Here is a 122,263-nt window from a genome sequence, read left to right on the forward strand (position 1 = left end):
GATGAACAGTTTCAGCTAGCACAAATCAAGAAGACTTCAAGATTTTAGGGGCAGAAACCCCCCCCCCCCCAACCTTTCTTCGAACTGGATTGTTGCGAATGATATCAGGCACCCTTTCTTGTGTAGCACTGAAGCCTCTGAACATCTACTTGTCTTTATTTCAGATGCATTCATTTGTATCTTAGGAGAGTTATATTTTTAAAGTAGACATTTATAAATTATTTAATGGAACAAAAATCTGTTATTCTATTCTTTAGTACTTTGTCATCTTGGAGTCTAATGAATTTCTGTTTTAAAGCCAAAAATGTCACATGTGAAACAAGTGGGACTTTTAGCTGCTGGATGTCAGCCATGGAACAAGGATATATGTGCCGCTAGTGGGGACAGATTTGCCTACTGTGCTACCCTTGCTGTTTATATTTATCAGGTAAGATTATTCTTGTTCATCTGATTAGTTACACTTTTACATTGTTGTTGATCTCATTTTGAACCCTTTCAACAAATGTTTCTGCAATGCTTTTGCAAATATGGTTGGTGCTGAGAAGATGACTATGTAAAGCTCAATATTCCATTCAGGATACTCTTGAAGTTGTGTGTGTCAAGAATTATTTTTAGAAGACAGGCTTACAGTGCAGCAAACATTTGAGATGAGTGAAGCTCTGTGATAGAATACTGGGTTCTGAGGGAGAAATTCAACAATTCCTTTTGAAGCTGTAGTAAAAAATAGTCTTTTGCAAAGTGGATTAAAATGGTTCAAAGTTGTGGATTCAGCGACCCACCTTTATTTAATTTGGAGCCCAAACACCTCAGCACTGTGGTCTTCTGAAGTTTGCAGTTGCTGTATATCAATACCTAACTAAAAATCAGAAATGGGGTGACATAGAATTTTCAGATTGAGAAATATGTGAGGAAATAAAGGATGTACTCACTTCCATTTTAAGAGTTATACAGGTAGTAGGACTAAAATGAACACAATTTACTGTGTCATATTTGGGCTTTTTTTATATAGGTATTTTTAACTGTACTTAGTAATTTAAAAAAATGAGAAGTATTTCAGACTCATTTTTGTATTTTTTCCTGTTTACCCCCTTGGAGATTACTAAATAATTGTTACCATACCTATAAATAAAGCATTTTAGGATTGTTTGAGTACACTTCTAAATGAAATGTAATAATTTATAAGTGACAGGAAGATAGACCTTAAACTGGTTTTTGCATAATTGGATATCAGGCAACCTTTCTTTCCAAGTCAAATATATGAGAATTTATTTATTAGGATGTGAGGTACTGGCAATAGTTAAATGTACTATAAATTCATCTGTAACTCTAATACTGTTATGTGAAGTATTCTCCAACCCAGAGGTATTTAAAGTAAGTTCACAAAAAATGTATTTCTAAAATGAATTTTACTATTTGTTTAGCTGGATCACCGATACAATGAATTCAAGCTCCATGCAATTATGTCTGAGCACAAGAAGACAATCACAGCCATATCTTGGTGTCCCCACAACCCTGACGTGTTTGCAAGTGCCAGTGCAGATAGTTTAGTGATCATATGGAATGTGAATGAACAGAAAGTTGTGGCAAAGCTGGACAATACAAAAGGTATTTTAGACGTGGAGATCTGTTTTATCCATACAGCTTGATCCATGGGTATGAGAAATACTTGATATAGTGTAAACACTGTAGTTGGGAGGTTGGACTTTTAACAATTCCCTAACACAATAATAACTGCCTAACACAATCTGACAATATTCTTGTCAGATTTGTTGCAGTTCATTCTAGAAAATGATGGTAGCGTGTTTGAGTAAATTGCCTTCAACCGTCTTGCATTTGGTAAAGAGGAAGATGTATTATTGCATCTTGCAATTATGCATCTTCCTCTTGCCTTATTCTTTTTCTCCAAAGAACTTAGCCAGTTCAAGAATTAACTTTGCTAGTGATTTCTTGTTGAGCAGGGGAGAAAAAAATCCCAAAACCAACATTATTTTCATCACTGTATAAAAGGATAAACAATTAAATTTTAAAATAATATATTTCACAACGACTTTAGCTAAGTGAAAGCAAATAAAAGGTAGCCTTAACAGATTCAAGTATAAATCATCAGTGAATTTGAACAACAGCTTTTGTTTAAATACCCTAATGCTTGTCTACCTGAATCTTGTCTCAGGCCTAGAAACTGCAGGAGATTTTATTACAAGTCTAGGGGGTTAAGCATCTGTGTTACAGTTACATTTCTGTATCCAGTTCTGATTTATGCCAGTTAAAAGCAGTACCTGTATTTCTGTTCTTAGGGTCATTCTCATCAGGCATCCTTGACTCCTACATTTTCATTCTTGGAAAGTGGGTGCAAACCAAGAACAGTTAGAATCTCAGGATCTAATAAGTTATTTTGGGACTCTCTACTCCTTTTTTCTCCAGAGCATTTAGGGATACCTCTGGAAATCTTTTCTATCTTCTATATCGTGCAAAGGAAAACTCCACAGTGATTTAATCTATTCCAAAAGAAATATTGTATCAGTTTATTCATAAGTATAAATGCTGGTTCTTATTTTTCAATACATGGCTTGTTTAAAAATCTACTTCAGCCAATGACTACACATGAAGAAATGTTATTACTATTTTAATATTTTTAGAAACTAAATTAAGATAATAAGTTTAAACCTTCTATTGCTTTCTCTTTTAGTCCCTTTTACACTGCCACATAAAAGTGTCTAAATGCAGTTTTAAGTTTTCAGCTTGAGAAATTCGTCTTACTGTCATTTATTCTTTCAGGCACACAATATTAAATTTTGAGGATTATGAGGGTTGGAGACATTAAGATCAAAATTCTTAAATGGGACTGCCTACATTTAGGTATTAGACAACGGAATAAAACTGTCATGTTTACAGAAGAAAGCTATCAAGAATTCCCTTTTATCATGGAACTAAAATATCTGATATTGTCAAAAATATCTGCTTCTGTTAAATTTATCTCTAAATTTCATTGTATTTTACTAAAACAGGAATTTTGCAATTTTCAGTATTTTACTATCTTAGTAGTAAATAACTGACAGCAAAGCATAGTAGGGAATGAAATTATGAATGAATGAAAGAATTGTTTGCAGGAATAGGCTTATCATCTTTCAAATGTGTGATTGTCTTTGGCACTGATGAAGTATAGATATCATGAAATATGGCCCATCAAAGTAGCATAAAAGTAATTTGAGAAATTATTTTACTTCCTGCCTCTGGAAGTGTAGTTTGCTTTTACACTGTAAGATGTTCACATTTCTCTAAATTTCAGTCTAGCAACTTCTATGTAGAAAAATTATTTCTACTGTTTTTCAAGACAATTGCTGATACTGGGTCAAGGAATACTACCTGAATTTTGTGTCCTGGTTCTTATAAGGTTTACCTGTGTGTTTCAGGAATTCCTGCATCCCTTGGCTGGTGCTGGAATGCAGGTGATGCAGTTGCATTTGTGTCGCACAGAGGTCCTCTGTACATATGGACTATCTCAGGACCTGACAGCGGGGTAACTGTGCATAGAGAAGCACATAGTTTCTTGTCAGATATCAGTCTGTTTAGATGGCATCCAAAGAAAAAAGGAAAGGTGGTGTTTGGACATACTGATGGAAGCCTATCTATTTTTCAATCAGGTAAAGACTCATATGACAAAGTATTTCATTTTATATACGTATCTCTGGTTTTTCCATATATAATTCCTCACTTTAGAATTAGATTCTATAATGTAGGTACATACATAAAATTTTTTTTGATTCACAATATTCCTATTCCTTCCATATCACAAAAATATACTTTCTTAGATAAAGAATTCAGAGCATTTTCTTTATGTCTCCTGCCTTTTGAGACCAAGATAAGACTGCATTTTTTTCACAACTGCAGTAAACACTTTTTTTTTGCAAATGGTAACAGCCATGATCTTCTACTGAACTATATTTTCCTGCAAGCTTATTTTGAATTGAAAGATTTGAATCTTTTGTTTACTTTCCTACTTTTGCGTTTTTTCTGGAGTCCTCTGTTTCATATTCTAGAACCCTCTGCAAATTTATAGGTAGAATCTCACCTCATACTTAATATTATCTTCATGGTTCTGTTCTGTCAAAGGAGAGATGGGTAAGTATTTATCTCTTCTCATCTGAAATCCAGCACACACATTTGTGCATACTTTATAAATAGTCTAGTTCTCTACTAAGAAGGTGTCATGTTGATATGCTCATTTGAAGGTAAAATTTCACTTGTTTTCATAGTTTTCTTCAAAGGCAGATATCTGTATTAGGTTGACTATTTGAATTTTTTCCTTACTGCTTCTTCCTTGAATAAAAATTGATTTTCAACTTTGTGAGAAAATAATGTTTTTTAAATAATGTGTTAATTTTACATAGAGATGTTCTCCAACAGCCATGCAAAATAAATTTTCCTTGAGTTCACTCTACTAAGTTGTCACACAGGATGTCACAGAGAATAAATTCCCTTGGTTCTGTAGTGCTGACTGAGTTAGCCCTGGCACTGGGAAAAGGAAATAAATTTTAATATGATAACATCCAAGTATTTATCAGACTGATACTTTTCATGAAGTCTATGTATGAATAATGGAAGGTGTCAATTCTTTATTTCTAGAAAAGCAGTAATTTTTTTTGTTATAAGATCACAACTTCAAAAATACAGATCTATTTCATTTGGACTGTACTCTGTCTTATACAACTAAGATTAATCTCTCTGTAAAAATAAAAAGTGTGAGAAAAATATGGTATTAAAAAAATGTGGGTTTCAATAATATGGATCATCAAGTGAAACATGTCATCTTTTTTGTGGGTGTCAGACTACATACTTAATGGTCTGTTTTGGCTGCAGAATCTATAAACACTTCATAGCTGCACACACAGTGTTACAGAAGAAAAAAAGTCTAAAGGCAGTTCTTTAGAATAAACCTTTACTGCCACAGTGTTTTTCTGGTTCTTACTGCCTTTATTTTGCCTGTATATGCTGTGGTGTGAAGATTTACTTGCACTCACATGGCTTGTATTTTGTGCTGTGCTGCAGACCTTTACTCACAGAAATTCTTAGAACAATGTATGTGATTTAACTTACTTTCCTTTTCTATAAAATTATGTTTATAAATCTGGTAACTGCTTCTGTTTTCTGCTGTATTAAACATAAAGTCAAATCTTATAGAAAAAGTAATACTCTAAGTCAAATATTGCCAAGACAGCTTCATTAATTTCACTGCTGCAGACAAGAGAGCAGGCTAGTGAAAATTTCAGGGAGAGAGGGAAAAATTATGTTTGCCAGTCTTGTAACTATTGAAAGTATATATTTGATTAAAATTTTAAATAACCTGTTTTCTTGTGCACTTTAAAGGTTCTAAAAATCAGAAACATGTCTTAAGACCAGAGTCTCTTGAAGGAACAGATGAAGAGGATCCAGTTACTGCTCTTGAGTGGGACCCTTTGTCAACTGATTACCTTCTTGTTGCTAATTTACATAATGGTATTCGGCTGGTTGATTCTGAATCTCTGTCCTGTATCACAACTTTTAGTTTTCCCAGTGCAGCAGCATCTGTTCAGTGTTTAGCCTGGGTTTCTAGTGCACCTGGAATGTTTATAACTGGAGGTAAGGCTTTTATTTCCTGATTTATACAAAAATAACAAAAACAGGATTGAGTCTCCAAAAATTTATACTCCAAGTTTAATTTTTCTGTTTCATAATATTTTTACCAGTAGAAGCATACGTGAATTGTACATAAAAAGGATCGCAACACAAAACCAGAAAATAATAAAACTGCACTGAGCAGTTTTTTCATGTTTTAAAAGTTTTAGGTACATAAATATGTGACTTTCTACATTTTGTTAAATAATATTTGCCTAATGCACCCTTTAGCAAAAAATATATTCATTCCTTTGGGAATACGAATAAAAATGCATTGTACTATTTGATGTCACTTCAAAGATTAAAAAAATTAAAAGAAGAAAGTAATCTATTTCCTGCCTCTTTTCTACACCATAGACATTATGGCTCAGGTTGAACTAATGAATAATGAAATTAGGACTGGCAGAACATTTTATAAAAATAGGGATAGAATTTACCTGTGTTTAAATAGCTAATGTTAATAATGATTGTTGTTAGTAGCGATATGACCATGGTGGTGAATGGAGGATAAATAGGATGCCATGGAGGTTACACTAGATGATCTCCAGAGGTTCCCTCCAGCCCTAACTATTGTGTGATCCTATGGAGTTGACAGTGCCTTCTTATAAAATTATTCTTAGGACTTGAAGTTTAATTCACTGCTGTATTTTTGTATAAATCAGTCCTCAAACCACATACCTCTGTGTTTTGTTTTGTTTTTTTTAAACCTCAGATTCTCAGGTTGGTGTGTTACGTGTTTGGAATGTTTCACGTACAACACCTATAGATAATTTTAAATTGAAGCAAACTGGTTTCCATGGCTTGCATGTGCTAAGCTCTCCTCCAAAAAAAAAGTGTAAGTGTAATTTTGATTGCTATTCATTTTAATGGCTGCAACTTAAGAAAATCTTATTTATGAGTCCAGATCAATCTCGGTAGCGTAGGTCAGCTATTTAGTTCTTAATTAGAGTACCTTCTGCTGCTAGTGGATTAGCAGCACTAAAGGGTCAAGTACTTTATAAGGTCCTTCTTTAGTAGGCCAGGCTTCATACAGGAATTCTCCATTTCTTTTGTTTTAAATCCTATTAGAATACAAGCTTACTCTTTATAATTTCACTTATTATTGAAATGAGAAATAATCTTCTCTCTTTGTCTTTTACTTTATATTGTTAAGCATGTTCATCACAGTATCCTACTAAAAATCACCACACATCTTCAACAAGTGAGGCTGTTCCTCCTCCAACTTTAACCCAAAACCAAGCATTTTCTCTTCCTCCTGGTCATACCGTCTGTTGCTTCATGGATGGTGGAGTGGGACTTTATGACATGGGAGCCAAAAAGTGGGATTTCCTTAGAGATTTGGTATGGTTCATCTCTGTCTTTGGATAGAGAGTTTATTTGACTTATGCACTTTCTTCTAACAGCAAAAAAATGGAGAATGAAGTCTTTGCAGTACTGTACAGCAGTTTCTATTGTTAAAAAGAGCCCAAATTTCTAGGAAACAAAATGACAGTTTCTGAAGTTTAAAGTAATCTTTTATTGGAAATTACTGAATTCTGCTGGAAGTATTCTGACAGTTTTTAAAAAACAGAAATCAAGATTTACAGACTTGTTTTTAGTTTATTTTTTAAACTGAAATTTTAGTTTAATGACCTTCTCAGAAATTTTCTCTAGTGGGTTTTCTATAATTCAGAATAAAAGTTTGAATCAAATCGGAGAGCTATATGGTGAATGCACTCAGTTTAACATTACAAAGAATTATTAAATTTCCTTTGAAGCTGAAATTCAGAAACAGGTTTAACATATTAGATGACCCTTTTCTTAACCAGGCTTTTGGTTATTGAGGTTTTTGAGGATGTTTCTCTTTTCCTCTTTCCAAGTTCCCTTTCACTAAAAAAACTCTCAAACAAACAAAGCCCAACAATTTTCAGCTGTACTCATATATGCATTTGAATAGAGGCTGCTGGTTGATTTTCTCTTTCCATTTTTATTGGATTTGGTTCTGTAAAGCAACTGAGGCTTAAAAAATTTTTTACATAATACTTGTGTTTCATATTTTTAGCAACTTAAATTCTACAAATGCATGTCTTGGAAAGCAATCAGTTGATACATTAAAACTCTGATGGATTGAAGTTTTAGGTGCAATAGAGAATAGACTGTATGTAGAAACACAGAATATTCAGTTAGGCACAACTTGTAGAACCTGTTCAACATACAGAGCTTTATTTTTTCAATCAGGTACTTTTTACCAAAAGGGAAAAACTGTTCTTGTTTTTAAAATTGGGTTTTTTTACTTAGTTTTTTAATTCAATATTTTAGCAACATATTTTGAACAGAAAATGCTAACAAGTTCCTGGCATTGCATACCCTATGGTTTCAGGAAAGAATTTTTCTGGTTTTAATAATAATCTATGAAAGAGCATGTTATAGTCTAAGTTATTTTATGCCTTTTATTTTGACTGATAAGCCTAAATATAAAAGGGTTTTGGAGCTATTAATTGACCTGACAATTAAATTAAATGCAATGTATTTTAGAGTTTGATCTAGAGTTGGACTTATGAAGAAAATCAAATGTAATAAAAATGGATTAAATATTTGTTTCATTTAAGGGACATGTTGAGACCATCTTTGATTGCAAATTCAAACCTGATAACCCTGATCTTCTTGCTACAGCTTCATTTGATGGCACAATAAAAGTTTGGGACATAAATACTTTATCAGCGGTTTATACATCTCCTGGTAATGAGGGGGTTATTTATTCCATTTCTTGGGCTCCAGGTAAGAATATTTTGCTGTATGTCTAAATGTTCTTTGAATTAGCATTAACTGCAGAATTTGTCATATATAAAAGTATTAGTTTTATATAGAAAGCCATCCTCTGAGGTTTAAACAAAACTTAATTATCTGTGAAACCAGTAGAATTCAATGCTTCAGACCTTGCTGAAGCTTACCCTTCTGAGTAATGCTCCCAGTATTTCATACTCAGAATGGAGGGAGGAAAATCTCTGGAAGGTTTCTAACATGGCATTATGCAGATGACAAAATGTCCTGCTTTGCATGAGAAGCAGCTGCTTAAAGGAATTCAGATTATATTTTGTGCTGAAATAGTGGATCATATGTATTATCTCTTTTTCTTCCTTCTTTATGTAGGAGTCTAATCACTGAGGAACTCTGTTTTAACCTTATTAGAATAGGAAGTGTCTTTTCTGCAAAGCATCTACTTTTTCTTAGACAAATAACTGGACTCACTGGGAAATTTTGTTTTCAAAGCTGTTCTGTAACTCCCTTTGGTGTATCTGAAAAAAAACTTCTGATAGTTGTCAGTAGTTAACAATAAGTTGACTTTCCTGTCATGTTTTATTTCTTTGGATGGCAGATGTATTTTTTTAAAATCTAAATAATTCATCTCTCTCTTCTCACTTGCACTTTTAAACTCTTAAGAAATAATAACTGACAGAAGAAAAATATTGTGGTAGGAAGCTTAATGTAGTCTGCATGTGTGAACTAAATTTGCAATTTTTCATTTCAGAGATTCTCTTGCACCTTATATACATCTTCACAAATAATTTTTGTTATATGGAAATCATGGCAATATGAAATATGAAACAGTGCTTAATGGTTTTTTAATTTTGAAGTTTAAATTAAATGTCTAGTTTTATCTAACATTGAATCAATAGTTTGCTTGCTGTAGGCGGGGTGTATGTTTGTTGCTTTTTGGAGTTGTTGTTTTTTGGGGGGGGGTTTTTTTGCCTTTTTTTTTTTTTTTTTTTTTTTTTTTCTAAGTAAATTGGAAGTACATGCTTCAATTTTGTTCCTTAGCACCCAGTCCAAAAGCTCCTGTCCCTCTTTTTTGGTGCTCCTTTCACCTTACTCCCAGACACTTTGTTCCTAATATGTAATCTAATGCATGCCCCCATTTGTTTGGTCTCAGAAGACATTTGAAAAAGGTTATTACTGCTTTTTTCTTTTTTTCTCCCCCATCATTCTTCTACCTGAGTTTATTTCAGTTTTATATATTTACCTTGCTAGACTCCTCCTGCATAGATTGTCTTTTCTGCTTCTGAAGCTTGGAATAAAATAAGTCAAAACTTTCCTATAAATCTGCTATTTCATGAAAAGCATAGCTATATTGGTATAGAGAGTCGCTGTGGTGAGGAGACTTTGGTGGCTTTTGGATTAGACCTGAACTGAATTTTCCGGTGTTTATTGTGAAGTTTTCTACTCTGATTTTCCACCCTTTAGAGTGTGGTTACAGATTCAGGTACATTCTTGATGTTTTTAGGTGCAGCAGTGGTGCAAGTTCAAGGAAACAAAATACTGTGAGGTGTTCTCTCTCATTTATAAGATTTGTCTTTATATGTAGGGAATTTTAAAGGAAAGTGCTTTAGTTGCTACGACTTTAGGCTTGAAACATAGAGGTTTCCTCTCTTTCAGTTAGTCATATGCATCATGAGCATTAATTTCTCACATACAAGACTTTTAGCAGGCATTAAGGCACTTTTTACAGCAATACAATTTTTATTTCACCATTCCTCAAAACAGGAATGTAGAAAAACAGGTCAGGCTTTCACTGAAATTGATGTTTGTGACTTAGTATCAAATGCTGGCCTTAAAATATGGAAAACTCATGTTCATGTACCTTTGATGTCTTATGTTCACATTACATTTCTTCAATTTAAAGTGGAACCAGTATCAAACAATATTGTGATTTTATAATTATTGTAATATTTTACAAACATCTCTCTTTAAGGGAACCTGAACTGCATAGCAGGTGGAACATCCAGAAATGGTGGCTTTATCTGGGATGTTCGAAAAGGCAAAATGATAACTAGATTCAGTGAGGTAAGATGAGATAACTACTTTTTTTGTCTACATGGTATGTAAGTTAGTCATTCCCTCTAGTGTCCATAGAGATGGCCAAAGTACATATGTTTTTAAAAGGTGCTATAGTATAAAAATCTATAGAGTTATCTAGGTGCCTGTTTACATGTGTGGCAGAAGTATTTTTACTTCCTCAGACTGGGTTTTGTGATATGAGAGTGGTGAAGCACCAGATGGACTCCATTGTCTTAAAATTGGTCCTGTAGGAATACATGGCAAAAGCAGTGCTGATTCCTTAATTGTGTAAACATATATGGACATACAGACGCAGCATCAAAATGAAAGCTGTGTTCTGTGTTTTCAAACATAAGGGTCAGAAAAAACTTTCAGTACCTGAAGTCTAGATCAATAAAGCTCCATTTTGCAGCACACTGAGCAGTATGACTCGTTTAGTGGCTTGCCTTGTATTACCTGAAATTTATCTAGGCATTTTTAAGTCCTGAAATAGGAGCATCATTTTTATTGGCATAAGGATATGTGTAATATTATTCTGTAGTATTTTACACTATTTTGTGTATTCCCAGTGATCTTTAGATTATACAGACATAATCATGTAAGTATAAGATCTGCATCAATGTATGAGGGATGCTCTTTAAGAAGAGAGGTGGGGGAGTGAGGAGAGGCACGAGCAGAAAACAAGTATACCTACGTTCAGGAGTTCTGGCATTCTAATACTGATATTGGCATTTGTGCTAAATATCTTTTCTGTAATACTGGTCCTGATACACATCCCAATTAAGTTTTCTCATACCACAACTTTTCATGCCCACATACTTCATTATTCCAGCAAGTAACTAACCTTTATTCAGAATCACTGAATGATTAACGTTGGAAGGGACAACAGGGAGTCATCTGGTCCAACCTCCCTGCCCAAGCAGGGTCATCCTAGAATACTTTGCATAGGATTGCATCCAGATGGTTCTGGAATATCTCCCCAGAGAAGGAGACTCCCCAACTTCTCAGGACAATCTGTTCCAGTGCTTGGTCACTTACACAATAGAGAAGTTCAGTTGGAACTTCCTGTGCATCAGTTTCTGCCCATTGCCTCTTGCTTGGCACTACTGAGCAGAGCCTGGCTCTATCCTCTTGGCATGCTCCCAGTAGATACTGGCAGGCATTGATTATCACCTCTCAGTTTGTGACTTCTCAGGACTGAATAGGCCCAGCTCTCTCAGCCTTTTCTTGTTAGAAAAATCTTTTTTGTTGACAGCTATTGAACCCTCTCCACAAGTTCCGTACCTCTCTTGAACGGAGGAGGACAAAACTGGGCACAATACTCCAGAGAGGTCCTCATCAGGGCAGAGTAGAAGGGCAGGATCACCTTCATGTCCTGCTGCAATTCTCTTCTTAATGCACCCCAGGACACCATTGGCCTCTTGGCCACAAGGTCGCACTGCTGTTCATGGACAGCTTGGTGTCCACCAGAACCCCCAGGACCTTCTCCACAGAGCTGCTTTCCAGCGGATCAGCCCCAGACTGTGCTGGCACCTAAGGTTATTCCTTCCCAGGTACAGGAGCCTGCATTTGCCTTTGCTGAATTTCAGCTGGTTCTTCTCCGCCCATCTCTCCAACTTGCCATGGTCCCTCTGAAGGGCTGCACAGCACTCTGGGGTATTGGCCACTCCTCCCAGCTTTGTGTCATCAGTCAACTTGCTGAGGAGGCATCTGCCTCTTCATCAAGTCATTGATGAACAAACTAAACAATTCTGGGACTGGTATTGAATTTTGGGAGCCTCCAACTAGACCCTGTGCTACTGATTACAACTCCCTGGAATCTGCTGTTCAGTTCTCCATCCACCTCACTGTCCACTGATCCAGTCCACACTTCCTGAGTTTGACTGTGAGGACTTTGTGAGAGACAGTGTTGAAATTCTTGATGAAGTCAAGGTGAGCAATACATACTGCTCTCCCTTCATCATTCATTGAGGTGAGGCTAATTGACTGGTAGTTCCCTGGGTCTTCCTCTTTCTTTTTGAGGACTGGAGTGACATTTGCTTTCTTACAGTCCTCACCTCAGTGACTTCTCCTGATTGCCACATCCTTCCTTTCAAAGATGACCATGAGCAGCCCCACTGTGGTAATACTCTTTCAGCACTTGTGGGTGCATCCTGTCAGGGCCCATGGACCTGTGAATGTCAAGTTTGTCTGTGTGTTCTCTAACCCAGTTCATCTTGATCAAGGGAAAGTCTTTCTTCCAGCATTCTTCTATGCTGGTCCCTTGAGTCAGAGACTCCTGAGAGGTGGTTCTGTCTGTGAGGACTGTTGTAAAAACCTCTGCCTTTTCTGCATCTGCTACCAGGATCCCCCCTCCATTTAGTAATGGGCCTATATTATCCTTGGTTTTCCTTTTGTTATTAATGGAGTTGAAGAAGTACTACTTGTTGTCCTTGACATCCTTGGCCAGATTTAAGTCCAGATGAGCCTTTGTGTTCCTTATCTCCTTTCTACTTATTCTGCCAACCTCTCTGTATTAATTCCAAGTGGCCTGACACTGCTTCTATCTCCTGTGCATTTCCTACATGCGCTTAAATAATGACAGAAGTTCCTTGGTCATCCATGAAGATCTCTTGCCCCTTTCCTCAATTTCTTGCTCATCAGGGTGCATTGTTCTTGAGCCTGGAGGAAGTGATCCTTGAATATCAACTGGTTCTCTTGGACCCTTTTTCCCTGCAAGGAATGTTCCCATGGAACTGTTCAAAGAAAATCCCTGAAGAGACTAAAGGTAGTTCTGCTGATGTTCGTGATTGCATCTTACTTGCTGCCCTGCTTCCACCTTGCCTGATACTGAACTCCACAGTCTCAATGTTCACCACAGCCAAGGTTGCCCCCAACCTTCACATCTCCCACAAGGCTTTCCCTGCTTGTTAGTATGAGATTCAAGCAGCACTTCATTCCTTGTGGGATCCTACACTACCTGTGACAGCAAGTTGTCATTAACACTTTGCAGCAACCTCTTGGACTCTGTGCTTCATTGTGTTGCTTCTCCAGCAGATGTGAGGATAGTTAAAGTGCCCCACAAGAACTAGTGACTAGCCTGTGACTTTGGGGCTGCTTCTAGATGGCTGTAGATGGCTTCATCCACTTCTTTTTATCTATCAGGCAGCCTACAGCAAATACCCATAACAGTGTATTTTATCCAGACCATAAGGTCTTGACTTGCCCATCATCCAACCCAAGACAGAGCTTGATGCATCCTAAGTGTTGCCTCACCCGGGGGAAATTCCACCTATGTGACTTTCTGGCCTGTCTTTCCTAAATATTATGTAGGCTTCTGTGGCAACATTCCAGTAATGCAAACTATCCCATTGTGTCTCTGTAATCACAATGCAGTCAAAGGCTTGTGACTGCACACTGATCTCTGGTTCATCCAGTTTGTTCCCCATACTGTGTGTGTTGGGGTACAAGCAACTAATAGAAGTATTTGATTCTGTCCACATCCCAGTGGAGGTGCAAAGGGATGCCCCGTAGTTCTGTCTAGAGATTACATCTTTGGCTGCTTGTGCTTGCTCCAGGTACTGCCTCTTAAGCCTCCTAGTGCTACTAGAGTGATTTCTATTGCTCTCTTCTTCCCTACACATTCTTTGTGGCAAGCCTGGCCCTGGTCCCTTTCCAAACTAGTTTAAAACTCTCTCAGTGAGCCCTATGAACTCCTGAATTAAGATCATTTTTCTCTTTGGAGACAGCTGGAGCCCATTTGTTGCCAGCAGGCTTGGTGTTGTATAAATTGACCCATGATCAAAACCCCCAAAACCCTGCTGGCAACACCAGCATCAAGTCCAGTTGTTCATCTGCATGATCTTTCTGTTTCTTGCCACATCATTCTCTGCAACTGGCAGGACAGAAGAGAGCACAACTTGTGCTTCACATCCCTTGAGCCATCGCCCCAAGGCCCAAAGGTCCCTCTTGATTGTCCACAGTGTTGTTTATTTAAGCTTCAGGTTTATACAGTTACAGATTGCTCATTCTTCAGCTTGACCTGGTTTTGTCCCTTAGATCCTGGAGGCTGTAGCAGTTTTACTGCTTATCTCCATAGTCCCAATGTTTTGGACTTGGATTCTCAAACATCCAGCTTATATTTGGGACTCATTATCGTGTGGTTTGTACAGTATACTGTACTGGGAGAAAAGGGCTGAAGATCATAGGAGAATAAAGTAAAAAAAGATGAGTCAATAGATGAGAGAAAAAGGGGTGAATTATTTCTTATTGATAGGTATTTTGCATTTTTTGAAGCATGGAAAGAATGGAATCTTCTGCATTGCCTGGAGTCATAAAGATTCCAAAAGAATAGCAACCTGCAGCAGTGATGGATTTTGGTGAGTGTTCTTGGAAGAAAAATATTGCTAAATGCACTTCTCAAGTCCATAAATTTTGACAGTACTCTCAGTAATTAATTTCCCACCTTTTCTTACTGGACAAAATTTAAATTATATTACTCTTCTGTACTTGTTAGGGTACATTTTTTATGATTTTAAGTAAAAATTAACGGAAATGTTTTCAAAGGGAATAGTGTCTAAGACACACTGATAGTGAAACTAAATAGTGATTTTTTTTTGGACAAGAATAGCCTTCTAGGTTTCTTATCTGTAGAGGACACTTTTCAAAAGACATCCAACTTTACTTGTCTTAATTTTAAATTTTTTTTTCAGTTTGTTGTTTCAAGGACTAAAAAGTACTATTTTAGAATGAAATAACTACAAGCACACTATCACAGGAGTAAAATACCTCATTTCTAAAAATGCATGAATGTCCATTGAAACCAATTTTGTGTATATTGTGTTTCAGTACATCTTAAAAATCCTTCTTCATTTGTTTCCTCTGCTACCTGTGTCATTCCAGCTCAAACATAATGGGCAGAAATTTTAAAGAACATTCAACTTTCTTATTGCTTCATAAAGATCTGTTTGTACCTTAAAGCCATGACTACAACTTTGATTCTGGGCTGTGAGATCCTTTCAAGAAATATGTACCACAGTTAAAGCCCCTCTGAAGAAACATAGATAACTGAAGTCAAGTTAGATGTTGTACAATCAAAATCCAGTTAAATGTTGTGATTCAGGGGCTGATATTGTTTGTGGCTGTTTCTTGTATTCTTTTTGTATATCTTTTTGCTCTCTGTTTTTTTTGCACAGAATAAAACTAATTTTGGATAGTCTACCCAGAATGTATATTTCCTTTTAATATCACATTTTAATTGTTTTCAGTATTATTCGAACCATTGATGGCAATGTTCTTCACAAGTACAAACATCCAGCTGCAGTGTTTGGCTGTGACTGGAGTCAAAACAACAAGTAAGTAAAAATTAACCCAAAAAATTGACACTTTTTACTATTTAAATGGATTGCCAGTAAAATAACACAAATTTATCTAGAATGTGATATTTAGTGTGATAATAAAACACTGAAATTATCTATTCCAAAGTAGGGTTATACCTATTGCAACTCTCTCTTCCCAATAGTATATTTCATTGACCATCATGAACTTTCTTAACTTTCAAAGGAGGATCATTTCATAATGATGAGAGAAAAAAAATTATCTAGCTGAATATTTGATGAGGGAAAAAAAAAAAGATATTCAATACCAGGAAAGAGGGGTGAGATTGGTGTCCTTGTAATGACAGTTAAGGTGAAAATGGAGCAGACAACTAAATACATTGGGATTATATGTAAATTTTGTAGATAATTCCTAATAGTGACATGAAAACTTTTTGCTAAAAAAAATATAGTAATTCAATTTAATAATAGTTGTGTATTGGGTGCGTAGTCAAATAAGTGCAAATATTTTCCTGATTGCAACTAAGGGATCTTTATCAGGTTTTTTCTGATTTAGTTTTTTAATTGTATTATCGATAGCTACATCTTGAAGAGATGGAGAAGCAAAAAATTGGTATTAAAAAAAAATTGCAAATTGCACATCATATTTTGTTTAAATTTAAAAAAGCTTTCATCATCTCTGTGACCAAGGATTTTGCTGGTTTTATTTTGCAGAGATATGATAGCTACTGGTTGTGAGGATAAAAATGTTCGTGTTTACTACTTGGCAACCAGCTCTGATCAACCACTGAAAGTTTTTACTGGGCATACTGCAAAGGTGTTTCATGTACGGTGGTCTCCTCTCAGAGAAGGAATCCTCTGCAGTGGCTCTGATGACGGGTGAGTATTTCTGAACTATTAGAAAAATTAAAAACTCAAGCAGGACTGTTGGAGAAATTTACATCTTTGCTTGTAATGGTGTTGTCAATACTTAATAATTGAAATCTCTGCCTTGCTCAGATCCAGGTTTTAGCTCTGCTACTAGCTTTATGTAGTATTTGGACAGCAGGATCATTATCCAAAATAGTCGCAACTGCTGCAGGAGTGCAGGTTTCCATATGCTCTCCCAAAAGCAGGGTCAGTGCCTGATACTGTTACTGCAAAGAATAGCACAAGGAGGATACCACATACTTACATTAGGTCTGAAGAAACAGGTACAAGACCTCCCCTTATTTGGTATTTTTCAAAAGTGTACTTAAGTAGAATCTGCAGAGAATTTTAATGAGTATTGGATCTTTCTGTTTTTCGGTTTGATGCCATTCCTTTTGAGGGAGGGTGCATCAATCCATGGTAAGCAGAAGGAAGCATTTTTCTGTGATTCTAAGCCAGTTCCCTGCAGAATATACAAGATATTTTTGTAAAGGATATTTTGTAAAATTTGAAGTATTGGCTTCTATTGCTTTCCCATTATCATTCATTACAGGTTTATGCTTGAAGCAAAATCTGTTAGTTCATAGTGTAGTGATTCATGACAGAAGACAACTTGATAGCAAACTTCTTGACAATAAAATACATTGAACAGGACTGGCCCTAGAATTGAACCCTGATGAGCATTGCTGCTGGCCAGTTGCCAGCCAGATTTAGCCCCTTTTACTACAACTCTTTGACCCTCTTGTGATGCAAAGAAATATTTTGATTAATTTGAAGCTTAAAATATTGCAGAAGTAGAGAGATAATTATTTTTCAATAAGTGATCTGATATAAATTGTTCTCTTTTATCCTGTTTCAGTACCGTTCGGATATGGGATTATACACAAGATGCTTGTATAAATGTTCTTAGTGGACATACAGCTCCGGTACGGGGACTGATGTGGAATCCTGAAATTCCTTACCTTCTAATATCTGGCAGTTGGGACTATACAATTAGAGTCTGGGACACAAGAGATGGAACATGTTTGGACACAGTTTATGATCATGGTGCAGATGTATATGGTAATATCTTTTAATTTTTGTTTTATTTGTGTATGGAAATGCATTCTAATAGAGTCTGAAATTTATAAAGTAATTTAATCAAAAAGGTTTTTAGATAAAATTATTTGACTGTCTTTTTAAATATTCCCTCTACTAGGATTAACGTGTCATCCTAGTCGTCCATTTACTATGGCATCTTGCTCTCGTGACTCCACTGTGAGACTCTGGTCATTGACACCTCTTATAAATCCTCTACAAATAAATATCATAACAGACAGATGTTGGGATGATATTATTGGCAATACAGGTAAGCAAATTGTATAAGCCATTGTGTTAATTTTCTTTATCTTACTATTCCTATTCCTTTGGTTGTTTCTAATTTTAATTTCATATATAAATCTTTGTGTGTGTTAGATCGCGCTGTGGAGTCTGGAGCTCCTCCTTTGCTGTGTGGTAAAGTTTCCAGGGATATTAAACAGGAATTGGAAAAATTGTCAGGAAGTCCTCAAGGAAAAAAACTAAGGTGGTTTTCAGAATTTTTTTCAGTAAGTATTCTTCAAACTTAGGGTTGTTCTCGATAGGCACTTTCTTTTCTGAAATCAATTTCCAAAATTGAGATTTCTTTTTTCTCTACCATTTTCTTCTCTCTTTCTTAAAGGGAGCTCAGAAAATATACAGAAATAAGTTCATTTCTTAACAGTTCAGCATATAAAAATTTCCATTATTGAATTGTTTGTCAGTTGTGAAAAAAAATTTCACTAATTTATCGTTGCAAAAAACAATCCAGCCTTTTGCAAAGTTAAATTAGTGAAATAATATAATTTGCTGTACGAAACGTTAATTTGACAGCAATTTGCTATTGAAGAAAATGAAATTATGTGTTTAATCAAACTGCATTAGAGTTTTTAAAAGACCACCCTCATTACTGATAAGTATTGAACTGCCCCAGTGTCTGTACCCAAATTGCTCTTTATGTTTTAAAAACTATAGATCCAGATGACCTGTGCCTCAGTATCCAACTACTGCCTTTCTCCATTGCACAGTAATATTTTCTATAAATTGCTGCAGCCTCTCAGAGCAAATGAGTTAAAAAATATGGGTTCCTGTGAGTTCTTACCTGAATAGAAGCTGCACTTGAGATACAAGGACAAAATTACTTCAAACTACAGGTTCTACTACTACTTAAACTTGTGTCAAACACTGTTGTGATTTAAACCAAAACATTGATCTAAAAAGACCTAATTAATCCAAAATATTTGGTATGAGTTCTAGCTAAATAAAAGTGTATAATTTAGAAGTGATGAAACAATCTTTCTCAATTTCAAACTTAGATGTTTTCTCTTTTGTTAAAAATATATTTATGGAATTTCTTGTTTTACGGAAGTTGTAAATTTTTATTTCCCTTGTTGATTTGACAGTAAAACTGTTTTAAGAATACTAGAATTTTTCAAGAACAAAAGCTTTTTTGATCATGTATGGGCAGTGCTTTAGTTTTAGTGGACAGAAAAAAGAGTCTCCTTTTTTTTTTTTGAGGGGGGGAGGTGAGTTTTCCCAAGGATTTTATGCTTTTTACCAGCTTAGAAATAATTGGACTTCTAACTTGTGATGCTTTTATTCTTAGGAAAGCTTCTTTAGGACAAAGGTTTAATGATTTTTTTTTTTTGAGCTTTTGAATACTCACTCTCTTCTAGACTTTATTCAGTGTTATACTATATATGTCTATTTTAAGATTCAGTATTAAGATAGTAAACCAGGTTGTGACAGTCAAGCCTTGAAGCTCTTTTCTACGTGGCCCATGCCTTTGTTTTACAGAAAGTAGTTAACAAGTCCTGGGTCAGCTCTTGCATGGCAGCAGCTGACTGTTGGTTTGTGCCAGCAGTAGACACAAGATAGCTTGCATTTATTTGAGAGCAAAAGGCAAAACTAATGGCGAGCCCTCAGCTATTTCTGCACAGAGCCAAATAGGTTCATGGATCTCACTGTATCTTTACAGCCTTCAAGAAGACTGAAGGACTTGTAGTCTCTTGAACTAACTCATGTTTTCATAATAAAGGTTCTAATATTGAAATTGTCTGAAATTGTCTGAATTTCTTGGAGTTGACTGACAAATGTTTTCCAATATGTTTATAAGTTCAAGTTTCTCTCTTGAACGTAACTGTAATAAAACTCTTCTTCCCTAACAATTTTAGCCTCCAGGAGGCAGCAAAAATTTATGGGATTTGGTTGCCGTAATAAAGGGACAGGATGACAGTTTGCTTCCACAAAACTACTGCAAAGGAATTATGCATATGAAACACCTCATTAGATTTAGACTGGTAAGTTAAGCACAAACAGTACATGAAAATGGTTGTTAGTCCATGTAGTATTTCACTAATTAAAGATAACATTCAGTGCTTTACAAAAGGTCACAACTTCATATCTAAAGGTATTTGTGTAATACCAGTTCTTCACTGCAATACTAGTCTGTTACAGTAGTATCTAGCTGAGTCTGTGTGACTTCATGCATACTCAGTTTTAAAATTCTAGGTTACAGTTATTAACTAGAAAAGCATTTTTCAAAACAATTAAAAGCAATTGCAAGCAATCACCACTACAGTTTCAGCTATGAAGCAGATTGTCTTGCCTATTATATACACTGCACTTTTATGTTCAGTAAAGTCAAATTATTTGTTTGTGTAAACATGAAGTGTGTAGCTATGTTCAGAAGAACAGACAGAAGTATTAATGTCTGAAAATGGGGGAGAGTCAGTAGAAATACATTCTGTAGCTCTCTGGAAGAAGGAATGGCGAGAACCTGTCCTTAATACAGATACACAGCTTAAGAGTGACTTGGATGAGTAAGGGAAATTCAAGTGCTAGGCCATAAATTTATTAGTATCTGCATTTATGAATATACAACCAGATACACAGTTTTTGTAGAATATGAAGATTCATCATTCTGTCAGGAAGTTCTTAGGGGTACTAAAGAATCCCATACTCTAATGACTAGATTGTAAATAGAGGAAAGATGATCTACTGGTATGGATCAGGGAAAGCGCTTGCCAGCCCCAGGGCTAATACTTGCCAGGTATCACCTGTTGTTTGCTGTTACATGCTGTCTCTTTTGTAAAATCATAGGCTCTTTTAGAGTGTCCTATGTTCCTTATGACTCTCAAGTGATTAAAGTTTATTAGTGTTGTTAACTGTAATAATAGTAGCTGCTCTGCTAATCCTATGAAGTTCTGTTTGTGTGTCCACAAAAATATATGTACAATAAAACACTAACACTTTTACTTTAACAACATAAATATAGCTCACTGTAATCTTATTGAAATCTCTTTCAATTAGCCTTTTTGATAAAGAGTTTTTTTGTTAAAAATAACTTTTATATTCTGCTGAAATATTTAGCAATAGTTAATTCTTAAGGAAACTTTTTTTCATCACAGAAAACTTCTTAATTTTTTTTTCCCCCTCAGTCCAAGGCACAAGAACTGACAACAGTAAAGATGTCTAAATTTGGAAGTGGAATTGGTGCACCAAGCAAAGAAGAAAGACTCAAAGAAGCTGCAGAAATACATTTAAGATTAGGACAAATTCAACGATATTGTGAGCTAATGGTAGAACTTGGAGAGGTAAAATATCAGAATTAAAAAATATGAAGGTTTCAGAAAACTACCCTAGCAAAGATGGGGAGGCAATGAATGGGTCACAAGTCCCCAAAAAAGTAATCTTGTTCCACTTATTTTTAACATATGCAGTGTAAAGCATAACTCATTCCTTATTTAACTCTTGACAAATATGTTTTTAATGGAAGAAAAGTTACACTAGTTTAAAATATGGCTGCTTCTCAAACAGAAATGATCATGTTAAATGTATTACTGCTTTCTTCTAGTGGGACAAAGCTCTCTCAGTTGCACCTGGTGTATCAATGAAATATTGGAGGAAGTTAATGCAAAGGTAAGTTAATTAAAATATGATGACAAATTTTAACTTCAGTTCATAAAAGGACACAGACAAGTAATAAGGATGGATACTATTACCAGATATACTTGTCTTTTGTTACAGCATTCTAGTGATGTTAGTTTTTGTTCAGTAAGCTTTGGGATGGAACTGTGGAGGATTTCAACAATAACTTTGTGTACAAGAATCAAAGGGTTGAAAATAAATTGCAACTTTATAAACTCTTTAGGTGCAGTATTCACAGTTTGTAAGTCTGGAAAGGCAGATGGGTTTGAGTGAACTTTATTCGGCTTCATCAAACACCTACACCATGTCATTAAGTTTGGTAATTGTTCATATATATGGTTCTTTCTTGTTTATTTATTCATTTGTTTAATCAGGAGAGCTGATCAGTTAATTCAGGAAGAAAATGATGATGTCATCCCATACTGTATAGCTATTGGAGATGTGAAGAAACTGGTTTCTTTCTTTACTTCAAGAGGTCAGCTTAAAGAGGCTCTACTTGTTGCACAGGTATTGCTACATATATAACAGTGTGGGAGATGAATTTAGCTCTTAGCTTGTAATTCACAATATGACATACATATTTAAAAGACAAAATAGCTGAATAATGATGCCCTAGTCTTTACTTCCATGTGGTATTGACCAGTTTTTATACAGAAATCATAAGATTGAGGTACCTCACGTTTATAGATTTAAAGCCTGATTCTTCTAAACTACAACCAAATGGTCATAATGAAAACAAATGTGTTCAATTTCAATTGAAATGGAACCTGATTTTCAACAGCTGGTATTGCGCTTAACTTCAGATTCATGTAGGATTTGGTTTCTCATTAATTTCTACTGAGAAATCATCTGTAGGTTTTAGCCAAATAGCTGAATAATGTATGGAATGTAATTTTGACAATGCTTATATTGTTTTGAACTATAGTTCAAATGATTGTGTTTGAACTTTAAAGCAAGTTAAAGCTCCAGGAAGATCTTTACTTTGCATGTAAGAGAGGTATTGCAGAGCTACTACAATTCATAGAATAGTCTTTGTCTCAAAGGTTTAATAAGATAATAATGAGCAACAAAATGCTAGGATTTACCTTCCTTTGTAACTGAGCCCTGAGGTTTAATAGTGTTATCCCAGCTACATCTTCAAGCATGTGAAAGAATTTTAAAAAATTCACAGAATCAATTAGGTTGGAAAAGATCTCTGAGATCACCGAGTCCAACCTTTTACCAACCACCATTTTGTCAACTGATGTAATTTTAATCCACACTGATCTCTTTGTATTTAATGTTAGAAATAAATACTTGCCAGATACAAAAAAAAGTTCACCTTAAGCCACTATATGCCGAATCTTTCCAGATTTGCTGGTACACCTGCTGAGCAGTATCTATGGACTTCATCCTTCCCTCAGAGCTGCTTGCTCCGTGGGGTGTAAAAATTAAGGTTTTAGCCAACACCATCCATTATATCCAAATGCTGAAGAATCCTGCACAAATGCATAGGAAGGAAGAAGTCTCTTGCTTCAGTAGAATTCTTGTATGGCTAGATAAAACTAGGCTGAGTTTTAGCTATGAATTAGTTAATTAGTTTATACATTCAAACATTTTCTTTGTTATAACTGGGCTTTAGAAAGTTTTTTATATATCTTAGATTCTTTTTATTGTTATTAAAAATTTTCATTTTCAGTTTGAATTCTGCGTTAATTAATGTTTATTTTATTCACTTCCAGGCAGCTTGTGAAGGAAATATACAGATGTTACCACTCTCCACAACAAGCGGAACTTCAAATTCTGGTGGAAACAATACAGATGATTACAATGAGTATGTTGTTCTAGTTTATAACTACAAACCTCACCTTACTGCAGAGTGTAAAGTCATTAAGGAGATAAAGCATAATGGTTTAATTTGGCATTAGCAATGTACAACAAAATATTGCATCTTCTAGTACTTAGTAGAGTTACTAACCAGCTGATGCTACAGTAATTTCTCTATTGTGCTTCCTGGCACAAAATGGATTTTTCATATGTGAGCATTACAATTAGAAATGTCTTTTTCCCTTGCTCGAAATGTAAGATGCATTCCTGTGCACTAAAATATATAGTATATTAACTGAGAACTTTTGGTGAGTAAGATTTAGCATTAACAAGTATCTGTGATCCCCTGTTATTAGACTTAATCTCCTCCTGAAGCTTTGCTCTTTGTCATAAGTGAAGATTCTGATAATGGAAAATAAAAATCAAACTGAGAGAGTAGGTTTAGATTAGATATTAGAAAAAAGTTCTTTACAGTGAGGCACTGCAACAGGTTACCCAGAAAAGCTGTGGCTGTTCCATTTCTGGAAGTGTTCAAGGTCAGGTTAGATGGGGCTCTGAGTAAGCCAGTTTAGGGGAAGGCATTCCTGCCCATGGCAAGGGGCTTGAAAGAGAATGATCTTTAAGGTCCCTTCCAACACAAGCCATTTTGTGATTCTCATTGTCCATGCCCATAAAAAAAAAACCCATAAAAAAATATGCACCTCTCCTTGTCTAGAACAGTGCTCAAAAACCGGACTTACATTATCAAGTTATAGTTGTGTAACAAAAACAGTTTGGAGGCTGTGTAGTTACTTCATTTACATGAGCAGTTTTTAAGCAATTAGAGAAGTAGTAGTGCAGATTTCGCAGGTACAGATTGGATATCCAAGTATTTGATTTTCCTTCTGTCAGTCTGAAGAGACAATTCCTACTGATGTAAACTTTGGGAAACTGACCCACCTCAGTATGCACCAACATAAGTAGTGGATGAAGCTCAAACAGATTGCATTTTTCAAGCTAGTAGTGTGAGCCAGATATAGCAACTTTTAGGGTACAGAAGCAAATGTAGTGAATTTTACATAAATTAAGACCTAAGGCACTCCAACCTTAAAGTGATATTGCAGAATTTCTTTTTTGTTCTTGCAGTCTCCTGCAGAAGGTCAGTAAAGAACTGGCAGATTGGTATTTCCAGGATGGCCGTGCAGTGCTTGCAGCATGTTGTCATCTGGCTGTTGAAAATATAGAGGTATTTTTTTTTCTTTAATGATGAAAAAGCCCACATTTACTTCCTTTCTACACATGTTTTAAAATTTATGTGTCATATTCTACAATGGCATTTATCATTTGATTGTGTTTTTCATTACTTATGCAAAGTTAGGCAGTTATAATATTAAAGTTAGTAGCAGAGCTCCCTTGATTCTATTAGATTCAAGGTTTCTGTCATGCACAGAAGGTAGCATGTTGCTGCTGAATTTTATTTACAATATCTTGTTGTATTAGACAATATAAGATACTAAAGTACCTTGGATATATACATCTAAGTGTTACTGTTACTGATGACCCAAAATACCCATTCAGAACTGGAAGTTATTGTGCTAAAGAAGATGCAATCATTCACCTTAGAGAATTTGCAGTCTAAATGAAGAAGTAAATAGGAAAAGAAAACCCCACCCCTCAGTACAAAAAATAGAGCTGACACATAGAAAACATGTTATTGTGGTTTTTATTTGCTTGTAATTTTACAAATTGTCTCTTTTCCTTATTTTATCTGGATTTTGTTGTTGCTGACTTAACATGTCTATCCTCCCAAATAAATATAATTTCATCCCAATGAGCTATTCTGAGAGAAATTGAGAATCAGTTAATTCCTATATTACTAAATAGGCATATTTGAAGTTGTGTAGTCTTGTAGGATCTGACATTTTGATATGCCTATTAGTAACTATGCTCAGAGGGAGTAAGAACAGGACAGTCCTTCCTGTTTTCTCAGGTTTTTGAGTCTCCTTTCATTGAAAGAGAGGGGGAGATATGCACTCTCATTGCTAATGTTCTTAAGACTAGATGGAATTCCTAGCATTTATGTATTAATTCCTTATGCATTTATTTTAGGTATCATATTAATGTGATCTCTTCAGTTGAATAAAGGAAGATTCTGCTAAAGGAAATCTATTTGTTTGTTTAAAAGCACATTAACACATGGTGCACAATTATTTACTCATGGAGACCCAAAATATATAAAATTGATTTTAACTATTGCATATTTTGCCCTTCTGTAAAAAGTGTCATAGGTGAATGTCATATGCTCACGTGATGAATGTCCAAAACTGCTTATGTCCCTTAATGATATTTTTTCATTGAGCAAGCTTGCGATGGCAAACCTGATTCGTGGAAATGAACTGGAGCTGGCAATCAGTGTGGGTACTGTCTTGGGAGAAAGTGCAGCACAAGCAATGCATTATGCCCTAGAATTACTAGCAAGAAAATGTATGGCAGTAATAACATGGTAAGAATTTCTTAATCCAAAGATGATTTTTTTTTAGTTTTATCCCTGACAAAGCAGTCAAGGTGTGTCATTGTGAAACTTTTGTAGAGATCAAACCACCGTGGGAAGGGAGAATAAAAATTGCTGCTTGAATAAGAATTGCTATATTAGACCTTTGAAGTACAGGGCATGCAAATGTTCTGCTTTAATCTCAAAATATATTTTGCATGCATTGTAAATGAGAGAGGAGTCATTGTCAGAGTATGATACCCACTGAAAAAACCACCCTAGGTACTTGGGCAATAGATAGCTTATGAAGTCCTAGTTTTTACTGAGTAAAAAGAATTGCTTAAAAAAAAGTAAGTTTGGAATTGAGTTAATAAGTCAAAAGTATATAAGTAAGTGATCTTGAAAATAGCTTAAGAACTTGTGAAATATCCTAGATTCTGGAAGAATTCTTCTGTAACTTGGAAAAGTGGCTGTTGCACAATAATAATATCACAAATTTTCTAAAGACCTTTTAGCATGAGTTTCTTTTGTTGTCAAAAGGCATAAAATAGGAAGCTTTTTTTTTTGTTGTTGCTGTTGCAGTCAGTTGCCCCGACCCATAGATTTGCTGCTGCAGTTTAATTATTTTCTATCAGATATTTTCTCTGTAAATTAATACAAAATTTTGTTCAATGCTGTTTCAATGTTTTCCTTTTAGCTTCCCATCACTTGGATACAGGTATTATGCTTTTTTGGAGAAAATCTAAGCTTATATTTCTCCTTTAATAAAGTCACAAGCTTCTATAAGTATCCTAATTTTTAATTGTGATTAATACTTGAAAGTGAGATAGAAAGCAGTTGCAAATATTGGATAATAGCTTACTTGAACATTTTTAATCTAAGGACCACATTCTGAAAATCCAGAGGAAATCAGTAGGATTTTTTGCCTTACACAAGGGCAAGTCAATCTTGAGGTTCACAGGAGAAATGATACCTGCTTGAATAGAAGAGTCACAGAAAAACCAGCTATTAAAACTTAAATAGAACAATTTCCAAATAATTTCCTAATATTATACGTTCCCTTCAGCTGTTTGTTGTGTTAAGGATAGGCAAACAAATGGTAAAAATTTTAGAAAAATGTAAGAAATGTCAGTTTGCTAAAACAGTTTTCCTTTGAGACGGATGAAAATACGTATCACATTTTTTTCCCATATAATCTCTCTATTTCTATGTGACATGAGCACCAAGCCATTCTGGATGACTGAGAGATGTCCTATGTTGATGTCATGAAAATTAGAAACCTAGAATTTTGAGGATGGTTTCATGACACAGAGCCACATTATCATCTTTTCTTCTCTCAAATTGGAGGGTTCCTACTCTCCTTTCCCATCACTGCTCACATATTCTTCCATTTCACTTTGAGATGGTTTTGAGGCTTAAGAATTGCCCAGCTGTTTAATTCAACCAACTAAAGCAACAGAAAATTAATGAATGACTTTCCCAATAAGATGAAAAATTAAGCTTATTTATTGAACAAAAATAGTGTTAGATACTGACCTTGCTTCTGCACTTCTCTGGAAATAGTATTTTTTCTGTAAACTCTTTTTTTATAAAGGAATGTAAAAGAGCAAATAGCATCCTTCTGTTACAAACCATCAAGAGTAACTATATGTCATCTTTTGTTTGTGCAGGGATTTAGCAGTTGATCTTCTTATGATGATTCCTGATAATAAACTGCAGTTAGTAAAACTATGTGCTTTTTATCCTGGATGCACAGCAGAAATAAATGACCTCCATGAAAAGGTACAACATAAAAGTTTTTACCTGAATCTGATATGGTTTTGTATTGATTTATTTACTAATTTCAAAAAATGTAAGGCCATATATAACCATAGGATAAATTTGTCTTTACCATCTTATATGTTGCATATTCTATTCTCCTCTACTAGTGTTTGTTGACTTTATTTTCAGTATCATACAATAAATTTAGTTCTTCATTTCTATCCTTTAGTGCACTCTTTCCCTGACACGTTACTTTCTGAAGTAGTTTATCTTCAAAATTACCTGTCTGAAGATTACCAGATTTATAACCTACTAGATGTACAGCCTAATCATGTTTTTGCAGATCAACTTTCTGTTGTCTGAATTGTTTTATATTTTATGCCTGTAATGTCCATGTGCCCTTTCCTCTTCAGTAGCAGAAGGGTCTGCTTTGGTTGCTCTCCCTTAGGGTGCAACTCAGACTGCACATTTATTAAACAGTAATAAAAACTTCACAAAAACATTAGCAATGAAAATTGGTATTGCTTAAAATGAAGTTACAGAGCCTTTTCCAGTGTTGCTCTGGTCTAGATGATTTTCTTAATGTGCATTATATGGAGGTATGTCTTTCAATTACGCCTTCAGAGAGAATTGCTTCTTCTTGTGCGCAAACATCAGTATTTCTATGCATTTTAGAGAAGTATTTGAACATTTCAGTAATTTTCTGGCAAAATGTTTGTTTTCCAGTGTAATCTTCCTGATGTGGAAGAATGTATGCGAATGGCAGAGACAATTCAGGCAGATGGGGATGTATTTGAAACAATAAAATACTATCTGTTAAGCACAGAACCTGAAAAGGCTCTCCCTGTTGGCATTCAATATGTGAAAGGTAGGTAGTTGGTGAAGAAACAGTTTTAAAGCAAAAGTTATCTGTATAACTTTCCTCATGAGATATTTTTCTTTTTATTTTTCAACAGAACAACTTTGTGGCTCAGATTGGACTTTAGATTCAGTCTTTCCGTATCTTGATCTTTTAAGTTACATACGGACTGAACAGTTAATGTTGCCTAAGTGCAGTGAGTGAGTATATTTTCCTAACTTAGAAAAGGGGGACTTTCCTTGAAGGAATCTTTCAGATTGTGTATATAGGTGCACACTGTTAGTATCATTCTTTGTTTAACAGAAGAGGGACACAAAAAAAATTCCAGCAAGCATGCTTGTTTCCAGTCTAGAGACTAGAATGTAGACTCTTCCAAATGATGAAGGTTTAGCAACTAAAAAAAAAAGAAAGATATTTTACTGCTTCTTTCTCTGTGGAGTATTTACTATGTGTGAATCAATATTGGTCTTATGGGGAAAAGTTTCACTTTGATCAGCTCTGGTTTCAGTTTGCTGAAGTGGTATCACAAATCATGAGGGCTTTTATGCCAAAGTGTTAAGGAACGCGGGGCTGTCACTCTCAGAATTAACTCTAAAATAGTTGGTTCACCTTCATGATGGATGGTTGCAGCTAGGCCTAGGTGTCTACACAAGTATACGTGTGAAGAACGAAAAGGAGAAGAAAAGTTGGGGAAACTTGGTGAAACTGAAATCTACACTAATATTTGGGGCAGTTTTATTTACATTTAGAGTTCTATCACATGAAAAGATCCGAGTGATGTTGTTTGTGTAACTCCATTTGATTGTGCTTAAAAATTGTGTTGTATATGCATTTAAAATTTAATAACGGAAATCAATATGAAGCAGATGGAGTCTGTCTTAACAAGTACATGACAAAGAAAGTAAGCATAATCAGTGAAAATATATTCTCCACAAAAGGGGGAGGGAAAAATTAGTTTTTAAAATTATAACATGAATATGAGTTTGTTTAACATTTTTCAAATGCTTGTTGTTTTTCATGATTGATACTTGCTCATTTATAGGTTTCGGAATGAGTTGCTGATTTTGTGTGGTTACATTGGTGCTTTACTCGCTATCAGAAGACAGTACAACAGCATTGTACCTGCACTGTATGAGTATACAAGGTAATACTGGGTTTTCATTACCTCTGAGTAATCTCAGTCCTTATTATGACGTATGCCATACCTTGAGCCCACTTCTTTGCATCACATCCCAAAAAAATGAAGACATGTCTTTCCTCTTAGCTATCCTTATGTCTGAAACTTGGTGAGAGGATTGGGGAAAAGGAAAAAGAGCATTTGTTTGTTGTTGGTTTGATTTTTTCTTTTCTGAACCTAAAGAAACAAGATGAAATACAAGCTTTTACTGAAGGGCTATTCTGATATGGATATTATTTGACTAGTAACAAGCAGTCTTTGAGACACAGTTTGTGATACTTTTGGCTGTAAAGCTTTCAGTTATTTATTATGTAAAGAACCACAGAGCAATACCACTCAAAGCTTTGTTCTTGGATTGCCCAATATCTTCTAGACTCTCAGGATTTTAGTTTCTGGCCCGTCTTAAATTGGACACTTACCTGATTAAGGTGGACAATTTACATGCTTAAGCAGGACATTTTTAAGGTATCCCAACACAAATGAAAGATGGAGGAGTTAGGTCAGGTAATAACTGCCACCTATATTATATTTTGATAAATAAAAAATACATCCACTGCAAGGGCTTTGAAACTGCTTTCTGCAAGTGAAACAAGGCTGTCCCAATATGTGTTGAACCATATTTCTCTAATTGCATTTTTACCGTATGTGGTACATGCAGGCAAAATGGATCCATAATTTCAGTAAAGATGACAATATTAAGAAATAAAAACACATATAACCTTGAAATATAAAATGGCCTCAAGTTAAAAAAATACAGCAAATTAAATAAGGTGTAAATAGGGATAATTAAAATAAAATTTAAATATAAAGCTATACTTCTATAACTTGTATGAGTATTACTGAAGTTTAATATAGTCTATATTGTGAAGGATCAATTTATTTCCATAGTTATTCCATATCCAATCAGAAATAGTTTTATTTTACTACTGTCTATCATGTTTTGCTTCTAAGAAAATTGTCATTATTAGGATTAATTACGACTTTAATTACTTCCATTCCTTTCCAGTCAGCTTTTAAAAAGACGGGAAGTGTCTGTACCTTTGAAAATTGAACAGCTTTCTGAGGAATTAGATGCATGGAGAGCTTGCACACAATCAAACAAGTAGGTGGAAAAATATAAAATTACCATGAGTGAGCCTAGTAGTATTTAACTGTTTAGTTGTAAATTTACTCCTTTTGTAAAGTCTGAACGTAACTGCTTTGCAGATCTTAGCTTCTCACACAAATGAGGAGGCCAAGTTGAAAACCAAGTTTCTGTTATGTTCCTAGGCCTACGGATGAGCTGCCCTGCACCCCGCCCTCTGAATCACAGAGAGCCCTGTATTCAGTACTTGTCTCGCGAATTCAGGGGGAGCCTCTGAAAGGAATGGTTGGGCCAGACTGTGTCTCTGGATCAAATCTTCCCAGTCATTCAGATGTTCATACCTCTTGTTTGACAGGGCTAAAGATCCAGGTATGGTTTCAGAGAGCTGAAGTGTTCTTTCTTGCTGATAGCACTGACTGCTTGTGAGGTTGCTACAAATCAAAGGTCTCTCCCACCATTTGGCTGGAAAAAGGTTTACCCTGTTATCACAGGAGCAGAGTTAAAAATAACAGGCAGTGACATCTGCTATATAAGAAAGGCTGTATAAAGAATACCCCAATCAAATAGTTCTCATTTCCCAAATCCAAAACCTTTTAATTCATACGTGAAAGATTTCCTTTGCCAAATGTTGTGTCTAAAGTGCATGTATCTTATTGGCTAATCCCTCACCAGAGCTTGAATAAAAGCCAGGAAATTATTTGCCTTCAACCACATATTAATATTTTTCTGGTTTTGGTTTTTATCACTATGGAAATGCATATTATAAAACTTAGAATTCATGACTAATTAAATCCAGACATTAGAAGACTAAATATTCAAATATATTTATTCATCACACACACTGAGTTTTATGATTAATACACATTAGATCTTATAACATCTGTTTAGCATATCTTGTTATTTTAATAAAGAGAAAACAGAATGATCCTGAAAACACTTCTGCTGGCTCCAGGCAATGCCTCAGTATGAATTTACTTTCCTAAGTTATGACAAATCTGTTTCCTCTGTCCAGTGTAAGATGTCAGCCCAAAGAGTAACAAGGTGGTTTAGGGACTAAGAGAGATGGATAGTTTTCTGAAAAAAAATTAGTCTACAAAATGCTAGTGGGATTTTTGAGGTAAAAAAAATTCTCAACTGTTCACCATCAATCTAAAAAAACTTGCTCTCAACACTTCCAGATTAGATCAGTGGTCTCTGTCTATGGCTGTACTCTCAACATTTGCTAACAACCATGTAAAGCTGCCAGTGTTATAGTCCATTCAACAAGAATAGCAAATACGGTGTCACCAGCTTCTCATCTACAGGATCTCCTCTACATTAGGAGTCATGGCTTTGGGCATGCAGATCAGGTCAAAAATCAAAATCAGTTAATACTAAAGCAGGGCAGACTACTTGTATGGGTTTAAAAGTTTTATGTAGCAAATTTGGAGAGCATAACTCTTTAAGAAAGCACTTATATTGCAGCTTAGAGAGCTCATTCTGTCAAATTAATAAATTAGCAAATAGCTCTTTTTCCATCCCATGAATGAGTACTTTGTCTTTTTCATAGTGAATAGTTCAAATTATTCTGTAGACCACATGTAGACTCTGTTTTCAAACAATACATGGAGACATTATATCAAGGGGATTTTTGTGGATAAGAAAAAGCACAGATCAAGAGAAATTATAATCATGTCCATGATGAAATATGGACAGTATTCTGAAGAAAAATGCTTGTAACCTCAGTTTCCAATTCAAGCTAAATTTAACTCTGGAATAATTGACAAGCATATATAAAATAACAATAAAACACATCAAACTAAAAATTTAAATATTATGAAAGGTTGTGTTGACAGATTTGGGAACATAAGTGCCCTCAATTCATAATGTGTAGCTGTTATCAGTGTTTTAAGTGAATGGGGAAAAATTTCTGTAGGAACATAGTGGATAGGTCTAAACAAGGCTTTCAAGTTCTTCTGAGATAAAATGTGCTTTTTGTTGTGGCCATTACACAATCCATGTATTATTTCTTTTTCTCTCTCTTCCCAAACATTTTTGCTTTACAGGGTCCTGTGTTCTTCCTCGAAGATGGAAAATCTGCTATTTCACTGAATGATGCTTTGATGTGGGCCAAAGTGAATCCTTTTTCACCATTAGGAACAGGAATACGACTTAACCCATTTTGATGAGGTGTTTCCTCTGTACTTTATAGTGCTTAAAATAATACTCTGGGACTTAATGTTGATTTAACCTTGATTGTCAAAGGACAGAGAGGTGGTAGTTGATTCCTCCTGAAGGTCAATTACTTGAACTTTGAAAATTTTAAAATGAGAACAAAAGGATTTCTATACAAATGTTTGTTGAGAATCCAAAGAAAAGAGTTATTTGATAATCCAAAGAAAAAGCCCTAATTTCATTTATAGCCATGTCATTTTTTTTTTAGTAAGAATATTGTCGTCAGACAATTATTTTTGTCAACTCTGTGTGAATAGATGCTTTGTAAAAAACTGTCTACATATTACCAAAATATTGATGATAAACTGTGAAACCCATAAACACTCTTCCAAATATTTAATCCTAGAATTACTTTATTGACAGCAACTCCAAACTTTTTTAGAATGACTGGAATATTTTGGCTGTTTCACACTGTCTCCCTTTTAATTTGAACTAATTTTTACACACAGGGTTCTATAGCAAAAGTAAAATTTAAAGAGTAGGTGTTTTTTTCATCCACTTGTTATTGTGCTTTAAAAGCAGTACAAATAGAAGGTCACTTATTTTTTGTTTAGATTATCTATTTTTATTTATTTATTTAGATTATCTAGATTACAAAATTGTATTTTATAATAGGATCATATTTGGCAACATTCTCCATTTTACTTTCACTGGAGGCTAAACTTTATAAATTTTCTTCGTTTTTTTAACAAAGGCTTTGTATAGAACAAGCAGCATATTTATTGAAGTTATTTAACTATGCTATGTACATTTAAAAAGCTTGTTTTCTCTTTATATTTTGTATTAGACCAGAAGCAAGTACTTGTGCATTTATATTTTTATTTACTACATCTGTGCTCAAATGGAAAAGCAGTTATGGCAATAGAATACTAAAAATATTTAAAGCTGTGTATAGTATGGAATTTAATTATAAGGCAAATATTATACTCATTATTCTTATTAATAATTCTTATAATCAGAATTGCTCACTTTTAGAAAGGATGCCTTGGTTGCAATACTTTTTATTAGCTTAATTGATGGTACATAAACAGAAATCTATTTTATCTGGGTTTTTTGCTGCTACTTTAAAATAAATTTTGAAATTTATTTAAATTCCTGATAGTTACATGAAATATAAAGAAGTATCAATTAAAATTGGCTGAATTATTTCCATAGCAACTGTTGTAAAACTGGAAATAGTATTGGGTCTCTATTTAGTAGATCCTATCAAAAAAGCCTAAATTTAGAGGTAAGCCTTGCCCTTATTTAACTATAGAAATAACTATGCCACCCTACTGGAAAGCTGGGATGGAGATTAGAAATAAAAGAAAATCCTGGGCTGTTTTTTTCCCCTCCCTCTTTAAAATGGTAAAATTTCCTTCTGGCAATGTTCTAGAGTATTATTACAGGATTTCGGGTATAAGAATATATTGGGTGGAGGGAACACAGCTGTTTTGTACCCTAAAATCCCCATTTTTGTACATACTTGGGTGCTGGAACAGAATCTTTTACTTCCTGCAAGTATTCTCTGAAAATATTTTTCCTTTGTTTATTTCATGGACCTTGCAGAAGAAGAATTCAGTTTCAGAAGTTAAAATTCATCGTTTTTGAAAGAATTTTCCATCAGTCAGCATCTGATCTTGTTTCAGTCAAATGAAAGACTATCTGTCTTTTAGCACATAAATCTTACAAACTGGTATGGAAAAGTTCTTGATACAGAGGTGGAGAACAAACATAAGAACTGAACATGCAGCCCCATGACTGAGGATTGGGATCTGAAGTATTGACTCAACTACCATTCTACTATATTTAAAATCTTTTGTTGTAACATAAGGATTTTATTAATATGTCACAGTTAAAATATATTGAATATGTAGAATAACTGCATCGATGTGTTACACATAAATTATGCTTTAACATAGATTCTTGGGCAAATCTATTCCCTCTAAATTATGGAGTGAGGGTTAAGAATACTAAAATACAAAACTTAAGACAAAGGGCATTTTTTATATTGGGGATCCATCAGGTGACAGTCATTGTGAATAACATGAGGCTGCATTTTCCTTCAAGTTGTTTGTACAGTGGTGAGTGAGGGGAATATTCAGAAAAGGTTGTAATTGTGTCTGCTGTTACAGCTGTGGTTGCAACTGTCAACTGGTTCATCAATTTCAAAAATAATTTCAGATTGTTTGCTAATGTGTAGCTTCATTGTCTAGTATAGCAAGTCAAACACAGATATCTCCCCCTTAATATTAAAGAATACTGTGTCTTCAAAAGACTCTTTGACTCCTTTGTAAAAGTCATATTTCCATTTAAATGAAAAAACATACGAAGCTACACAGCTAGTGCTTTCCAAATACTATTAAATCTCTGTTATGGTCAACATCCCTGGAAAACCAAATCCTTTGTTCTTTGGAAATAATCTGTCCAACAGTACTGACATGTTTATAAGCTTCAGAGACAGCTTCACTGGCAGCTGCAGTCTGAGATAGGAGATGCGGGTGGCACTTTAAATCCATGTTGTGGGCTGGAATGATGCCCTGTCTGTTCCACCCTGAGCAGGGCTCCCGCCAGGCTGGGCCAGTGATGCTGCCCTGGCCATGGCCAGAGCTGAGCAGCCCTGCAGCCCCAGGACAGGCCCGGGAGAAGCACAAGGAGAATCTTGTATTCCAGGTGCTTTCTCACTGCCAGTGCAGTGCCTCCTGTGGGTCTCTGGAATACTTTCAGCAAGCGTACAGGATTTCACTGTTGGATTTCATTCCAGAATTGACGTATCACACTACTTTTTTTTATTTTCTTTTTCTCTGAAAATGCCTTAGACCACTTTTTAATTGGTGTAACAGTTCATTGAATAAGAGATTTATTGTAATAGGGCACTTAAACAGTGCTCTGACCTGGGTCACTGTTTGCTTCAGATCCTGGTTCCTAATATTTTAATATATAACTTTTATTTCATCCTAACAATTCAACCCATCAAAGCTACGTTGACTAGGGCCCTGACAGCATGAGAACAGTAACAAACCTGAAATTTCTGGCTAAACAAGGGATTATTTTTGGCAGGGATTTTACCAAGCACTAACACCAGGTATTTCATTGCCCTGTATTTTTGGTATGTGGCAGTAGCATGCTCTGATCTGGTAGAGACCTGTCCCAGTGCATAGTCCTGCCAGGCCAACCACATCCATTCCCACATTTGTTTGTCCCTTTCACATAGTAACAGAAGCAATGCCCCACCCAACTCGTTTCACCTTGCCAAAATGAACTCAATTTTCACACAACTATCTGTTAGCAAAAGATGGATGTTTATGCTGAAAAGTGCCTCTTGCCTGAGATCAAAGTAATGGTATTACCACAAGCCAGTTTCTTCTGACTAGTCTTCTATTCTGTATAATTACACAAAAAAATAGTACCAAATACCTGTAAACGACAAAGATGGTCCTGTTTGCTCTTTGGATGGTGGCAGGGATCAGGGACAGTGGTGGGAATAGATATTGCGAATGCCACAAGAGCACGAACACACCTATTTGCGATGAGATGGCCTGGACTCTGGTGTGACTCTCAGCAAAACTTTGAACTTTATCTAGTTGTGTTCCAAATAGGTGTTTTGCAGAATAGCCATGTTTGCTCCAATCTGATACAGGTGTATAGAACATGAGAGCTTTTTCTGCCACTTTGTCTGAATCAAACTTGAAAAACAATGTGTACACCTGAAGGTGAGGTTCTAAAGGAGCTCTTTCTACATGGAGAAGTTCAACAGTGCTGTTGTTGGCTTGGCACTCCACAGTTGGCTTGTTTGTCAGAGTAATACACAGTAATGGTGTTGTACATAAAACCACAAATTGCTACCTTCTGGATGAAAATAAAAATAACTACACAGACCCCAGTACAGACTCAGGATATGATGGACTCCTAAGCACCTCCTCATATTTGCATTTGACTTTCCAAGGACTCCAGAAAAGCCCCCTAACTAGAGCTTTTGCAGCAAACAGAAGCAAATTAAGGTTATTTAACGGTGTCAAGACAGCTACATTTTTATTAGGAGCATATTATTTAGCAACTGAGTAAGCATTCCTCTTTGTGTAAGCTTCCTCTATAGTTAGTTCCTCACTTATCACCTTTCCAGTAGAAACATAAATACTGAAAGGAGTCACTGAAAAGGAATGGAAGAGGGTGAATCACCAAGGGCAAATGGCAAGTTTTCAGGTGTCCCGTGCTTCGGTTTGCAGGAACTGAGTATCAGTCACTGAAAAAGTAATCTGTTCTCAAAGGAAGAGCAAGTGAGAAGAGGGAAAGGAGGAGTGCTGCATTTTAATCTATTCAAATCACAGTCATCAAAAATTCAAGGGCATAAGCAAAGCCTCAGGGTTTTCTAATGTCTTGTGGGTGTCACCCACAAGAGTTGAACAATACCTTCTCACAGAAATGCCTGCTGGAGTATTCTGTGAATTTGCAGCAGGATTTTTGGAGCTGGATAAATGTTTACAAAACAGGTAGTAAGAGAAGTAATGTCCTTTCAAGAACTGTACCCATCTTGATACAGAAAACTGACATTTTTGAAACCTTGTATTCACCTCCTGAACTCGAGCTTGAAGATTCAGTATCCACATCTCCACTATATGCCTTCAGAAACCTCACAGACACTACATATTAAAATATGCCTTTCTCTGAGGCAAGTAATTATTTAATATGCCCATTAAATGCTTGTGATATAGTACTGTTATGAAAAGACGAGGGAAGTGCCCATAAAATTCTGGTTTATAAGAGGATACCAAAAGTATTTCCGTATTAAAGCTTTTGAGAAATAAGTTACTAATTGTACCAGTAAACAGAATTCTATAAAAAACTGAGGTTATGTTCACATCAGTTTAATTACAGTCCACAGCACAGGCAGTGAGGAAGAGTAAAGGAATTTTCTCACCATGATTAATGAATTTTCTATATAAAGAAAAAGAATTGATGTTTAATTGTTTTATTTTTATCAATGCATATAGTGCACCCATCACCAAGTATTTTTAGGTACACGAACAACAGAAATTTGAAAATACATAAAATATTGACTCCAAATGGACAAACTTAACAAATAATAATGAAGAAACTCTTTGTAGTTGAGGTCTGTCAAACAGATTTTAAAAACATAAACACAATTAAAGTTAACAGCACTAAAGCTATAAAGGATTAAGATAAAGTTATACAATCATGTCCCAGAGTATCAGCACACTTATTCAATTCAGCTGGATTAGCACCTTGGCACTAGTTGCTGAATGGCTCCCAGTTATTATTACATTACCAACACCAGGTGTCAAAGATACAGTTTTTTTTAAGCAATAGGCAAAAGGCTTTTTTTTTCCGCCCAGCAGTTCTTTAGATAAGATGTACAATAAACAGAGAGAAAAAAAGGTACTCGCTATATTTAAGTTTCTAACAATTAATTACTATGTTATCTATACTGTAAGAAATTCTTCAGTATGGTTGGCAACTGGAGTTGTGGAACAAGATGCAGTCTAGCTCTTCCTATGTAATTTCGGATACATAGTCGGCAGAGCTGACAAAGAGAAGATGGTGTGGCTGCAAACAATAAAGAAATGAGTTTAATTGTACTATTATAAAAGCCAGCACTTTGTTTTACAACAGCCTCGCACAGTAATGGAATTTCTAAAAAAAAACCAAAGAAAAAAGTTCACAATTTGCAAATTTTACTTTTTTCTTCATTCTGTTTCCTTCATTGCCTTTCTGCCCTCAAAGATAAAGACGGGGGCTGCTTAAACCTTAATAATAGTAAGGAAAATACTAAAGAAAGCAAGACAAGGTCAGTTTTTTTTAATTAAAAGCCAGTCCCCAGAAAATATCTGATGTCAATAACTTTAAAAACTGCAGACTTGTTGTTTTGGGGTTTTTTACTCACAGCATAGGTTACATACCTGCTAGAGCACTACCAGCTGCCCTACCAATGCATCACTGCAACAATAAGCAGGCAAAATACCCCAAGATCCTGGATCATGTTTAGTGGTCTTACCAGTTAATCACAATGTCTTTATCACTCTGCTCCCCACTCCTTCAAAATGCTATTTTCTCTGGACAAGAAACCTCTATCTGTTTCATGGTATGTAATTTTTTTTCTTTGCTCTAACTTTTAAAAACACTACTAGTCTTGGTCAATTTGTGAAAACATACAGTTTTTAGAAGGGTTTTGTTAGTAGCATTCAGACTACAGGGTGGGTTTTTTTTTGAGGAAAACATGAATCAGTGTTACTTATCAGTTCACCTCTAAAGAGATGCCCATGGTTATTGAAATAGTTTCATTCTCTTCTGGCTTATTTTTACATTATACATAGTTCAGTCTGGCACAAGTCCAGTTCCCTTTGGAATATTCTCTCCAAAACACATAGACCTTTAAGAGGTTTGAGGAACTATAGACTCTTTGGTCTCTTGTTTCTCAGGTTTTTAAAATTTTGAAAAGAAAAATGAGAAAATTAAACTTTTTATGCTTTTTGCCCACAATCAAAATAATTTGCTTTATATGCATATAAAACACACATTTAAAATATTATGACAGCTGACCAAAATGAAATATATTTTTAACGTGAAATTTAAATACTCTGTTTCTTCTTAACAAGGTCTGTAAAAACCAATAAAAACCTAGCTTTGATGTCTGCTTAAGTAAACACCCAATAAATATATGACGATACTTTTCAGCTTGTATAAATTCTGATGCTGCTTGGTCAATGGGTTTTGGACTGAGGCTAAATATTGCAGAGTATGTTTATAGTTAGAAAGGAAATTACCTGTATGCTCATATATTCATTTCATACAGCACAGTGTTACCTTCGATAACATGGGTTGTTTGCACTGTTAAGTTGTGGGTTTTTCTAGGTGGGTTTGGTTTTTCTGATAATACAAGTTGCAGTTTCAAATACAAACATCTCAAACTTACCTTCGTGGAAGAGCAGCAGTCTCTCCACTAAACTGCTTGGGGCAGCTAAATCAACAGGCCTCTCAAAATCTGAATTTTTGGCATTTATGTCTGCCCCAAATTCAAGGAGTAAGTTTACAATCTCTGTACTAGAATGCTGGGCAGCAGCATGGAGTGGAGTTTGCAAATGCTTTCCTTTCTGCACGTTGGCACCTGGTGGCAGATGCACATAAAGAGACATCAGAAAAGATTAATTAAATTTACCATTGAGTAAGAAAGACGAGGCTACAAAATAAACAAAAAACACCACTGGCCTGGAGTGCCACAGTGCATTTAGCTACTTTATTATTATTTTATTGCATAGAACTATAACTAATCACATTAGTGTTTTTTATCCTAGGTTTTATTATCTAAGTACAACCACGTAAGAAGGTATCAGGTACCAATCAGGTAACGTGAGCATCGCTGTTGCCTAATCATAAAAAAGCACCTTTTGTACACATTTAAGGACATTTGTACTACATAAAAAACATACTTTCCTTATTTAAGTCTTTAAAAAATCACTAAACTGAAATTTAATATGTATATTTTTCTGAGTACACCAACTCAAGAAAGAATCCTGGATGCCTTATAATTTTTCACATGCTGAAGCTGGAAAAGGGTTTGAAATGGACTCCCATCCCATCCAACCTTTATTTATTAATCTACAAATTAGTTTTAATTTTAATTATAGTGAGATTCACAGTCAAGAAAGCTCCTAGAGAAGCAAACCTCAAACCATTAATTCTCTCAATCCATGGGTTCTAATTATTACACTTTTATATTAATAGGCAATTTTTAACATGTTTTAAATTAAAATGGAATAAATTAATTTGCAATAATGCATTCATATTTAAGAAAAAAAAATCCATACAAGAGTTAAACTATACTAGCTAGTATGGAAGGATCTCCCTTATGGAAGAATTCTCCCTTATGGAAGAATTTCCTTTCCCCAGAAGGGAAGCTGTTGATTCATCTAAAACCCAGCCTTCTTCAGACTTCTTACTGACCTTGTGAGATCAAAAATTGCCTGCTGTATCAACTTTTCTCCCTGAATCAAGACGTTTTGCATTTTAAATGTCCATTTGAGTAAAATAATAATGTCACAGGTCTAGAAATTGGATCTGAAATCTGAATAATTCACTGTTCTTAATATCAACAACTGGCACATGCTTCTGCATTCTCTTGCTTATTTCATTGTCTTTCTGCCTTTCAGCTTCTAATACATTCTCACCAACTGATAAAACATGAAAAAATTAATTTACATAAGTAGGTACTTATATTCTCATTACATACCCTTTTCTACTTCAGAGCACCAACAAATGTAGAATATGCCCTTCTGTTACTGTTTTTTCTGTATGGTAGTATTTGAATCCCAAAGTATGCTAATTATGCTTTTGCTGTTCTTAAACATAAAAAATCATGACATAGGATAATTATTCATCCAAGGAGATGGACTGAATGAGAAAACACTTTACCTGCTTGTTTAAGTTCTAAATATAGCATGCAATCAACTAGAAAAACTATTCTGGTGCAATGATAGCAAGGCTGAATTATTCATATATACATTTTAATTCCTTGTTCTGCAGGATGCAAAAGCCCTGTATGTAAATACCTGAAATGCACCAAATTGTCTTTCAGCTATGCCACTTGTGTCCCTGGACTTGTGCTGAAACAGAGCCAACCTTCAACATCTCTAACCCATGGATTAAATAAATAATCAGAAATTTAGGGTCAGATGCCTTTTACCTCACCCCTTCCCTCTGCAACTCAGCCTCTATGCCTCGTGCAAAGATCAGTCAGAACTTGCTGAAGAATAAAAGCAAGGGGAACTTCATTGCTAAAGTAGTTTGACTGAAATCTCAATGATTACTATACGAAATTTCTCAAAGCTCATTTTTTACCCTTCTTTTTCCTACAGAAAATTAATATCTACAAAGCTGCACTATGTGCTGAAAATTCTGAACATTCATTCTTACTGGTCTTGCTTCCTTTTTTCCTCTTAAGCTTACTGTGGCACCAAAAAAAAAAAGGTAGTAAATTGTAAGAAAACATCATTCAGCATAAACTTTGAAGTAGAACCCTGCAAGCAGGGATTCCAGTTCCATTGGCTGAGCACAGATGACTTCAAAGGTGAGTACAATATGCTTATTTTGCAGAGCAGTAATATTTTATTTAAATCATTACATACCTGCGTAAAGAAGCTTTCGAATGCAATGGATCTGCTGTGAAACACAAGCTACATACAGAGGTGTCCCTAAATGAGGAAGATCTTGGTCAACATCTATACCCCAGGATATCAGTACCTCCAGACATTCACTGTGACCTGTCAGTATAAAGCATGACAGTTTGCTCGACTTCAGTATGCTGTCTCATGGACAAAACCACACACATTTCTTAACCCTCCTACTGAAGCATTGCTCAGCTGCTCCATGTTTATTGAGGAGCTAATCTCTTACCTCTGCTGGCTGCTTCATGTGTGGGTGATGGCAGACAGGACTCCCACTGAGCTTTGGCACCATACTGTAAGAGCAGCTCAGCACATGCTGCACTGCCTCTTGAACAGGCATTAAATAAAGGTGTCACTCCATCAATTGTTGTAGCATTTACCTAGAATATATAAAATCTATTTACAAAAAGAATTAAAAGAAAGGTAGATTTTTAAACAGGAAATAGTTAAAAATTGCATAAAATGCAAAAAAAAAGTACTAGTTAAAATGACAAGTTAACTGACCAGTCTCTGTGAAACTGTCTTCCTTTTACCATGCTTCTCAGTTGGAATTAGCTTACTATTATTCTTGTTAAAGTATGTTGGATAAAAACACCTGGAATACTAAAGAGCATATATTGACATCTGGAGAGTAAATAAGTTTCAGAAGTCATTGCACTGAGCTTGTTTCAATGATACAGAAAATTTACACTTTGCATACTAATGGGATAAAGGGATCTTCTCTCCACAGCTCTGTCAGGAATTGAGGATAATTTGCCATTTTCTTCTGTAGTTTTAGTCTCCAGGTTCAAGTGATATTTCACAGCATGGAGAAAAAGCTAATAGCTAGGCTTGCTGCTTTAATAACAACCTCACTCTTCAACTGAATATTTCCAGTGTGAGAGAGTAAGGAGACAAAGTAGACAAGCTTGTGAGGCCTAATAATACTAAAGGGAGGAACACAGCTATGTGGAGAAGGCTTTTTCCAGGACTCTGGCCTATCTTCTTCCATGCATCCCCCAAACCCACCAAAACAATTACAAATACTAAAAATAAACCAGGTGGGAATTTTTTTTTCCTTATAGTTTTGTATCTTAGACTCCTTGTGCTAGATGAAGTAGGGAGAAATTTGCTTTGGAAATATCTCTGTGTCTTTTTTTATTTTTCTATAATAACACAGACATATTCCACATGGTTTTGCAAACTGAATTTTAAGGACAATAAATATTTCCATTACAAAGATCAGAGACCTGGGAAGCTATGCACTTGAACTCTGATGTCAGCAGACACTGCACTGAAAGTGATCTGTAAGGTCCCATTTTCATTTTGGGATAAAAGATAAGACTGCCTATGCCAGGAGCACAGAAAAGAGACTGTGCTTTTTTTCTACTCATACCAAAGAATTTAAGAGCACACAGGTGGTGTGACAGCAGACATTCTGAAGATAAAAAGAAAAGCCTCCTGAAAGCCACTCAAAACAAGAGGAATCCTGTAAAGTAGAGGAATGCATTCCATATTTTTGAAGAGAAATTCATAATGAACACTGCTAACAGATTCACTCCAACTCCTTGCTGTCTCAGTGGCTGCCCATCACTCTCATTTGCTAGCATTCAGATGGCAGCTGTAATTACATGAGGTGAATATAGCCAACAGGGTAAGTAGAGATCAATTACATTAAAATCAAGCAATATATCCTTCTCAGTTAAGCCAAAGTTAGAATTGGACTTCATATAAAAGAAAATAAAACAAAACCAAAGCCTTACATTTGCTCCTGCTTCAAGGAGGATTCTTGCACATCCTACATGGTCTCCCAGGCAGGCTTCATGGAGTGGAGTTACTTGGTCAATTGTTAGTGTGTCTACATTGTACCCCTAAAATAGATGTGAATGGTATTTAAAGATCATACAGAACTTATTTAGAGTCGTTTCCTCACACTACTGTTCAAATGAATAATTTACCATATTCTAATTAGGCTTAAAACTCAACTTGCAATAAAGTAATCCTCAGTGAGCACTTATTTTTAATCAGAAATAGGCATAAAATATGCAGACTGTTTAGATACACAGTGACAAGGCAAAAGGACCAAGTCAGTACGTGGCAAATTCCAAGTAGCTATGTGGAAAAAAATTTAACTGGGGGACAGTGAAACCCTGAAACAGCTGAGGGAAAGGGTGGTGCATCTCCTCTCTTGGTGATCTTTAAAACCCCACAAAGTCCTGAGTCTAAACTCTCCTATGACTCTATCAACCTGTGTCTTAAGAGCTGAAATATCCAAAGCTATGAATTTTAGCAAAGAAAACATTTACTGAATTGATAAAATCACCAAGCCCTCTAAATTTTTTGCAGTCAATGTTGTTTGATTCTTAAGAAATAACAATTTTGTCCACCTGCTTTCATCAAACCTATCTTATAGTATAATTTTTCAATATTGAAATAGCTAATAGGACAATATTTTAATATTAAAATTTAGTATTTACAGTCTCTCCCTTTGATGTTAGCAATTTTTTTAAATTACAACAATGGAAAATCCAGAATCTTTCAGTGATTCTTCCTGTTAACTAGTATCTTCCTGACTTGCTCTATTTACCCAAAGGCTTAAAGCAGTGAAACTGCTTTATATTGATTTATACCAGGCAAGAAGGGAAGACTGACATAAATTTAGACACAATTTTGGTTTTGTCTTTTTGAGGGGGGGGGAGTGGATGGTGGTCGAAACATACAGAGGAAATATTTTAGATACTAGCTTATATCTTATAATATGAAAAATTCCTAAATATGTATTGCTCTGCAAAATTCAAGTGAGAAAAGCAAAACAAAGCATACTAAATCTGCATTAATAATCTATGCTGAGAAATTAAAAAACATTAAAAATGAAAGCAATTGTAAAAACAGAGCCTTCACCTGTGACAATAAAGTCTTCAGAGAAAGAAGACGTCCTTGACTGGCTGCCTCATGCAGAGGTGAGCGATCTGCCCAAGAACCTATATAATAATAACATTTATTGAATAAGCCATATGAATTAGAAAGGGTTTGGAATGCACAGAACAAAGCAGAAAATATGATGCACATAGTGAAGTCAAATGTCCTATGAAATTAATTCTTCCTCTTTAGAGACTCAAATCATCGGTTTCTAAACAGTAAAAAATGCTCTATTATTAATTGTACACATCTCTAATAAATCATTATGTGGTCCACAGAACAAAATATTGAGATATCGATATCAGTAATCTATTTAATAAATTCATTAATTACCATATTCCACTTCTATTTTTGCATTGTTCATTTTTAATACACATAATAAATCTTTGTAGCTGGAACACAGGCATTATTTGAACTTAAACCAGATGTAAAGCTGCCTGAAGAAGTCACAAAGAAGCTGGTTTATGTGAAAAGCAACGTGGAAATCTTTATGTATGGTGAGATGAATTTGAAGCTACTACACAAGTGCAAGCAGAGAAATACAGTGAGAATCACAGTAAAAAAAATTACTAAAGTATAAAGAAGATATAATTTCTAAGTTCTCATTCCATAAATTATTAGGCTGAAAAAAAATTAGATATGTTTATTGTAAAGTTTTGGCCTTTATTTTCATTCATTTATCACCCCCAAAAGAGAAAGGTGAAAAAAAAATGTAACCCAACAACAACCCTGTGTTCACACACATAACCCTCCATAACTCCCAGCCCAGCTTCCAGAGCCATCCTGAAGCTCTTGCTGAAGGACCTGCCCTTTCCTCTGCAGGACTGCACATTGACAGGTCCCTTCTGGCCAGCCAAGGTTGCAGCCAGAGCTGAAACTGATTTATGGCAGGAATTTTGAAAATTCAGTTTTGAGAGGCTGTGCAAGGAAGAGACATCTTCAAAATGTATTATGAATTATCAGTATTTATTCCTCTAAGAACAAAATCACTAGAACTGTAAACTACTAATACAATCACTTGTGTGAGTTATATCAAGCTGCCCAAAATTCCTTAAAAAATGCAGAGAGAATTACCCTGGAACAATGGATTGGTAACACTGGCAGATGACTCTTCCAGGCATGCAGGTTTGACTCTGCCATGGGCAGGGACTGCCTACAGAGCCAGCCACTGCATTTGCTGGCAAAGCAATGAGTCTGAAATGCAAAGGCTGTTGCTCAATCACTGGCAGTCACCAGCCTAAGCTCTAAGATAACTACACCCCAGAAATAGACCCTGTTTCTGTTTCCTATTGGACTCCTTCTGTCCACTAGCCTGTTTCAGAAAGTACACTTTTGTTTACTATAAATCACATCAGGAATGACGAAAAGATTAAGGCAATTCAACATGAAAAGAAATCAGGGCCTGCCTAGTTAAAAACATGGGGAACAGTGCTAATAGGAAATTGTAGATAAAACCTCCATTTTCCTACTGGTGTTAGTGAATGAGACTAAAACTTACATAGAAGTATGACTGCATCTTGGAGGACATAGTGCACTTTGTGACTCAGCACTACTGAATACTACTGAGATCAAAAACTTGGCAAAGCAAAAGCACAGAGGATTATTTAAATTATCATAAGACTACATAAAGCTGATTGCAGAAGTTTAAAAATGTGACAGTAAAGTTTTATAAACCTGATTTTAAAAATGTAGTGAGATTTCTATCATGTCAGAGTATCCTGTTTGTGTGAAGCTCCTTGAAGTCTTTCATCTGTGGCAGTAGACGGACTATTGGCAAGATGCAGTTTCCAAACCCATCAGAATCATTTGCAGTGTGTATATACATGCCCACACATTACTCCTTGTACTTTTTACTTCAGGTTTATTTAATGTAATGCTTTGAAATTCTTATTGACAGTCCAAATTAAAAAAAAAAAAACACCAAACCAAACCCAAAAAAAAAAAACCCAAACCAAAAAAACACCAAAACCCAACAATAACGACAAAAAAAACCCCTTAACCCCCCTTGAGCTCAGAAACCTTCAAGTGACCCAATTTTGACAAATCATCAGTATTTGTCACACCAACAAGCTCAGACAGATTGATTGTACTGTGGTTTGGATGTGTGTAATCACTATGAGTATTTTGATCAGTGTTTTTCTTCTGCAGTAGTATCTGAATGAGCACTAAAGTTGTTCTAATTCAAATAAATTGGATTCATTAAGTTATCCTGCTGTCTGCTGCAAAAATTCCTCAAATTTAAATCTGTATTTAGAGGTTGTTTTTGGGATTTCGTCCCTCTATCTCTACAGATGAGAACATCTCTTTTGTATAGTTTATCCTACTCCATGGCAATAAAAAAACCAAAAAGAACTGATTATATGGAAAAACATCTTATAAAATCATGAGAGTTATGAACCTTTTATGCTCATTCAATACACTTACATTTCAGACATTCTTGTAGCCATGTATAAACACAACAAAGATGCAGGTAGGATCTGAAAGCAACAATTTTCCATCTTTATTTCCTTCACCGCCTTTCATCTTGGATTGATCAGAAGAATGTCTATTAATTACTCCAGTGACATTAGATAATCAAATTATGCCAGATCCTGTTATAAGCTCTGGTTTGCACCTAGACCCACCTTATATCCCTATCTTCAGGTAGAGATATTCAGCAGCCAGCTGTTTCTATAAATCCATAAAATGCACAATGCTTGTATCATCTCTACTACAAATAATATCTAAAAGCAAAAAGCTGCAGAACTATTTTGTGCCAACCAAGTTTGGAAAAAGAAAATTCACATTCCAACTGACTTGTTCATATGCATAGTAATTAATTATTAAATACCACAGCGACAAGAATATGTTTAACATAAATATTTACCATAAATAAAAATCAAAGGTGTTCTTAAATCCTTTGCCTAGATTACTGCCTTCTGCTAATCTACAAATTATAGTGTCTCTCACTTAGAAGTTATTAGCAAAAATATAAACACTTTCATTCATTGTGTTTGAAATAGAAGTAGTAGCAAAAATAGTCCATTCCAAAATTGATAATGCATAAATTCCCTAGGTCCCTTACAATGCTGAATACAAAGTATCTCTAACTATATACAGAGGCCACATTAGTTCCAAGTTCTCTGATGTATAGTTTACCAGAAGGGCAAACTATTACAAAGCATCATTGCTTTGTAAGCATTAACAAGAAAGAATAAATATATTCACTGCATTAACAGGTGAAGTTAAAAAAAAATTACAAATTATTATACAGTACCTAAATCTCCATCTCCCCATGGCACTTCCAGCCAATTGCAATTATAAATCCTACTCATCTCTTTCAATCTGGAAAATAAAAAAAAATTAAAATAATAATAATAATTTAAAAAAATCTGCTCTTGCTAGTTGGACCTGTTCCTAAAACACCCTGGCTATGTTTGGAAGATCAGCAGCTCCCTGTAATATGAACTTCCAGCCTTCAGTAAACACAGCTTTGAATATATGAGTGTGTACAAGTTGTCAGTTTCTTGTGGTAAAGGATTGCTGCCCTTTTTTGTCAGTTTTTCACATTTCTTTCTTTAACATAACAACTTCTCAAAGTGCCAGTATCTGTGCATTGGCTTCCCAAGACAGATTAACCCGAATTTCAGCACAAGAGAAACTCACAGTGACATCAAGAAAACCTTGACATGAATAAACTGCAGAAAAACTCCTTCTTTTTAACCTCATGCAAAGACATAAAGTTTTGTGTCCTTAAAAATCGGTATCAGTACATAAATTTTAAGGGAAGCACTGCCAAATGTCCCTGTATTATTTTACTACTTACTCATAATACATCTAGAAAAGAAAAGCAAAGATATTCTGAACATGTTCCAAATGCTGTTTGAGCTGTACCTGAATTGTATTTTTCTTTTAGTAGTTTGCTATTCCTTCAATTATGTTCTAAAATATCCTTTAGTTTTTGAACTGGGGCGTTGATAGCTATTCTCAGCAGTGAAAATGTCCAAAAATAGGGATTTGCAATTCTTAACTTTGATTCATTTCTTAGTCATTAAGGCTCTTTTCCTCACATTTCCCTACAGACTTCACTCCTTTACATCCTTTACCTGCAATCATCCATAAGTCATTCCTGCAATTATAATCATAGTGGTAAAATACTAAGTAAAAATATTTTCACAACAGCCTTTACCTCCAGTCATGTAATTCCTTTTGTATTTATTTCCAAAAATGTATGAAGTCTCTAAAAAAACCCCCAAAAAAACAATAAAACAACAAACAGCCCCCCCCAACTCATTAAAAAAAGTACATTAAAGGTTAGCTTTTCAAAAGGAGAACTGTAAGGAATAAAGTTCTTCTTGCTCACTTAATTGGGAAAGTATTTCTACCAGGGCTCAGCACTTAAAAAAATTACTGCTCTATGGCTAAATGGACAGAGTCCCAGTCATCAGAAGAAGCACTGTCATCAAAGAACTGAAAACAGAACCCAACACAGCTCATTCCTGTGAGATGAGAAACACAGAGTATTTGGAAAGCATTGTAGCTAATATTTATTTCTGCAAAACCAACAAATGCTATGTATTAATACAAGCACTGCTACCTTTTATTTCTTAAGATGCATTCTGAGTGCTTCAGCTTCTGGCAACTGAAGCAACATACAGGATCAATAAAGAGAAAACCCCTGCAACATCAGAGTCCCAAGATGAACAGAATCACTTCACTCCAGTTTTGAAGTGTCTGATATTTTGTACATCTAATTAGGTTCCAAAAAATTTTTATTGAGTCACTATAAAATTACTCATTTTTCTAAATCCCTTGTAGGATAAAAAAGCACATCAAAACTACTTAATTGATATTTGATGTTGAAAACTATGGAAAAAATCTTCAACAAAGGATTTAAACTTTAAGAAATATATCTATGATGCTTAACTACCATGATTACATATGGCCAGAAAAATAAAACCCACTATTTTTTAATAAATGAAGTTTAAACAGTCAATACTGAAGAACTCCAAGAGAATCAGAATTTAGGCTAGAGATGACTAAAATATGTCTGAAACAGAAGATGTCATTCAAGTGGCATTTACATATGTCAGTTCAATGTTTCAAATAACATGAAAATTCTCTAACTATATAACTATATAAATGTGTGCATGTATATATATATATATATATATATATATACACACAAACAATGAAAGCTGATTGGTTCAAACCAGTATACTGTCCAATGTTTATCATAATGTAGATTTTAAATCTACAACTTGGGGGCTTTATTCCAAGTGTAAATGCTAACAGTTTCCTACTCCTAAAAACCATACAAAGCTTTCCCACACATTTCTGTGTCTAATGCACATGACTACACTTTAGTTTTGCCATTCCAGTGTTGCATTCAGTGAATGAGTTAGTATTCAAAATTTTTTTATCTCCATGTCTAGTAGGATCTCTTTAAGACATGTCATCCAAACTATAAACTCATTGTAACAGTCACTGTTACTTTTCTACTGCCTTTTTTATGATATTGTCCCAATAATAAAAGAATACTTCACCTCCCCTGCTGAACCTATATCAGATCATCCATTCATAACTAAGGAACTAAAAGACGGAGTTTTGATGCTTGAATTATAAAATCATTCTAACAGATTATTTTTTTTTTCTGAGTTCCTAAACATTAGAGTGCACACTAAAAGCACAGTTTAATTATGGTTATGAGAGCTCTGAGCTTCTGAAATTTCAGCTTTAGATAATAATAACCATGATCAGCCAAAAAGCTTTTACCTTAGATGACTGGTCTTAAAACACATAGGTTCCACAGACAAGAATGGAATTTACTTTTGGGGCATTAAAACATTAACCATTTCTCCCAACCATTCACTGCATTCCTTCTAACCTTTGCATCAAACAGCAGAACATAGGGTATGTTTTTTCTGAAGATAAAACTAATGTGTTCTCAGAACACCACTCATGCTGCACAGCAAAGGAGGCTGGGGCTTTGTGGAAGAGCACTGCATGTGACTGAGCTGTCGAATAGTGGGGTATAATGCACTGAATGGTCAAATCAGGGTGGCACAGGTAACATTTCAAGTGTTTGGCATTGCACTTTAGCATACTTTTCCCACAGAAACACGAGTCACTGAACTCTACAAAAAAGTCTAGAATAACACAACAGCAATTTCCAAACACAGCTTGCTTGGTTCTCAACAGAATTAACATTATGCTATGTGAAGCTGATGGCAATGGCAGTGGTGGGAGCAGCAGCAGCCACTCCTGGCTCTGTGCTCGGCCATGCACGTGTGGGAAGGAGTGTGTCAGGCCCCTTCTCAAGTCACATGAAAGCACAGCCACAGCTCCACGTCCAATGCTCATGCACAGGTTGTTTTTTCCATCTTCTTGAAGCATCAACAACTGTCTGGATGTTTTTCTAACCTAAAGTAGCTTGCAAAGTCTGTATGTCCCAGCAAGAATGCCAAGATGTAAAATCACATAAATCTCCAAATTCAGTAATCTATTAGATCCTCATCAGATATGACTTGAGTAGGAGGAGCAGCTGGTAACATTCTTTGGCTGTTATTATTTCCTTGGACTAAAAGGAAAGTAAAACAAAGTAAGGGTTTTTCAGTCCCCTTCCCAACTAGAAGGTGACAGAAAAGGCCTATGGACATTCTGAGCTGAGTTCAGACTCTGGAGATTAAAGTCAGGAATAATTTTGCTCCTCAAACACAGTCTCAGCCTTAATCCAGAGTACAAACAATTTTTCTCAATCTGCTGAGAATTCTCTGCATTTTCCCAGCCTGCTTGAGAGTGAAGGCAGCCCAAGGCTTATAAACAGAAAGCAATTGTGCAGCAAACCTGTGCCAAGTATAATTTTTGTCACATCCATGAGATTTTGGAGTTATAGACCCTCAAGCCAGTAGGCTGAAGGCCTTTTCCCATTTTGACTCTATCCTTTCACCCTTCTACCCAATGTTATGATACATTTCACCCTCTGCATCACCTTGAGTCCATTTTCCAATCTGCCTATTTAATTACAGACTGCATTGCAGCATGACTTTCTCTCCCTTTGCTCTGCAAGGGTGCCTGTAGAGCCAAGTCAGGTTGGGATACCTGCATGGATGAAACAGAGAGGAAGGAAAAAAAGCATCCTTCAGAGCTGATAAAAGATATACTTGTTATTCAAGTGCACTGCAACAATCAGAAGCCTTAAGTGCACTACAAGTCTCTCAGTACTTCAGGATGCCTACCAATAAATTTGTATTCCCAGCATGGCAATTACAAAGAGGCTCTGAGTAGCTAGACCCTGTCAAGATGGATTCTACAGAAAATTCTAGCTTACATATTTTACTTAGATTCTGAGAATTTCAAAACTAGAATAATTGTGGCTATTTCTTTGTCAAGTAGCAAGAGAGCCCAACCTTCAACCATATAATGTTGAATACCATATCAGTACTAACACTGATAAACTCTTGTGAAATTTCTTTTCAGCTGAGGGATATTGTCCAAGATTTTTTGGAAAATACTGACGTAACGAGCTAAAATGACCATAAATAAAAGTTTCTTTAGGTCAGGAAATCTTAGCCCAAACAGTGAAAAACATGAGGGCAAAAGATGCTCTGCATATTAAAAGTGATGAATAAATGCAATCACACAGTATCATTGCACTCAAATGGTTACTTGGAAGATAAGGAAACGGGTTCTTAAATTCTTGAATATTGCTTCATTCTAAAACTGTCAATACTGGAAATCATCAAAGGTATTTTAAGAATAGGAATATATTTTAAGAATATAGCTAACATATAGCTATATTTTACATGGTAAATTCACAGTTCCTTTATGTACAACATATGAATTCACTCCTGTTTACTACTTTCATTGACTATTTTAACATTTCAATTTTTTATTTTATATCATATGATCATGAATTTCAAGCTTGACTTCCTTAATTTCTTTTTTTGTTTCACTCTAAACCTTGTGATATCAATATTAAATGAAATTATGATCACTCTTTCAAAAAAAAATCTTAAGCCTCTTGCAATTATTCAAAGCTCCCTTTTACACACTTGGACTATGGAAAAAATAATTACAGGAAAATACAGCACAGGCAATAGGAGTCCTAATCACTTCTAACAGAGTTTATTCCTCATTGTTGAAAACTTAAATACCTCCTAAGTACTTCTCTATACAAAGCCTTACAATTATATTTTGTCCTTAATATCTTAGAACAGGAGAATAATTCTGTCACTTGTGTTCCTCTATTTCCTCCTATTTCAGCTATCTATAGACTCCTTACACATAAAGTTATATGTAAAGTTTACTCCTCCCCCTCCTTTCATTCCCTGGTTCCCCATAGTAAACAATTAACCTTTAGTATCCAGTTACCTCGTGACAGGACAGCAAAAGTCAGGGTAAGTCAAGCCTTAAACACTTGCATAAAACAAATAGGGCAGATAAACAAGAAATGGTATTTTAGATCAGCTGATAAGAGAGCAGAAAGAACGAAAATAGCCTCAGTACCCTTGTGTTAACCCATGCAAGACAATAAAGTCCCACTAACAAAAGCATGCATTTACATTACAGCTAGGAAAAAAAAAAAACCCACAAAGAACCAAAAATCAGTTTTAGAGCTAGACCATCATAAATTGGGTCAGCTTAGCATATTTCAGTACCGGTTTCTGAAATGGCTGCTATACTAACCTTGGCTGGTCAGAATGCCCCAGCTAGCTTTCCGTTTTGCAGGGCACTCCCCTACACTTTCTAGGCGTCTTTTGGGGAGATCCTGGCTCCTCTGAACAGCAGTGTTTGTTGTCATGATCTGTTTCTCGAGGAAAGCCTGTCTGTCATGGGTGCAGGTACTCTGCTCTGACGAACATCCACAAATGATCTCTACTACCTTTTTTCCTCCCTTCGCTTTTTCACAAAGGATCTTGCTGTACTTACTGTAGAATGGCTACAACACTGAAATCCATTCAGTAACATTTACTAGCTTGGACTAGTGACTACAGAGTGGGGGAAGGGAAGGACTGCTCCAGCATTTTCTATTTTTAAAACAGAGAAAGAATCAGCTTAGCTACAGCATGAGTCTTAACTATTTACACGATTTAAATGGAAAGAAGGTGTTAATTTTTTAATCATTTAACACAAAAAAGGAACAGATTCCTAAAGCATAAGTATTCAAATGTTTTGCTGCTTGAATACCAAGCAGCCTAAAACAGAAAACCAAAATTATTTTATCGGAATGGAAATTCTTTTAATAATAGTAACAACAATTATTACTGCATCAGGTTTTACTCATATGTAATGTGCAGTAAAGAGTGATTTTAGAATTCAGGAGATTCCATGAAACTATGAAAAACTATAGGTTTTCTATGGTTTGTTTCTTGCTTTTGTCCTTTTTTTAAATAGGAGGCAAGTTATCCTACAAATGTCATCAGAAACTAAATCCTGAATAAAAGCATGTTTTGACTAAAAAAAATTATTTTGAAAGTCTGATCCCGTTATGAAAGCAAGGCTGTAGTCTTGTCAGAAGAAGCACAGATCAATATTTTTTAAAAACCGTAACAAAACCAACCAAAGAGTGCTAGAACTTTTTTGTTCATTACTATGTATCAGGCTGACACTATACAACAGAAATCTGCAAAGAGAAGCAATCCATGATAAAACTGCATCACAGTAAAAGACAGTGATTTCTCTGCAATAACATGTAAAATGTTGCCTTTACCTCCCTGGCATTTCCTTGTAGTATTTCGTCATTATGCTCTTCTACAGATCTATAATAGCCACTTGTAAATTTTTAACAAGCAAATCAACATTACTGAGTTTCACTAATACTGCTCTTTTCAGGTACCTGACTAAACTTAATCCCCAAAATTCTGAAATAATGCTCAGATATTTAATGACATTTTCTATATCCCTCTTGGTTTTCTTAAGGAGAATATCAGAGGCAAGATTATAGGTAGATAGGGTGAGGGGAAGAAGAAGGAGCAGTTGCAGATTTCCCTTTGAAATTGCAGCACATGTGAGCTGTCTTACTTGGAATAGTGCTACACCCTTTACAGAACAGAAGCAGGTGGGCTACTGCTCTTCTCACAAGACAGAGCAAAACAGCACTCTCACAGACATTAGGCTGCCTTCAGACAACTGTTTTCCTTGGGTTTTATCTAGCTGAACAAATCAGAATTATCTCCCAGACTGAAATAAACACTTCAACATATTCAATCTCTGCATGTAAATCTGAAACAGAGCTTTCACAAAAGGGCTCATTATAAATGGGACATTATAAATATATCACTTTAATACTAGAATGATGTATTACTTTGTAGTGCTTTCTTCCAAGTAAATAAATACTGGAAGGGGAATTAACAGGAGAGCATACTAGGGATGTGTAACATGTGCCTATGCAGGAAGATACCAGCATTATTCTCCTGTGAGAAATAAACTGGCAGTTTTTCTGCTTGCCATGGCTCTGAGGCTCATCTCAATTTCAAATTTCCATTTGGAATGGAACTCCAGGACTCTCAGGAGAAGGTTGTGAGGATCAGGATCAAGCAAAGCATCTGGGACTGCAGAGCAGGAATTTACAGTGATCTGGCCAGAAAAAAATCTACATTTTTTGTAGGAGTTTTGTGGGTGAGGTTGTCAGCTGAGAATGAATCTGCATCTTTCTACAGGAGTGGTTCAAACCTGGAAGGACTTCATACAAATGCTTCCCACATTGATTCCAGCCTCTATTCTCTCCTACTTGTCGAGCAGGTGTGGCTGGCAGGAGCAAGGAAAGCAGCAGGTACACAGACAGATGCCATGGCTTCAAAGAGGCAGAGCCCCACAGGAGCCAGCATCACCTGCTCTCTCCTGCAGACAACTGCACAGGAGGCAAGGAGCTCCCCATGCAGTGAGAGCACCCCCAAAACCCTACAGCTCCAAAGCATGGCTTATAGGAAAAGTATCTCCGTTACACAGAGATATTCCATAGATGCTTGCCAGCCATTGAGTTACTTTGAATACTCTAGAGAACAATAAAAAAATATGCATTTTTGTGCTTTAAAGAAGGCAAAGCTTATCCAGTTCAGGACTGCAGAAGGAACTTTTCACTAAATTCTGCTAGGCCCAACCATTCAACTTCCAGGAAAAAAACATTTAAAAGTCTTATTCAAACAGTTATAAACAATAACTGTTTATAAAAACAATTCAAAAAAAGCTTAAATAGCATCGAAAATAATCCCAAATTATTTTTCAAATATAGCTGAGATAAGGGAATGAACATAGTTAAAACCATGGAGTAAGGCTGAAGACTGTGTTTCTTTGGTTCCATCTCTGACATGGATTTGCTACATGCTCTTTCTCATTTATGCCCTGGACTACACCAGCTACAAAATAAAAATCAGTATCCTTCAACTTCATTAGGTAACAAAACTATTAACATTCAAAACTACAAAACCACTTGGGCTTAGTCCTGAGATTATGTTCTTCAGATTTTTCTCTATAGAAGACCTTCAAACACTTCCAAAATCTGCCAGAAAACCTTCAGCACAAGTCTAAGTAGATGTCCAAGCATGTAGAAAACACAGTTTAGCATTATTTTTCCTGACTTGGCAAACAAGCAGTTAAGCACAGCATTTAGATTACAGTTACTTATGGAAGCAATGCAGTTACCTTCAAAAAAGTAGCCAGGGGAAGGGGTAGATGCTACAGTCTGAGAGTAAAGAAACCAGAGAACTTTACTGATGGGTTTGGAATTCCGGCCTAAATTAGCATACAAGCTTTAAATAAAGCACTATGTTAAATTTCATTAATAATTAGCTCCGTTCAAATTTAAAACCCAGAGGAAGAAGCGTTGAAGGAAACTCTCAAAATCTTTTTATTCCAGATTTTTGTAAAAGGAAATATGAGTAAAGTTTCAACATTTCCATGTCAGCACATTGCTCTGAGTTTAAAGGGGCAACAGTTCTTAACAGGTGGGAATGAAAATAGAAGTAAATTTTTGTTCCTCCCTTTTAGCAGGGAACTCATTCTATTTTCAAGACTATTTTTAAGGCAACAGGGATGCAATTGTGGTAACACACAAAAAATGTGTTAATAAAACCAACAATAACCAAAACCCCCTTGACCTTTCAACACATGATGCAGTTCAATGCCATACAGTCCAAACTCCTATAACAATAATTTATCTTAGGAAAAATTGCACAAAATCGCACCATTTTCAAATGTCACAGATCAGTATTTTGTGTGCAACCATGTCAAAACAGCAAACTGATGACCCACCTTGCTTCCCAAACTGTTCCGTATTTTCAGGTTACTCTGTTTTCATGCCCAGGATTACTATGGGGTCACAGTGACTGCATGGATCGTGCCACACTAAATTCTGGAACAGGACTAGAAACTGATTCTTCCTGCTCATGTGATCCACACCCTGCAACCATGAAGCTGAAATGACAGACAGGCTCCCTGTGGCTCAATGCCAGTACCCCAGCAGTGGCCTGCTATTTGACATTGCCAAAAACAAAACAGAAGAAATTTTGAACATTCCTCCCTGTAGGAGATGCCAAGATTAAGCAAATTTTAGGAAGCATTGAGGAACTGTGGTTTCTGACAAAACCAGCATCCGACAAGGCCACAGTGGTGGCAACTGTTATTCTGCAGTGCCAGCTCAATTCCAAGGAACATAAATGCACCATAAAAGTACAGGGATAAAGCTCTAGGAGGAGAACAGGAATGGCCTGGAATAACTTTTCATTTATTTGTTAAATAGATTTTTGCATCAAGCCATACTTCATGGCAGGTATGATGGTGATATAAGTCATTAGCAGGCAAGGGAGCTTAGGCATTATCCAGGTCACCAACCAGTCCTCTTGACAAATACCAGAAGGTAGGTAGATAATAATGGTCACTAGTTACTTAAGCACAAAATGACATTTCTTTACACCATTATAAGCACTAAGAAAGTCTATTACATACTCTCAATACAATCTCACCACTGTGTCTTAGCTGGAATCCAAATCAGCAGAAGTAGCAGTAGAAGAAGTAGAAGATTGATGATGATGATGATGATGATAATGATGATGATGATGATGATGTTAGCAACAACATAGCTGTCTGGCTCGTAATGTCCCTACCTCTTCTCCTGAGATTTCTACAGTTGTAACACCTGATGTTCTTGGATGCTGGGAATCATAACTAAAGGTCGAAAAAAGATTTAAACTTCTGATATGACAAAGGCTTTGTCTCAGTCCTCTCAGAAGTCAAATACAGAACAATGACATATTTATTATATTTCTTGGCTTGTTTGCAATGTGTACCTGTCAGACTCTTCATGCAGTAACATAGAATACTTGCTAATATGTAAACCAAACTAAATTACAAAAGTCATGGGGCAGAACCTAAGCAAATCAGTTACCAAGCAGGCCTGAGCTTTAGATATTGACAGAAATACAGACACAGGCATGAAACCAGTAGTCAGCGTAGAAGTGGTAGAGAGTACCCCAGAGAGAATCTTCAGTCAATTATGGTGAAAGAACAGCCATAGAGAGAGCATATCTATTGCCAGAAAGACTCCAGACATGGCAGAGAGTAACATCCACTGGTGCAACAGATGCAGCATGCCACAGAGGATTTATGGCCAGCCAGCCAGCATTGCTGCAGTCCTGAGCAGAGCTCAGTACTCAGGCATGCTATGCAATTCCCCCCAAGCCATCATCGTCTAACTGGCAGAAGTTCACTCGCTGTTTGCCTGCATTGCGAGTGTTTGAGAACATCCCCTACAAGAGAGGAATGCGAATAGCAAAACCCTGCCCATAAAAATCCAGGGGCTGAAGGAAGGAACATCACCTTCAGGGAGCTTTGCTATTTCGGTCTTCCCCTGTTGCCTTATGCCCCACCAATGCAAGAAAGAGCAGTGCACATGGTACAACTGAGTTTGCCCCAAGCCAGTACTGCAGTTTTCTGCATATTTTCTTTAGCACCAGTTCTCTTTATAGCCTTGCAGACAGATTGCTCCAGGATTGCCTTTCAGGCTTATTGCTCAGTCTTATTGCTATGCACCTTTAAAACCCCAGGTTTTACGATAAATCAGAGTTCATAATGTTCACTTTGTGCTTTCATCATTTTATAAGCTTACTCTTCATTTCACACAGAAAAATAAAGAAATCAATTGATGAAGGGCATTTCCACGTGAGTTTAGAGCATACACTCCAAGCAAGCAAATGGGACCTAGGCTGGTGACAAGTTAAGGTCCATATTCAGAAAAAAAATACATTTCAAGGAGGCACACCTGAATGAAACCAACCAAAAATGGAGCTGGTGGACCTCAAGGAGGTCCTCATATACATAGAACAGTAAAATAACCCCACAAACAAATCCATGTGACAGGCTATATCAGTTTCTTTTAGACAGGCAAGCATGCAAACAGACTCCAGCATACATATTCACTAGAGGTTTCTGTGGCCTCAGAAGTTTTCTTTCTGATGAGGGATGTAAAAAACAAAAAACTTGAATTAAAAGTAACATGCTTGCCAAAAGATGTTCTTGCTTTTTGTTGCTGCAAATTAGTCAGGGCTAAGGCCATGCCAATTTAGTTGCATCATATAAGTCTGAGCAAAACCTCTTTAAGGTAGACTAAGTTCTTCAAAAAAGAATGTTCTGGTATTTGTCTAATATGTGGTGTCATTTCCTTCCTTCAAAGAAGCTGCCTTTTTGGAATTATTTTGCATTACAACTCTTCTTTGGCAGTCATTTGTCATCCTAGGCAAAGTTATTTGGCATACAAGAGACAGTGATGAGCTCCATCAAAAAAAAAACCAACCCCTTCTAAAATTTCAAAAAAGAATATTCACACTATCTTAAGCATTTTTACACCATTAGCTTACGTGCTGCAAATGCAAAACAAATGCTAAATGTGGTGCCTTACACCAAGTGGTATGGTGAATAGGTATGCCATACAATATTGCTATCATTGCTAAGTGAATCTCCATTGTATCCAGGAAGCTAAGAGAGGTCTTGTATGGCTTTTATTAATAGAACTGTGATCTCTGTGGAATCCAAGTTGAGAAAATGCCTCATGCCTATCTTCCCTACCTAACAACTGTTGCTGAGTGGCATTATCAATTGCAACTTGTTAGGATAAAATAAATATGAAAACTTTGCTCTAATCATTCACTACAAGCCATCCAAACAGTAGATCTCTAACAGTGAAACACGACATTATTACCTGTTTATGAGCTGTATTTTAAGGAGCATTTTCTTGGGACTACCCAAGTAGTTCTCAGTGTACAAGAAAAAAAGGAACAGAAAACTTCATAGTATTTACCAGTCTCTGGGAGAAGATGGAGTCTCCAGGAGACTGAACTACCACAATCCCTTTGATGGCTTAATTTAGCCTAACTAGTGTACTGAGCTTTCCTACCATGCCTGACCAAGGCAGATACAGCAAAGCTAGGTAGCTTAGAATTGGCTACAGTCATTCAAGAGTAGACTTTCTTAACCTTAGAAGAAACCAGGGCATATTGACCTCTCCCGTTTTGCAAAACTAGAATGTATTTTAAGAAGCATACCACAAACACAATTTCTGCTTTCAAGCAACTTTAACTTAGACACTTATGGAGAATGTGAAATATTATACAATTTTTTGTGAAGAGAGGTGACATAATTAAAAAATACGGTATTTGAGACAAATCATTTTATATTTTCAAAACTACTTAGCTTGTATATTAGACCCCAGGTATCTGTATATGTACATGACTCTTTGCTGTTTATGTTATCCTCTGCAATTTTTTTTTTTCATAAGCAGGTTCTTCTCTATCACTTTCTGCTTGTAGATAATTTTGACAATTACTAAGTATAAGTTTTACTTTTGATAAAATAGACACCTTCTGCCTTATAAAAATGCTTATGAGTGGGAACTATGCCTCCTTCCATAAGGTTATCTTTAGTAACGAAGTATAGCCTCTTTAATACAAACCAAGATCTTACCAGTATTTTTTGGCAGAATTTCTATCTTACAGATCCAAACCATCTGAAAATTGATTAATTCTTTAGATTTGATCCACAAACTTTGAAATCACTAAAACCACAGCACTACTACCTCATCCTAAAGCAACTATACTATAAAACTCATCTGAAGCTCTAACCTAGTGCTCCTATACACAGAGCACTTTCATGATATGACTTGTTAGTTGGCATAGTAGGAAGACTCTAAAAGCTTTTGATCCTCCAGTGTTCATCCAGCAACAGCTGTACAAAAGGCTGATTTATTAACTCTTCACATATCTGGAAATACCATGAGAGAAGAAATGTTACTGTGCAGGTCACTGTCATTACACATAGTTAATTTTCAAGTTAGTTTATTCTTGTGTAACAGTTTGTAGGGCACAGGATTTTAAAATGGAGCAAACATATACTTGTTACGTCTTTACCCATTGAGAAATAAATTAATAAAATCTTGACTTTTGCAAAGTTTCAAATGCAACAAATATGTAAATGTTCACTTCAACACAATAAATAAAGAAACACTAGGCACCACAACCTATTTCCAGCACAGCTCTAGTCCCTGATTGGAAAGCACTTGGCTCCAAACAACTAATCAGTCCCTTTCAAGTCAGTGGGGCAAGTGTATATGAGTATGTGTTTACAAAATTAGTGCCAAAGTTAAAAATAACCCAGTAAATGGCACCTTTATAATAGAATGGATCCCTCTTTTTTTTTTTTTTTTTTTATGGTACTAGTTATAATGACTTCACTGAAAAAAAATTATTCAACTCTAATAGCTTATTGGGACACAGGTCTTCAATTCACTCCAAGCAAACGTAAAAGAATGCAAAGTTCTGTCCTTCATTTGGTGCTATTCAGGCTTTTAATATTGTGAATGATATAATAATGTATTTATTTTTATGCAGGCAGTAGATGACACTAAACTGAAAATGCTACAACTGCTCAGAGGGAAGCAATTCAAAACAGACAAGCAAAACAGAGAAACTGTCTGATACCAAGAGAGCATGAAATTAGCTGAAGTCGAGTACAAAGTACTGTATGTAGAGAGAGGAAAAGGCAAATGCACAATACAGTGACTTTGTTTTAACATGTTTGTTTTTACAGGCTAGAGCCTCTATCCATAACACTTTACTGCTGAGGGGGCAGCATCATACCAGGAGGTATTACATAGGGTGCCATATACATGGCACATGACATAAGTGTTCCACTTGTATACAACTAATAGTTCCCCGGTTACACTCATAAAGTCTCAGCTGGAGCACTCTGTTTAACATGGGAAATTAGACCTCAGTAAAGGTGTCTGTAAACTATATATGAACTGGCATAAATCCAAGGGAGAGCAACTGCAATAACTCCAGGTGCTAGAAAATAAGACTTTGGAGGACAGACTAAGTTAAATACTTTTTACTTTATTCTAGAAAAGAGAAAAACAGTAGAAGTAAGAAAAGACATGATAATAGTTCCTTAAATTGATTACTTCTCATACACAGAGAAAAACAATCATATTTCATGAATTTGGTTAGCAGAAATAAAGATTTAGGTCATCCTTGGAGGAAGTGGGAAGCAGTTCAGTGATGAGAACAGAAAACCTGCAATTGGTTGCATAAGGATGCTGCAGAAATCACTACTACTAAGCATTTATAAACCAGGTTAGCCAAACATTTACCAGATAACTCATGTATATTTGATCCTAGAGCATTCAATTTACCTCTGAATGTACCTTTGAGCTATACACAGGAAAAGTTTTACTCAGACATCATTTCCATAAACAAATGAAAGTGCCCTATAATTAGTAGAGCCTTCACATGCACTTTTTTGTTCTTAGCTGATGCTGAACACTGATCTAGTTCCTGTATTTCAGTGTCACATAAACAGTATAATAATTTCTAATTAATGACTATGACATTATCCAGCCATTCCTATACACTTGAGATCCAAAGGATAAATGGAGTGTAGATTGCTAACTATTGAAACTGAAAATATTCCTGAAATATTGAGGAACAAAATATGACCCATTTCACCACTAACATTTAGCAACAAGACCACACAAAGCAGATGACACAGGCAAAGCTGTCTCCTTATATTTACTAAAGAAAAAGTGACAAAATAAAGCAAGTCTGCCTTGAAATGCATGATCCTTGGGCTTCAGTTCCTAAACTGGCCTCTATACCTTCAGTTTGACAAAAAGAGTTCCACCAAAAACTACCTCTCTGCACCTGAAACACCCTCAACTACACAGACTTCATAAAAGAAAGACTTATTTTAACTCAAGGGGCCAGTTTAGAAAGTATGAAATAATGCCTGTGCCTAGTAGTACATTATTTACAAAGGTTCTTTTTTCTTCAAAATTACAGCACTCTGTCCTAGCCAAGCCATTATAACAGCAATAAGTAATCTTTTGTTATTAAAAGCAAACCTAAAATACCATTCCTAACAGAATTTTGAGAGTATGTAATCAGGTTAAAACTAGAAAATAAAAAGAAACATTTCCTCTAATTTGAATTACTTATTGAAACTCTGTAAACTTCAATTAGCTAATGATAGCTGCTGGGCTAATTATCTATCTTGGTGGTCCTTTGTGCTGCGTTTTTTCTGCCAAGGTTTCTCTACTACTTGAGAAAAAACACAGAATGGATCATTAATTAGGAGGATACTCAGTATTTAATTTTACAATGCATGTTTCAAGCAGTTTCATGCTTCATGTCACTTATTCTACATCTTTTAGGTATCACTTTTAGCAGGATATTTTGTTACATGTATTACATGAAACTGAGGCATCCCTGTGTTTCACCAACACCAAAAAATCAAATCCCACAACACACTGTGAGTTCAGACACCGGCATGCCTCCTTCCACAGACTCAGAACTAAAGTATAGAAAAGATAAGATAAAATATAAAATAATGATCCTGAGGAGGAATTATTTGCATACCTAAGAGCAAGGATGGCTGCTGTTAGTCACAACAAACAGATGAATAGTAGATTCTGTAACACTACCTGAACATGTGCTTACAACTGTTACAAATCCAGAACCAACCACTGCAAGCTGGACAGCGAAAAATGGAGGCACACTGATGCTGAACTTAAGCACAAAATAGTTGCAATAATAATTTTCTTTTAATAAAACAAGCAGAAAACTAGAAAATTTATCATGTGTTTGATCCATAAATCAATAAAAAAACCTCTGCTACCTGACCAAAACAGGAACCTGCAAGAGTCATAGATTTTCACCTTTTGCATTGGCCAGCTACTAGAATGCTTAGTAATATTAATGCTTAAAATTTCTTTAGGTATGAGATGAGACTTTTGACAAATGCCTGAATTACAGATTCCTGTATTTAGCAACAGGTAACACCTTAAACACTATTTTACTCTCCAGCCTGATGCGTGTTATTCCTTTCACTCCAGTTTCTCCTAAGTCTCTTTGCTTCTGTGCCCAGCTTGTGTGTTGGTCTTCCTATAAAGAGCTGCCTTAGAGCTAGCAAGCAGCTTCTGGCAAAAACTTCTTGACTTCAAGTAAGGCCTTCCCCATTCTCTGCAAGTATTCCTGTCTGTGCTCTTCCTATCCTTCTGTAGTGAACATATACATACACACCCACACCCTCCCATATCTGTATCTTCACACACATTCACACACAAACACACACATGCACAGTAGTTCAAGTGGTGCCATTAACAGGCTCAGAAGCAAAAACCCTGTGTTTCAGAGCTTGTGCAGAAAACACATGATATAAATCCATCTCAAGTAAATCTTCTGCAAAGTAAGCTAATTCCTACTTTAGGATTTAAGCCTTTCTTTCTGGATTGCAAATTTTAACACCCCTGCAAAAAATGTCTAGCTTTAGTCCCAGCATTGAAGACTGAAAAAATCTTTCGAGTTTGAAACTGTTTCTGGCTTATTTCTATAGTTTCTCCCTTTACGTTTAACTTGGGCCATGTCTTCACATTTGTGGTACCTAGGGACAAGTGGTAAAGGCAGTAAGAGGTAAGACAAGTCTTACTGTTCCATTGTCTAACAGCTTGATGCCATCCCAGAATACAAGGAAAAATAAGAAAGACAAATGAGGTAGCAGGGATCCCAAGCTGAACAAAATCAGGGCTCAGTCATGTGCCAGCATGCCACAATTTAGAAGAAAAAGTGCTGAAAAAGAATTGAATGAAAATGGTACCTCACTACAGATGAGCTTGGGGTAACAGTTCTGCCAAAGTTCTACTTGCATGAAGAGAAAACGGAATTTTCACAAGAGCTTTCAACCCAGCAAGATCTGAAGGGTTTCCACACACACGCCCAAAAGTTGGCCCTGACAAAGTCTTACTAAGGTTCCTGCTATGTGCCAAGAGACAACTTATTCAAGGTATATGAGGACCATTTCTCTCAAAAAAATTACTACATGAAAATTTTACCCTAATCAAGACATAATTTTCAGGAATATTTCGACAAGTTTCACTAGAGTGGTGCAAAATAATCACATGCCAAACATGGAAAATTTCAATTATGCATGGTAATCTGGGGAACATTAGGATCAATTGGGAAAATAGTCCCAGATTGGGAAGTATTTGGCAACCTTATTTGTACACAGCCATCTTAAATCTAGGCCTCTCTCCAAAAAGAAAACTAGCTGTGGTATTTGAGTTTTTTTCTGAACTTAATATTAATTAAAAAAAATAAATTAAAAAATGAAAAAAACAGCTCACACAATCTAACAACACTCCTACAGATAATTTTGGTTATAAAAAGCACAGCAACAAGTACAGAAAAAAACCCCCACTCACACAAATCATTTGGAAAAATGAATGTAAATGAGGCTAGCAGATAAGTAATTACCTGAAAAACAGTAATCCCCAAACAGTAAAGATAACAGAGTATATACAAATATACCTTGTCCTTGAGGAACTCCATAAAATTCAGCAGCTATCCTTGCTGCTTCCTTACGGTTTCCTTTCACAATGTAGAAATGACTAAGTATAGCAAGGCTGATCTTCACAAAAAGTTTAAAACAAAAAAGTGAAAGTATAGTAAAGTAGACATTGGATAACTGCTGTGCAAAAGGGCGACTTTCTTCTATGACAGTCATTGCTGCAGCAAAACCTCTGTCAGTGTTTGGGTCGGGCTCTCAAATGTGTTGATAAGATCATATGGCTCCAGCCATGCACTCTTGGGAACAACTGGTCCCGAGGAAAGAAAATATCAGCTGGTCATGATGCCTGCTGCTCAAAATATGACGATTATTTATACTGTACATAGTACTGAGTTCACTACCGCACTTGCTAGCCCGGTGATATTCATGTGGGACAGCAGGTTCCAAGATCCTGGATTGTACTTGTTCCACTTAAAAGGTCTGTTGCATTCCAAATTCTGCATTTCTAATTCATTTATTTACATGTTTAAAACGCATTTTCAAAAGTATTATTATAAACTCCTGAAATTCATGTACTAAACCACGTAACTCAGATAACCTGTTTTTGCTAAAATATGTTCTCCTGCTGCTTAAGTACAATTGCTCTTTTCTGATATTTCATTTTATGTCAGACTAATAGTCTTTCCTTAAAAAACTAGAATCATATCAGTAAATAATTGAAGTACATATTAATAAATAAACAGAGATTTATTATATACCAGCTTTGACAGTCTCATTATTTTGCTCAGGCTGAATGAAAGCACCTAGTATACAAAGACTTTAGCACTATACAAAAAACAGTATTCAGAGTAGGTGATACGAGTCAAACATCTAGGTATTTTTATCCGTAAGACCTGGACCATCTAAAATTACATTAATTAAAATGCAATGGTGAAGTTTCAACATGGAAAATTTCTAACAGTTATGATATGTATTTCACTGTGCTGCATCATATGACATGACAACCTTTATTTGTTGGCCAGTTTTAGAGAGGGTAATCTAAATTCCTCCAATTTTTTAAGAATTAATTTGCTTTTATACCATAAAGCCATTACTCACCATCATCAGCAGTCACTCACAAGTTGTTCCATTAGTGTGAGTAATTGCTCAGTAAATTGCTGAGTTGCAACATGATACAAACTGAGGAGCTGCATGACAGAACCAGATTTCTAAGTGAACTATAATCCTAAAATAAAGAATCATGGCAGCACAAGAAAGGGTCCTACTGGTCCTACTCTAAACTTTTATACTTCCTTTTAAATTAAAAAAACAGTGTCTTGAATTATAACTCAAAATGCTCTACCCAAAGTAATCCTAAACCTTTCTATTCTACCCTGGATTCTTGTTTGGTGATTAGAAAAAAACAAAAACATTTTAGAATGTTGGCAGCTGTCCATTAGGATAAAAGGGTATGATCCAAATGTCACTGCATCCACAGATCACCCTGACTTCAATGAACAGAATAGCAGATATTAAGCACTATAATACAAAGCCACATTTCTGAAAGGAAATTGGAAATAGTAAGGCACCTCTTATCATCTGACTCTCTGAGTAATTTATTAGAGTAAGAAGCTATAATGTTTTCTGGAAACTAAATTCAAAAAAACCCATACAAATGAAGAAAAGACAATGATAAGTTAAAATGTTCTTGGAAATTATTAACATTTTTGACAGACAGGAAGTGAATTGTGCTTATCTTGAGAGAAACAGGCAATAGGTATTTTTCTTTGAAAAAATTTAATCCACTTAAAAGTCAATCATAACTAGAAAAGGCAATTAAAAAAGAGCTTACACTGTAAACTAGATTAGTTAGTAAAAAAAACACACCAATTTTTACCAAATTTCATTTATAGACATTTTCTCATGCAGCCAGAATAGGAACTGCTTTCCTCATACCATTCTTAGAAGCGGGAATGAGTACTTAAAATGCCAAATGAAAATCCCTTTTTATATTTGGTACATTGTTATCTGACACTGAATTGAGGTGTCATGTTTTCCACAAGTATAAAAGGCATTATGATCTGAGCTACCACTGCCAAGTTCTGTTTCAATCATTAATAGAAATGGTATTTTCCTTAGTAACACACCCAATACTGGAACTTCTTACTTCTCCCATATTTGTACCAGTATTACTAAGCTTAACTTGATCAGTCCATAGGATTCTCCAGCCATCTTATGGACCCATTTCACAAATTTACCATGCAGTACAAGGAAAAGCCATAATTATGTTACAGAAAGCTTTTTCTTCCTTACAGTGTTCTACCTGACCCTTTTTCCCTTTTTTCATGTTATGCCATCTAGGACCTGCTTCCTCATCTGGACTTCTCCCATATTTTGTTAATGAACAAAATAATCTTTCCTTTTAGAGGGAAAACTCCAAACAGCAATTACCATAAATAACAGCAGGAGCTAACAGAATTCATCTTCCCCTTACAATACTGTTTCATGCTTCTTATAACTGCAGTAGCTAAATCACAAAATAAATCAATTTTAGATCGTTTTTTTCAAGTTATTTTTTTCTGCCGAGGTTCAAAAAAAAGCAAATTTAAAACTACAACAACAAGGCTAATATGCATTTAGTATTTTGTAAGTGATGTTTCAAATAACCTCACAAATTTGTAAAACCACTTTTAGGAACAAGATGAAAATTGAACAGGAAGGTTATTCCTGTATCAAAACCTGCCTTGCGTCATTTCAAAAATTTCCTTCATCAGTAATAAACTAAATAAGGATGAAATACTACATGAAATCATGAGTTTTGAGAATTCTAGTTCACACATACTCATCAGAAACTGGCAAAATTAGTCTTATAATATTTCCTCTTTTTTTAGAGCTCTGTAACTCTTATGTGCCAGCTTAGCTGGAAACTCTCCCAGCTGCACAGAAACAAGTCTATCCTAATCTAAGGGTTCTAAAGGGCTACAGAAATTACCATTACAGCTTTTTGGCAAAGCCATGCTATGAGGCACCCAGTCATGAAAACTGAGCAGCTGCTTAGAAGTTAACGCCCACAGGGCATTTTGGGAGAACCAACAAGGTGAATGCTGAGATCTGAACACAGAATAGCTGAGAGGAAGCCCATGCAGACTGGGAAAAACAGAAACACAAAGCTACAGCTATTGTAATGGAAATCAGAAAATAGAAGCATAGGTAAATAAATGAAGGATCTGGCAGCCAATGAGATGACATGAAGGACTGTAAAAAATTGGGATGTAAGTGTCCCACATTTTCTACTGCATGGCAATATCTTGCAGCACTTCAGAATCATGAGAGGTTCCAAATGGAAATGCACCATATGTAGCAAATGTACAACACTATAATGATATCAAAACACTTAAAAAGAGCAGTGGCTTAATCTGGATATTCGCATTTCCCATGTAGTTTTGACTTTTGGGAATGAAATTTCTTGGCTTTATTTCCTCACTAGTAAAATAGGGACTATTCTGAAGATAACTTCCTTGCTGTTAAAAAACCACTCAGATATCCTGGTGAAAAGAGTAACTAACTAGGTATTTAATAATTTTTATTTTAATACAAAATTCAGATAACAAACCTAAATAAAATGAAATATTGACTGTTCATTCACTTAATGTCAACAGAAGAGATGGGATGTAAAATTATTTTAGCATTTAGGGCTTCATCATAGCACACAAGAAAATGGCAACAAGCTACATTGCAGATTAACAATATTTGTCTTTTAATTTTGTTTAAGAAGACAGTAATACTGTGGCAGACAAGGATACCCTTACCTTGACAAACTAGCACATTTCCAGCAAATAAGAACAATGTAATGATTCCTCTGATATGCTTCCCCACTTCTGGCAATTAACTATTTTAATTTTAAAACCACTTAAGAAACTTCAAATGCTGGAATTTATGGTCTTAGAGTTCCCTGTTAATGTAGCTTGGTCAGCTATCATTTCTCAAGAATATAATCTGTAGAATCAAGATAGCAATACTGCTGCTTATAATGACTATAAAGTGGTTCATTTCAAACTGCAGAGCTCAGACAAAGTAACCTGGCCTTTAATGCTTTGCTGTGTAGCAGCCAAGTGCAGAAAGAAAGTATCTAGCAGTGGCACCTGTTTGTGCTAATTCAAACTGTCCAAAATCTAGTGTACAATTTACCCTCAACCAAACAAAGTATTTTTTAGAAAAACAAAACAAACAAACAGAAAACAAAAAGGAAACAAAACAAACAAAACAAAAAACAAAGGGGGGAAAAAACCCTCAAACAACAAGCCTACAAAACCTATGCTCTATCATCTATGATTAATTGCCTAACCACAGTCACACACTATTTTATTCTGGCAATTTTACATCTATGCTTTAGAAGACTGGTGTGTCTAATTTTCAGTAAGGTAAGATACACAAGAAAATTAACACAACTGATAGAATATTTAGTCTTTGAAGGCATTTTTTTTTAACATCAAAGACTATAAAACCCTTAGAATATGATTTCTTTTTAGCACATGCTGTGTTGTTACATTTGGAAAACATACTTCCTTCTATTTATATTTTTAAACTAATATATTTAAACTAAATGATAGAAGATGTAAAAGAGTGATTATATTCACAGCACAAATTCCATTACAGTTAGTCTTAACAGTTTTCTTCTGTTTTTTGGAGATGCATCTAAATCTCTGAAAGTGAAAATGTTTATTTTAAAAATGAGATAAAGATGAAATACACTACAGGGAATTATTAGTATGACACTTCACCTGCATGTCTTCCTCCACAAATAAGACAGCTAAATACACACTGCAAGGTGATAGTCATCCTGGTTCTGAAAGTTCTGTCCAGTAGCAGGTATAACAGAAGATATTAAGATAACAGGCAGAGGAACAGGAACTCTTAGATACTTTGAAGAATTGATTATTTTATACCTTATAGGCAACCAACCAGGAAAAATTTATGAAGTAATGCCCTTGAAACAAGGAGTTTAAAAAAAATATACCAGTAAGTAATCAAGTATTAGTGCTGAATTTCTGATGTAAACATAAAATTCTTCACGAAGGACTCAAAAGAAGAGAAGCATGAGCTGCTGAAAAGGAAATGTCTATGAAAAATTACCTCCTTAGTGACCAGCTGACTTGTATTTTAATGAGTGTATGAGACATTAATCTTCAAAATTTTACCTACTTACCTAAAGCTACTGAATGTTATGTCATTTCCTCCTTAATCTGTGTTCAGCAATTTTTTTCTACTATTTTACATTCAAAGCATATGAACTGGAGAAATCTAGACTCAAAGTAACTATTTTAAAATTTATTTCCTCATTATTCAAAAAGTTACCTTAACATTGGATTGAAGACAAAAAAAAAAAAAAAAGGCATACATACCATAAAACAATCTTCAAAAAGTCTTAAATGTTCTCATTAATATCATTCTTAAGTTAAGGATATGATGCATTTATGCTAAGGCACAGAAAACAAACCCAAACAATCATGTTTACCTGAAGAAATTCAGAAGCTGGAGTGACTGGAAAACACCAAGCAACTGCTGTGTCCTTTTCTAAACAGGAGCTCAAGCCCATTAGTACAACCCAAATACTACTCTTCATAAAACATGAAGAGAAGAGGTGGCTGAAGTACAGACTGTGTGCTGCTGCTTTGGGGGAATGAAAAAGACAAAATATGAGAGAACACAAACTTTTTCATCCAGAAAAGAGGAAACTTGGTTTAGATCTGAACTGCATTTTCACTGCATCCCATTGCTATCCTTAAGAACTCCATAGAATTACTTGAGCATCATGACAAAGCCATACTATCAGCACAAAAACCTGAGAGCTGTGTTGCCAATTACAGCAGATACAACACTGTAAACATAAAAAATGAAAGGCTCATATCTCCTTTTTACAGATTTCTCCCTGAATGCTGTATCTACCCAGGATCTACACAAACCATACAACATGAAGTTACAACTCATAACCAAAGTTAGTTTCATTCAGATTTCTGGAGTTCTCATAATCCCTGCTAATAGCCTGATAACCCAACAAAGACTTGAACCAAAAGTCTGTTTCAAAATGCAATGCAATGACATCTTTAGTGGCACAACAGGGAAAAATGAGAGTGTCTTAAAACACTTCTCATAGTTGAGCTCTGGCTTTTGACATCCATTCTACTTAAAAGTTACATATTTACACACCATTTGCCTTCTCTAATAATGAAGCACAAAAGTTCCTTTAAAAGAGCTTGAATGCACAAAAATCTATACAAATCAAGTTATTTGAGTAAATGAATGATGCAATCTTTCATTTCTAACATCATGAAAACGATTGTTTATTCTTAATGTGTTAAAAATGGTTTCATTGAAGTGTTTTGCCTTTTCTAGTAATTGAAAATACTACTCCTATGTTAGAAAGTTATTCTAGCATGCAGACTTGCATGTCTGGATTTCCAGAGAATGGAATTACTGGTCAGGGATTAAATATCAATCAGTATCTCTGCACATAACAGACATTCTCCATATAACATGCATTTAAAAGCATCAAAAGTTACTCAGATACTTAAGTGATCATAAAATTCTAGTTTTCTAACTTTCTCAGTTCTTGAAAAAAATAACACAGTAATGTTAAATCTGTACCCCTTTGTTATGCACCACTGGGCAGTCACTTCTCATAAAGGGGATAGATTCCCCTCCAGCTACAATTCTGGTATCAGTCAATTCTGCTGTCACATTATCACATGAACAGGCTTGATCTGCTTAACCAGTCCATCTAAGCACTGACAGCAAAGTTCTACCCAGAAGGGAAGTAGGTATGACCAACAGGCTTACAAGTAAATTCAATATGAGTTTTGCTAGAAACATAGTAAGTTTATTTACAGTATTTGTTGCAGTCCTCTTTGGAAACCTAACATAACTCAACTATTAAGAGTATTACAGAAGATTCCAAAATAAGTCATGTGTGTACTTAGAGACATTACTAAACCCAGAAACGTGTCAGACAGCAGGCACACACAGCCCGCTGACAGATGAACTCTAGCAAATCTTGTCCCCGAGAAGTTTAAAAAGTTACCACCTCCAGCTGCCCATTCCATTCCTCAGCTGAAGGTTCCTGCCCCTCTCTCTCCCTTGCTGGAAATCAACAGGAAAGAATGTGTACTGGTACACTCCTCAGTTCAAAATCTGGCAATTTCAACTGTTAATAAGTTTAAACCAACCTTGTTGGACTTTACAGTGAAAAAGCCATTCACACTCACCCCCTACAACTCATTCTGTGACAAGGCAAATGACTCCCTGGAAAAACTCGAGGAAAACTATGAAGAGAGCGTAACATCAAAATGCACATACACACTGCCTCCTCTTAAGGATACTTGGGCATAATTTTTATGGCCTTATGTACTAACACAGGTGTATGAGTGAATCTTGGGAAGAATCTCCTGATTTTGCACCTCTTTCCCTTTCTGTAGTTCCTTTCTTGGGTCTAAGCAATTTCTTTCATTGCCAACCATGTCTACAGAACACAGATTCCCTCTGTGGCAACTAACTCAACCTCTTAGGATTGCGGTACCACAGGAGCTATGCTTCTGGTATTTCAACTAGCTTGACAAACTAACTGCTATTTCTCTAGTAGACAATGCAACCATCTTATTAATCTAAATTCATGTAACAAAACCTGTTATTTTTGCAGTTTTTATAATTAATCTTTTCTTCAACTAACACTAAAAATGTTACCTACTCTTATTAAATAGATGCCTCTAAATAAAAACAATACCTAAGCTGTGAATCTTTTGTCATCAATTTGAATTCCTTTCAAAATTGTTAATTTTATTCTAAGAAATAAGTTACAGGCTGTCTGTAATTTTTTCTTTAACCATTTAACTTTTTTTCTTCAAAAATATTTTTTGTTTCTCAAAACAGTGAAATAATTTGTTTACTTTTATTCCCCCTTTCTCCAAACTTTGTCAGGTTTTCTTCTTGACTAAGTAAAAGTGGTTAAGTGGTTTAATTTTTCTTCTTTCTGTGTAAAGCATATTTTGGTGCCTAAGAATGTTGTTAATAAAAGGAAATTACACAGTCAATAGTAGGGATGAGAGTTAAAGGTTTATTTTGCAAGCTTATGTCATTATATGCTGACTCCCATGGCTAGTGCTTGTAACAGAAAGGAGTTTTCATCCACTAAAATTGGGATTGGCTAAATGCTATCACCATGACAGAGCTAGTAAAACATCTTTTTCTTCAAGCTGAGGCACGACAAGTGTCTGCTCGGTGCTTTTACAAGAGACATAAAAATACCTTGTGATGAAGACTTGCAACTGGCTGAGTGAATGAGGTTAAAACACGGGTGAGGCGGAGCAGTAGCACTCGGGTTTCTAGCCCAGAATGGAAAGCACAATGAAGTGAGAAAGTTTAAGCTAAATCAGTAATGTTCGAATGAATTTACCTAACCTGGCTTCATAGGCCATGAAATGGGCAAACCTCACAGGAGCCAAAAATTAACTATGTTAGGCTCCAAAACACATTGACTTTGGAGACAAAAGCACAGAGCTACATCCCTGTGATGCAGCTTTTATTTTGCCATATATTATGCCACTAAATGAGACAATATAGTAAAATACCAATTTCATTCCGAAATCAAATTAAAAATTAATCAAATTTTAATACAAATTAAAATTCCCTGAGATTTTCTTGCTGAAGGATTCACAATAATACTATAAAGACAAGTGAAAATTTCTTCTTGCTTATCTTCTTATTATGCATACTGTGCAGATCCAAAGTTTAAAAAATGGAGGTGAGGAGAACATTAGAATCAAATGCAGTCCAAAAAGCCTCCTCTCCTTTCTTAGTCACAGCCTTTCCACACCAGCTGTAAAAATGAGCCATCCAGAAGAGGTGTTAACTGAAAGGGGGCTGTTGCAAGAGACAGCTGATCATGGCCACATTTATTTTAATCTTTTATCTTCCTACCCAGAGCTGCCTAAGAGACTGTGTGCTGCTACTGTCTCTTAAAGGATTAACATTTCAACAATTAATAAAAGACAAATACAAGAAAGTATTTAGACATTTAAGGAAAAAAATCAGGAAGTACATACATGTCCCTAGATCAAAAAAAACGTCCTCATCTATCTAGGTGCCAAAATGCCACAGGCACCTAAACTTTCACCTGTAAAATTAGACAGAAACTTAAGAAGGCTAAAGGTGCTGGGCTGAAGTTAACACCTCCCTTTCACTTGAAATTCACAACATATACCTCAAAGCTTCCATCTATGTGTTCAATGTTAGACGCAACATGACTTCATTGGGAAAACAAAAAATTCATAGCAATCTCTGCTGATGGTCAGTGTCAACCCTCGCTATTTTGTTTACAGAAGATGAAAGGAATTGCTCCGTAACTTGAACATCAGAGTAGAAAGATGTCAACCAAAGAAAGCAAGCTACTCTCTTTCAAAAGACTACTTATCATCAGCTGCTGACAAGGATCAATCCTGTTGAAGTGCCAGCACTATAAAAAAAGAACACATGTTTAATAGATCAAGGAGTGCACAAAAACTCATTTTCAAAGTCAGATAATTTTAGGCTGAGGACTGGAGAAGGATGGCATATTCTACATTTCAGACCTGCTGCCAATTCTATCTCTGAATTTTTTTCAACGAGTTTGTGATGAAAAATATGACATTTATTGAAGTAATAGCCAGCCCGAACACTGACATGCCTTGTGCTCTGCTGCTCTGGGCTTAAGGATGCTGCTTGGATGAAATGAATACCATTCCACTGCATCTTGGAAACGGTCTCCCAAACTTTTCAGCTTCCCCAAGCTCCTTCATATTTGTTTCCATAATTCTAGTATTTGCTAAATTCCCAGTAACACAACTCATTTAGCTGTCAGCGACTTTTGACATTAATATTATATCACCATTCTTCACAAAATATAAGATTTTATATCTTTCAAAGAACAAATCTAGAACTTAAGACCAAACAGCTAATGTGAATAATTATATCCCCTCCTTCTTCCACAACTGCCTTATTTCAAGATATTGTCCTATTTTGATTTTGCAAGATGTCAGTCATTAAAAAGCTATAGGTTTCTTTATTCTGAAACAGTAATAGATCAGTCCTTGAACAAATTACACCATCTGTCCTCCCCTGTTTACGGTGCTTTTAAGTGACATTTATTTAAGGTTTCTGCTAAAATAAATCCACACCTCCACAAGCAATAGCCATACTTATTCACTGCCTTAAAAACACATGAATTTGGCTAAGCCTTTTGATTTTGGTCTTTTGCAGGTACCTAACTACTGCTTTGAAAACTTCACTACTTTATTCCTGTAAGTTCTGCTAAAGAGCCATTTTTTAATTAAACAGTTGTTTAGTAGGAAAAACTCTAAATAGCAACTACATGAACTAAAAGCAAGAACAAAGGCAATTAAGCCTTTTTTCTTTTTTTTTTGTAGATATGAGGAAAAATGGTATTCACTTTTGAACAATCCTTTTGAAAGCAGCAGACATTTTATAACTTCTGAAATGAAGCTTACAGTAAAAGCTTCCTTAATGATTCTAGGTCTTCAACTATTTTGGGGAAAAGTACCCACTTTTCAGTAAAAATAATCCAAAATTTCAGCAACAACAAGTTCCAGACCGTAAACCGTGACAATAATTAATATTTTGAATAGCATAAAACAAGCCTTCCAAAGCCCAAAATCTTTACACAGGAAACTCTCTGTGCTGCTGAAACTCTTATGAAATATCAGAAAGGCCAAGAATTAGGAAATGCAAACCAGAAAAGAGCCTACCCTCTTTGGGATTGCGAATGATTTCAATGTGGCACACGCACAGGCACACAAAAACCAACTGCATGCCGGGACACAGGGTCCCCAAAGGAATGTCTCCACAGGCACCTTCACATCTTACAGGCTAAAAAAACATGTGCTGGAGGTACTCAGTATGGGGGAAAACAAAAAGACTCAGTATGATCCTTCTTCTTTTCCATTTCCTACCGTTATCTGCAAAGATTTTTCTTCCCTGATTCATAGACCTGACTCTTGGCTACTGGGAGGAAACGAAACAGCACCATCATTCCAGAACAGAGGTATTTCAGAATGGTCTGGCAGTGGCCACCTTCTCCTCCCTGTCCCTTCGGTCACCATGAGGCTTCCAGCCTTTCAGACTCCTGCATCTGAGCTCCTGCCCCTACTCCCAGCGTTTGCAGCACCGGAACTTCAGGGCAGGGAAGGGGAAATCCAACATAACTGAATCACTGCTGACACCTGTTGGCAAGCCCCAGAAATCCCCGTTAATCGGCTCCGGTATAGTTAACACACACGAATACAGCGGTTGGGAACACCAAAAAGAGCGGCCCTAAAGCACTGCAAAAACTCTCATTCCCCTGGGCTCTCACATGGATAATGCTGCAGGTCCGGGAAGCAGGAATGGGCACCAAATAGGGGCTCCGGGAGGAGTTAGGAATCACTTCACTACATACGCTGATCTCAGCTGGTACCAATTTAAATTGAAATTTCCACGAAATTGGTGGGGGTAAGGTGAAAGGCTGCCTCACGCTGCCAACGGTGTGGGATCACCATGCCAAAGAAAAAGATTCCAGGAACAAGGCCAGCTACTAAAGGAAACTTCTAGGCAAGAACACTGACATACTGAGCACGTGTGTAACAAAGTGAAACTGAATAGAAACATCCTCTCGGAAGCAAGGGAGTGAATGGCAACTCCCAGTGAAAGCAAGATACAGACATCAAGTGGAAATACAAGCCTCCGCCTAAAACTTATTTACGCTTTACTACAAGAATGCAAAGTCCAGCAGAGCGACAGATGCCCCGTGAGAAAGAGCACCGGGGGCGGCGGCAGGCAATGAACCCACCCCGCCTTGCCCGCCTCACCGCGGCCGCCATGGCGCGCCCCGGCCCGGCGCCGGCCCCGCCCATCTCCTGGCGGAACGGGGCGGGGTTGACGAGGGGGGCGCGGTCTAGGGGCGGCTGGGCGGGCTCCAGAGACGCCACGCCCCCCCTCGCGGCGGTCGCGCGCGCGCCCCCGCCGCCGCCCGCCCGCTTCCTGCCGCGTCCGCGCGCCCGCCCCGCCCGAGCAGCGGCCGCAACCCCGGCCGGGCCCAGCGGGGAGATGAACACGGTGCTGTCCCGGGCCAACTCGCTCTTCGCCTTCTCGCTGAGCGTGATGGCGGCGCTCACCTTCGGCTGCTTCATCACCACTGCCTTCAAGGAGCGCAGTGTGCCCGTCCGCATCGCCGTCTCCCGGGTCACGCTGTGAGTGCGGCGCGGAGAGGGAAGGAAGGGAGTGGCGGGGGAGGGCCGCATCGGGCCGGGCGGCAGCCGCTGCCCGCTGGGGAGGTGCAGGGTTCGGGAGCCGAGAGCAGAGGCCGGGGCGGGTGAGGGGACGCTGACGGCCGGCAGGGGCGGCCGGCGCCTCGCGCGGCGCTCGGGGCTCGGGGCTCGGCCTCCTGCGCTCCGGGCGGGCCAATGGGGGAGCCCCACGACGGCGCGGCCGGGCGGGAGCCGGGGCGGCGCTCGGGGAGCGGCCCGGCCGCCTCGGCCCCGCACCTCCCCGGGAGCGGAGCTGGCTGCTGCCCGCAGTTGGGGAGAGACAGGGACCTACAGGAACGTGGAGTTTATCCTATGAACATTTATCCGATCGTAGTACCTTTTCCTTTTAATTAGTAGCCGTCTTGGGTTTCTCCATCGATAACGTAGCATGCCTTCTGTCCTGTGGTAGAAAATTTCTTCTCTGCGAAATGCGCCAGGTGTAGGACACAATACCACATCCTGTGCTGGGGAACCGTTTTTGGCCTTGGTTCGGGGTGGGGTTTTTTTGTCTAAAAGGAGACTTCCTCATAGAGGATTTACATTAAGCTAAGGATGTGTGATATGGAGGGCAGTAGTTTCACAAACATTTGAGCAGCTGTTACAGCCACCTATGAGTGAAGGTCTTTGCTCCCGTTTTTGCCACGTGGTTCTTTACCAGAGTTCCACAGGGGAATCTGGCTCATAGGACACTTTACTGAGCTGGTTTAAATCAGCTCTTGCTTTTTTGTTTGGTTTTGGCTCAGATTAGGGAGCTAAAGCAGCACACTTTTGGAAGTGTTTAGTGCCAGGTTGGATGGATCTCTGCACAACTTGGTCTAGTGAAAGGCGTCCCTGTCCATGTCAGGGAGGTTGGATCGTTAAGGTCCCTTCCAACCTAGCCCATTCTGTGATTTGGTGATGATTCTGTGGAGCTTTGGAACCACCCAAAGGTAAGTGTCACAAGTGGATGCCTAATAACACGACTTGAAAGGAAGAATGAATGCAGTAGAAAGACTGCCATCACCTTTCAGATGGGTTTAATACCACAGGAAAAAACCGAAAAACTTGTATTCATGCTACGCTGAGGATTGCAAAAGCACAAACTTGACATAAAAGCATGTGTTCGAGTGTTATGGTGAGCTTAGCATATATAGGGTGGGATACTAATGCCTGATTTGGGTGAAATATGTATTGCCAGTCCCTTCTGTGATGCACAGATCTGGTGTTACTGGGCGGTGCTACACTTAATCTGCTTCTCTTGAATGTCTGAGAAGTTCAGGAGACCCCAAGCTTAAGGCCTGCTACTCTATCTGACTGACAGTGGTTAAGAGATGAAGTCAAGTGCTTGATAAGGTTTGCTGCTTAAAAAGAGACTGCTGTTTGCAAAGACATGGAAATTCATACCAAGGCTGAAATTGTGAAGCTTTGGTAGTGTTTTTCTTAACTAATATTTCCAAAAGTGTTTTCTTCACTTGTAATTTTTTTTTTTTTTGAGATTACTAAACTTGGTTTAAATGAAATTATGTTTTAATTGACTAATTTCTGAATTGGAATAAATATAACTATGAAGTTCATAATAAAAAAAAATTTGTTCCATGTGGAATTGAGGTTCATAGTTGATGGCCACCTAATTCTTTATGGTATTCCTCTCTGTAAATGGTAAGTGTGGTCAACTGATAAGCTTTATGAATACATATGGAAATATCTGCTGTATGTCTATTATTTTCCAGTTGTTCTTTCCATTTTGGTTTTGTTTGGCAATGTGAGGTACTTTTCCAAATGTAGGTTTACAATAAAGCCTTCCAAAATGATACAATTTTCCAGAATGTAGATGAAAATAACTGTTTTCTTCATGCTGTTATTTAAATTTATCACAGGAATAAATCTTGACATTTTTGTGAACCATGCATGTGAACTGTTGTATTGGAATGGTCAGAGCACGAGAGACTTTGTTTTTTCAAGGACAATTGAGAAATAATATTGAACGTGGTTGCCAGCAGACTGCTATGCTGATGGTGTCCCAATCAGTTTTGCAAATATGGGGATGCTAAAACATATTTTACTAAAATGAAATGCTTAGATTTAGATACAGATAGATCAGTTACAGATTTTTAACAGGAAAAAGTCAATAGGCTGCTTATATGTCTTAGACACTGTGGTGTCAAGGCCTGATATTTAAAACTGGGACACCATAATTTCTGGAAGGTAGGTGTTAGTTTGTAATGTTGATTGCATTCTAGCCAGAAGTATATAAAGCAAAATACAGAAAATGGATGAGGGAAATATCTAATAAAACCCATAATTTATGTCATGTTTAAGATATAAATAATGAGAAAGAATAATCTTGTGTTGTGTTTTGTTTTCTCCTAGAAAAAATGTAGAAGATTTCACTGGACCTAGAGAAAGAAGTGATCTGGGATTCGTCACATTTGACATTACTGCAGATATCCTTAATGGAAAAAATGGTTTGCAGACTTTTTGGAATAAGAACACTTTGATGCTATTTTTGTTGCCTTATAATCTTCAGATATTCAGGACATGGGGAAAACTAGCAATTTGTCAAAAAAAAAAATTAAAGCAGCTAAAAGTAGTATTTTGCATAGCTATAGCAGTGAAATAGAACTTAAACCAGCTCTTTAGTCTCTAGTAGATGACAAGTTGTTTAATGCCTGTTTTTGAAATCAGTCTCTGTTGTTAAGTGCACTGTATCTAACAATGGGGATTGCAGTTTAACATCTAGACATTATTACTTTCAAGTGAAGTTTGTATCAGTGGTTTAAGGAGTGGATTAATGGTAGGGTTTATATAGCATATTGGTTTGAATGTCATACCTAATCTAGGAACTGCACCTTTCAAGCTCAATTTGTTGTGAGGTTTTCAAAGTCCTGACTGTTTAATAGTTGCATAGAAGTACCTGTCATTTTCTAAAAATAAAAAAGGCATTGTAATAGTTTACTTGCTTAGATGTTAAACACTCTGGTCTTTAGTATTGAATAGTATGGAATTCATTGGGAAGCATGCGGTTTACTGAAAGATGTATCACGTTGTTTTTTGGCCTCTTTCTCAATTGCTGTTGCAGTTTTGCTGGGGGTTTTTTGTATTTCTTTGCTTCCCTGCAAGTCTGAATTTAGGCTCTTGAAAGAATTTATCTGCAGAAGTCAGTACCAAATAATAAGTGGCATGTTCAGGTGATTATACTAAACCATGTTTTGCAGCTGGTCTGAGAATCCTGGGATTTTTCCCTGTCTGCTGGTTTTTGTCACTGTTAGGCAAGGCACTGATCACCTCTGTGTTTTGGTTTCACCCTTTTGAAGAACACTGTCTTGTGTGAGCAGACCACACAAAATAAAACCCTTGATACAAATGCTAGATAAACAGGCTAATCAGATTTTGCAGGTCTGTTTGCACAGGAATAAGGATTTATTTTTTAATCAACTGGAAGCAGGAGAAGTAAGTTCCTAAGTCTTGAGTTTTGCCTCTGAAATTCTTATACATATTAAAACTGGAGACTGAAATTCTAAAGTAGATCACGGACCTGTACACACATTGTGTATAGAGAGAAGCAGAGCAAGGTAGGACAGGACCTCTAAAAGAAAAGTTCTTATACAAGGATTAGTCTGCAACATGGGGGCATAAAGATTCCGTGTTTGAATGACTTCTACTAGTAACAGCCTTTTTTTTTAAATAATGATTCTGAATGACTCTTTCATGTGTGGCATAAATAAGGCTTGCAATATTTAGAGCTGTAAAAGTCTGGTAGGGTTTTTTGTTCAAGATTTATGAAGAGGTACATGAACTGTCTTAACTACCAGAAAAAAGTTGTGAGTCCTGGGAGAAGTTAAATAAAATGGCAGTTAGAAAAAGGAACTAGGCAAAGGAAAAGGGAGCATATAGTTTTCACAGTCTCCTTTAAGCTTATTTAATTAATTGTTAACTTTTGCAAGTGATAAGAAATCCTATCAGGGAGATCTTCAGAATCTTATTTGATATTTTGAGCCAGATGATAAAAAATCTTCAAGTTAAATATTTCTACCTATTCTTGCAGTGCCAGGAGTTAAATATTTAATTCTTTCTTTTCTTGCTCTTTGAATTAGTAGCTGAAAAATATGTGTCTTGGGATGAATGGAAAAAGGAAAAACAGATTTTGAGGCTAGTTAGGGAATCTGTTTATTCTTTGAGATAATGGCAAATAGAATAGCAAAGAGGACTAGGAAATAAAAGATTTCAGCTAATCTCTATTGTGAATTAAAAAGTGTTTTCCTTAGCAATCACACGTGTTTGGTAAATAAACAGACTGTTGTCAGTAGAGAATCAAATTTGCTAATTTTTGGGGTCCCTTCCAATATGAAATACTTCCTGTATTCTATTTTTTCTAACATGTGCATTAAAGGCTCTTTGAATTCCCTATGCTTCACCAATTTTATATTTCTATATTGTTTAACATTGTATTTGGATGCAAGGGTTCTCTGATATTATAAAAAATTGCCTTGAGGATATATGTGGAAGAATTCTGTTGTGACTTTGATGTTTAAGGTTTTATAATAGGTTGTCTAGCAGAGGATTCTGGTTCCTAGGTTGCAGTGTCAAATATAGAACTCTTAAATTATTGGAGGAGAAATAGCTGCTAGATTTCATAAGTAGTAAAAAGAAATACCCACCTAAAAACCTGTCACTTTATTATGACTAAAACTTGTGTTCAAACTGCTGGCAGTGCTTTGATTTATGAGTAAGATGAGGTATTTGAAAGGTAAGAGCTCACTGTAATGATTATAGACTACTTAGATCCAGTAAAAATAAAACAAGGTTATGTAAGTACAGTATGGTATTTTTCTTAACTTGCATACATCTGCAGAGTATATTTGATTGGAATGTTAAACAATTGTTTCTATATTTGTCTGCAGAATATTCAACAAAAAACAATGTAAGTATTAAAAAGAGGTTTGAAGCAATTACTCATTTTAGTACTGCAGCTATTTTTAAACATTCTGTAGTTCTTCTGAGAAGAGTTAAGGCCACCAGCATTTCCTGTTAGCCTGCACTGGTCTTAGTAGCCTTCATGATTATTTTCTTGACTGTTAAACTGTCGGCTGGGAAGTTCACCTCTATAAAACTTAACTTGATATATGCCCAGTAGAATGGGAGAAAAATAATACATGCCTTGTGTTGTAGTATACTTATAACAGTATACTGTAAATGAGTTTTTTCATTTTACTTTTTTTTCTAAAATTCTGCAGTTGACTGCTGTTAGAAACAAGAGAGAGTGGCTTCTGGGCCGGTCTGATGTGGTGTGTGTTTAGATCACATTAGATCCTACCAATTACTGTAGCCCCATAATTCATTTAAGTTACCTTGTCATGCTTCTCAGAATAATTTGCCTTGCTGCTTTAAATTAGTTGCTACTGAGGATTCCCTTTGGGATAGCTGAAAACCCTTTTTACCGATCTGATAAAAGCTATGTGGAGCAGCCTTTAAAAAAATTGCTTTCATGAAACACCATGCCGCCATGGTACCACTGAATTCTAGTTAAAGCTGCTGTGATTATATTGCAAGGATATGGTGAGAGCTTGGGGCTTTTCTTAACTTGCTGTACAAAACTGTCCTTTCTTTTTTTAACTTGTTTCTTTTTTTAAGTACCTTAGTTATATTAAACAAGATGGTGGACATTGTGTTTGTACTAGATTGTACAGTGATTTTATTGTATTGTTCCATATTTTAGATTTTTCCTCCACGTAACTCAACACTTCTCACAAATACTGAGAAGCATTTTTCTAAATTGTTCTATAAATTAATAAACAAGACTGTTTAGCATCTACTTGAAAGAACTTTACACTTAAGAGTGTAAAGAATTTACACATTAGAGGGTAAATTCCAGTAACATAAGAACTTGGGATCTCACTTTTTCAACTGTTAATAAATTTTTTGGGGGTTATGCTTGCAATTCAAATAGAGATTTGAATTAAAGTTGGAAAAATGTTAAGGACATAAGCAGAGTCATGATAACTCAGTTTAAGTCTTTTATTTGAAACAAAGTCTAAATACTGTTTTAAAAGTGACTTACTTTTACAATTCAGAAGGAAACCCCTTTATGCTTGGTAATTCTTCTACGGCATATGGCTTCTTTTTAAATGTCTTTCTTGTGTTTTAAGATATTCCTTGTTGTTTCCATTTATCCCATGCCACACTTCACTGTGTAGTAGTATTACATTACCCCATTGTGAACTGTTATTTTGTTAAATTAGTTATGGATTGCAAGCCTGTACTTCAGGGGTTTTAGATGAATAGTGCAATGAAGGTCCAGTGTCTAAATGTGATCTGGTAAGATACCTTGCTGACCTAATTTTACAATTGATATTTTAGGCCCTAAATCAGGTGGTCCTTTGGGACAAGATCATGTTGAGAGGAGATAACCCAAGGCTGTCCTTAAAAGACATGAAGTCAAAGTACTTTTTCTTTGATGATGGAAATGGTCTCAAGTAAGTAAATATTTGTTTTATTACTGGTACTCATGATATCTTGATTTACTTACATACTTAGCATTTAATACATGTGTTCATTGGTGTGGTAAGGTGTACCTATATTCTGTCAGATACTCTGCCATTTCTATTGCATCTTTGATTGTTAGAAGATGGCCTCGGGGTACAAGATATCGTATGTCTTCTGTAGACTAGAAGGTGCACTGCTATTATGAGCAACAGGCTTCTGGGTTTCTGCCTTCAGTCTGTGTAATATTGGTTCTGTGATGCACTCAACTCGAAAGGAGTCAAGTTAAAAAAAAGATAGGCAGTAACTACCTAAAATTAAACAGCTTGTTGTTTCTGGACCAGATAAAATCTGTATTGTAATTTATTTAATGCTACTAACTGTTAATTAAATCACTTAACTTGAGTATTTGTGCTGATAGTCTTCGTTGCTTTTTGCAGGGGAAACAGGAATATCACCTTGACTCTCTCCTGGAATGTTGTACCAAATGCTGGCATTCTACCTCTTGTAACAGGATCAGGACATGTGTCTGTACCTTTCCCAGATACCTATGAAACAACAAAAAGTTATTAAATTATAGTACTGAATCATAAGCAAAATATTTTTATACTTGTATATTGTGGATACATTTTATTGCAATTTCTTCTTGCATCCCATACAACTTTTCATTGAATGGAGCTTAATTTCCTCAGGATAGTAGCATAGGAAAAGGAAATGAAAATTCAGGGTTTGGGTTTTTTTTTTATAAAACATTGAAGCTGAAACTTAAGGGAAAGGTAAATTGCAGAGTAATGGTTTTGAGGGGGGAAACTGAGGATTTTTTTTTTCCCTGGCCATTTAAGTATAGAACTCCCTTTCTTTTAAATAAATATTTTTAAACCAGAAGATAGTCTTCCTGTGTTTGGGCTTTTTAAGTACTGTGATTGTTATTTATTTTGTGTAGAACTCAAATATACCTTCAGTTGGTTTCTGGAAGTGCCTGAAGGAAATGGCTGTTCCATTTTAGGGCATTTTTTAAAATCCATATGCAGTATGTTACAGTAGACTAAGCTTGGTCCTTTCTAGGACTGTCAACAGCTGCTTGGAAAACTGATAGTTCATTATCTGTCAGTCAGCCTCAAATCTTGAGTGCCACTGATGTAGCCCACATTCAGTTCTGTATTACAAATCATTTTAATAACTGCTTGCAGTGCAGCAAACTGGAAGAATAAAAAGAAATCTGTTCAGTATGAGTCTTACTTCTTTAAGCATAAGACATTAGGCTAGGCCAGTAAGAAAAGTAAAAGCTTTAGGTAAAGAAAGGCTTTCTGAAATGGAATCTCTAGATTTTTCCTGGGATCTGTTCATCAGGAAGGAACATGCTTGTTCCATAAGGGGCTGAGACAACTGATACCAGAGGGCACCTTCCACAGGAAGATGTTCCCTAAACAGTCTGGGTAAACCTTTGCAAAGCAGAGGATTTCCCTGTGGTAAGATAGAGTAATTGAGGCAGATTTAGCAACTTGAGTGTCAGTGAGTCTACCTGCAAGGCTTGCTGAGTTGCATGAACCAGGAAAGGTAGCAAGCAGTGTGCAGCAGCTTCAGGCAGCACCTCTGTGGAAAAAGTGGCCTCTCTGTGGCTGCACATCCCCATGTGTGTGCTCCTTCCCTCAGCTCCAGCTGGGAATGCTGTTGGGGTTGGGAGGAGGAAAGGAGCAGGGTACCAGGTTCCCCTCTAGGCAATATTAAGGGTTTGCAGTGGGTGAGTGGTGCATTCAGGCCATGCTATCGCCCTCCTGGCACAGTCCCTGATTTACATGTGTATCTTCAAACAAAGCATGACAAAGGGAATTCATTGCCAGACAGGGAATGTTTTGGATGTACTGGGGACTTGGAGAAAGGAGAAACTAAAACTCAGGTTTTAATACTGGAAATGAGGAAAAAAGTACGGAAAAATGATGAGAACTGCATTGTGAAAACCCTTACAAAAGAAGAGATGCAAAAGATGGGAGCAGAGTATCCCCCTTTGCTTTGAGTTCACCTACGAGCTGATTGATTTTGAAGGAACTAACTTGCTTTTTAAAAGGTATCTTTAATATTTATGAATTATGCCTAAGTGACTATTTAATACATTCTTCATGTTAATGTATTAATCAAAAAGGTCTTTAAAAAATTCTCAAAAGGTGCTTTGTACAAACAAAATTTTGTTTAACTGCAAAAACTAAAAAATTTTTTTCAGGTAAATGTTGTAGGAGAATTTGTCATTTGTATCCAGCATATTTGCATGAATTTCAGTTCTCTGAACTTGTGCTGTTTTCCACAGAGTAGTATAATCAGAACTTTGAAACACATACTGTTTTTCCTGTGCTTTGATATCAGTTGTATATATGGCTCCAAAAACTGTTAAAGAGAACTTAAAACTGTCATAGAGAAGGAAAACAAAATATTTTTAGAGATAATTGGGCAAAGTTGTGGATTTGTTTTGCTAATTACTGAATAAGTGGTTGGTTTTTTCATAAATTATGTTCTTGAATTGTTTACTGAAGCGTTTCTTGTGGCTTGGCATTCAACCATTTCCCTGCATTCCTTTGGCAGTACTCTTCCAATGAATAGAATGTCTGCCTATTAAAGAGAAGCTTTAACTACAGAGACAAGGATCTGCTGTCACAGAGCATCAGGGAGAAAGCTACTTTCTGTCCTACAAAATGGTATATTCCTCCCAGCAGACAGTAGCAGAATTTCAAAATACAGAAACAGTAGCTTTCAAATGTGGTGTTTGATACTTTACTAGTGTTTCCATGTGAAGACAAATTATGTTTGAGGTAAGCATTTTAGAGGGATGAAGAGGAAACCATCACAGAGTTCAAATTCTTGGAGAGAAGAACTTTTTATCCTGAGGAAAAAGCCAGCATAGATCAGCATTTGATGCTGTAATAGCTTGGGTTTTGCTCCTGAGCCACTAAGTGAGATAGGGTTTTGGTTCAGAGTTTAAGGAGCCAAGTTCCTCAACTGATCTCTATAAGAAAAAGTAAAAGCCTTTCCAAAAGTCAAATGGCTACTGTATTTTGTTGTGACAATTCTCAAATTGTTTACAAAAAGAATGTGCTTTTGTTGAAACTAATGGCATTTACTTCCTGTTGTCTCACACGTCTCACATGTCTCATGAGGTACCTGTATTGCTCACAGCTGAGTGTTCTCTTAGCTGTGTGGCTGACCAAGTAGTGATGGTTTATGGAGTAATATGTATAAACAATGTATTCCCAGGCAAGTGATGTACTTCATGGGGAGAGGGTGAACTGAAAACACTAAAGATACAATAATTTTCAGATGATAATTTTTAAGTGAAGTTCCGGAGATAGGAGTTCTTGAGTAAGGACCAAAAAATTGACATTTTTTAACGTAGCCTGTGATTCCATTTGCTATCGAACGCATGCAGCACGACACTGACAGCTCTATGCAGGAGGGGCAAAGTAGTTTTGAAAAATGTATGTTTAGAGCTCTGCTCCCCTGAGCAGGCAGTCTTATTTATGGGTGGCTCTACAGTTATTGAAAATAAACATTGAGAAAATATTTCTATCAGTTGTTAATTATTTTAATATATTTCTTCTGAACAATGAAGTTAAAGCTAGCTTTATATATTGCTTACTAGCAAGATTTTAATAGAGTTCCTGCATAATTTTTGGATTCCAGCTGTCGAAAATGTTCTTCTGAAAATTGCTTCAAGATGATTGATTAGGTTTCGCAGATCAGTTCTGCAAAATGAAAGCTATTTAGGCTGAAAACTCTTCAAATTTGTGTCAGAAAATACATACAGAATAACTGTCAGACTTCAAGAGAAGTTTTTCTGGTTTATTTGGCTGCTTTATTTTGTTTTTTTTTTTTTTTAAAAAGTAAACTTATAAATAAACTGTTCATTCAAACAAGTCAACAGGCAAAATGTTTAGCCTGAAAAGTTCCATTCTACATGTACAGGTAAATGCTCAAATTGCAGTAGTTTTATCAGGCATCTTTATTAAACAAAAAAAAATCCAGGACTTAGCTTGAATGAGCCAAATCGTTTATGGATCTTTTTCTGGTGCCCTCCAACACTTCCCTCAGACCATTTTCTCAAATTGGCATGTTATAGAAGATAATGGGCCAAAGATGAGGCACAGATGGAAACTAGTATTCAATATTAAGAATGGTCATAGAACAGCTTGGGTTGGAAGGGACATGTAAAGGCCATCTAGTGCAACCTGTCTGCACTGAGCAGGGACATCTCCAACCACATCAGGCTGCCCAGAGCCCCATCCAGCCTGACCTTAAATGTTTCCTGGAATGGGACATCTTACACCTCTGGGCAACATGCTCAGTGCTTGTCTTCCCTCATTGTAAAAAAACTTCTTCCTTATATAAATCCACCCTTCTTCAGTTAAAAACCCTTATCCATTGTCCTATCTCAACAAGCCCTGTTTAAGTGTTAATGCCCATCTTTTTGGCCCTTTCAAGTGCTGGAAGACCTCAATTAGAAGTCCCTGGAGCCTTCTCCAGGTTGAGCAGCCCAATTCTCTCAGCCATCCCTCTAATCATCTGCATGAGCAGGATATTTCTCTCCATCTCTCTCCACTTTTGCCTCTTTCCCTCCTCTCACCCTTCCCTCCTTCTCACTACCCCTCCCTGTTTACTCCAAGCTTCAACACAACTGCTTTTTTCAGTCATTAATGTTCTAATAGTGAAATTTTAAATCCTCTGGGAATAACTATTTAGAAAATAAAGTGGTAAAAGAACAACTGTGGGTTAACCCTGCACAAATTCATCTGGAACTTTCTTCTGCTTCCCAACTGTATTCCCTTTTGCTCCTTGCTAGTACTCATGTAAATTCTGAAGAAATAGCTGGCACACTTTTAAAATTATAAAATTGGCAGAAATGGGTTAGAGAACGTACGTATTTCCAGTGCCAGAGGACCATGAAAGTGAGCAAGCATTTCTGTAATTGGAAGACATGTTTGTGTTATACCACTAACTTTGTTAGCAGCAGTAATCATGTGCTTTGCACTTGTAATGCAATGATTTCCAAGTGCTTTACAAGAAAAATACCCATTTAGTTCCAGAAAGATCCTGGCATTCTTAAGCCATTCTGGAAGTGCTTTTGCAAGCAGCAGTCTTCAAAACAATATCCTGGGTTAACTAGAATTGCCTGTGTGGCATGTGATAAACCTACCACAGGTTCCACCAGCTGGCTGCACAGGTGGTTGGTAACCAGAAGGGATAACTGAGAGCTCTTAGCTGGGCAGGCCTTTGGCAGAGCTAGGATTTGGATGCCATGCATGGAGTTTTGCTTCTGTGTTACAATGTACGCAGCAGGTACCGTGCTATTCATTCAGTCTGCCTTCTTGCTCAGTGTTTCTTCTTGCTTTGACAGGGTTTGCTTTTGTTTTCCAAAGACTGCTATGGTACCATGTGCTCATACTTGAGGGAATTTTTTGGATTTGATACATAGATGAGGTCTCAGAGTGTGGTGGTAGAAGCTATGAGATGGGTAAAGAAGATAAGCCAAGCACTAATTTCTGAGTTGAAGTGTAAAAATATTTATGCTTCAGAACAGTTGGTGTTAGATGTAGTTGTGAGAGGCAGACAGAGGTCTTTGTGTGACATTGTAACTGAAGCTTGAGATAAAACTAGTTTACCTGTGATTTGGAAGTAACAGTGTTGAGACTGTGGCTGCTGAAGTATTTCTGGGTTTTGCATTTTGTTGTTTGGTGGTGTTGCTGGTTTTTTTGGTTTGTTGATTTTTGGGTTTTTTTACTTTACTTTTATTTCTAGAAGGTAAATTTCTTCACGTTTTCTTTCTTTCTCTCTCTTAGTTCTAAAAGAAAGAGCAGGCAAAGGTTTCTTTTTCTTCCCTGCTTTTCTAGTCCCCATTGCTCATTAACTATTACTTGTTCATTGACATTTTGCTTTAGGAATTAGTATAGTAAGAAAGAAAGAAGGAGGCTGGTACCTGCATTCTAACTGCACATGTGGCAACAACCAGCATTAGCATTCTTCTTTTTAAAGACTGTTTTTTGGGATTTTTTATATTTTCAAATTTTAATATTAAAAAGTAAAATGTCTTGTATGGTCTAATGCTGTAATGAAATAACTTAAATATTTCATCAGATATGTTATCTGATCTCACTGTAATGACTGCCTCCTTTCACAAGCTTTTATCCACAAGAGCAGTGAGCTTTGCCTAGTTATCACCTCTCTAAATTGTCAAGTGTCACTCCTAAATAGGAGTATCTACTCAGGATTTCTTTTTTTCAGTTAATAAAACCTTTTTTGACTTAATAGGGTATTGGTAGAGCCTTTGACTAGATGAGTATCTTTTTTCCCCTGTCCCTCACTTTAATAAGGTATTAATCAGAAACTTGTAAAGCAGATGCTGACATGCTCAGCATGGACAGTAGGCCACTCCTCAAAGTGATATGACCTGTGTAAGAATCCATCAATATTCATCAAAGCCAGTGGGTGTCTTCAGATAAGAGATGTCTGGGTTTGTTTCTTTCTTTCTGGATAGTTGGCATAATAGTAATGTCATGGGTTTGGTAGTGAAGTCTCTTTTAATGCTCTCCTGATCCCAGGATGAGAATTTCCCACTACTATGAAATTCAAAATTTTTAGTATTAAAGTAAACAAAGAATGGGGAACTTCCATAATAAGCTGTTATCCTTTCAGGGAGATCTGACAAATATTTATGCTGTATGTGTGTACCTGTTGTTCAGTGTAATCCTTCAAGAACTGGTCAGCTCCACAGAACTTCAGCAATTTTTATTTCAGTGCTGCTTGTATTTCAGAGGAACGAGCATCAAACACTGAGATTTATCTGGCCACTTCTACAAGGTGCAACACAAATTTACCCCTTTCCCAGGGAAGCTGTATGAGGCACAAATGACTTGTTTTCCTGGATTCAAAGTGAAGGTTTTTGATGGCTTGGATTTTAATTAATTTTTGTAATTTTTTAGCTCTCTTTTTTTTTTTATTTAATTTATTGTTTACCTTCTCTCAAAGAGAATTGTGGATGGTTTGCTTTCAGAAAACTGATTTACATTTGCCATTAAATTTATGGTAATTCTATTATGCTCCCTTTTTGGTGGTATAGTAGCAAAGTATACTGTTTATGTTGTTCAACACCAGAAATGCACATTTTGATATAGGGATTCAAGAGAAACTGTACTAAGTTTTAATTACACTTGATTGTTTTTGTTGGTACAGAAGGAAGCTGCTCTTTCATATCCATATAGGATTTAAGTAAAGGTCTGTTGTTAACTTTGGAAATTTTTTCCCATTTTAAATTTTGTCAAAAAGTACTTCAGTTTTTTTATGGCTTTCATATTACTCCATATTAAAGAATTCATACAATATTTTAGTTTTTCATTTTCCTGGGTATATTCTTTCCTTCCTGATTTCTGCTTGTGATCCAGCAAGATTATTTGAATTCTGATATGCTGACCCATTTGCGCACAAAATTAGTTTCCGATTTGTGTTTCAGCAAGACATTGTGTTACAAAGGTGCATCATAAAAATCGAGTCCTAATCATCCATACAAAAATTCCTCAGATTTTAGAAAAACAGCTGTAAAATACACGAGAGGGTGAAAAACTGAAAGCCTTCATTTGATCAATTTTGGGGCAGTGCTCTCTGCTGCTTTTTCTAGAGAAATATCCTTAATTTTCCCATATCTTTCCTGGGTCTGGAGAAGTCTTAAAAAAACATGGTTTGTATCCTTTGTCACAGACTGGACTTTTATAAGTCAGTATTTTAATGGGCATTCCAGTTATTTTAACCAGCGATTATGTTTTTGGTAGCATGACTGAAATATTACAGAATAGTGTAGAAATAGCTTTATGAAGAATGTTCAATCTAAACAAAATGGCAGTGTAATAGCACTAAAATTGCTCTTGCTAATTTAGTATAGTAAAAATAACATAAACAAAAATCATGTTGAGGAAAAATGATTGGGTTTCATATTGGTTTTTTGAGGACTGGATTTGATCATTCCTGCAGGGAAATTTTGTAGGAAAATCTAAGAACCCATCTCGAGTCTAACAAGTATAAGCAATATTGATGCAGTTCAGTTTCAGAAATCTCATATGTCATGATCGTGATTATTTTAATCTCTTCTTTGAATAAATTACATATTCTAAAACATCTTCCTTAGTCTAAAAACCAAAGACAGTTTAATTCAAGAATATGCAGTTTGTATATTTACCAGCAGATGTCAGGCATTCACTTTACAAAACAATGGAGAGTGAGAAATGTTCATTTTCAGAGTAGGATATATAAGATATTTGGATTTTAAGTTTAGGTATATAATGCTATTATGCAGTTTTTTACCTATTTGAATTGAGATATTTTAATTAAAAGGAACTTTCAGAGTGTTTGGATTTAGACAGTGGTGTTCTTAATGTAGCTTTTTTAAAAATATTTGACATATATATGAATGCCATGTATAATACAGTAAAAAAAGATGAGTCAATTATGTATATGGGTGCACAAGTGACATCCTTGCATTTGTGTTCTCTAGGCAGTAAGTGCCTGGTGACATTTAAGAGAGTGCTGTTTAGTTTATCCCTGGGAATCCCATCCCTGGGATGGGATTTGCTGTCATCTGTTGTAAATGAAAAAAATCTTTACAGTTAAAATCTGTGAACAGACTCGGGACTCTGGGATGTTATTCTTGGGTCCTCTACAGATCTTTCATGGGGCAAAAAAAAAAAGCTGCAGTTGACAGATGCAGATGAGTTTTAAACTATATAGGGAGTGATGGTTGGTTGTCTCACAAACATTTTGAAACCTAATTCATTGCAAGCATAAATCAAACTTTCCAACTTTAAATAGTATGGGTAGAGATTACTATGGGGAAGGAAGTCTGGGCAGCATCATCTTCTTTCTGAACCTTCACTGTTGTAGTGAATGTGTTTAAGGCAATTTTCAGTGCATTTATTACCTGTTACATGTTTCATACAGAAAACAAAAATACTTGTTGTAAATATTTGTGCAGTGGAGCAGGAGTAGCTGTCCTTTGAAGTGGGGTGGTATTTCTATACAGATAACCGCAGTGACCCTTTTCTTTAAGGTAAATGTCTGATGTTCTGAGCATCTACCCCTGCTAAGTGGGAACAGCTGCTTCTCAAGCAGACAGGATACAAGTCAGTTGCTAGTGCTGCAGTAACGACAATCTCAAAGCAGCCATGGTTAAAAACAACAGAAAGCATGAGCATGACATGAGAATTGCTGCCTCTGCAGTTCCCACTGTGTTAGAAATGACCAACTATTTTTATTTTCTCCCTACCAAATTTAGCCACTCCAAGTAAAAAGGGTCAAAAAAAAGATGTAAGAAAGTATTGTATTCTGTATATATGAGAAATAAAGGGCTACTACATTTATCAGGGACCTTTTGGTTTTATACCTGTTCCAGAATGTTGTGGGGTTTTCCTTTATGTTCAAGCACTGGGAAAGTATTTTGATCCAAAACAAAAGGGAAAGACAGAGATGATATCCACTATAAATAAGAATCAACAGTGTTCATAAACCGTTTTGAAAGTGTCAGATAAGATATGAAACAGGATGTCTTAGTGTAAAAGCATTGAAAGAAAATCTCACACAATTTTTCCACCTTTCTTGGCCCAACTCAAGGGTTGGGGCCAAGTAAGTTTGAAGAGCTTGCTGATCCAACAGTTTTCTGTGAATGAATGGCACGAAACTGCTCCTTCATTCAGGCAGAGAGAATCAGTGAGTCTGGAATCAGTCAGATGGACAATCAGTCTCATCAATAGACTTAGCAGCCCGAGCTAGTCAGCATCACTTTCTTGCCAGAGGTAAGGTTCAATTTTAAATGTAAAACCAGTAAAATTATTACTATAATTATTCAGAGCACTAACAGCAAGATCTGCAGCTGTGCAAATAGTCCTGCGTGATCTCTCTTTGAAAGAGAAAATCCTTCCACTTCCTTCTAATATAAAGGTCTTTTCCATTAACAGTATTAAAAGGTACCAGCAAGACTGCTGAAGAGCTAATTATGGAAGAGCAAACACACAGTGAGAAATATTCTAAAAACAATTAAATAATAAAATTTCCTTTCCTAATAAACTACATTAGTGATTTGAATAATCATTTAAGCTAATACACTGAGTAAAATTTCGTTCGGGAAAAGTGACTGAGAATCGTTTATCAGCAGAAAATACCCTTACCATGTGTCACTAGATGGCAATGTAACACCCGGCAGAGGGGGACTTTGTTAAGAACTTGCTCATATAGTTAGCATCGAGAGAGAACAGGTTTTAGAGGCAGTTTTCATGGATAAAAAGCACAGCAAATGAGAAGGTAGATAATAATATCACAAGACTGTTTACTAAAAACCATATATTTACAATCTTGCCAGGAGAGAAATGTTAATATTTGTGGTTGTGTTTGATGGCTTTGGTAGTTATGGTGAAACAGAAATTTCAGTAGGGGTCTGTTTAGTCAGAGTTTGTGTCATAGTGCTCCTTCATGAAAGGGCAACTGGAAAGTTCTTGTCTGCTGTCCTCCTTGGTAGCTGAGTAAAATGAAGTCTAGGGTACAGCTTGGTAAAGCTTGCATGTCTTTAGTAAAACTAGACTGTTCCCCTTATTTTCATGGGGTTTTTTTTTGTTTGTTTGGTGGAAGGTTGTTTGGTTTTTAACTTTTAGACCCAATACTAAGAGAGACCAAATAACTGGGGGAACTTGTTGCAGGAAAGCAGCAGTTGGCAGAACCTGATGTGGCAGCACCACACTCATGTCATTCTCAGAAATTCCACTGATGTCAAAGGGAGTTCCAAGGGCATAACACATGAAGGGCCCACAACACAGAGCTTGTATGCAGTGACTTATAGAGGGAAAATGGAACTTTTCAGTCTCCTTCACTTATCCCAGCATGCCTGGCTATTGCACAACAGATGGGGTCCAGTGACCTCTTAATGTATGTACAGACTAGTGCTCATTAATCTTGAAAAGAGGTAAGATTTCATGGTATGTAAAGACTTTTTATTTTTTTTCCCTTGTGCTGATATACAGAGATGCTATGGGGAAATGAAGCTTTGATGATGCATTGCCTTTACACAAATGGGATATTATTTTAAGATTAAAATCACATCTCCCTTCCTTTTTACGGTAATGGATCATAAAACAAAGTTGCACAAGATGGATGATTTTTTTTTTTTTGCTCCTAAGGAGTTTCATGGCTCCAAAGTTGAAATAAGTTCATAGTAAATAAGTTCATATTAAGTTCTTAATTTCTACAACAGCCCTAAAATCAGCAACTAGAATTAACTGTTAACTTTTTGTTGTCAGGACATTTGAGAATCTATCACAATAGTTTTCTCAGTCTTTCTTACCAATGGGTACGTTTCCATTACCGTTCATTCATGAGAACAAGGGAAGTGGTGCAGGATGAGCTGGTGAGAAAATTTAAAGGAAACAATAGTAATGACTCACAACTGAAGTCTGTGCTTTAGAAATTCCCACCTTTCAAAGAAGGTCTGCTAAAGAAAACCCAAAGTAATGTTCTAGCCAAGTCAAAATTACATTGGAGAAACATTATGGCATGTAAAGCATTGTTTTCAGAGAGACAGCCCAATCTGCTTCCACTTTTGATCTGGACTTTTTTTGGTTTAATGGCATGCTAAAAACTGCTTGCCCAATCCATTGTCCTCAGAGACTGCCCTTTCTTTGAAGACTTAGAGGAGTTGAATTCTGCCAAGAGCTGACTTCTTTATCTGGCATTGTCCCTTCTTTGGGGCTGTCTTATTGAAGTGTTTAGCAAAATATGTTTAATACTTCAACAGGCTTTAATACTACAAAATACTACTAAAGTTTAATGCTACAAAGTCTTAGGTGTTTCAAATATTAAATTCAGTGTAACAGTATGTGAACACTGGCAGTAAAACAGCAACACAGTAACAAAAAGAGGGCTGTGGATAGCAACGTGATAAACTACAGAGGTTTGATGAATTTTATTGCTTAATTTAAATGCACTTTACATGTTTGCCACGAAGGACTGATATTTTCAAACTTCACTCTCCCTGAGTTCTTAGTAAAAGTTCTTCAATAAAAGTTTTTTAGCGCACTTCCCACTGGAGTTTCCTCAATGCTGTTGTGATTATGCTTGGGATCAAATGAAGTCACATCCATACATGCATGCTTTTACCATGTGAGAAACACGAATAGTGGTTCTGATGTGGTGGAACATTGAGCAAAACTGTGTTGTGAGGCAATTGAGTTTAGTATAGTAAGATTTTTATCTATTGCTGGTATGTGTCTCGCATATGGCTTCTGTTACATGACTGCTGAAAAGAGTTATTTTCTCATGAATGCTTATAGCTGTCATGTTAAAGGAGTCTTGTTTATCTGGGAGTTGAAGTTAAAGTTACAGAAGTTGTATTTTTAGTGCTGATTTGATGTGTATATAGCACAGAGAACACTAATAGGCTAAAGTTGTCTGTTAATCCACTAAACAGAAAACATACTGTGCCATGTACAGTCATTTTCATGTTAATTTATCAGTGCTCCTTAACTGCATTTGGCAAACCCTTTAAACTGTCATCTGGAAGAGTTGTTTCTGTATGTGTGTATGTGTTCTTTTTATATTAAGCCTTTTTTTATGAGTATATTAATGTTACTAAGTTACCAGATATTTTAGTGGTTGTCTACTGAAAATCTTTTTAAGACCTTGAAATGTGTTAGAGTGGGCAATGTAATAAAAGCACAAACAAAAACCATGGACAGATAAAGTGAAATATGAAATGCAATTTATTCAAATTCACAGATCAATATTGCCTAAATGTATAGACATATGATAGGATATTAAGTCCCTAAAAGGAGATAATCTTTGAAAGAGCAGCTGTATGGCTAACTTCTGTGAATGTTTCAATTCTGTATATCAGTATGCTTTTCAGCTTTTTAGGTTTTGCTTTAATCATTCTGCTATTGCTCTTTCTTTAGAACTTCTTTTCCCAGCCTGCCCCCATAGCTAGTCCTATATAACAAACTCTCTGATCAAACTCTAAACTCAATTCAGTGCATCAGTGATTTGGAAAGATGGTACAACAACCTCCAAAGAGGGACATTAATATCTTCCTATCTTCCTCTTTTTCATTTGAAATTTTCATTATGAGAGAGACACGGAATGTGGAAAGTATAACTGTAATTTTTCTTGATTCTACATTACACAAATGAAGAAAGAATGGAGAGAACTTGCATTTTATTCTTTTTCACAGGGAGGAAGAAAGTTTGCTTTTCTTTCTTAAGTGAACTGCCCTCAAAGGTGACCTATTGTTTGTTTTTAAAGATTATGCATTTCCATTGCTATGTGCCACATGATATTGTGTAGCTATCCTTATCAAACAGCCTTTTTTGTCAAGAATTTTTGTCAGGTCATATTTTAATGATAAATTATTTAAGTAGTTGAATTATGTTTACTTTCTGCTTGACCATAACTTACTGCTGAGAGCTGGTCTTTCTCAAAAATAAAGTTGTTCTTTCTCAAAAGCATCACTTTTACACTATTTTCTTTTCTGCTGCTCTTCCTTAACCAAACCTTCCTGGTTGAGCAGTACTATGTTTTCAGTTCCCCCAGAGTAGTCCAGGGTGTCAATCCAGCCTGCTGCTACAGCAGCTTGCTTAGCAGCTCCTCTGGGCTCCTCACCATGCCTGTCTTTTCAGAAAGATGGATCAGTAGTTGATCTGAAGCCTGTGTTGGGCCTCTGGAACATGTGGATGTAATTAAGTAGCATAAAAGGTGGTCTAAGGCCATGTACTGCTGTAGTATAAATACTTTGGGATGGAACTTCAGTACAGAGCTGGATGTTAACCTGGTAATAAAACTCCCTATTGCCTGTATCAGGCAGTATTGGGAAGATGCTTGTGTTTCAAAGCCTGACCTCTGCAGTGACAATTCCTTTTGACTCTTCCTTCTACTCTATCAGCAGATTATGTGATATGCTTGTCCTGCTGCTTCTTCTGGATGCAGCTCAGGGATCTTCCATGCTGAATAATACTGTACAGTGTATACATATCATTGTGTTCTCTTGTGGGCTTTTTCTGTGAAACTGAGCTAAATATGCAGCTGCAAAAAGTAAAAGGCTAATCTGTAATCTAAACCAAAAAGTGAAGTGGGATAGAAACTCCTTTAAGGGAATATGTAAACATGGAAACTGGTACTCTGTTTCTGGAACTACTGATTTTTCTCTGTGGTTTCAGACCAGCTATTTATTTACTATCTTTATTTACTCATTTGTGAAAGAAGATGTGATAATTATTTACCTCAGTGGAAGTTTTAATGGATCATTAGTTTGTTTTCAAAGAGCTCCATGACAGCTGAGGCAGACCAGCATACACACACATACAAATTTTCAGTGACCAGGACCTAGCAGCTCACTTATGTTGATCTCTGCCTAAACAGCTGTCTCCACTTCTTCAGCAGGAAAGCCAAATATGGCTTCAAGTTGTCCTATCTCTCTTCCCCATGCCTGCTTTGGATTTTTATATTCATACACATTTTCCCTCTGTGGAACCTGTTCTGTGGTATCCTTTATGAGAGTTCCTGAAAACCTAACTGAAAAAAACAGGTACACAGACTAATGATCATTATAGAGCAGTGGTCCTGGTCCAAAAGACTTTCTCAATTGTTGAAAGAACTGGAGAGTTTAGGAAGCTTATTATTATTCAGGTTTTGTAGGAAAAACATGGAAGTCCAGTCTGCTTACAGAGACAAGACAATTACCAGCCCTGGTAGAAAAAAAAGGGAAAATCAGAAGGTGCAGTTAACAAAATAATAATACTAGAGTTGCTTTCTAACAAAAGGGAGCAGAAAATCACAAGAAGGGCTAGATGAGGCCTATTTCACTGACAATGAATGTGAAAATATAAGCTCTGTTATGTTAGGAAACTGGGTAGTGTTTGCCTGGTGCTTGGAAATGCAGTTTTTGCAGGTAAAACATGTGAATTCTATACATGTCTTAAAACAGGCAGAGATTTTCAGAGATTGCCAAAAAGCTTTGAGGCTACTAAATTAAAGTAGCATTTGCTTGCCAAATAATGGCTATGCATCATATCTCAAAATATACAGAGTTTTACAAGACCTGAAATAAAGTAAGGCTTTGTGCATTTTTGGTATATATTGTGTTGTTTGTTTTTTTTTTTTTTTTTTTTAACATGAATATAAATAGGAAAATAACTGCAGCTGAATATTTGCCATTCCACAAGAAAGTTGGCAGTGTCAGAAAGACTTTTTTTTGACAAAACATGTTTAGTTTTGCCTATAAATTGACAAAAGATGAAAGATGCCTCAGAGTTAGATAGGCCTATTGAAAAAGATCAACTCTCACAGAAGGATATAAATAATGAGAAACATAATATTGATTAAACTGTGTCAACAAATTCAAGCTGATTTGAGATAAATATGGGAAATTACTACTCACTGCTGATGTAATGAACCAGATACCTAGCTTTCCCTTAAAGATTATTTGATGAAATTGTTGTGATTACAAACAATTTCAAAGCTGCTGTAATATTTGTATACAAAGGGCAATGTTTTAATTTAATTTAAGCAGCCCTTAAGTTATTCCAGACATGAGAAAGACATGAATTAGTGTTGCAAATACTTTCAATCAAGTCTGCTTTGGCTTTTCATATAAAAGCTAAAAGCAAAAGTTCTCTTGTTTTCCTGTAATCTTTAACCCAATTGCTTAGGTAATAAGAAATAAGGTCCCATCCTCCTTCAACTTTTTTTATCCCCATGGTATTGAGGTCTTAACATTCCAAAATGGGAGAAAACAATAGTTCCCCAGAGTCAGCTCTGTCTCTCTAGACTTGAATCTTCCATGTATTTTTTCACTTCTGAAGTATTTTTAATCTATTTGTGTTTTCTTCATAGTGGTAGCATGAAAAATAGAGAAAAAATACACAAACCATGTTTTGCAAAAAACCAATTTGGAAAAAACATCTTAACCATCTTACTGGCAATGCTTTCCTATGGTGCCCAAGTTTGCCTCATATTTCAGCAACAAGTCTTTGGCTGATAAATCTGTACAGAATAGACTTTGGCAGAAGTGTCTGCCACTTTACTATGTGTGAAAACAGGAGGAGTCTGTAGTGACATATTGGAAGTAATGGAATGTCTTCTGGTTAAAAAGTAAATGGTTACAGTATTTTAACCATAAGACACTCTTAGTTAGTCATCTCCTCTGCAAGGCAAATTCTAGCTTTCTTTGTGATTGCAAGTGTTGTTCTTTTAGCCCTCTTACAAGCATAATATAAGGTTATTTTCCCCTAATAGTCTGACTTTTTTCAAATAGTTCTGTCACTGCTCTTTTTTTTTTCATATGCTGATGAAATCTCTGCAAGTTTAAAGTCAATGATGCTTCAGAGATGTTTCAGCTGAAAGCTGCTTCCAGAACTATTTGCAGAATGAGGGTTGTGTTCATGAATGAGATGAATAATATTTGCTTGAGTTCAGGGTGGCCTAAGTACATGAGAGAGAGATCTACGTGTAGTTACTGCACAAAAGCATATATTAGCCTTGGCATAAAGTGGGAGATGGAAAAAGTTAAGGGGGTTCTTCTTTGCACAACCTCATATATTTGCCCAGTTCCTACTTTCTCCTTTGCTGATTATCAAGGTGTCTGCCTATAGAGATGCCTGTTTTCATCTAATATTGTTTTTCTGGTTTGTCATTTATGCCATCACTCACCTTTTTGCTTATTTTCCTTTGTGTAATTAATTAAAAATTAAGCACATCAATAAAATAGAAAACACAGCAAACTGTGGCAAAAGACATGTTTTGCACATAGTTGCATATTTTAGTGTGTAAAATTCAAGTTGGGGTTGCTACTCCTCCTTCTTACTGGCTTCCCAGTGAGCACATGGGTACTGAAAGTACCAGTACTCTCAGGGAGCTGGGCACCCTGAAATTGTCCTTTAGACCTTGCATTGCTCTTCCACTTTGTGCCTGGGCTCCTGAACCTTCCCCAGCTAATTCAGAATGTATGTTTCCATCCTAAAAGTAGGAGTAAGGGGTTTTTTTAACAATGGTCCTCCACAGTTGCTTTCCTTGCACGATGAATTTCATTAAAAGTAGGTATTGCAGGGTATTTGGCACACATGTGACATGCAGGTATATGACAAAGCATAGAGCACTTGTGCTGTTAGAGCACTTGTGTTGTCATGTTCTGTACATACAATACTGTTAATGGATTAGTTCTGTATGTATATTGAACATTTATACTTGGAAAATGTTTTACAAGTGTTTCAATTGCTTTATGAAATTTGAACTCTGATGCACTCATTTCATGAAACTTTGGAAAATATTTTATTACTTTTAAAGAACACAATTTTCATATTAAGCCATTTTTTCACAAACAGGTGCAGTCAAATGTGTTTAAGATAAAAGTCAGGACTGAGCAATCCTTAGTTGCAGGTCAAGCTACTGCATGTGAAATGCAGTTTGGGCATCATAACTTGGGATTTTTTTCAGATCTTTGGGCATTAAATATTTAACATCTCCTTTTTAAAAAAAATTCAGCCTCATTCATTTGAGTGAGAAAATACATATAAAATCATCTGGATTTCAGGTTGTGTTAGGTATGTCAAATATTTACATCTTAAAAAACACCCCCAGATATTCTTGTTTATTTGTTTTTGTAATCAAGTTAGGGTAGTCAGACCTTGATTTACTTCCTGCAAGCTCCTTATCTGATTTATGATTATGATTTATAAGCTGAACCCTAAAAAACACTTCAGCAATGAAAAGTAGCAGCATTCAGTGCTGGAGACTGTAAGCGTATGGGTAAAATGCTTCCTTTTTTTAATCACTCGAAAGCACATTGAAAGGCTTCCATGACTCAGGTATTTGCTGGTATTGGGTTTGGTGTTTGGTAGGATTTACAGGAATTAAGTGCTGGTGGCCTATTTTTTGCTGTTCCTATTAGCCATGTCCTTTCCTTGTGTTAGATATGTTGAGGCTCACTTCTATACAGAATAATACAGAGCACAGTGAAACAAATTATTGAGCTCTATTATAATTTTTATGCCTATGCAATATATGCTAGGATAAAAATCACATAGTCACATTCTGTGTGCTTAGTATAGAAAGAACTATCTTGGTAATAGCAGTCAATTTTTCATTTTAAAATGCAAGCTGTAGTTATGGAATCAACCTTAATGTTAGGAGATCCATAACATCTTCATGGCCCAAAGCATCTCTCAGAGTGGCAGAAAAGGAATTTTTTTCTGTTCTTCCTTTTCTCTGTTGAATTCTTTGGCTGAGAGGACCCCTGAAGATCTTTTCATCCTGAAAAGATTCTATCAAAAATTTGCACAAAGCAAAATTCTTTCTCCTGGCCCTGAAACTGTCTCTGTAGATAGCCTTTGAATAAAAGTATTAACTAGTACTAGTACTTGCACAATTTCTTGTTTCCTTTATGTTTCTTGTGTGTTTCTTTTATTAAATTGTATCTGGGGATCTCACATTCCATCTATTTTTTTGTTACAAATCGTGTAGCTGAATGTGCTTCTCTCTCTTGTACCTCTTCATCTTCATTTGAATGGACTGCATTTCATAATAAATCAAATTTGTCTGTTGCTATATTTATTCCTGAAATACTCAAAAGTTTGCATTTGAGTAGAAAATTTCATAAGCTAATTTCCATGTTTGTTATCCAGTATTTGTATCAGCAATCAAGCTGTATAACTAGAAGTTTAACTGGCCTAATGAGGGACAAAAGATTTCATTATTTCAGACTTGACATAGTATAAAACTGCTACCAGAAACCTTTAGAGTTGAATTGCTGGTCTTCCATTGGGAAGATGTGTATTGCAGACTTTAGAAATAGCTACGAAATCCATCTGTCTGACCTCCTAAGCATCTGCAAATCTTAATGTGGAAACATTTAATTCCACTTTGTTTCCTGAGGTGACCTCGAACTTTTGGTGGTAACCTGCTAAACTCCTGCCAGGAAGTGCTTAGGAGATGGTTGGGTGTACAAAGCTCTCCCTTGACACAGCCCTGAGCTTTTCATTATGAAACTTGTTACACAAACATGACATAACTATCAGTCACTTGTTTTCATTACTAAAGAAAACAGAAGTGGCCAGAATCTGAAGTTGATATAATTTGCTGTTGCTATGTTGCTTGACAAATGGATGGATGGAGGTAAGGCAGAAATAATACTAATTGAAAATTCTTTTTTTTTCTTTTTTTTTTTCCTTTTTTCCCCCAAAGTTAAGCTTCTAGTCCTACACTTCAGATAGTTTGGGAACCTGAATGAAGTTTGGGTTTGTATAAATAGTTCTTTACATTTGTTACTGAGATTATTACTAAATCCACAGACCTTCATATGAAATGAGACAGCTCATAAGGCATTCTAGACTCTGGGTCTGGCTCTTGTGAACGTGAAAACCATGAAATTCTCTGGGATCTGAGTACTGAGAGTGGATCATCAGAAAATGGAGATACTCAGCATTACTTTATTAGGGAGGTCTAAAGATCTTCTTCCCACCTAATGCAAAAATCCAGATTAGTCAGTTTTATTTCCCTCCCCAAATAAATCCTAAATATCCTATCAAAAAACAACAAAAATGATAGAATTCTTACTTTAAAATATCAGTCTAAAATCTCCCATTTTCAGTTCACATCCAATTTTAATGAAAATTTCAGTTAATGTAAAAAAAAAAATTATTGGACTAAGTTAAAATACTTATTTTTCATGAATTTTTATGACTTTGAATTTTTGCTGTTAATTTGTAAAAGGAAGACACTTTGAGGTAAGAGGTACTTCCACAGAGAGAAACATTTCACCTTAGCTTTAGCCTAAATTGGGTAACAATTCTTAAAGGCCTTAAGTTTTTAGAGTATTGGAATTGGGATCTCAATTTCAGTATCTTGGCACTTCACAATGCATATAAACATTGCCACTGCCTTGCAGATTTTTGGGGCCCAGTTAACAGCTGTCCAATTTTAGAACTTCAGGATCAATGCATAAGTTTAAAGGGCACCCTGAAACCACTCTTGAATATGGTTGTGTGAATTACCGAATTCTCACAGACCACAGTTTGGAAGCTGCCTCTAAATATAGTGTCCATTGTTTCTTCTTGCATAGGAGGATGTGAAATAGGCAGAGAAAAGCTTAAATCTCTGAAATTTATCTACCTGTAAAATGGCTTAATGACATTTCCTTCCTTTTCTTTAAAGTATTTTGAGATCCCTTGGTGAAAAATGATGTACAAGAACAGAATAGCAGTGTTTCTTGGTACTTCTACATTATAAAGAAATCGAATGAATTTTGTTCAAGTTGTGCTAGCTTCAAACTCTCATTACAAAGGATAATCAAGATGAAAGAAACAAAAACATCAGGTCTTTTATAACCAGTTATTGCTCAGACCTGTCTCTTTGCAACGATAATCACAAAACCATGGGATAAATATGATTTTCTAGCAAGAGTCAAAATGATAAATGCCATGATTTAGAAGGTTATTGGATTTATTGTCTAGTGTGAGTTGCATTTCTTCCCAGAAGATATGGGGTGCTTTATAGCTAGCAGAATTTTACAAAGTCTAGAAATGCTATAAGGCATCTTTTTGAAGGCAAGATTTGGTGACTGACTCTGTTCCTTTTTTTTTTTTTTTGAGTCAGCTAGGAATGAAGCAAATAACCAGCTCAGGACTTACTGCTTAATTTAAGAAGCTGATGGTTTTTATAATGTCTCTAATATGTAAATATGTTTGCATAGTTGCCCGTAGGACTTATCTTCTGAGTGCTTACTTGAATCTCATTTACTAGTAGAAAAACCACTTCAATAGTATGTGCTTTTCAGTGTAGTTTGGAATTAGGATTATTTATTCTTGTACTGCACCTGTGAATACACTTTTTTTAAATACACCTATTAAGACCTGAAAAACCCTGACTGTGGTTTAAAATTAGTTCACATGCTTGTGAGAATGGTGGAAACTAAATGTGTTTCTCTTGATATATTTTGGCTTTAGGTTGCAAGATATTGCCAAGGCATAAATACCTTTCTACACTAAAAACAGTATTTAACATGGTGCTGTGAAGTTTTAAATAGTGCTTATAGTTCTGTTGCTAGTACCTGATCTCAAATTAAGTTTTCCTTTTGAAAAATTGTGTCGTGCAAGCTTGTTTACATCTGGGCTGATTTGCTTGAAATGAAAACTGAAATTAGCAGTTTAAGTGAAAATTACAGCAAAAGCAGTTACATGCTCAATACTTGCGGTCTCTGGCTTGTTGAGCTGTTTAATATGGACTGCAATAGTCTACATCTTTTTTATTATAATGGGTACAGACTCCTTTGGAGCACATCAGATTCTTGTGGCTGAAGTGAAAATTGTATAATCATTCCAACAGTAACTATCTCCTGTCTATGTTGGTGTAGTTATTGTGAATTTTAAATTCAAGCTGGGTTTAGAAGTTAGTTACTATGAGTGACTTTGTCTATTCCTTGTCTAGCTCTCTTAATCTCTTCCCTTGTGACCTACCACTTTGTCACCCTGAAGAGATCTGAACTTGTATGGAAGAGATTTTGTCTTCCACTTCTTTGGTACTTTCTCATCTGCATCAGTGCTTTGGTCCATTGAAAGTCAATTCCCTCTTTGCTGCTCCTAGATGTTGCTCTGACTAGAAATACTGGGGAGTCATGGAGGCTCATCATGAAGGAAGAAGGTTGACATGGTGGTGCCAAAACCAAACTAAAATTTAACCAGATAAAATTCTTAAAATCTTTTGAGCATGTGCCAAAGAAAAAAGTTGTTAGCAATCCTTACAGTTGTCTTAGCAGTGACTTGCAATCAGAGATGGTCATTAGGGTCAGAACTGCCATCTTTATGCAGGGGCTCTTGCTTGAAACTGCTAATTTTAAAGTCAGCTTTCCCCCCCTGCATGCCCAGTGCATGTTAAAGTCAAGGGAGAATCTTGAATCTTCCAGCAGTGTCACACAGTGACTGATGAAGGAAAGGGCATGGTCTGTGTCTCATTTTTAGAGACCTGAAGATATGCAAACATACCAACATCAGGAGATTTCTGTGGAAGTGCTCTCAAGTCCTCTCTGCCACATATTTTATGCAGCTATGGGTCTGTGCAGGAGCAAAGACGTAGGTTTGGTTTATAGATTCATCAAATATATTGATGATACCTTTGTCACCACATTTGATTATCAAATGCATTGTTCATGCATTTGAGTTATTTTCTGGAAAACTTACAGACGAGACTATGACTGTAGTTGTTATCTTTGGTGCTAAACAATGAACTCTTATAGTATGCTATCAGTGTAAATTTGCATTATATGCAATTTTTTCCTATAATTTTACATTGAAAATTGATGAGGTAGCCTGGCCCTCTAAACATGGTATGTCTGGTATGTCTGTGTTGCTAGGTGGGTCTTCTCTATGCACCCATTCTTCAGTGAGTTTTTGTGTCTTGAATAAAAAACCCATTTCATTGCCTTGTTTCCAAAGCAAGTAAATGACAAAAGTTTTAATTTATCATTCAGACTGAGGATTATATTTTCTGTTTATATAAACTCATTAACTGAGTCTAGAGAAGGCGGATGCTGTCCTGTGTGTGCCACTAAGAGCAAGCTGAAGAAAATTAGACTCCTAAGGAAAATTTCCAGGACTAACTAATTTGGTCAAATGCATGTTAGTATTGGGAAAAGTGCATGAAAATGACAGCATCTGAAAAGGGCTTTAGTTTTTACTTGGATTTGTGGGGCTGAACACTTTTTTTGCTCTATTACTTTAAAATTTATATATTTGTTATTAAGATAATTTGTAAAAAAATATTAGTTTGGTTTAGGATTTGTAAAATCATTTTCAGAATCTTCATCTTGAAAATCACAGAAAACCTTTCTGAAAAAAAAAATCATAAATGCCTTCAAGATGGCTAGGTCAGTTCCAAAAACTTTTGTACAAGCAAAGCTTACTGATCCTTTTTATGTCTGCAACAGAAGAATGCTTTGTCCATCTGCTTACAACTGATAAGAACAAATATTTCAGTTATATTTTTCTTTTAATATCTGTAGTTTTCTGTTCAGCGTACCACTGCCCACAGAAAAGTACACTTTCTCATGCTTGCTTAATCACTTTAATATAGTTAAGGTGCAGCCTTCAGTGATTAGCATGGTATTTCTCGTTTCCTAGAGACCAAGTGCTAAGTCTATTAGACATTTCCTGCTATTCTTTTGAATTGTAAATACTATTCTTGCAAATTGAAAAGGCCAGTGTAGGGAGATATTCATGCAATTTCCTATCTATTAAAGATGTAGCTTTGAGAATGGAGAAATAATAAAATGCAGTTTTTCATAGAAATTAAGGCACACTAAAGATGGAATTCACACTTGAGCATTCACAGGGATCAAATATTTGAATGCGAGCACCAATTATTTCCCTTTTCTCACCATCTCTTTAAAGAAAATATCAGCACATAACTAAAGCAAATGGTGAAATTCTGATCTCTGTGATACTGGAGAAAAGTTTGTACTAACTGTTTTTAGCATCAGTGAAATTATTCAGTGGCATCAGTGAGCTCAGAATTTGGCCTCCTGCTTTATCTTTTTAGAAAGCACTTCAGTATACAAATGCAGATGTTGTAATTCTTAAATTAAGTGATTTGGCTTGCATTTGGAATGGCAGCCAGCAGGAACACAGAGAGCTCACACTGTACACTGAGCTGTGTACACTGTTTGTAAGAATTCATGTTTATAGCCGGATACAGCTGATTTTGAGGCAGGAGAAAATGGAGGGAAAAGGAGGAGGAGGTGGAAAAAAAGACACACTTTCAGGGAGGGGGTGAGGTGAAAGAATGAAATCACACAATCTACTGAATGTTAGCAGGCTGTGTCAGCCTGAAGAGGAAGAGGACCACCCATGGGGAAAACAAGGGAGCCTAACCTTTTCTTAAAATCCTGGCTGCCTTTGAAATGCACCATTCTATAAAGCAGCTGCAGCAAAGTTTTAACCAGACTCAAGTGCAGGTGTAAACTTCTCGCTGTCCAGGCTTGAAATGCATCCTGTCAGCTGTGTTTGTGTATGGTGATCTAGAACACATGACGTGCATTTGACTTGGCTCAACTTTGCTGGCCTAAGAGAGCTCGGACTTGCAAGGTCCTCCTGCTTTTCAGGAGGGCAAGTGGTAGCTTAAGGATTTCTTTGCTTGAGGATTCTGACAGGAAAGAATGGACTTTCATTACAGTTTAGATTGTGCAGAAATAGTTTCTGAATTTTTTCTGACTTTACCTGCTTCGTGAACACGGAGCCTCAGACACTTTGACATGAATGTTTACAAGATCTGGTGTGATTTTCTTTTTTTTTTTTTCTTTTTTCTGGCTTGACTTTTTAAGGTCATTCCCTTCTCTGGGCAGAGTTTGAACCCTTTACATCATTATACCTTTGTGTCTGAGTCTCCTGCAGAGGCCACAGGAGTCTAAATCAACTTCTCATGGTTTGCCAAGAAGCTTTTAGGCAAAGCACGTGTTCTGGCTACATGCTGGAGGGAGTATGGCCGTAGCATAAGCACAGGGGGACACATCTGTGTTGTACTCACCTCCTCCTTTCTTGCAGAGAGACAGTATTTGTTGCAATAATTCCTAAACAACTCACTTTAGTCAGGATCGTTTTCAGTTGTCCATGGTTTTTACCTGACTTGAACCAAAAGAAGTTGGGATAGCAACAGCATCCAGGAGTATTTACATCAGATTTGTCCTTAAAAAAACTAAAGGAAAGAGGAGTAAAAACCCACAACATTGTTCTTCCTCATGCACAAGAGCACAGGAATTCAGCCTATTTTGCACCTTCAGCTTCTTGGCCTTAAGAAAGTGCAGGGTGATGCTTGTGATGCAGTAAAGAAAATTTGCAGGTGCAGCTGTGTTTTCCTTTCAGGGGTTTTGACTGTGAAAGCAACTCCCTTCTTTCTCTTACTCACAATGGGTGTGCTTTGTTCTTAGAAATAAATGTTGTCCAGTTTACAGAGTAAGAATGTTGTTTTCTTTTTTCCAGAGGCTAGCTGTGAGGCCTGGTTCAATGACGTCAATAGTTCTGTCTTCAAAAGCCCTTCTGTTGCTGGAAGTGGTGGAATGGTGTCTTCTTATAGCTCCCCTCTGCCATGGAGAGAGGGGCTGGAAAGGGCAAGGCATTCAAGTGGGATCAGCTTTTTCATTGACACAAGTGCTTTGCTGTGTGACTGACAAAAGCCATATATTTACATACACACACACACTCACAGTCTTTTTCACTTGTGCAACATGGCACACTTTAAACTAACATGCTCTGCATTTCTTTTTCATGTGCTGAATATTAAGTATGTGTGAGCTACCGTCAGTAATTTTGGAAAGTATGCAGGGCAGGTGAAAAGAGAAAAATGTTTTCAGTGTGTTGTGTCCTGCATCAAAATTCTAGTGTGTGTGTATGCACCTGTTTTACTGCTGAATTATCTGGATTTTTACTTTTTTGGGTGGGTTTTCATCCAAAGTTATGTAGCAGAGAGGGTAAAGTAAGACATAAGCTCTTGCCAAAGACATCTTGGTGGGCAAGACTTTGAGGTACTGAAATTAAACCAACTATTAATTTCACTATTAATTTATATTAATAAACCAAATGATTCCACTATTTTTAAGCTTATTTTATATTGCAACTGCTATACTATGACTGTTTTTATATTAAATATCTCTTTTTTTAGTAATAAATCATACAACTAATACTAAGTAACATGAAATCTAACAATAGAAATACTGGTATCAGTACCAAGGTTAAAATAAAATCAAAACTAAAAAATTACCCGTAGAAAATTGTGATTCATTGTGCCTCACCCTATGAGCTAACTGTATGCTGTTTTTATTATAAAAATTTGTGCAGCCTGGAGGGCTGACTAAGTTCACTCAAGAAAAATCAAAGGCAAAGATGGCTCCCTGTGGCTCGGGAAGTCACTAAGTTTCAAGTTATCTGGAGAAGGGGGGAGTATTCAGGGAGAATATCACTATATACTTGCTTTATTTATTTACTTTTCCCAGTCATTTTGTTCATTCTGAGTAAAGGTAATTTAGTATTTGACTCGATTTTCCTTTGACCTGTGACTTTTTTCTCATGAACTTGGATAGGAAAGTCAGGTAAATCAACAAGGAGCTCTGGGTTTTTTGGCTACAGCCTGAAGCTGTCTGCTTTTGCAAGTTTAACAGAAAATGTTATGACTCTGGAAGTAACAATAGAGCACTTTTATTATGGCATGTTGAAAAAAGTGGATGAATAAACACTTGTGTAGACTGTGTGTTCTTGTAAATGTTTGGACCCATATTTGAAGTGGAAAGTATTGTCTCAGATAGTGGCTTGCAATAAATCTAGTCCTAATAAATCAGTGCTCTGAGTGACACATAATTCAAAATTAGAGCAGCTGGAAGTCAGCATGGACTGCTTCTTGGCTTTTGCTGAGTAAAGATATCTGGTCTTTTCCCCTCCTCTTTTTCTCACAAAAATGTTTTCAAGTTTTTCTTTATTTATTAACTGCAACAGTGTTGTGGGGTTACTTGTCAGTAGCAGTCCTACAGAAAGAAGTGAAAAATTAAGCAAAATTGAATCATTTCTGTAGAAAACCATAATAGTTTATTTTGCCATTTTTAAAATTATCCTGCACTTTTATTTTTCATCCTTTGAAAGGCTTTTCACTTTCTGGCACCAGATGTGTGTTCAGAGAAACTGTTTTGTATTACCATTCTGCACTGGAATATCCTGATGCTAGAGAATATTTTCCTTTTCCCATAGATGCCAGCCAAGATGTGCTGGCAGTAGAAGAACTATTATTATGTGAAAATTATCAGCTATTGTGTGCTTCATAGATGTTATTCCTGCCTGATAATAAGCTCTTTTTGCAATGTGTGCCCATTGAGGAATCATTCACATACCTGATTAACTCAGAGAGCTCTAGTAAGACTTGTGTGACTCCAGCTCTATACTAACCCTAAAAATGGCAAGAAACTCATCATTTGTGTAGTTCAGAGTTTGAATGGGATGGCATTAGGTGCAAGTGTCTGTCTTCAAATTGGGAAGGTAAAGTAGCTTGCAAGCAGTTGTGGAAGATGAATAAGACAAGGACCTGCACCTCTAGATCTTGACAAGCATGAAACAGAAGACTACTGCATCAGTTGTGTTGCAGTAGTGCTATTCTAATATCCTCTCACAAAGATATTTGTTCAGATAATGCATATATGGTTTCTGCTTTTTTTCTATTTTTCCAACAAGCTGGTGATATTTTTCTTTAAAAAGGCAGAAAATACAGTACAAACTGGATAGGGCTAAGATGATCATATAAGTTACATAACTGATTGCCTATACAGGGAAATGGCAAATAATGGCAAATTCCTTCCATAAGAATGACTGAGCTGTTTCTGGTAAGAGGTTAAGGGATGAATAAGTAAGTAAATCTAGGTGAGAGAGAATCACAGAAGAAAGCCAGGCTGAGTTATTTCCTTTCCAGTAAGAAAGGAATTGAGTGGGAGAGGAGGTTTAGCTACCTCCAGCTGAAGATGAATGAAATGCACATTCTACTGCCATGGTATAATTTAATTCCTTGTGGTTTTTGTTGTTTTTGGTTTTGGTTTTTTTTTTTTTTTTTTTTTTTTTTGTTTTTTTTTTTTTTTTTTTTTTTTTTTTTGGTTTTTTTTTTTTTTTTTTTGTTACTTGGAGTGCTCCATAAAAGTGTGCCAAATTTTTCTGTCCAAGTCTACTTTGAAATCAAAATGCTCTGGTCATACAGTGTACCCATCTTTGTTCCTAACATTCTCATTTCTGTTTGGATTTAATTTTGTCACACCTGTTCCTCCTCAAATAAAAAAAAGAAAAAAAGTGTCTATTTGTATGCTTTGAGCAAACTGATGCTTCTAGTGCTAAACAGAAATGGTACAGCCTAATTCCCTAAATTGATACTTAAAAAATTTATAGGTAGTTATTGAATAAAGTAAAATCCCTTTATTTATTTGCTTCTTGATAATTGTGGGGAAAACCTACAGAAAAGCAATGAGTGACTCTCATGCCTGACTTCTGGAACAAAAAAGGATGAAATCATGGAATTCTGTTTTGTTGCAGCTTAATGGGGTCGTGCTACTGACCTAGTCTGAGTATCACTCCTGTTTCCTGTGGGTTGCACCCCATGCTAGGAGGCAAACTGAAGCTGTTCAGCAAAAAGGGTTTTATAACTTAATGTTTTTGGTATCTCTGAATTATATGAGAGGACCTGGAGTTAGATGCAGGAGCTGCAGGACAGTTAAAGCCTTTGTGCTGACCTGAGAATGGAGGCCTGTTTGCACTTATGACTTGGTATTCGAATTGTTGCAGTTCTGTGTTTTTTGAAGCCTGATAGGAAATATTGTAAGTTTGTTCTAGTGTGTATTTCAGTAGTCATCCTTGCTGGTAAGCAAATTTACAGCTCTACTTGATATGTTTAATTGCATCAAATGTATCTAATTCAAAACCTTCTCATGAAAGAAAAGCATCGACATCTAGCGATTACACAGATCTGTATTCATTGCTTAAAGTTTCAAGGCAGATGCAAAGTTATTTACAGTCTAAGGATTTTCAGCTCTAAGAAGAAAGCAAGCATATTTTAGTGATCTTGTAGCTGTCATGGGTATGAAATTTGGCATAACTATGGTTATGGTTTCTGGTTGTGATGAAAGCTCTGATGTGTTCAGTGGCTGTGTGTGCATTAGTCCTTTCTCTTAGCTTGGCTAGGTTGTTGTGTCCTTCCTGATGCTGTCTCCCTTCTCAGTTTGATGTAGGACCTGCTCAGTTTTCTGTCAGGAGCCAGCTGTGCCTGCACATGTTCTCTGTTATATTTAGGAAACAGGAAGAAACCTGACCTGCTGTTGATTAGAATGGTTGCTTGTAATGTTAAGTAGCCAAAACCAGTTTACTTTCAAGATATGTTTTTCTGAAAAATCTGAGTTATATTGACAAATTGCGTTATTGTTTTCAAGGAAACATAATTTTAAATTTTATTGACTGTGATAGAGCTCTGCTTTTCTTGCTTTAACAAACCCAAGGTTCTTTCCACAAACCTGTTTTACATTGAAGGATGGGTTAGACCTTACCAGAATGGCATTATGGCTGGTTTCAGCGGGCCCAGGGGCTTTCAGATTTCAATGCCTGTTATACAGCCACTCATGTTTCCCCCCTTCATTCTGCATATGTATTTGGGCACTGCTTTGGGATGAAAGACCATAAAGAATAAACTCTCTGTGACATCTGTAGAAGGTAATAGTTGTAACTCATGACAGAGGTTACTGGTGAGACAGGAGGTTTGAATTGTGTCCTCTTTTCCTGCTGCCAGTAATTTACTTTTTATGGACTTTAAATTTAAAAATAAAAATGATTGTACATTATAAGCACTTCCTCTGATGAAATATACAAATGTCATTGGAAACAAAGTAATGGCTGATTTAGATTAAACATTCCACTGGAGTAGCTTTATGTTAGGAGTTGATTCATTTGCATCACAACTTTTAACTGCCATTTTAACTAATTTTCCTATTAACAAGACCCAAATGACAGCTCCCAGGCCAGCCTTCAGAAAAGGCTTGACATGAGCCTCACTAAATGTGTTAACTTTAGAGGAGATGTTTTTCTTAAATGACCTTATTCTTGTAGGTATATCAACGGTGAAATAGATTTTGAAAGAACTTATAACTAAATTTCAAACAATGTGGGAGGTCCCCCTCTAGCCCAATAGTCTATGACTGATTCTATGAATATTCAGACAAACATACTGTCAAGCCTATTTTCAAAGTTCATGCTTTTTTATTTCTTGTTGTAGTTAAGCACACCTTTTGCTCATTCTTATATTTGTGTGAGGTCTCATGGGGTGGAGCTAATTTTCTTCATGCAGAAGAAAATATGGTGCTTTGTCCTAGATTGTGACCAAGACTGTGCTGATATCACTGAAATCAATTATTCATTCATGTACAAAGTGAAAAGGTCCTTTTTGCTTCTCACCTTGTCCTCAGAGGGAGTAGGTTGAGAATGAGCAAGAAACTGGAAGTGGGTAGTTCAGGGACAGCTGATTTGAACTGGCCAAAGAGCTATTCCATGCCTTGTAACACCATGCTCAGCAACAAAGTAGGGAGCAGATAGATCTCCCAAGGTAACCTTTGTTGTAAGACTGGCTGGACAGCAGGTCTGCCTGGGAGAGGTGGTGAATAATTGCCTTTGGATCACTAGGGTTTTTTTACTAGGTTTTGGTTTTCTTTAGTTTTTAAACTGTCTTTATCTTCACCCACGAGTTTTTCTTGCTTTTGTTCTTTTCTCTCCCCATCCCACTGGAGCAAGAAATCAAATAACTGGATAGGAGTTCAGCTGCTGGCTGGGGTCAACCCACCACAGTGCATGTCAATTAAAAGCTTCTGCATTCTGTTTTTGTAAGGATGCTAAAATTTTGATGTTACATTGTAGCTTAAAATTTATAGATTTATGATCTTTGTACACAGGGAGAAAGACCCCAAGTACAGAAATTAATGTAAGCCCTCTTTTCTTGTGCCAAATCTGAAATCCCTTGATATGGGAAATTTCTTTATGTGGGTAGACAGAAGTAGTGTCAGCTGCAAAAACATTGAAAGCTTTTGAACAAACTGGTGATCTCCCCAGAAACTTCACTATATTTAGGTGAAAATTGTTATTTGCCAACTGAAATATACATAGGGTATACTTTATTTCTTATTTAATGATTAGACATACACATAAGCCAAGATTAATTCTGTCAGTTGGTTTGGATTTAGTGTAAAGCAAACATGGGTACCAAAACAGTCATAGTGACTGTGCTTTCAGGTTATATGAAGTCAATTCAAACACTTTCAAAATCTGGAGAAAAGTAATCTTGAATGAGAGGTGTTTCAAATACCAGTCCAAATTTACCCTTGGTTCTGCTGCAGTGTTCAGAGGAAAATGCAATTTAATAAGAAAAATGGGCCATTGTAGAGGTAAGCAGTAGCTTTGGGGGGACCTCCAGAGAAATCAGGTTAGAGCAGAACCTTCTGAACTGCAGTATTTATATCTTTAAATGGATTGAAGTGTGGCAAGTTAAGAGTATCAGCTATTAATGCTGGTAGCTGTTGCAAATATAACTGTGGCTGCTGCTACTACTGGAATAGTTTCATCAACTTCTGAATCAGTGTTTAAGAATACAAAATACATTCATTAAAGACTTCTGGGCAAAGTGAATGGTAAAGAGATCTGTGAGGACAAGAGGAATTAAAACCAAAGATATAAAAGCTAACATTCTAGAAACATAAAACTGATTAGTGGGGCTTGGGCTATGTTTCTGTAAGTAACTTACAACAGGGGTTCTCAGAAAAAATGAACAAACTTGTAAGAATTAAAGACAAAAGAAATTGTCATAACTGTCCAAAAAAAAAAAAAAAAAAGTCAGAGGTGGTATACCTATTCTTTTTCAAAATTTTACTGTTTTCAAAAGAAGATTGATTTAATCAATGGAATAACTTCACCTTTGTTCACTTCATGTGACAAATGTGCATCAGACAAAGCTTCACATGGGGTGCATGTAGCTGTTGCACTTCAGGTTATTCATTGTGCACACTTGTCTGCAGGCACACTGTTCAGCTGGGTTCAGACACCTGAAGCACATAAAGAAATGAGCTAAAATAAAATACTTTTTCTTCCAAGTGACTGGGAGAAGGAAGTTTCCAGGCAGTTTTCTTTTTTTTCCTTTAAAATATCTACTGTTCTCTAAAGATAAAGGAGCTACAAGATATGTATTAAAGGAATATAAATAATTTTTCTTCTCTGGTATGATCTATAGCTGTAGTTCAAAAACCTTAAGAGAAAGAGGATTTTGTAGCATGGAAAAATCTAGATTATATCAAGCATGAAGATTCAAAGGACTTGGATTTCACTGGTTTAGTAAAGATACCAACATGCTTCTTTTTTTCTCTTGCTCTCCTTTCTGTCTCTTACTGATGCTGGTCATTTCTGTAACAATCTGAGCCATGTCAGCTGTTGTCTGGGACTGTGATTTGTTACTTTTTATTTCTGCCATTATCTTGGTCATTTCTTTAAGAAAAATGTTGTCAGTGTTTATCTTCTATTACCTCTAAGATTTTTTTTATTCATGCAAAAAAAATGAAAGAAAAATATTTGAGTGCAAATATTTATACCTTCCATCAGAAAACAATGTAGATTGCTTTTTTTGTTTGGATTATAGAAGTAAAATTTGCAGTTTTGATTCTTAATAAATATTTTTTAATATAGAATCAGTTTTGTGATTTTGAGATTTAATTCAACTTCCTACCAGAAGATTAGCTTGTGCAGGTTACATCCAATCTTTTTTTTTAAAATCCCCATTTCTGCTTGTTCTTGGCTGAATTCTGCCCCTTTTTCTGCTCCTTTTTGGTAGGTCCTTTTAACCTTAATCATTTAATGGTTATGTGTCAAAGGCCAGTTGCACTAGTTCTGTTGGTAAAGCTGAAGAAGCAGCAAGGCAAATGAATGGGTGTGGACTTTTCATATCTGACAACTTAGACAGGTACCTTGCTACTGAAATAACTTGTTTGACTCTTAGCACTACAAAGAGAGAAATTCTGGGAAAACTATTGCAAAGAAAATATATTTAAAAAAACTGATGGGGAAAATTCAAATAATTTGCAGATAGAATAGAGATATACTCAGAAAATGAGAACATGGAGGATTTGTATAACTAAAAGCAGGAAATACGTGTGTTGCTATGGTTTAGCTCCAGGAATCAGGGAAATATTAGTATAGTCCTTAGATGTGCCAGATTTGCTGGTCTGAGGTACTAGTAAACCAAGAGCTCTCTTCATATGGTCTATAAGTTTACATCTATCTACACATTTAATATATGAAATCTTTAATGTGCTATATTGGGTCTCCTGACGCATCAAAAGCTAATTAACCTAATGCTATTTGTTAAAAAACTGTACTCCTTCTTACTGCACAGGCCTTAATTATTTGTTCATGGGCAAAAATATCTGAATTTATTCTCGGTTGGTGTATAAATGGATATGAATATGCTAAGATCAAGATTATGGCAAAATAAAGTAGATTTTTGTATATTAAAAAATAAGGTTTTTTTTTCCAGTTAAGGGAACACATTCTGAAACACACAAGAATTTACAAAGTTTAGCATTTAAAGCACAAAGCTCACTTGACAAATATATGTTATGTTGAAAAAAATTGTCTTTTAGTTTCAGAAGCCAAACCCAGCTCAACTGATAAGAAAAAGATGCTGCATTTTCCTGATAGCAATGTTGGGTTTTCTCCCAAGATCTTCTCACACAAAAGGTTAGAAGTGTGCAAAAATCCATACCATGAAGCATATGTAACATAACAAAAATCACTCCCACAAGTTTAGGAATAAGGTTCCCTGGCATTTATATGTAATTTAATACTGTGCATCCTCTTTTGCATTTTTTTTTCTGCTAGATAAACCCAGTAGAATAGGGTTTGATCTAAGTAATAGTAATAAAAAAAACCTGTGTGAAGTCCTATCATAGTACACCCTTACAACATTGGGATTATATTTAAAGGAGAATTGATACTTCTCAAGGTTTAGAAATATGCCTGTCTCACATATTTTCTTAAGTCAGATGCAGCCCCTCACCAATTTTAAGTGGATGCACAGAGTGTAACAGACCATGCCCAGGTTCCAACCTGCAGGTATCATGGTGCACTGGGGAGGACAGTAGGGCTTCATTTTCACTTGTGTTGCCTTGTTGACGGATTAGCCAGAGCTTGTCATGGGTTAGGTGCCAAGGGATGTCTTTTGAATCTGATTCCAAAGAAAACAGCAGGCTGTCCAGTTGATGAAAGCTTTGAAGGGGCTCTTTCTGGTTGTTAGAAATAATAAACGACTGAAACTCAGGCATAAAAATATACACACTGCTGTGTGCAGTGTAATTTCAATTTTGTGTGGGTCATATGAAATAGATTGATCTAGAATATGTTGATTTCATAAAAAAAAATTTCTCCAGCAACATCAATAGCAATATTTTTAATATGATAATATTACATGCAGGTACTTGAGGGGGAAGGTATTTCTCAGAACTGTAGGATGAAGGTAGCTAAGGAAGCTGTTTTCATCAGGATTTCTTTATCAGCTTTTGATTGTGAATGACCAGAGGTTCAACGCCCCCTTGCCTTTCCTCAAGGCTTGGCTTTTCCTTAAGGGTATTCCAGAAATCAAAGCTGACCCTTCAAAGTGAAGCCCTGGCAGGAGCTGGGGACAACAAACCTTTGAAAGCATTGGCTTATCTGAGCCCTAGAGAAGTGGTATATGATCCTTTTTTCTTAATGATTTTTTCCCCTCTGCTGTGTCATCAGAAAAGTGAGTTTTAGAACTTTTGGTACTGCATTATCTATTTATGTATGGTACTGCCTTGCAGCCTCTTGATGGCCAAAATAGCATAAGCAATTTACAAATGGAAGTCAGAAGTTATTTTGGCTTCAGGAACATAAAAACAGTTAGTTTAACAACAGTTGGTTTCCCTTCTGGAAAAACTTGTAGGCTGTTTTAGAAATGTATGCAATGATGTTGTAAAACATCACAGCTCTGTGAGTGATAAGAGCTTAGAGAAGCTGCTGCCTTTATGACTCCATCACATCTTTCTCCCAGTGTTTTGGCACGAAATTCTTTACTCACAATCAAACATGAGTTTGCACATTTCAGTTTAAGAGCAGAGCAATGCAGGCAAGCTGAGATAAAATAGTCTTGACTATGTGTGAGCCTTCTTAGCAGGAGGGGGTACAGATTGCTTACCTCTGAAAGCAGCTGCAGGTAGGTTCGTGCTTAGATAAATGAGGGAACAATAGGAGGTGGTAAATGAGGAGATTGTAGTGGGCACTGTATTTCTTTTTAACAAGCCCTGGTGTTTTTATTTGGCAATGAGAATACTCAGAAGGGAAGCAGCAATATTTATCACTTGAATGAGAAGTGAACTTGAAAGCTGCGTTTCACCAACTACATAATGACAACACTAATGCTTCATTTTCTCCAGTAAATTTCTTTTTAGTATAATTCCATCAAATTCTTAAATGGATGTTTATAGCTAAGTGTAGGCTTGCTTCTGTTCTGTGAGCTTTAGGTTATTTTTTTTTTATCCTTATTAAAATTTTGATTAGTATAATGAAAAAAAGAGAGAATTTGAAGCTGTGTTTTGTAAGCTGAATCAATATTATGTAGTAGATTGCCTTCAACCAGTGAAACTTTCCAGTGCTAATGTTTGTAACATTGACTGTGAAAGGATTTCTCTTTAAAATATCTAAATATGGTGTAAATTAATAAAATGGTATCTTTTATGGATGAACTTTTAGCACCATGTATATAATTAAAAGTTTATTTCTAAATTAACATAGTTTCATGTTTTCAGATTATTTGTGTTTTTAAAGTTGAAGTTACAATAAAGTGGAGCTTTCACTTCAAAGCTGCAATTAATTTTCAGCATTAATCTGCCTCTCTTACTGTACTCAAAAAATGAAACACTTGAAACAATTTGAGAGAGGAACTTGCTTGAAATACTTGATGAATGTGAATGTGGTCCAATTTGGCAACCACAACTGAATAAAGAAACAGGCTTGTAACTCTGCTCCCCCCTCTTCTCCATTAACTGTGACTAAGAGGGAGTGTTTTCTCCTTCACAATAAGAGGAAATCTCATTTGTTACATGGCAACTTTTAATGTTATCTCTGTAAGCACTGTTTAAAGACAAATTACAATACCAAACACTGATTTAATGGAAAAAACATGTATTGAACATGGGAAAAATGTATAGTTTGGTCCTATGAAAATCTCTCAAGGTTTTTTAGGTGACCTGCTCTATATTAAAAATTAAAGACTTGAAAAAAAAGGTTTCTTTTATGTCCTCAAAGTGTTTTCAACAGATGTTCTATGTTACATCATGTAAGAAATACTTTAAAGCCATCTGTGGTGTTATAAATGTTGAGAATAGTGATAGAAAATTAAAGCTTCAATTTTAAATTTTGAAAGAGGATCTTGGAAGTAGTCCTGTTGTATACGTTGGAAATCCAAGAAGAGTTTGCCACTGATTTTTAATAAGTCTTAAATGAAACTATGAGTCTTCAGTCAATGCATCCAAAACCACAGTTAAATAGTTATGGTAGTTTAAGGAAAATTGGAAGACATAACACTTGTTGATATCAACAGTACATATATTACATATTATTCATTCATTGTGAAAAATCACATTGACTGATATGGCAGAAGCTTGTTCTTGTAGATCAAATCTAATAATTGTTTTAATCTGAATTTCTGATCCTATATGGAAATACTTGGATTGCTTTTAATACATAACATTTTTACTTAGATTAATGTTGACTCCATTCTTAGCTCCTTTTGAGCTTTACTGTGTTTTTCCAATGGCATTTAGTCTGTACATATGTCTGGCTCTATTTCTGGAATATGAAGGGTTTTATTCTTTCAACAACATAGGGGTTTATAGAGATAAATATTACCTCCTTCTATTGGATACAGTTTTCTATAGGATTCAAATGTTGTTTTCAGTTTCTTTTTGACTTTGTCAAATTGTTTTATGATATATTCTGTAAGATGTATGGACACTTAGGAGCTTTTGGCTAGAATAAAGTAAAGCAAAAAGAAGAAAATACCTTTAGACAATAGAAAACAAGGTAAAAGTACACTATAATGTAAGTGCAGTATGGAGCAGTTGTGTGAACATGAAACAGGTGTTATTTCTGTGCTCTACTGTATATTTTTTTCCTTTATGTACTTAGATTCCAGGGGAAATTTTACTTTGAATTTTCTGGTTTTGTAGTATAAACATGGAAGTAATTTCAGATCCAGATAATGTTTTTATTCCTCTTGCATTTGCAACTTGTTGATGCACACTGTTAAACTTAACATTCCCTTACAAAAGAATCTATGTTGATTATTTTAAATCATAGGGGAGTTACTGTATTGTTTTAATGCTCAAGTTTGCAGCCAGTAATTAATAAGTAAAATAAGGCATTTGGGATTAATTTTTTTTGTCTGTGGAATATTTCTTCACAGAAGATATTAGAATGAATGGAAGTATACTACAAGTAATATCTTAAACCTTGTCTGATCACTGAGAGAGAGGGAGCTCATCTATTAGCAGCAGGAGTCTAAACAGATAGAAGATAGATACTTTGATACTTTTCTTTTTTTCTTGGCTGCATTCTCCAGAAGGTAACATAAGAGATATGTAAATATTGCCAAACTTAGGGTCCCTCTCAGCAAATTGTGTTGCTGTATGGTGTTGTGTTTGAAATGGTGCAAATGGACACATGATACAAACAACTAGAAAAAAAAATCTGATAAATCAACTTCCAGGGCTGAACCCAAATAAATTTTACAGCAGTAAATTAGATTTACTGCTTTGGTGACCAGTAAAACTTGTTTTTCTGCTTCTTGAAACTGAGTCAGAAGCAGTCTTTATTTTTAGAGGAATTTCTTCTATCACAGAAATCATAGAAAGACAGAGAAATTAGACCTTCAAAGCATGTCAGCGGTTTAGTGTGTTCTCTTACCCCAAAGTATCATTTATATATG

General features: G+C 36.1%; 3 protein-coding genes across 8 annotated transcripts; 2 read left to right on the forward strand and 1 right to left on the reverse strand.

Annotated features, from left to right (window-relative positions):
• The first annotated feature begins 298 nt into the window (after nt 1-298).
• Nucleotides 299-37,651, forward strand: WDR17 (WD repeat domain 17). Its single transcript, XM_050973710.1, has 28 exons — nt 299-427; nt 1,422-1,605; nt 3,411-3,641; nt 5,365-5,616; nt 6,365-6,487; nt 6,806-6,993; nt 8,241-8,409; nt 10,382-10,473; nt 14,743-14,825; nt 15,714-15,800; nt 16,497-16,661; nt 17,551-17,753; nt 17,890-18,039; nt 18,147-18,277; nt 19,922-20,047; nt 21,188-21,343; nt 21,604-21,668; nt 22,052-22,184; nt 23,399-23,490; nt 24,609-24,708; nt 25,826-25,965; nt 27,624-27,735; nt 28,441-28,582; nt 28,671-28,773; nt 29,616-29,717; nt 30,757-30,852; nt 31,020-31,203; nt 32,880-37,651. Exons 1-28 carry the CDS (start codon nt 305-307, stop codon nt 32,997-32,999), a joined length of 3,852 nt encoding a protein of 1,283 aa, XP_050829667.1. The 5' UTR covers nt 299-304; the 3' UTR covers nt 33,000-37,651.
• Nucleotides 37,652-37,980: 329 nt separating this feature from the next.
• On the reverse strand, nt 37,981-78,215 carry ASB5 (ankyrin repeat and SOCS box containing 5). 6 transcript variants are annotated; one of them, XM_050973707.1, is made up of 9 exons: nt 78,089-78,176; nt 71,407-71,561; nt 48,361-48,428; nt 45,087-45,166; nt 43,949-44,056; nt 42,436-42,586; nt 42,168-42,302; nt 39,959-40,150; nt 37,981-38,592 (listed from the first exon to the last, which is right to left on the reverse strand). In XM_050973707.1, the coding sequence occupies exons 3-9, from the start codon at nt 48,416-48,418 to the stop codon at nt 38,465-38,467; spliced, it is 852 nt and encodes a 283-aa protein (XP_050829664.1). In that variant the 5' UTR covers nt 48,419-48,428; nt 71,407-71,561; nt 78,089-78,176; the 3' UTR covers nt 37,981-38,464. The 6 variants fall into 6 exon arrangements, with proteins under 6 accessions (XP_050829664.1, XP_050829665.1, XP_050829663.1 ...); XM_050973708.1 differs by having other exon boundaries at nt 71,407-71,558; nt 78,089-78,169; XM_050973706.1 differs by lacking the exon at nt 71,407-71,561 and having other exon boundaries at nt 78,089-78,215.
• Nucleotides 77,941-85,564, forward strand: SPCS3 (signal peptidase complex subunit 3). Its single transcript, XM_050973709.1, has 5 exons — nt 77,941-78,163; nt 80,570-80,643; nt 83,044-83,120; nt 84,557-84,672; nt 85,120-85,564. Exons 1-5 carry the CDS (start codon nt 78,021-78,023, stop codon nt 85,250-85,252), a joined length of 543 nt encoding a protein of 180 aa, XP_050829666.1. The 5' UTR covers nt 77,941-78,020; the 3' UTR covers nt 85,253-85,564.
• Nucleotides 85,565-122,263: the final 36,699 nt, after the last annotated feature.

This window comes from Serinus canaria, chromosome 4 (genome assembly GCF_022539315.1).
Source record: "Serinus canaria isolate serCan28SL12 chromosome 4, serCan2020, whole genome shotgun sequence".
In the NCBI taxonomy this organism is placed as follows: Eukaryota; Metazoa; Chordata; class Aves; order Passeriformes; family Fringillidae; genus Serinus; species Serinus canaria.

Bases quoted from the DNA above. Each gene is read 5' to 3' on its own strand.
- SPCS3 (XM_050973709.1), top strand. From the start codon at position 78,021: ATGAACACGGTGCTGTCCCGGGCCAACTCGCTCTTCGCCTTCTCGCTG. The intron at 78,164-80,569 runs GTGAGTGCGGCG...GTTTTCTCCTAG, and splicing joins GCCGTCTCCCGGGTCACGCT to AAAAAATGTAGAAGATTTCA. The intron at 80,644-83,043 runs ATATCCTTAATG...TAACTTGCATAC, and splicing joins CACATTTGACATTACTGCAG to ATCTGCAGAGTATATTTGAT.
- ASB5 (XM_009101053.4), bottom strand. From the start codon at position 66,128: ATGACTGTCATAGAAGAAAGTCGCCCTTTTGCACAGCAGTTATCCAAT. The intron at 45,167-65,932 runs GTATATTTGTAT...ATTATTATATAG, and splicing joins TGGAGTTCCTCAAGGACAAG to GTTCTTGGGCAGATCGCTCA. The intron at 42,587-43,948 runs GTAAGGCTTTGG...TATATATTCTAG, and splicing joins TCCTTGAAGCAGGAGCAAAT to GTAAATGCTACAACAATTGA.
- WDR17 (XM_050973710.1), top strand. From the start codon at position 305: ATGTCACATGTGAAACAAGTGGGACTTTTAGCTGCTGGATGTCAGCCA. The intron at 6,994-8,240 runs GTATGGTTCATC...GTTTCATTTAAG, and splicing joins GGGATTTCCTTAGAGATTTG to GGACATGTTGAGACCATCTT. The intron at 22,185-23,398 runs GTATTGCTACAT...ATTCACTTCCAG, and splicing joins AGGCTCTACTTGTTGCACAG to GCAGCTTGTGAAGGAAATAT.